Source organism: Patagioenas fasciata, chromosome 5, assembly GCF_037038585.1.
Source record: "Patagioenas fasciata isolate bPatFas1 chromosome 5, bPatFas1.hap1, whole genome shotgun sequence".
Lineage (NCBI taxonomy): Eukaryota > Metazoa > Chordata > Aves > Columbiformes > Columbidae > Patagioenas > Patagioenas fasciata.
Window position 1 is genome coordinate 62,686,813 of NC_092524.1, and position 144,179 is coordinate 62,830,991.

The following is a 144,179-nucleotide window of genomic DNA, read 5'->3' on the forward strand; positions in this document are numbered from 1 at the left end:
CCCCCAATGAGAGGCTAATTGGGTTTTATGTGTGTGGTGCCCTTCCCTGGTGCAGACCTTCCCAAATGGTGCAAAACAGGGTTTAGGTTGCTGATTCAGAGCTGCTGCAGACTCAGCCACTTACACGGAGTTTCGAGCCATACATGGATCACACTTCGAAATTTCCCCCCACTTCTGAAAACCAGGTCAGCTCCTGGGTGCTGACTGTGGCATTAAAAGTCTAATATTAGGCTCTTGGCTGCAGAAAGCACCCCTGTAAATGCTCAGCTCCTCTGCCAAGCTTCTGTAGGCTGGAGTGGAAATTTGCATCAGAGAGGCTTTACTGTCTACACTCTGAGCTGGGAATAAGAAAACAAGCCGCTCAAAGATCATATGGATAGAGCTACCTCTGAGAGGGCAACACACACAATACAGACAGAATTAGTTATTTTGGTTTTCAGCATAGTTTTAGGGCCAAACCTGTGATGTTCCCCCATCTTTCCACCCTCCTCACATCAGCTCCTGGCAGCTGCCGGCTGCCACCACACTGACCACCCTTGGGAGCCCATGGAGTGGTCCCTGCTTGGTGTCAGCACCAGAAGTTACACCATGAGATGCTATTGGCCCTGTTGTCTCATTTCACATCTGCTGTATATTTGGAGGGGAGAGGAGTACTGCAGAAAACACAACTTCTTGTGGGAAGGAGGTGGGAGCAGGAATGGGTGGCAGAGACTTAGAGGAAGGAGGGGATGGCTGCTTGCCGCCCCATCACCAGGGTTTCACATACATAACTGATACTCTGAGAAGACCTCTGGGTTATCTGAGGATGCAGATCAGCTAAGTACTTGTTTGCGAAGGACAGTTCTTTTACAGTGGTGTAAGTTATCTGAGATGCAGGCTATATGCATGAAAATACAATACTTTGAACTTCTCAATTCAAAGCACTGTGATGTGATAGTGAGATACATATTATAGGGTCTTAAATCATGTCTACAGCACTTCTTACTAATTCACATAGTCCTGTCTCAGCATGCACCCGTATCAGGGTCAGACCTGGAAGAGATTCTTTGGGGATGGACTATTCAAGTTCTCCAAATTCCTGCTCGGTCTCTGGGACAGGATATTGCTCAAGTGCTACCTTCATTTTCCAAGCCTTCCATCTTGGAGCAAGCCTGTGCCACTTGCAGAGAAGATCCTGCAGATGTTTGGGGAACCGCAGTCACATCCAACCACTCCTCACAAAGGATTATAGACACAAGGCAGCTGGCATAGAGTCAAATCCTGACCCTGTCAATGGATTGACTTGCGCAGGTCAGGGTTTCACCAGGCACATTCCTGCTTTATCTCATATCCTTTTATCATTGTTCCTTAGAACCTAAAATCCCACTGAACAGACCAACCAGGTACCACTCAGAGAAATGCAGATGTTTTCCAGTGTGCAGATGTTTGACATGTCTCTTCATCCCAGGTCTTTTCTGCTCATTTGGTAGGCAGCACCTCAATAGCCAACTGCAGCACCAACTTCACTCCTGCTGCGATTTCCATATTTTACAGAGAACATATGGACCACTCCTGCATTTGCCCCCACTGAGGGACTTGTGCCTCTCAATGAATTCAGCAGGATGAACCTGCATCTGAGCTACTTTGTGTGAACATGGGCTAACTTTCAGAGGAGCCTTTTTTTTTTAATAATAATAAAAACATCTTCATATTTAGACAGTAATATTAAACTTTTGCTGTTAGTGCAGCTTCAGTATGTCACATCCACGGCTGAGATCTGTGGGATGTATGAAGCCACCACTCTGACAGAGGATCCAGGGGCAGCAGGTAAGGAAGGTGCTGTAGGAAATAATTCCTATCCATGGAGAGAAGTTAAACAACCATCCCGACCCCTCGTGTATAAGTCAATACAGACCCATGCACAGGGATTCCTTTCAGCAGCTGCATTTTCTAGGGCGTGTTGCTAACAAAGAGAAAAGCACTCAAATCTTAATATTGTGACTTACAGGTAAAAATCTCTACATCTTTCCAAGCCTCTCAGGTAAAACCCTAAATGCATGAAGCTCAATACTGCTAACGAGCTGCTCTTTTTAAAATGAGTGAGTCCTACCTAAAGAAGACCTATTAGGTGTGCTGAAGATGACTTTAGATAGGGGAGTTAATTAGTTTGCAACCCACAGCTGCGAATATCAAACGCTGTGAAAAGCTTGTTGTTTCACCCAACTGTGCAACTCTGCAGAGGAAATAATGATCGTGCATTGAAACTGGGAATTACTGGGTAGCCTCAAGCCAGGGCTGCTGATAAGCAGCAGTAGGGTGGTAAGGCAGGCAGACAACATCTCCAGGAGCCGCGGGGCAGGGCCTCACCGGGGGCAGCCACCGACAGATGCTGGAGACTGCCTTGACCAGAAAAAGGTCCTGCGGGGAGCCTGGAGACACATATGGCTCTGGAGGGAGGGAAGAGCAATTTCTCTGCACGTTTCAATCTCCGTGTCCTTTTTCTGGTTGGGTCTGTGTTCATAAGTCATGGAAACTCCGTGACTGCTCCTTTTCCTCAACAGCAGATCTGGAGTTCAGTGTTGACAGTTCTTTGTAAGCCAGACGCGTCGCTTCAGGAGCTGTGCCAAAACAACCAAGGCAAAGAAAAGTGATGCTTGTCTTCCTTTGTAGTGTAAGTCAACATAGACCCTTCTCTGACAACAATGGAGCTGTATTTATTTGCATCCAAACTGGTTTGGCCCTGGGGTTGCAAATAAAACCATATCATTTCCATCAGGACAGCGAGCAGCTGAAAGCTCTGCTCTCAGAGAGCTCTTGAAGTGGGAATGCCTCATATTTCCAAGCAAATGTATGAAACCTGAAAGAATTAAGCCACAGTCCTTTATTATTACAGTGAGGGACACCCGTATTTCTTGTGGGAGTGGCAGGAAAGGGATATACCTGGAGATGGTCAGAAATGCAACCTAATTATGATGGTTGCTAAGGTCATATATATGCTGCAGCTGAAGGTGTGTGGACCACAGAATCACAAAATGTCAGGGATTGAAAGGAACTTTGAAAGATCATCCAGTCCAAGCCCCCTGCCGGAGCAGGAACACCCAGATGAGGTTACACAGGAAGGTGTCCAGGCGGGTTTTGAATGTCTCCAGAGAAGGAGACTCCACAACCTCCCTGGGCAGCCTGTTCCAGTGCTCTGTTACCCTCACTGTGAAGAAGTTTCTTCTCCTATTTAAGTGGAGCCTCCTGTGTTCTAGTTTGAACCCATTACCCTCTGTCCTATCATTGATTGTCCCCGAGAAGAGCCTGGCTCCATCCTCATGACACCCACCCTTTATATATTTATAAACATTAATGAGGTCACCCCTCAGTCTCCTCTTCTCCAAGCTAAAGAGACCCAGCTCCCTCAGCCTTTCCTCATAAGGGAGATGCTCCACTCCCTTCATCATCTTTGTTGCCCTGCACTGGACTCTCCCCAGCAGTTCCATGTCCTTCTTGAACTGAGGGGCCCAGAACTGGACACAATATTCCAGATGTGGTCTCACCAGGGCAGAGTAGAGGGGAAGGAGAACCTCTCTGGACCTACTGACCACCCCCCTTGTAATACACCCCAGGATGCCATTGGCCTTCCTGGCCACAAGGGCACAGTGCTGGCTCATGGTCACCCTGCTGTCCACCAGGACCCCCAGCCTGCACCAAGCTCAAAGTCCCCAGGCTGATGCCACTGACCCCACAGGCATCTCTGTGCTGGGCTCGGTGGAGCCACCAGTCCCACAGTTGCCCCAGCCTGGGCACCTCCATCTTGCAGGAGCCACACTTCCACATGAGGATGCAGGAAAGGCTGGTTTTTATGGATATTTATGGAGTTATGAGCCTTTCTGTGGCTCTCCATGGTGTTGGGGTGCTTCATCTTGCTGTGGTACAAGTCCATCTGCTCCTGGGCACTGCAGGATGATGATAACAGGGAGCTGTGTGCCACCGAGTGCTTTCCTTCCACCCCAACCTGAGCAGACCTGATCCTTTGGGATCCAGTGTCTTCTTTGGTGATGATTTTCATCAGTGCTTAAAAGCAGCTATACAATTAATTTAGTGTAAATTCATCCCTTTAGAAAGGTATCAACAGGCAACTTACTGGGGAAAACACCTTCCCGAAAAATGCCCTTTACACACAGCTTGGTTTAACTTTGCCCACTCTCAGTGTGGCAGTAAAGCTCCTGCTGATGGCGGTGAGCAAAATTAAGAGCTTTTGGCTCATGCATCTATAATTAGACTGAGCAGAAGGCAAAATATTCCATTATGACAACTTCAGAGTGGAAAGAAATAGATCTGAACAGATGTTGATTTGCAGGATAAACAAATTCATTCCATTCAATTTAGTCCCCTTTGCTGTTTGAGTCATTTATTCCTTGATTTGAAGTGTCAAATACAGTGCTCATGTTGTATGCATGACAAAAAAATACATGCCAGGATAGACACATAAATCTGTAAGTAGAAAATATATCCAGTATCCTTGTAGGTCTACTGTATTTCCATATCATCCTGCAGCCTTCAGGACCTTGGCTTTCACCCAGGGCTGGTGTTCTACAAAGAAAAACTCCATTTTCAAAGCTTTAGCAGCTTGCAAGTGAAATGATTACCTTTGGTGCTGAAACCTCTCAGGATTACAGTGCTGTGCTAGATTGTACTAAATAAGCAAATTGAGCTTCCTGATCTCCAAATTTTTGGGTGAAAACAGCATGCCTTATAAAAAGCTGTTTGGTGGCATGATGTTGGGATGCAATCGGACTGACCTGCACACACAGGGCTGGGCGCTGAGCGTGTCTCTGCACATCCATCTGTTATCACAGGCCTTGAGGCTGGGATTTTCCTTCAAGGACTGGAAACCCCAAGCCTGTGAAGTGTGTTAATGCAAATTGCTTGGAAATAAGTTCAGTTGAAAACAAACAACCAAAGAAGCAAATAAATATGGCATCCCTCCTAAAGTTGCATGCTCCTTCTGTAAAAGTTGAGTTTGGGTTTAAAGGACTTTACTTCCTTTAGAGCTCTCTGAGAAGTCTGTGGCTCCTATGACTTCCAAGTTTAGACTGAAACATAATTCAGCCTTTTTAATGATTGAATAGCATTTGAGTCTTCTTAGTCCAAAGGAACAGATAAGCAGCTTTCTGAGTGCTAAAACTCAGGCTGGTTTTATAGGTGCATTAGTGCAATAGTCCTGTGCTTAATAGTGTGTTTTGTAGCCTGATAGGAATACTAGTGTACATGCAGACTTGCAGGAATCATTTAATATTTTTATTATTCGGCACTTAGATTTCTTTAAACTGTAAGCTAAGACTTTATTAGAAGCTGAGATGCATGATCTTTGTTGTGAATATGCTGGTAGACTAAACAGCAGCAGCTAAATGTTTTTTGGCAAAGAAGAGGTGAGCACATTCAAGTCAGTGCACAAACACAGATCCCATGGCAGAGTGTAGATGGCTGGATCAAAGAAATGGGTGGAGAGAAACACAGATCCTTGCCTTTGTACTGCAACACGGTTCCTGAAGTCCCGGTTCTTTGCTAACCATTTTTTACTTTTTGGACTTATCACATGCATATAATGAAAATTACAGAAATTTTAGAGGAACTAATTTGATCTGGACCAACCACAATCTGCATGCAAATGGTTGGCAGGTGGGCTGAGCGTTGCATCAGTTTAACGACCTGGAATACCCTTGATCGGCTTCTACATTTCTTGAAAAAGCCCACTGAATTTTTATTCCACATAAAAGATCTAAATATATTACCTGAGGGAAAATTTTTTCACCATTTTCCCTCATTATTATATCAAGGGTAAGCGCTCCATGTTAATTTTGCACTACAATATGCACATTAGGGATGTGCTTTATGAAGCCAGTGAGGCAAAACCAGCTCTGCAAGCATAAGTCCTGCAAAGTCGAAACTCCACGCTCAGCTCCAACCCGCGAGACCCTCTCTGATCTTTTCCAGAAATGGGACCTTATAGAACAAGATATTTTGCAAGGGAACAGCTTTGCTATATGAAAACGAGTCACTTCATTTAATGTTGCAAATTTCCGTCTCCTCTCTCCCTGTGCCGGGCAGCCCTGGGTGAGTGCCTGGGTGTGGATGGCAGAGGAGACGCTGGCAGAAATGTGTCACCCCACGAGTGGCAGAGCTGGGGACTGGGTCTGTGGGATGCTCATGTCTCAGCCCTGTGGGCTCGCCCTCTCCAATAGCATCGCTAAGCCACCCTGGAGCAGCTACCCCAGCCAAGAGGTGGAGGTGTCGGGGCGGGGGGGGGCAGTAGATGGAGCCCCCACACTCAGAGGCGGGCTGCGTAAGCACAGTTTCTCTGGAAAAGCAGCTAAAAATAGCCATGGGAGATGTGCCACAGGCTGCACGCTGCCACTGCCAGGCTTGATTTATATTGCAGCAGTGCTGGGACTTGGGCCTGGTCCATGTCCAGTGTCTGCCCAGGGAAAAGGGCTGGGGACTGGGGGGTGCAGGGCAGGGCACCCCGAGCCAGACACTGCCGCTGGGCTGGGGCCAAACATAGTGCCCTGCGCTCTGCACCCCTTTCCTCCAAGCCCCAGTCCTCACTGGGTCTCAGCCCCACTCCATGGGACCCCCAACCCCTGACCCATGGCCAGAGCTGCTCAGGACAATCATTAGGTCTGAGGAGGTGACGATGAGGATTGAGGTGGTCTCAGTTTCTTTATCCCCTGTAAGAGGGTTTGCGCTATAAGATGATACCTTACTCCAGAGCAGCCTGGTCAAGTGGAAATCAACACTAGCTAAGTAAACGCTGATCATCCTGCTTAGAGACTTGAATTAAAAAGCTTTGCCAATCAGCCTTGATTGACAGAAAAAGGACAGGGCATTACTATCAGTCATGCAGTTTTAGAAGGCAAGACCTTCACCTCAATTTTTTTTTTGCTATTTTCGTGTTTGCTGACACCTCTCCTATTAATTGAACCAGAATATTAATTACCTGCAGAATATCTACATATCGCTTTTGCCAATGAGAAAAAACAAATCTACACATTGGTCTCCATCTAGGAGCTAAGTCCTGTGCCAGAGAGAGCTGTCGCTCTGCTGTGATCAATAAACCCATTAGCCTTCACTCAGTGCCTTGGCTCTGTGAGAGCCCCTGGAATCAGATCTTATTATTTTGATGTATTGGTGATATTTTGACTGTGCTCATCTGAGAGACTGGGATCAGATCATATGGGAGAGCAACAGAAGAAAGAAAACAGAAGAGAAAAAAAATATAAAAACAAACAAAGGCATTAGAGGTACAAGAAAGACATTTGAAAAGATGAAGCTGGCAGCGTGGCTGGGAAGATGCAGTGGAAGAGTACATTGGGTATGGAGCTGGTACCTGGCTTGGCTGTTTCCCATGCATTGCTCCAGCTCTCTGCAGCCCAGAAGCCGCTCAGTGTGACACTGCAAACCAGAGCTGCTGCAGATGGGACAACATCCACCCTGACAGCGTCGGCCGGTCGGGCATGCAAAGGGTTGTGGCTGCTTTGGAGGGCCAACCTTAGGCCGTGCAATTTTCATACACACCCAGCATTGGCCTAACTCTGCTCCGTTTTTGCACTGGGGCCGGTTACAAGCTCCCTGCCCTGCTCTTTAAAGATACTTCATAAATATCAAACAGGGGCAGACACTGCAAATGAAGTTTTCTGAGGCACTTCCATGACTAAACACAAATCCCGAATGTGACCTCAGCCACTTTGCCTGATCCTGAGGTGCCCTGATGCTGGTCCCCTGACTTCTCTGAGCATGACAGGAAGAGACAGGACAGTCTCAAAGCCCAGGGAGACATATCTCTTCTTCCAAGTAGCAAGAGACAGGACAAGAGGAAATGACCTCAAGTCGCACCAGGGGAGGTTTAGATTGGATATTAGGAAAAAATTATTCACAAAAATAGTTGTCAGGCATTGAAACAGGCTGCCCAGGGATGTGATGGAGTCACCATCCCTGGAGGTGTTTAAGACGAGGTTCTTAGGGACATAATGTAGTGCTACAGTTAGGTTAGGTTGTGGTTGGACTTGATGATCCTGAGGGTCTCTTCAAGCTGAAATGATTCTATGATTCTATGTGCCCCTCCCTCTCCTGTTGTCTCTGGAAGGTCCCAGCTCCGGGGACTTCCTATAGCCCTCACACGCTTGGGGCTCCTCTGTGCTGCCACAAACCTGCAGACCTGCTGGAGCGGGAGCAAAGGTGCTGTGAACCTGGCCTGACACCAGCACGGAGCGGCGAGGCTGGCAGGGAGGACCAGCGGCTGATGGATTGCTGTAACTCAGCTGGTGTATCGATGATGATGATCGCTGTAACTCAAGCCCTCGCATCCCTCCTGCACTGCCAGCTCCAGGGTCAGCAGCGCTCGGGCTGGACAGTGAGCTTCACCTTGAAGTCTGCTGAAAGCTGGAGGCTGTGGAGGGGCAAAACCTAAGTTAAATCTCTTGGGGGGATACGTGGGGAGTGAAACCCCGCAATTTCATATTGAACAGAAAAGAGGAGCTGGAGAGAGCGTGGCACAGGTTTGCAACACCCCGGCTTTGTTTTCCTGATTGTATTGCTAAAGGAGCACCCCAAAACCTCAGGGTGGGTGCAGGGGGAACTTGAAGGACGAAGCAAAGGAGGTTACGAAAGGAGCGGGGCAGGTTATCAGTGCAAGCGCATTCCTGCGGGGCCGGGCAGCCGGGGCCCCTTTCACAAACCCCGGGGAGCTGTTTGCACAGCACCCGCCGTTTGTCCCAAGGACATTTCTTAAATTGTTTCTAGCACTCTCAAGTGCGTGGTTGTGCCATGTCCAGTTATTTTAGCAAGTGCTGCACGAGCAAAAGCGTTACCCAAACGCTCCATCCCCGCAAACACATGGTGGGGCTGCTGGAGGGACCTACATGGTGGGCAGGAGCTGGAGGCATGCTTTATCCACCACCAGCTCTGTTGGCCAGGCTCATCAGAAACCTGATCATAGAATCACAGAATTATAGAATGGTTTGGGTTGGAAGGGACCTGTAAGCTCATCCAGTCCAAACCCTGCCATGAGCAGGGACATCTTCATCCAGATCAGGTTGCTCAGAGCCTCCTCCAGCTTGGCTTTGAATGTCTCCAGAGATGGGGCATCCACGACCTCTCTGGGCAACCTGGGCCAGTGTTTTACCATCCTCATCGTAAAAACATTCTTTGTCATGTCTGGCCTGATTGGTGACTCTGGCCCTGAAACCCATCCCCATCACCTGGCTTGTAGGAGCAGCTGGAGCAGCTGCAGCCCTGAAGGGGACCAGCTGGCTGGAGGACACCATTTCCCATGGCCCCGGCCCTTGCTCACAGCTCCCTGGGATGCTTTGGAGGTGGCGGCTGGGCTGTGTCACAATGAGCACCAAGGTCTGCCTGCCAGCCCCCACCGGAGGCTTTGGAAAGGGCTGGGGACAGGTGCTGTGCCAGGCACCCTGATGCAGTGGGGTCAGACCCATCACCTGTGTTTCCATTGCACCTGTAGCCAGGTGTGGCGTTGTCCTCCTATGCCTGTTTTCAGGAGTATTAATTAACAGTTTGCTGGGTTTTTTTTCCAAGCCCTTCTCCACAGCTCCAGGGAAACACGGTTAAAACCAGTCTGTGTTCACGTTGTGATGGACACACACTCAGCTGGCATCGTTTGGAGTGGTCACGCTCTCGCACAGGTGGCCTTGACCCCAGGACATCCCCTCGGGGCTCATCTGGCTTCTCACCTGTCCCCGGCTAGTCCAATGTGACTGAGCCAGGGCTGGCTCCTGCCTGTCACAAGCACATCTGTAGCGATCACAGCAACATTATGCTGTTGTAAAATGATAAAATCATGTTAATTTTACTACTGAATGCCCCATGCATCACACCAATACCCTGAACACTGAACCACAGGTGGGTACAAGAAGAGACCTGGGATTTTTCTGTAAATGAGGTTTTGGGGCATGGGGATGGCCATTAACTGGCAATAGTTGACAGCTGTTCCCACATCACTCATTTCCAGCCCATTTTCACAGTAACCAAGAGTCCAGAATGGTTTTCTCAAAGTACCACTGCTTTTGAATGTTTTATTAGAGACAAAAGCCAGCACAGGATATTGAGTACTTCAGCAGCAAAACAATACAGTGCATGGCTGGCAGGGCTTAACATGCATCTGATTGTATTTCCAATTACGAGAAAAGCACTGAAGCCAGTCCTAAGGCAGGCCAGAGAGCTCCGAGCGCCACAAATCTGGGCCGTTTAGCTATGTCATGACTTCTCCTCCCTTGTGATTCATGTAGAGAGCAATTAAAGCTCTTGTAAAAATGTGTTCCTAATGAAAGAGTGAGACTGGCTCTGAAGGATTAGACAAATTGAGGAGTAACCTGGGGAGTAGTGCAGGATTTGTATGACCACCCCTTTTTTTGTTCATACCAAGTAGAATCCTGTGTGAACGAGTGGGAATGAAAACTGCTGTTGGAAACCTCATCCAAAGTCCATGGCATCCTTTTTTAAATTAAACTTGGTTCCTTTTGGAGCTTTTGGAGCTCCACCTTACTGCTGTGCTGGTAGAGATGTAGCATCCCATAAAGCAGAGTGAGCAAAATCCTTTTTGGGGAGGCTGAGCCCACACAGGGGCTGGATTGCAAGTCACCGGAACCTGCCAGCAGGGCCACTCGCAGCATCCCTGGGACTGCAGACATGGGGACCATGCTGCATCATGTCCCCACGCAGCCAGCAGCCTTGCCCTGCCTGTTACCTCCACCCTGGCACAGTCACCGAGACCAAAGCTGCAAATCCCTCCTGTGTGCACAGGCCTTATTCTGATCCCTCTGAGGCTGCTACATGCTTCAGGCGGTGGCTCCCAACAGCTTCAAACAACCGCATTAATCTGCGACAGCCTCCCCTGCCAAAGCGCACAGGGCGGCGAGGGCGCGGGGAGCACAGCGGGAGCCGCGCAGCCAGACTTTTATGGCCACAAAGGCCAAGTCGCACCTGCTAACGGTTGTGAATAGACTTGCAGACAGCACCAGGTGTGCCATTTCAACAGATTTCACAACTGGGTGTGCCTTTCATCTATGTATAGAGCCCCGGCGAGGGGGTGAAGCGTGCTCGGCAATTGCCCTAATTTAGCAAAAATCCTATTTGTCCAGTGGGTCGCCCTGCGAGGTCGGCACGTGTATTTCAGGAGCAATTATATCGGTTGCCCTTGGCCTGGCCCCGGCCATGGCCCTGCAGGGAGTCGGGGAACATGGCTTTTGTGGTTGGAGGGGAGGGATAGTAATGAGGGAGTGGGCGAAAAGGCAAGCGGCCGCCTGCCAGGGAACAGGGCTGTCAGCGGCGCGAGGAGCATCCCCACCAGCCCAGGGACCCTGCACCCCATCCCTGCACCTGCCCCAACCTACCCCACAGCGTAATTCAGCTCATTTATTTAGTGTCAGCCTTTTAGAGAAGGCGTTTTAATCATATCACAGCTCAGTGCTTTAATTTCATGAGATCTGGGAGTAGCTTAGGGCTTGTGGATACTTTACAAATAGGGCAACAGAAAACAAGAATAAGCAAGATCCATGTACTCACAAGGTGCTGGTGACATCTCTTCTGCTACCTAATAGCGATCCTGACAGCGACATTACATTCAAGATCTTATAATTTCAGGCTTCGCTAGAAGCCTGAGTCATAATTTCAGGTTCATTAGATTATCTCCGTATCCCAAAGCCGCATCATAAAGATGAGAGATGCTAAGATTTGATTTTTAAATGTGGGTCACTCGATTGTACTTATTAAAAGAAAGATGCTGATCTCATGGGGGTGGTTGGATGAGATCAGATAAGAGTTTTGCTGGCTGGAGTCAGTATTCATTAGCAGCAAATAGGGACCCTGTATTATTATGAACTGTCTGCTTTCTCTGGACATAGGCACATTTCAGGGATGCATCTAAAACAGACGTGATTTCAAGCTTCCATTAGAAGCACTCTTTTCCTGCCTGGGCATGGCTGATATATATCAGATTTGCTCTAATTGTGATCTTTGAAATGAGCCCTGATGAGAGAAGTGGCATCTGAATTGCTGCAGTATTATTTTCATAAATATAAATTATCTACTGTTTTGGAAAAAAAAAAAAAAAAAAAAAAAAAAAAACCACCAAAAAAAGTTCAAGCCCTTTCTTCCACATTTTCAAACCTTCCAGACCTCAGACACGTCTCACTTGCAAGCCCTCCACCGTGCTGAGGGATGGGGAACAGCCTTCTGCTGACCAACAGCAGTGCTTTGGGCCAGATTTTGGCAAGTCTGGCACTGCCCTTGGCACTACCCCAAGCCACACGCTCTCAGGGAGGGACAGTACGTTAGAGGGATGGCCACAGTGCCATGGAACGGGTAAAATATGTGTGAGTTTCAAACTGTCCAACTCCAAGATTTGCAGCCAAGGCACGACTGGCTGGCACCAGCTGTGCGACGCTCACAGAGATTTCAGGACCTTCCTTCTCACCCTGTCCTGGGTACAGCTGTGTGCTCTCCCTGGCAGCCTGTAGCTGGTGACACACACAGAATCACAGAATGTCAGAGGTTGGAGGGGACCTCGAAAGATCATCCAGTCCAATTCCCCTGCTGGAGCAGGAACACCCAGATGAGGCTACACAGAAGTATGTCCAGGCGGGTTTTGAATATCTGAAGAGAAGGAGACTCCACAACCTCCCTGGGCAGCCTGTTCCAGTGTTCTGGCAAGGTTTTCATTGTGAAAGAGTTACAGGGGTGTCTTCTGTAGAGAAACTGCACCCTGCACCTCTGTTACCTGACAAAGTGATGCATAGACAGAGATGCAGCATTTTTTCAAACAGAAAATTTCTTGGCAACTTTGCACTTTAAAACCTCCCAGAAGGAATGTGTGGTCACTGTCCAGGTGGCAATGCCATCTCTGTCACAAGCCTCCTTGCAATGGCCTCATCAGCTGCATCGGATCCCACTTCCGAGTGTGTGCTTTTGCTCTGAAGAACATGTGCTGGAGCAATTCCCACTGGCAACAGAGCAGCGTGTTGTCCATGTCCAGCTTACTCTATTCTTCATCACCAGATCCCCGGGGAGTGTCTGGGGCGGTCACATCCCGTACCACAGCCACAGTGAACACGCAGAGGCACATCACTGGTGCTGCTAACTTGGGACTGTCTAGGCCCTGGTGAAATTACCACCTGAAATGCAAGAGTGACAGGAAAGCCTGGTAAAAGTCATCCTTGCAACCACTGCAGTCACCACCTGCTGCTTTGTTGAGGAGACTGTCTGAGGAATGAAGTTGCTACTACTAGTCCATGGGACACAGCTCTGCACCCTGGAAAGCTGTGGACCCCTGTGGTCCAAGGCGGTTGGACTCCAGCTGCCACTACATGGCAAGGGATTGTGTATCCAGCTCCAGGCACAAAGAAGGGAGGAGTGCTGTTCAGGGGAAGCTGCTTTCCCACCTGAGCCTGTCACACCACAGAGCAACAAGCAATGTGCAGAGTTGTGGAGGGGATGAGTTATTCTCCTTGCCTCAACGGAGGAGACCAGACGGCTGAGGGAGCCTTGGTTACGGAGTCAATGAAAGCAGAGTCCACCGCATCAGGTCTTCCGCACAATGCTCCCCAACTCTGGGGCTGCTGAGCTACCAGCACCTTGTGCCCACGTTCCTCTACACACCATTGCACGGACACTCACTGGCAATGAAACATTTATTGGAACTCTCACAGAAGGTCTGGGGGATGACGTTGCTGCTCTTGCTTTCCCTTTCCTTCTGTCTCCCGCAGCAGCCTCTTCAGCCACCTCACGGTTGCCGACGCTGACCTCTGCCTACTCCATGGTCACAAATGTGTCTGAGTTGTCTTGCTGCACCGCCAAGACCAGCTCAATGGAGAGGGATGTCTCAAAGGCAGTGGTCATCCTGAGCTTGCAGAAGCGTGGGGATGGCAGCACCGTGAGCTTGCATCTGTCTGACTGAAGCACGGCGACGCAGGCTGCTGTCATCAGCTCCTGGAGCCAGAAGGCGGTTTTCTGCATGTCGAGGTATGGGCCGGTGCAGAGGGTCTGCAGGAGGCTGGCTTCCTGATGGTCCATCAGCTCGTTCTCGGGGTGGTGGATGAAGCAGAGCATGTCTCCCAGCTTCTGCTCCCTTATGCACATGCACTCCAGTTCCACACGCAGGCGGTAGTATCTCAGCAGCATCTCAGCTTCGGTGACCAGCTCAAGATGGAAGGAGTGCCCGGGGGGCGGCTTCAGGGGCACAAGCAGGCGGTAGACAAAGTCTTCTCCAAGAGCACTCTGGCTTTCCAGGAAGCCACCCAGCCCGAAAGCGGGCTGCAGGCGCGGCATGAACTCATTGCCAGAGAGGACTCGGCAGACACAGAGAAGGTCGTTCACCAGGTCTTCCACCACGGTGCAGGTTTCTTTCCTGTACGGCAGTGGCCACAAGGGGTACTCCCCCGGAAACCTGTCCATATAGAAGGGGTCTTCTTCCTCTTCCACTTCCTCTTCCAGGCTTCCACAGCTGCCACGCTTGCTGCTGCTGGCTGTCTGCTGGCTCCTTTTCCTGAACCACCAGCAGAGCCCAAAGAGCAGCACCAGGCCTCCAGCAACAGCCCAGAACTGCCAGTGCTGCAAGGCAGTGAGGAACAGGGATGCCCAGGCAGAGACGCTCTGCTCCTGGTTCCTCAGCTCCTGGTTCCTCAGCTCCTGGTCCCTCTCCTCTATCTCTTTCCACAACCGAGCCATCTCCCAGTTCAGCATCTCCTCGCGCTGCTTCATGCCGTTGCGCGTCTCCGCATCCTGTTCATAGCCAACCAACTGCACATTCTGGATCAGAATTTGCAAAAGGTTGATGAAAATGTCCTTGAGAGCCATGGTCTGCAGGAGAAGAGAGAGAAGGGTCTCAGTGGGGCTGGGCGGGAGGGAGTGAGCTGGCAGCAGGGGGAACGGAGCCGGGGGCCGCAGGGAGCTGGGGGCAGGCAGGAGCGGGGCCGAGGCAGCTGGGAGGCAGCAAGGGCTGCGCCAGCCCAGGCAGTGGCGGCGGCTCCGTGCCCTGCCCAAGGTGCTCCCACGAGCGGCCGGGCCCTCCGTGCAGGGCGAGAACCCACCCCCGGGGGCCACGTTTCTGCCCCGGCCCCGTCCAGCCCGGCCTCCCCCCGCCTGCACACTCACCGCTGGCCCAGGCCGGACTGGGGCAGCGCTGCTGCTGGCGCCCCTGATAACCGCCCCGTGGGGACTCGTCCCCTGTGATGTCACAGGCGCCAGAGTGCGTCACAGACACGTCCGCCCGCCACGCGGCCCTTCGGCCCACAGCGCAGCTGCCCTGGTGTCCCGGGGAAGGCCGGGCCAGAGTTCATATTCTTCACAGCACCTTTTGTGGTGCTTTATGTTGGGTTGTTATCCTCTGCCTGCCAATGGCAATCTCATAACAATAGGATATCTCTGGTTTGAAGGGGCCCACGAGGACCATCTAGGCCAAGCCCTGCCTCCGCACCAGGCCGGCTTCAAGTGAAATCACAGGTTCACAGAATCATTTAAGTTGGGAAAGAACCTGAAGATCATTGTCTCCAACCACAAATCTCACACTGCCAACTCCACCAATAAACTGTGCCTCTGACGGCAACATCTACACAATTTTTACATAGCTCCAGTCATGGTGCCTCAAGCACTTCCCCGGCTAGCTGGTTCCAGTGGTGGAGAACCCTTTCAATGGAGAAAGTTTTCCTAATATCCAAACAAATCCTGCCCTGACGCAACCTAAGGCCATTTCCTCTTGTCCTATCATTTGTTACCTGGGGAAAGAGACGAACATCCATTCCTCCACAACATCCTTTCAGGTAGATGTAGATAACAATATGGTCTCTATTCTGCAGGGTCAACAATCACAGTTCACAGAATCACGGAATCACACAATGTCAGGGATTGGAAGGGACCATGAAAGCTCATCCAGGCCAAATGCCCTGCCGGAGCAGGAACAGGGGAATGCATCCAGGCTGGTTCTGAATGTCTCCAGAGAAGGAGACTCCACAACCCCCTGGGCAGCCTGTTCCAGTGTTCTGTCACCCTCACTGAGAAGTTTCTTCTCATATTTAACTGGAACCTCTTGTGTTCCAGTTTGAACCCATTGCCCCTTGTCCTATCACTGATTGTCACCGAGAAGAGCCTGGCTCCATCCTCGTGACACTCACCCTTTATATATTTATAGACATTAATGAGGTCACCCCTCAGTCTCCTCCAAGCTAAAGAGACCCAGTTCCCTCAGCCTTTCCTCATCTAAGGGAGATGCTTCACTCCCTTCATCATCTTTGTGTCATATTTATGGTGGCACAACAGACCCAGCGGTGGCTGACCTGCCTCCTCCAGGTGTGTTCTGATGAGTCCAAACCAAATGCAGGTGCTAAGATTTGCAGGCATTTCTAGATGTACCCATGTGTGAAATGTGTATTAAGTCTGACAAATCACCTCCAGAACGCTTGCCACCCACACGTGTGGGTCAAAGCCTCGGGCTCTCATGAAGGGCATTAATGCCACGTCAGTGCCTTGGGAAGCACCAACTCTAGGTCCTGGATGCGGCAGTGCAGGGAATGTCTGATGGGGTAAAGCTCTCAGCATCGCACGACGAGCCTCATTACAAGTGGAGTTTTGTCCATTTGTAATTCTGGGGCAAACAGTATAAATACAGAAATGCTGCTTTGAAAAGTTTCAAACTCTGACCCCCTCCCTCCACTAGGCCAATTTATTTTTCCAAATTACTGCATTATGCAGCAAAACCAGCTTTTGACATGAATACACACATGCTTATTAGCTTGACACTAAATAAGTCAACAAGCTTCTGTGTAAGAACTTTGATGGAATCAAATAGATACTTTGGTAACTACAGCCTGGAGTAAAAGACATTATGAATTATACACGTTGCCACAGTTCGTAAAGGCCTCAGCAGCAATCAGGACACATTGTATGAGACACCGTAAAGACGCAGAGCAGCGGAGACCCTGCCCTGAAACACCTTCCAGTGTAAATACAACAGACAGACAGAATTTATTTGCTTTTCACGATAAGTCAGTTCAGGCACAGTTCAAAACAAAGGTGTCTGCACTTTCACAAAAGGTGTCTGACTCCCACAGATGAAGGCTGCTTTTTTGCCAGTGGTTTTCCAACGATCTTTCCTTCCTGCCAGTAGGCGAACCAGCAAGTATTAATTTTCAAGCATTAAAAAAAAATATTTATTTATACACCTGTTTTAAATCAGCCGCTGGATACCATCATGCATCTATACTGCATTTATTCCAGTTGTTATATGAATGTTTGCATATTCACAGCACTCATCTTCTAAACACATTTAGTACCTCAGTAATCCTAGAAGCACATATAATGTAGACATGTTAATTAACTTGGTGAATAACATAAACCACTGCATAATTAAATTGCTAGACTTGATTCTCTTTCATTCATGCTCTTAACAGTGTCACAGGACAAATAGCCTATGTCTAAACTATGCAGATCAAACAAATAATATACATTTGAATTAGACCACTTTATTAAATCAAATTGCGTTGCTCAGTATGCCTGTGCAGGTTGTACGGGGTTCAATGTAAACTGCACAAATGATGATAAAACCTCTCCATAAAGCACTTCTGATCATTAGATTTGCAGGAGTGTTATCTGAGGGGTAAGTCCCATTCTTCCTGTTTGGGCAATAAGGAAACTGAAACCACAGAACACCTCAGAGACATCACTTGTGTTAGTCACCTCAGAGTCAAATTAAGAGAATTTGTCCTCTCAAGTCTCACTCTAGAGGACAAAGTTTGATCTAATTCATCAAGTATTACTCATAAAACAAACAAAGAAGCATATGTTCCAGTAGCAGCACCCATCATTCATCCCTCTAACACCATCACTGCTGCTCAGCATTGTGGTGGGAACAAACAGAAGCACAATCTTACAGATGGTCTATTGTCAAAATGACACATTAGCAGGAGGATTTACAGACATGTTTGCTGATGAAATAAAGGTTTGCATGTTCAGAAATGCAAATGTTTCCTCTGTACAGGAGTTACACACCACAGAGAAAGCTGCTCCCTGAAGGCTGTGCAGAACTCAGAAACCTTGTTAGGATATCTGTGACTATAGGTCACAGGTTTGCTGCCCCCCCAAAAAAAAAATACCAGAAGCTGCAATGAATACACAGCTGCCAGTACGCACAGACCACAGTGACAGGCTGGTACAGCAGCTGCACTGAGGTCCTGAGCAGCTCTTCAGAACAGTGGAAAAGCAGTGCCATGAAACAGGAGAACTGGACACATTCACTTAGCCTTGGTGCAAAAATCAACATTCACCTCTCAGAGGCAAATCCTTGCCCTAGTGAAGCCAGTAAGTATATGCAAGTGATGGAAATCAGGTCAGGATTTTAATTCAGATTTTACTTCCAAATTTATTTCAAGAAAGATTTGGTCTGTGAAAAGTTGAGTTGACCAATACAGGCAGGTTTGCAGTTTTCTGTATCCACAGAACCATCGGGAAAGCTTTTCTTAAAATCATGGTGCCTTATTTTTTTGGTAGCTTGGGCGCTATGTTGTTTTGGAACCACATGAAGCTGAAGATGACACCCATCGTCTTCGGGAGAGTCTCGTCATAAGCAAACTTCATGGAGTCTTCTAAAGGTACTTCTACAACTTCAATCAGCTCTCCTTCTCCAGGCTGGCCACCTCCTTCACCAGTTCTCATCTGGTCTGTTACTTCTGCATAAAATAATGTCTGCCTAGAACCTGTCACACCAACTCCAGACCTGGAAAAAAACAGAGATTAAACTTTGTTTTAGATACAAAGAAAGTAGCTAGGAATTATGAATGGAAATGGGGGTCCTTCACTGGTGTCACTAAGCAACATCAAAATGCATGTCCTTGCTCTCTGCTAATGTCATTTAGAACCAATAAATGCAATTTCATTAATACAGAAATTGATAAATATATTCTGCAGCTTTGGAAAAAATGTGAATTCGGGAGAAAATAAAAAGTGAATTGGTGAACTGTTCTTCTACATGTACTGAAGTCAACAGAAGTATTTTCAACTGACATTAGTGAGAGCTGGACTGCACCGTGACTCACAGAGATTTACAAACAGAGTGAAGCCGCTCAGTGTATCTGTATGCTATCATGCTGCATTTGTTGGCTTGTTTTTACACAAATATTTAGATTTTTTTGCTATTAAGAAGATTATGTCCATTCACAGCTGGAGTCCTCTAGTCATGGACAGGAACAGAAAGGCAGCCTGAGAGTTTTCCTCTATCCTTCCTGAACTTTAGCCTTGACCCAAATGGACCACTGTAAGCACAAATGTATCTGAAGTAATTCAGCCTCCCAGTGTATTATACTTCTTATTTGTTAATCCTCTGTTTCCTTAGGACTATTTAATTTCGGTATTATTAAATAAGGGATAAGTACATAATCCACTCATGTTGTCCTTCCAAGAAAATATTCACATTGCAATCACAACTTCTTTATTTTACATGATTACAAACAACTTTTTGCAATTAATCTGCATCTGAAGTTCACTGGAAGTGTGAATGAGGCATTAGGGCAAGCTAAAAAATTAGCTTCTGTTTTATTATACATGCAGAGGATTCTAAGATTTGTAGCAGTGTTATGATCTTAGAGTGTATATCCATACTTATCAAACCATTAGTCAACTAGGTCTTTAAGTTAATCCACAATAAATCACACCCCACAGCAGGAATTAATCATTTGTGTCTCAGTCTTCTAAGAACACTGACAATTATTTTGTTTGGAGAATTAATAGTGATTATTGAAGTTGGTTTCTTACATCAATTCACATTCTTTTTTTAAACACAGAATAGGGAATGAACTAGTGAATTATTTTCCTAAAATTACCACTGATATCTTTCGTGATTTTGGATGAAATGTTTCACCCCTCCAGAATAAGTCCTGTATATCTAAGAGAAACGTAACCATCTTCAGCACTTCCAGGAACTTGGAAGGCTTCTATGGAATTTCTTTTATTCTGGGCTTTTTGATACACACTTTAACCAACAAAATGTGACCTACTAAGATGCAGCAAAAGGCCAGACTGACAGTTTTCCCTCTCTCTTCCACTTTCACCAAAGTCCATGATCTCCTTCCCCAGTCAATCTGACCTGGTATTTACTTTCTCCAAGGACCTCTTTTCTGCAGCCGCCGTCCTTGGCATTTGTATGCCATCAGGGAATCACAGAATGGTTGGGGTTGGAAGGGACCTCTGGAGATGATTTAGTCCAACCCACCTGTTAAAGCAGGTACATCTATTCTGATGACCATCAGAGATGGTTTGCCTACAAAAGAGGCACCCAGGGCTGACAATCATCCACAACCTCTACATGCCACTGGCACTAGAGCAAGTGTCTTCTCAGGACTCCTTGTACCACCGTCTCTTGTCCTTTCCCCAAGTGCTCGGTAGAGGGATGCTGTTCTCCAGCCGTGCTGCTGTCCATCTCTTTCCAACTGCAGATTCGGCCAGCAGACAGCACGACACAAATGTGGACTTGGAAAGCAGCAGGAGTCGCAGACTTGGCCCACCATACTGGCTTAAACATTCGAATCTCATTATAAAGGTAAAGTACATTCATTTTTCATCAAGTTGCTATCAGCAACCAGCTCACCACTGTTGGAACATTTTTTTATGCTCATGCGCTACCAGTGCCATTTCTGCCATGAGGATGATGCACACTTTACTAGATTCCCTTTGTGTTAAAATACAATATATTTTTCTTGGTATTATCAAGCAATAATATATAATGTTAAAAAGCAGCATTGGAAATGCAATACTAAGAGCAAACAGATCTATTTCAGAGCCCATCACTGCTGGCTATTTAAGCTCTGGCCATTCAGTTACTGGTCTCCCTCAGCTTAGCCCCCTGGGTGTTACCCACCCTCGCCATCAGAGCTACAGAGTTTCACTGAGAGAACATGTTTGTGATGGAATAGTAGGTTGGTTGTGCATTTTTCGTTCCCTCTTTTCCTTCTTTTTTTCTTGTGTGAGGAGGCAGTAAGGATTTTTTTTAAAAAAACACCTAGAGATCGAGATCTGTTTTTCTCTATATATAGTGATTACTTGTTCTTCAATAGTTTCTGTAAGAATTGCAGTTTTAATAATTAAATCAACATAAGAAGCCTGGGGCTCAGAGATTGTTTTTTTTTTGGTAACTGATAATAAGAATAAAAGACACATGTTAATTTATACTGTAAAATTTGCAAGACAAAGAATAGGGTTTGCAAGTCTCCACAGGTACTATGAAAAAAAACCCAGCACTATGCATAATATATTTAATGTTATGTTATTTCTGACGAGGGTCAAGTCCAAGCTTCACCTGCGGTACCCCACCTGGAGAATGAAAATGCTCTTAAACTGAGTATACACATGTCGACCTGAAATTATGTAAAGGTTATATACAAAACCAGAGAAACTTTATTTAAGATGTCCTTCTATAAGAACACTCTGGCTTGAATATTTCCAGTGTTATCTCCTCCTATACCACTTGTGACCATTTACTTACGTGATCGTTGCAGCTGTGGAAATCACAGGAGTTCACTTTCTGTACATCTTTTCTTTAAAATAAATGAGAACTGCTGCTTCCTGAGGTGCTACACCACGAGATTCTGTTTCTTGTCACTACAGTTTGAATATCACGGAGTGATTTCAATATGCCATCATTCCATTGTATTTACATAAATCAGTGTTTCTTTCCTTCTGAACTAAATACATCGAGAGTGGCTATTACACTGAATATACTTAAAAAGAGGAAAGCACCAGACATCATTGTCTTTCCTTCATTACATGTCCAAAGTCATGGCATTTATTCACATACACTGGCCTATCATCATTTGCCACAGAAACCAATGAAAAAATTGCAACAATATGTAGGACATACCCACATGTTCATTGTTTCTGATTTGATTGCCTAACTTGTGTTGCTCTGGTGCAACTTTGCAATGAGTTATTAATTAAAAACTAATAAAAACTTTCAAATGAGTGATAAATAAAATTGAAGAGTGCTGGTATTAATACTCATGTTATTCTATCCTACCCTTGCCCCCAAAAACCAGCAAACTTAATGTTTCTAAGACTACTTAGAATCCCGGCACTATTTACACAGGTGACTTTGGAGACTATTGCATGACATTGTTTACGTACATATTCATGGCTTTTATTGTCTACTACATATCTGTTTCAATGGTTTTAGAAAGAGCTTGAAAGATACAGGACTATAATTAATTTCTTATCTTTTTTTAGTTGATATTTCTTTCTCTAAATGCTCTGGCATACTGTGCAGGTTAATCATTTTTCCATGGAACCACATGGAATGCCCTTTACTAAATTTTCTCCAATATTGACTACTGCTGTCTTCCACAACGTTTCCAGACTCTTAAATATTAGACTCCCTGTTCTTAGAACATTGTCAAAAGATCAGTGCTATTGACATCTCATATGTCTTAGTACCTTTGACTTTTGTAAAAATCAGAAGTTAGTAGGTTTGTTGCTTAGAAGCCGTGTTTTAACACATATTCTTGGAAAATACATGTGCATTTCAGTGATTTTGGATACTGGGTCTGGAGGAGAAAGAGATGAGAGAGTGAGGTGGGTCTGTTACAGAGGCAACAGGCTGCAATTATGTTTTCAGGTCTATTTGTCACTAGGGACCTCCTCTTTTTGCACACTTATTTGCATTTTCTGAGTATGTTTAAGGAATTTTGATGTGCCTTTATTCATAGTTATACTCCTTTTTCTGCCACCTTTTTCCTCTATTCCAAGTCTGTGACATACACTTTCCTTGCCCTAGTATTTCACATTACGAATAAAATGCTTTTGGCATAGTCTGAAATGAGTCACCTATTAACAGATTACAGTTCTATTCATTAGCTTTGCATCTGTGGAAATCACAGGGGTCAGCACACCCGAACTGCCAGTGATGAGTTTCACCCTGGGAAAACCACCTTCCTGATAAAGGTGTCTCCCTAGTGCAAGAGAGGTTTGGTTTGGGGGAGGGCGAGCAGGGTCTGAACACGCAGCATCAGCCCTGGTGAGGCTTTGGGCTTCATTCCCACTCCGCAGGTTCTGCATCATGCTGCCCAGACCAGGCACGTCATGGCTCATACTGACCCAGACCTACTAAGCCTGGCTTGACCTAGCTGATTGTTCCAGATGTATTTTGATGCGTCTGTGTGGTGCTTGACTCGTATTTACCACTGTGGGGCAAATGCAAATGATCTACACAAAACACAGCTCTGTTTTTCTCCTCTCGTTATCATGAGCATCAGTTTCTTATAAGCAGTTTATAGTTGTTCCAATTAACAGCTACTTGGCTGACAAATAGTCTTTGTCAAATCATTAGAGCTTAAGCTCACAAACCCTGTAACTTCAACAGAGAGAGATTTTTAAAACCAAAAGTCAATCAGCGCTAAACTTCTAGCTTCAGAGACAATTAGAAACCTCCATTACCTCTGACAACGGCAAGTCTAAGAACGTAAGCACGCCAAAGCAAGGATACCGAAGTGGTATGGTTTTCATCACAATAGTTATCTAAAGTTTAACACATCAAGACAAGATTGTATGCTGCATTCCCATATTTCATTTAAAAAAGAAACCCACTCAAACACTGTGATTAAATCATGCTGTGGCTTTCAAAGCTGTGGGCAACACACTTGCAGGGGACAGCCCAGCGGAGCAGCAGTTTCGGCAGAACGCCTGCAAAGTGCTTCTCCTCAACCCTGCCCAGCCCATCTACTTCCTCCTCAGACCAGAGAAAACACAAAAGACAGATTGCCACTCCAATCTGGTTTTGAAACATGGCAATAGTAGCTGTCACAAAACCTCTGTCTAGCTCTTCCCTTTTAATAAATGCATGAGGAAATATGTGGCATATGCAGCAGCACTCACAAAATGGGACCTTTCACATGTCATAAGAATAAAGACACATTACGTATTTTCATCATAAGTGGGTAACAGTACCTTATTCCTTGAAAGAATAAAAGCTGCTTACTGCCTAAAAGCCCCAAGTGAGGTTGAGTCCACCCACTACGTTTGCCCATGCCCGGTAACAGTGAGTTTCTTCTTCAAACGCAGTGTGCACACACATGTGCAGGTACACACGTGTGCACACCTGTAAGCAGGGCCAAAATTCAAAGCACGTACTCAAGATTAGCTTTCCCTTCTTCTCATGTCTGAGTGCTCATCTGTGCCAATCAATTATTACATTCACAATTATTACATTCATCAATACTGCATTTTTAATTTGAAGGAACAAACATGTACAAGAAAATAAACAATATCTTATACTTCACCCCTCTGCGGCAAAGTGGGGAACAAATAAATTGACTTATCATTGTGAAGAATTATTAGTTTAACTCAGATTTGTGACAGAAATTAAAAGCTAAACTTCTCATAATTTCTTAATATTTAACAACTATGAAATCTATAAACAATCAACATTTACCTGTTCCTATTAACAGAGAAATACATTTTTTAGTTTTAGTCTGACACAGTTAATGTGAAAATTCCTAAATGCAATCTATCCTTTCATGAGACGTAAACCAGTTGGGTGCAGAATTTGAGTGTATAGTGAATACATAATTCATGTTTACAAATAAATGCAACACAAATCTCTTATTTACGCTGAAATCAGGATCTATTTAGGCATGCGACATGTAAACTGATGAACAGTGACATGCAGCTCCTATTGTCACTTCTCAGGACCTTTGTACACTTCTGACATTATAAGCAGCAGGTGCAGGAGAAAAGCAGAGAAGTAATTAACATAAAATTATTTTACATTATGCCATCACCCAACAGGTGTACTAGCAGGTGATCTTTCTAATTATAATGCACTCCAACATTTTCAAGGCTATTATTCTTTCTACATAATAACCTGGGAATACAAACCATTTTTACCTCATTGCACGGGGGCTAATAGCCATAGCACAGTAATTGGAACATCCAATATTAATTCTATGAATACTCTTCTTTGTTGTATACTCTTGGAGAAAAATCAAATGTAGGAAGATTAAAGTAAGTACCTATGTTAATACAGTTAGGCCCTTAAACTAATCCATCTGATCTTTTTGTAGCGGAGCTGAGAATCTGCAGCTCCTATTGTATCCAATTTATAGCCCAGAGTTTATTACAACCTCTGGGAGAAAATGAAGAGGGAATGAAGGGAAAAGAAAGCAGAACCAGAAGCTCTGCTTCAACTTTATCCTGATGCTCTAAAGTGCTCTTTAAGTCCAAATAATTTTATAAATATTCCTCAAGAAGACCAAACATTTCAAGAACTGAAAGAAAATACTGTCAGCTGCAATGGCAATAATAACATATTTAACAACAACAACATATTTTCCTGCCCCTGTACTGTAAAGAAACAAATCTCATGAAAGATAGCTGGAAGTACTTCATCCTAAGAAGCTAACTCACAGCTGAATTTCACATGGGATCCAAACTGAAAACTGTTCGGACACTGTAACAGAGAGAAAATTTGTTATATCTGATATATGAGTAAGTCTAAAGTCGCTCATTTATAAAATTTTGCATTTAGAGAAAAAAAAATCCCTGGAGGGAAGCTCACAGATTTGTTTTAGAGCTTTTGAAAATGAACAATTTAACTGACGATCATTTTCATGAAGCCTCAGTTTACAATTATACTACTATAGTATTAACTTCATTTTATTATTGACCTAAATGGTTCCTATCCACCTATTCCATCTACCATCTATGTCATTTTTGACTGAAGTCATACACATAGCTGATGAGAACTCAACTCACCAGTAGGCAGTAAATCTTTCAGGAAACCTCCAAAAGTGGGTTATTTGCTGCCAGAATAGAAAACAAACTTTTGGTAATACCAAAACAAGGTTACATATTGTGTGCTAAGAACAAAAGCAGCAATTTGTGTAGCCACGAGGAGAAGAGGAAAAACATCACAGAGATTAGAGAGATTTTTTTCAGGATGATTCCTGCCTCCATCTACAAAGCAAAATGAACCATTTGTATTGAAATTCACCTTCTGGCTGGCATTTTTCTGTAATAGGAACAGATATTTCTAATTCTTCAATGTGTGTTTCCTCTGACCTCTTCCAATCAAGTCCCTCTTACTATGTTTGTCTTTCTCATTATCTGTCCCCAGTCCAGTCTCCTTCATTCACCCACGCCGCACTGGCCTCCTGTTGCTGGAACAACTCGTTCCTAAGACTCTTGCTCAACCAGTGCAAATTCCCCAACTCCTGGCTTCTTTCCTGATTTCTCATTGACTCCACAGCTACTCTGTGGATCATTCAGGTTAATTAAGTCTGAGATCTGATAATTCAGTGCCTGACTTCTCTCTGGTATCATGTCACAGGAGATCAGACAAAGCTTAAGAATGGGGTTTAACAACTTATTTGTATGTGATTTTGAAGTACCTGTAGTACTATTGTAGTTATCTGGTTAGCTGAGAAACATTAAAAAAAAGAAATTCCCCCAAACAACTGCTGCAAGGCCTAATAATGAGGGGGAAAAAAGGCAAAAATACTGTCTTCAGATTACCTCCAATCTTTACTGCATCCACTGCTCAAGAACAACGTTCTCTTTGAACACATGAGTACTTTCCTCATTTTGTTAAAGAGATTTCTTCACAACCACCATGAATGCACTTTCCCTGAGTCTATTTAGTCCCCAGTGCATGTTTTTTTCTCTGCATTGTTCCTCCATTGCTTCTTTCCCCTTTTCTACTTGAGGATCTTCTATTCCAGTTTTCTCCCTGCTCTAAGTTCTCCCTACACGTTGGCCATGACCTCCCTCTCTCAACCCATTAGCCACAGAACTGCACTGACCTCCCCAGCCCAAATCTGTTTCTCCCATTATATTTGATGTGCCTTCTGCTTTCCATGTCCTTCTGTCAGGTCTACCTCAAGTCCTGCTTTTATTCCAGTCAAGCAATTTCCTTCTCATGACCATGATTCCAGAAAGTCGTGTCATTAGGAACACAAGACAACTCCCTTCCTTTCAGACCCATAAACCCTTGTTTGTACAACTGCCTTTTCACTGTGCACACAACTCTGAGTTCTTATCTACAAAAAAATAGTAGACTTAACTCTGTAATTATTAATTATAGTTATCTGAATATTTTAATGTGATTTTTTTTCCATCAAGAAAGGAACAACAGCTAACAGATTTGTCAGGAATATATCAAGTGCAGTCAAACTAATATCAGCTATAATAGGATAACAGGTCTTGTGGATGGGGGCAGCAACACAACCAATATAACTTCAGTTTATCAGGGCTTTGAACGCTATTTAATGTGACAGTTTCAGTAAGAAGTTAGGAGATCACGATATAGTTATAAACTGAAGCAACTGTGAAATAGGTGCAAAACAAGTATCAAAATGGTACTCATGGAATGGATATCACTGTCAAATTGGAAATAAGCTAAACAGGACTCCACTGGGGACTATCCTCCATTCAATACAATTCAATGTTTTGTTTTACAACTTAAATGTTGAAATATAGACTGCAGGTAGCACAGCTGAGGTAGACTATTTATACGAAGCTACAGATGAATATTAGAATTCAAAATCATCCCAACAACTTGGAGAAATGATCTGAAAAAACAGAGTGCAATTCAGTAAAGCCAGGTTCAAGGCTCTGTGTTCAGGCAGGAATAATGAACAGCACAAATATAGACAGGAAGTGAATGACAGTGCAGTATTGCTGCAGAAAATAGTTTTGAGATAGGGAAGGCATTGCGGACCATAAATCATCAACATAGTGCTGCTGCAAAAAAGGTGAACATCAAACTACAGCATATAAACAAAATCACCTGTGTGAGCAGGGAAATAATGCTTCCACTCTGGCACCAGCAAAGCCACCACTAAAATGCTGTGTTCCGCCTTGGGCACTATAATTTTAAGAAACATACAGACCAGATGGAGAGAAGGGAGAGGACAGCAGAAGGAATGATCAGACAGCTAGAAAACATGGTCTAAAGAGAAAGCTTAAATCAACTAAGTTTTGCAGAAGCAAAAATAAAATAAAGGGGAGACGTGGGGTCGAACAAATACATGGAATGTTCAAAAGTACTTCGTCTCCACTGGGAACAGGGGAGTAAGTCCCAGACTAGAAAAGAAGAAAGGAAAGTTGAGGCACAACATGAGGAAAAACTTGCTAATGGTACAGATTGTTAGACACTTCAGACAGGATACCCGGAGGGGCTATGGAATGATCAGATTTTAGAGAAAGGACACACGCACATTTTTCAGAAGTGATTTAAACCTGGCTCAGTGTGATCTTTGAAAAAGGAGCAGTCTAGGTGAGATCCTCCCCAAATTCCATCCAATTCTGTCTTCCAAGGCTTCTCGCTGATCTGATGCACTGGATCAATTAATAATGTAGAACAACTATTACATGGATCACTGGGATGACAGCTAATAATAGAAGTGTGTGATGTATTGTAATTATTATTGGGATGCATCTGCACTAATGTAAGGCTTTATGTCAATGCTTTGTATTGACAGTCACAGCATGAAATGGCATAAACCATTTAGAAAAACCTGTCAAACTTAGAAAAAGCCCAGCAATTCTTACATGTAACATAGCCATTACAGACAAAAATGTCCTTAGCAGACCATAGGGGAACAAGTTACCTCCTGCCTGCATCAGATCTTCTAGGATCAGACTATGCCAGTCTTTGGCTAAAGGAAGAACAGGACACTCCTAGCAGGAAGACCATAACATTTGGAATAAAATTCTAATACAGAGCACAGGAGGTCCAACAAAATAAACTGTGAAATACCATCTTGGAGGCTTCAGCCTCTCACATTAATCTAAAAATGTAAATACTATACAGGCCCTTCTGACTTCAGCATGTATCTCCATGGGTAGAAAGCTGTGCCCACATAGACAAAGCAGGATTGGGGGATTAGCATATTAAGTGCCCTTTGCATGGGTCTCAACAGAGAGAACTCCAATTGTATACTCTCTTTGCAAGTCAGTGCAATTAAAAAAAAAAAAAGGCAACTGAAAGAACAACCACCTGTAAGACATAAAGACATTTATCAACCAAAAAATATACGGTGTTTTAGCCAGATACAAATCCTTAACGTTGAGTCAAATTTCTACACTGAAGTTACAAACTTCTACAGCTACAGAAATTATATTCCACTTTTCCTATTTTGTGTTTATATGCACATACATACGTACATCTACATATGTATACATCTGCATGCTGTGGCCTGTCAAGTGTCACCCAGCGTATGAAATTCTATAGGCCTTTTTTTGCTCATAAATCCAGCAGGCACTTTTTCTTTCAGTAGAACAATCTAGTTTGAAGGAGTTGTAAGAGACAGCTCCTGTGATTCACCCCTCCCCTCAACAGAAGCACTGCTTGTTAATCCAGCAGGAAATAACATTTGCCAGGATTGACAGCTGTGGATTTGTATTCAATTCCCAAATTAAAAACCAATGACAGGGCGTAGTTCAATGGAGATGTCAAGCAAAATAAAGAAAGTAAAAAACCTGCTTTCTCTGTAAAATACAAACATACATACATTTTGGATAACAATAGTAAAAGCTGGGGAGGAGATATAATGGGATTAAAACTCTGTGCAGTTTCTCCTGAGGGATTCTTTTTTCCTCCAACAACTATTTTTCCTCTTACGTATTGTTTTTCTCTTATTCCTAGCATATGTATTAAAACATACCAAAATCTTTTCCAATAACTATTTAAAACCCTATAAAAATATAATGTAAAAATTTTCACAGTCAAATCGGCAAAATCTTCATATATAACACTATTCCAATTCAAAGAAGCCTTAATTATGGCCCAAATACGATCTAATATCTAGATCAAATGGTGCAAGTTCTCATGCTTCTACGAAGTTATGTTAATGGTAAATCAGAGTTCATCTTGGGCAACTTCTGTTGTTAATCAAGAATAATAAAGATCGGAGATGGAAAACATCTGATAAAGACCGGCAACAAACGCTGCAACAAACTGCTCTCAAGAGCCCAATGCAACTTTTCACAGTTGTAACAGTTTCTGGAACAAATCACGGCAGTATCATTCTTACTTGGAATTCAATCCCAGAATTATGAATTTATAATTCCTTAAGTCTCTGTAAATACTCCTCTCACTTGCAGAAAATTACATCTTTCACAGACTTTCAGATGTCTGTGTTCCTCCAAAACACTGCTTAAACAAGGGAACATTAATGTACATTCAAGCCACTTCAGAAATGTGCAAAACAACAAAAAGCAGTGTTTTAACATACTGCTGTTTACCTGTAAGAAGTGATCCTCCGTAGCTCTGTAACGGGAACACGATAGCCACACTCTTCCAAGATTTCTTCGCATGCAATTTCTTCTAAAGAAAGCTTTGGTTTGTCTACGATGCCAGCACAGAGTTCGTAGGTCACTCCTACCGCTGCAGGTAAAGGATCTGGCAGGTGAGAAAAGCTCTCCATGTTCTGATCCCGAAAGACTTCGGGATGATGCCTTTCTACTTCACACATGTAAACAGCTTAAAAATCAAAAACAAAACCAAGAGAGTTTCATTGTGGTTTTTGTTTAATTTCATTTTAATTAATTTTATTCGTAACAAATAGAAAAAAAAAAGACAGTACAAACTAATTTTGCTTTGGAATTTATAACCATCAGAGCACTTGAGAGTAGCAATGCATTCAGTTGTGTTTTCTGTTAAAATTATGACACACCGAAACAGGAATTTTAGAGAACAAATGTTCTGTTGCCATGTCTGTGAAATTTTTCTTTAAACTCTATTTGTGCTTCCCTCATTTGGAATGAGTTCATACACACCTTAAATATATATATATATATATATATATATATGTGGAAGCTAGTTCATCCAAGAAATCTAAGTCCCAGAAGGTCCAAACAGCTTTCATTTGCTGGGCAATGTGGATATCAGGATTTAATTTAAACTATGAAAGATGGGTTGCACATTATGTACCATGTGCACAATGATGAGTCTTTCAGCCTGTCAACTCAGCTGTTATTTAGAAAGGGTATGAAAAGCATGTATGTTGGTTTGGAAAAAAAAAAAATCTCCTCTTTTGAACATGTAGTTCCTTGTGCAGATTCCTGTATGGAGTCTGAAAAAGACTTCTTGAATTAATCTACAAACAGCTGCCACTGTAATGCACTCCTAAAGAAAGTGCAAATGCCAGATTTTAGTTCTTATTTAAGCAAAACCTCTCGCTGATGTCAACAGAAATTTTGCCTGAGTGAGAACCGCAGGACTGGACATTAACACACAGAGAATCACTAACGACAATTCCAATCATTCTAACTTTAGTTTAAAGGTATAATCCCACGTTTCTTCTTTGAAATGCCCTTAGATCTATCACTTTGCTTTTCATTAAAGGTTTACATGAGGGCATTATAAAACATCCTGAATAAAAATATTTTAAAATTTGAAATTACTTTTATTTCATTAAAATATTTTACATAGAGATTTCATATACACATAAAATCGTTTTAAAATGAGTTTATCTTTTGTTTCTCATTCCAAATCTTAGAGACCGGTATATAAAAGAGCTCAAGTTTAATGGACTTTTTGTTATTCCAGTTGTTTGATTTAGCTTACTCATTCTTAAAACTGTGATACACAACAAGGTCCCTAAAGAAATGTTGTCTCACAAAAGTACCACAGTGACTTCTCAAGCACTTGGTCTCTGGGGAAGAGTCTATTCCCCAGAAGTTTGTGCCTAGACTCCTTCTCTAACACATCTTGCCTCAGAAGTGCAGTACAGCAAGATCAGTACGTGAAAGGGAGATGTTGAGATCGGTCTAAAAAGAAAGACGAAATGCAGAAGTTTGCCCCCAAATTTATTTTTCTCCAGAATTTAGAACCTTTGAAGCTGCTTGCAGTAGGTACAGCTAAGCCTTTGAGACTCTAACATTTAAGGAAAGGAGCTTTCATTTCTTAGTTGAAAAGCACGGCTAGAGCTCTGTTTTCTTTCTAAAATGCAGAAAGAAGGCAGCAAGAAAATATTCCACGCAGAGTCTGAAGGACAGATCCTTGAAGGGTGTCTCTTGTCATTGTTCCAAGAACTTCTAAAAGCTATGGCAATTATCATAAATGACAACTACCCCCAAATCTCTCTGAGATGAGCCAAATGCTCTTAAGATTGTTTTGCTTTTTCTGTATTGACTTATCCATATTGGTCAATACAAAAAGAACACCACACGCATCCTAGTCAAAGACTTGGGCACCAAAACAGGGTGCAGGTAAGAGTGTGGATACAGAGATATGAAACTGCGATTAAAGTATAATAACTCTCTTACAAGCCTATTGAATCCCTGAAAACCATCCTGTCATTCCAGCAGGCACCTGCTGTTCTCCTCCTCCCTCAGCACAACTGGGCTCCACGTAGCTCAAAACCTACATTGCCAAAAGGACTCAATCCAGTGGTCCTCTTCAGAGCAAAGCCAACGCTCCAAGTGCACTAACAGCTTTGCTCTGCAGGTAAGGAAGAAAGAGGCAGTACCAGCCATTTCTGTAAGAGTTCAAAAATTAGAGCATTCACCAAGGCTTCACCGTATGAATCCATCATCAACAGGTTCAGAAAGGTTCAAGCTCAATTTATCTCTCATAGATAAGCAAAGCCTAGAAAACCAAGCTGCCTGCTAATATCAGGGAACAGAAGAGACCCCACGCCTCTCCTGAAGGTGCAAATTTGACTGCACAGGTGATGCACCAGAGGAGATAAAGTCCCGGATGGAAAAGCTCTCTGTGGTCTTTTGGCTCAGGCACACTCTTGGAGGGAAACCCGTGGCTCTCCTCTTCCTCATCACAAGTCGTCAGCTTATTGCAAATCCACAAAGAGTTTGGAGAGCAGTAAACAGAAGCAAGAACTTGGCTCCCAGCACCATCACCCACCTATCTGACTGCTCTCTTGTCTTCCGACGTTTTATGCTACTTTGGTCAGAACGGACACATGCAATGAACAGCACAGTGAGGACTCAACCATCTAGTGCTAATTAAACATCTTGACTAATTACCCCAGAGTCACTCAGCTGTAAGAAGTCCCAGAGCGGAAATTCCTGTAGAATCGATGTACTTGCCTTCCTTTCCACGAAGTTGTGACAAGGGACAGATGGCTCAACAAAACTCACCAAACTCATCAAATAATATCTTAACTGTGATTCAAAGCAGCCTTGTTTTCTGTCCCTAAAGAGAAGATACATGAGTATGCACAGAGGGGTTAGTGGGGTTTGGCTGACTGGGGAACATGCTTTTCTTTGAACTTCTGATTTCTCTTTGCACCATTGTTTCGTATCTCCTGCAACAGAACATGGTTTATGATTCAGATCTTTGATACTGTTTATTTTAAGTCAATGTAAAAATAAACACCATATGCATTGAAAAGTCATTACACTTACAGTGAAAAAAACAGGGCACATGTTCATAGGTACTAACCCTAGACTTTCCCAAGAACATATTGTTTTACTATATTTGAAAAATGTGGTCAATTTACTACCAAAATGAGCATTACTCAAGACCTTAGTCAGTCAGTCACAGATGAGGAACTAATACGGAAACTGTTAAGATATGTGTGTAACTTTCTTCTCTCTGCTCTTTCCAAATGACTCCTTCAAGCCCAGAGTACACTGAAAAATACGGTCCTGTCTGCCTCACCCCGGCTGTGTGCTCCTGCCGCCCCTCCAGCCAGCATGGACTCTTTCAGGCCAGTCAGATAAGCTGCTTAATCCTCAAAATTATCTGTTTGCAGCCATGTAAGACCTCTGCTGTGGCTGCATAACGGCTGGTGCTGCCAAAGAGAAGGTGGGAATGGACATACAAGGAGGGACGACCGACTTTAGAAGCAGCACAGACATCAGAGGGAAAACCTTTTGCTCTGTGGAACAGGCACCAGGGCAGACAGTGACCATGGAATGGAAATATAACTATAGTGACATGAGTAATGTCAGGGTACGGCCACGATCACTGAACCGCTGTGGGATGTCTGACTGACAGCTGTCCCCAAGGGCAGGTTTCTGAGCAACTCCAGCCTCTGGAACACTTTAACTCCAAGAACAGGCCAGTCTTTCGAGGCAGATTTGACACTTCCATATGGATGATGTAAGGAACATGTCGATGTTCAGTACCTATATATATATATATATATCTATATATGCACATATATGAAAGCTTCTGCCTAAGATTGCTTCAAAGACAGCAACAACTACATGAGCCATTTCATTCGTCTGGCAAATAAAAGACATCGTATTATAGATAAACAAATTAAAAAACCACTTTCTATTTATAATAGTCAATATAGTGCTTCATGAGAAGTATATGCTGTCAGTATAACAGTGCTGCACAGCACTGAAGGGCCTGTCAATCACTGTCAGTGAGAAAGGACAGCATGACACCACCCGAGAAAGTTTCTTATAAAGTCTACCATGAACAGTCTTGAAATGGTCTCTTAGCAACAGTCAGTGAAATATCTTGTGATTTTTTTAAATTAACATGCAGAGAATATGCATTACTTTTTAACTTCCAGAAAGTAAATATTGCTTTGAACTGATCCAAAAACTGAGAAAAAGAAGTAGTATATTAACCTAAATTCACAATAACAACTGGTAAAATGTTGTCCATGTATTGATGAAAAAGCATACCCTCGTTTTAAATTCCCAAGTATACAACACACAATAACACATTAAAAAACAAACAAAAAAACACCAAACAAACAACAATTGTGCTTCTGCACAGAAGGTGCCTACTAAATACTAGATAGGTCAAGAAGGAACTCCAAATGAAACTGATCTGTTGCATGATCGTTGTAGAGCTCTTCGTAATTCCATCCAAAAGAGCACAATGATGGGTCCAAAAGCAGAACGTAAGGCTACCCTGATCATTTGTTTCATCTAATGGAAATTTCCCCGGTTAGGAATTCTGACCAACTGAATAGGGTGGGCTATCATACAAAGAAAGAGAATATAGAACAAAGATTTTATCACCACAGATGCACCAACTTTTAACTGCTAAACCCTTAAAAGCTTGCTTCACTAGAGAGCAAAAGTAACTCTAAAAAAAAGAGGATTACCTGGGCGGAACTGCTTCACCACAACAAAGCACTGCCGAGAAGTATTAAAGATCAGGATTGACACGCTGAGGAAGAAGATAAAAAACAAAAGATCAATGCTTTATGAAGGATTAATGCAGAACTATTAAACTTACATCTTGTGAATTTAATTTCAATGACATAAATACAAAGGATTTATTACTAAAGCCACAATACAAGATCCTTGTCCAAAAATCCATCCAGAAGGATAGATAATGGGTTGTGCTCCCAATGTCCATGAGAATTTATCCCAAGTTAAGTCACTTTTGTCTCCTCCATGCAGATAAAGAAAGCCACCAACCAACTCCTCCTCCCCAATAGAAAGGAGAAAAAAGTCCAACTCCTGGAACATTGCTACCAGATAGTAATAACATGAAAAAAATCCTTAAAAATAAAAACATTTTCTTCCTTTATATCAGTCCCAGATTAGGATAGTCTAACTCTTAAGCATGGTCTAGTCTCATTCAGAGCCAGAGACTTGTGCATAAGCACCGAGCATCTTCTGTCTGTGGCTACTTGCTGAGCTTGGGCCTTTAAACAGACACTATTCAATTCCAATTTTGTACAAATTTTAACTAGAAGCTGGTTTAACTGCTACCACATTCAGTGGCTTTGAAGTCACATTTTAATCTTTCCCTGTCCTCTTTGATTGTTTGAAACACACATCATAGGGAAACCTGACAGGCTGAGTATTGGGAGATGATCTACAGGTGTGGAGTACTGATGGTCCTTGCTGTCTTCTTCACTGAAATTACTCTTGGATTTTACTAGTTAAAAAACCAACCAACCAACCAACCAACCAACCAACCAACCAACCAACCAACCAACCTACCAACCTACCAACCTACCAACCTACCAACCTACCAACCTACCAACCTACCAACCAACCAACCAACCAACCTACCAACCAACCTACCAACCAACCTACCAACCAACCAACCAACCACAACAACAACAAAACAAACAACAAAAAATAACCCAAAACCAACAACAAAAAACCTCCCATAAAAACAAACAAACAAAACCAAACACACACAACCAAACACAGACAAAGGTCTCTCTTCTTAGGAGGTAGGTCATGAAAACCTGCAAAAACAAATGTATATTTTGTTCATTACCATGGCAGCATTCTCTCATTTGTTATGCCTCACTGTATGCAACTGGAAAATTAATTCATTATTCTATGTGTTCCACAATAGATTAGAGTTAACAATGGCATGTTTACCGTTGAGTAAAACTTCCAACTTTCCTTGTAAAAGAGCTGCATATTTATTTTCACTATTTGATTTAATAATGAAGTCCCAGGCTGCCAGAGAAACTGCTATTTGATGATTATTAAAAATAATGTTAATGTTTATTATAATAACACATAAAAACCAAAACAGAAGTCCAGATGTTAACATTTATATTCATGGTTGCTCTTCTCACAGACCCGTACTGCATATCGATGGCTTCCTGCCCCAGGAGATGGCATTTGCAGGCAATTTTAAGCAAAGTGTTTCGCCTTCAGTGAGGCTCAGGAGAATGTTCACTCACTTTACAGGCACAGGGGCTCTTTCTGACCTAACACCAGAAATATCTTGGAGTTCTGGTGCAGGCTGCTGGAAGAAGTTAAACCATAGCCTACAATGTTTTTAAATTTGCTTAAGTATTATTCTTTGATCTTATTTTTTCCCTTTGCCTGGCTGTTCCTCTCCCCAAAGTGGTATTGTCTAAGGTTAGACATCGCACTAAATAAAAGGGAAAAAAGATTCACTGAACCTTTGGGTTTTGACCATGGGTCTAAGGATGCAGACTGCCTGAAACTGGAGACAGCAGCAGTCTAAAGCTGAGCTTAGAGAGACTTTCTAAAGCAAATGGTTGCCCTTTACCTTTCTTTACACTCACCACCCCAGGCCCAATCTTTCGTTCGGCTTGCCTTCTTCAGCACATCTCATTAAATAACTCATACCAACTCATTAAAAATGGCTCAGCTATTAGACATTATTTTTTCCTAAGCGTCAATCACTTGAGATTTTTATGGAACAGATGGGAAAATTAAAAACAATCTGTCAGAATTAAGGAACAAGATCAAATTAAGCTGGAAGGGAGTAGCAGCAAGTTATTGCAATTGTCTGCTTCTCACACCATCTTGAGATGAGAGGGTACAGAAATGGCACAAAGCTGTAGAACTTTCTATTTAATTACTTCTAATTTTCTGACAGACTACCAAAAAATTCTGAACATAAATTTACATCTTTTAACAAACCACAACACATAAGTTCTAATATCTCTTGTCAGAGCTGGAGAGTCATAGAGGAGAAAATTCAGAATTACACCTTCTTAGGAGGAGTCTAACATGAAGAATGCCATTTGGTATTTCTTATTCCACAAGAAACATCACATGAAATATTTCCACAGGCTAGTAGATTTGTAACTTCTGAAAACCTATTTGAAGCTTCATTCAGGACATTTATTTGATTTGCAATAATGATAGAACCATAGAGTCATTTGGTTGGAAGAAACCTTTAAGATCATTGAGTCCAATGCGTAACCTAACACTGCCAAGACTACCACTAAACCCTAAGAACCACATCTACACGTCTTTTAAACCCCTCCAGGGATGGTGACTCCACCACTGCCCTGGGCAGCCTGTTCCAATGTCTGACAGCCCTTTCTGAGAAGATTTTTTTCCTAATATCCAATCTCAACCTCACCTGGTGCAACTTGAGGCCGTTTCCTCTTGTCCTATCACTTGCTACTTGGGAGAAGAGAACAACACCCTCCACGCTACAACCTCCTTTCAGGTAGGTGTAGAGAGCAATAAGGTCTCCCCTCAGCGTCACTGTACTGTTTTTTCTATAAATATAAGAACAATTAGGGTAGCCTTAAAATATTTTAAGCAAGATATGTACCTAAAATGTCATCAAGACAAATCTACAAAGATCAGCTAACCTGAACTTGAGCTTTTATTGTACTCAAGTTTGCAGGTAGTGTGAGCCTGGCCTTGGTATCTAACACAGTATTTTCTGAAAGGGATTCCAACTATTCAGTCAAAGATCTCACGCAGCATTTAACCATTTAAACTTCAAAGAAAAGCCTGACTGAAACAGGTAAGTATTAGGATTCCCTACTGGATATTTGGCTTCCCTAAAATGTCTAAGTCAATGCGCAGAAATACATACAGCTGACGCATGGGCATCTGCAACACAAGAGTCCAGAATCTTAATTTCTCCTCCATACACAAATTCTGATCAGAATTGAACACAGGAAGATAATGCACCTAAAAAAAGACTGATGGTAACACTGAAAGCCAGCGCTTCCCAGCTAGTAACCTCAGTCACTTCCACCTGCTTTTAAATGCTAAAAATTACCTCAGCATTAGTTGAAAGTCTACAATATCGTTTGTGCTGCTTACAAACGAAAATCTCAGTTCCATAGTGAAAACTTTAGGAAACAATGTTATTTAATTAAAAAACAAACTAAACCAAGCAAAACCACACAAAACCAACCAACCAAAACCAACAATACTATGAGTGTCTGTGGTATTTCAGTTACCGCTCTCAAAGGAGACAATGAAAAAAGAATGGCAGACTCAAAAAAAAAAAAAGACAGACAAAGTTGGAATACAGGAATAGAAATAATTTACTTCATCAGTCCCCTTGACTCTCAACAGATATTTTGGGATTAAAAAGCCCTTTGATATCATCAGAAGAAAATAATCAAATGTAGTGTGAAACTACAGAAATATTTAAGAAAGATGCATTTATCTCAGCTGGAGAGCATGTGAATATAAAACTTACATGTAATAGTTTTGCCTGTGTGGTTCATAAGGGAGAAACTGGCAAGACTTATGAATGATACTAGAAGGCAAATTAGCTAGGAAAAAATAAGTAATTTAGATGTCCTATAATTATTTCAGCTTTAAATTATAAATTTGTTTTTCTTTTTGAAGTTATATGAATTTGGCTTTCTTTGTTCACACAGTATTGACAAATTGATCTTTCATGTTGTTTTCTGTGTCAAGACTATAAATCCATCTAGTCTTTTAAAAATATTATGTTTGAGAAACACCCTGGATGAGGATTAAAGCACGTTAGCGAACAAGTGTCCTTTTCTTGCTGAAATGAGAAATGCTGCGCTTTCAATTTTAAAGTGATAATCAAAAAAACCCTCAAACTTTTCTGAGAGCTAACAACCAAAAGTAATTCTTTGGGAAGATTCATCCTTCAGGAGGGCCTACTTCATCCTAAGTTATTTCAGAATTACTTTTGGTGAACATAAGAAAGAATTGCATGCAGTCCCTGTGTTACGTCTGTAATGAAATTAACCATTCATTTCACAGTTGGACACATCCCTGAAAACTTCTGACGTGGTATATAAAGTGCTGTCTTCTTCCTTTTATCAGAGCAGCACCTTGTATTTTAAACCAGAGAAAACAGTCCCTTCATTTTCAGCACAGACATGTAATAAAGCTGTACTCTTTGATTATTCTCCAGTGCAATTCCTTCAGTTTCCCAGAGCTTTAACTATAATGCAGATAGCCCTGAGATTAAATGTGTGTGCTTGCACAATCTTTACTGGTTCATTTAAGTCTTCCTTCAAAGCATTTTACATTTTTCAAAGGCCAACACCAATCCAATTGGCTGCTTAAAATGCAGCCTATTACAAAAGCAAAGCTATAATCTCCTGACAAAAACATTCAGCCTTTCATACTAATCACAGATAAAGTGGATTTGGCAAAAGATAATTAGAGATGTCTAGAAGACTTCTGTATTCTGATGAAATTTGAATGCTTTCTCCAATACAACCTACATATTTAATACTAGGTAAAACCAGACTAAAGCGGTGAGGCACACATGCTTAAGAAAATAAATATTACTTTGGAAGAAATCAAAAGGAAGATTGGTGTCAGTAAACTGAACTGCAGCAGGAAGTTGTTCATGACACCATAAAGCAGGAAGCGTATGTTTGGTTAATCATCGGACCGGTAGAAGAATGAATTAAGAAGTGCTCACAAATCCATATACGTGCACTTTCAAAATATAATCTCTATCTATTTGTAAAGTACTAATTTGTACCCAACAAGAGAATATGATGCAGGACAACTTGTTTGGAATAAACAATCCTCCCAGCACCCTGTTTTCATATAACAATGAAAAAAATAGAAAGTAAATTCAACTGCAAAATAAATGAGACATCAAAGCATGCTGCTCTCAATAACATTCTTTAAGTGTCATATCTTGGCCCGTATCCCAGGATACCCATGGAAATGACACATTGCATCTCAATGGGATTCTTTCAACAAAATATTTTAATAAATAAATTCAGGTTTTATTCTAATTTATTTGATTAAATAAAGCTCTGTGGGCATTATGTGCAACAGATGTCAGAGCTTCATGGGCTTTTGTTCCAATTCCTAATTATTTGTGAAACTGCCATTTATAAATGCTATCACATAATAAGACCAATAAATTATCCATCTCAAAGGCATAAGCCTGACTCCATTCTGAAATGGCAAATATCAAAGTTTTAAAACAAGGTCAGGTTTCAAGGAAAGCTCCCAAAATGAAAAGCTCAACTGTTCTGCCTTGGCTAAAGGAAAGGACAAACCAGCAACTTAATTTCTTAACCTACCAAAACCCAAATATGAAGTAACACAGACTTTGCCAGATATAAATGTATAGTCTCACCACCACTGGAGAGAAAATGCATAGATTAAGGAAGTCAGTTGTTCACAAATTACCTAATTTAGCTATTTTGAAAAAAAAAAAAAAATAGTTTCAATAGTTTCCTCTTTTCCAGGAGATATTTTCAGATAAAATTCTAAAAATACAGGCACTCAGATTATATAACATTTGCTGACTTTGAAATGATTATTTTTACCAACCCCAAATGCAGGACACAACGGTGCTACTGTCTCTAGACCATGTACAACTTTGGCTTGTTCAGACAGAACAGGTTTAACTCAAAGCCACCTGGAAGCAGAGGGAAGACTCTCCTTGATTTGAGCGACTATAAGTGAATAAAAACACCCGTTTATTTTGCATATTATTGTAAATACTAAAAAATGACATTCCTAAAGTTGTGAAAAAAAGATGCCTTTAATCTGGCTACCAGAAATCTGTATTTAGAAATTGATGACTAATCAGCCAAAACTCATGTTTTAAGAATTTTTACGGATTCTGTTCTTAAAATTAGGCAAACATTTAAATTCCCAATGAAGCAATGCTCGCAATAAAGATTTTATTGCCATTTTACCCTATTTCACTGACAGAGCACAGTTTATATGCTGTATGGTGCTTTCATACCACATGTTTTATAAGGTTGTTTTGATTTTTTTTAATGAGAATCTGAAAATTCGGCTTTAGATTTTGTGTATTTCTCTGATAGCTTTACAGCATCAAATACATTTATTTTTGCCTCATTACTATGATTTTAATTAGATTGGATCCTTGGGTAACAACATAATAAGACATCTTAAAAGACAGTAAATACGCCTGCTGAACTCCTGGCACATAAGCAGAAGATCTGCCAAGTCTTTGCTTAAAAAAAAAAAAAAAAAAAAGAAAAACAAAAACAAAAACCCACAAGCATCCAGTGCATTTTATTTGCAAATATAATGTGCAAACAAATCACAGAATCACAGAATTGACTGGGTTGGAAAAGACCTCAGAGATCATCAAGTCCAACCCTTGGTCCAACTCCAGTCCGTTGACCAGATCATGGCACTAAGGGCCATGTTCAATCTCAGTTTAAAAACCTCCAGGGATGGTGAGTCCAGCACCTCCCTGGGCAGCCATTCCAATGCTGACCACTCTCTCCGTAAAGAATTTCTTTCTAATATCCAGCCTAAATTTCCCCTGGCAGAGTTGAAGCCCATGCCCCCTTGTCCTATTGCTGACTGCCTGGGAGAAGAGACCAATCCCCACCTGGCTAGAACTTCCCTTCAGGTAGTTCTAGAGAGTGATGAGGTCACCTCTATATAACGTAATTCCTTGGGTTGAAGGAAACTAACAGGCTACTATGTGTTTGTTTTTTTTTTCCTAATAGCAGGAAAAATATCATTACCCCAATAGCATTGATGATAGACAGATATCAAGCCTAGACCTGAGCATTTTCCATGACAGTGATTACAAAACATGGCTTTCTGATTGTCTTATTGCCTATCGGTAAAAATGGTTTCTTAGTGTTCAATTTAAAAAATACTTTCCACATGAGACACTATTTCTTGTTCTGTCATTGATTACTGGATGAAACTAAAATTACTCCAGCCTGCTTTGTAACAACCCTTTATACCTTTGTGATTAGTAATTTTTCTCTTTAGTTGCGTTGTCCTTTGCATGAACATGCCCAGCCATCATTACCTTCTCTCAGCTATTATTTACCTAAACTTTTCATCATTTTTGTTGTTTGTTGAACTACATCCAGTTTATTTTAAACAGTGCATTATCTTCTGCACTATCTTTGAAGCTAATCATGAAAATTCCACACCATTGACACCCTGGAGGAGACATTACAAAGACAGACAAGCTTTACAGCACAACAGCACATCATTGCACATAAAAGGTACATGCCACCCAAGAAAGTTTTGGTTTTTTTTAATCTACAAAGATGTTAAAAAGCTGTATTTTACTCATTTTAAAGCTACTGTAATAGTTCTTGCACAAAGGAAGCATCTGAGTTAAATTTCATGGTGTCTTATGATACACCAGGACATAAACCAGAAAAATACATACAGGATTAAGTTTCCATAAAGCTCAAATGATCTGCCATATGAAACAGGAGATGGAATTTAATCCACTCCTATAATGTGGTCAGGGCCCATGACTTCCACCCTGTCCCCACAGCCGCCTGCTACAGCCACAGAGCCCCAGTAGTGGCCGCGGCCCCTCCGGTCACTGGTGTGGCCCCAGTGACCCATCACCTGGCTGGGGATGCCGCAGATTCCTCATTCCCTAATTTTGGGGGTGCACAGAAGCCAGCCCTCAGCCAGGTAACTTGCAAGCACGAAGTGACTGGTTGGGTATATTCCTCTTCCCTTTCTGACATCGGTTCATGTTTAACTTGCCTGAAGAACCTCTGTTTACCCCCAGTGCTGGTACCTGCAGGACACAACTCACCAAGGCACAGGTTCCCTTCACCCTGCAAAGTGGAAAACTACAATTTTCATTTGTCTTTGTCAAAGTATAAAGCCTCTCTTCTGAGCAAACAATTAAATTAAATTAGCAATTAATTTGTTTTCAATGTGAAATAAATTAAGCTCTTTACTTAAAAGAAGCCAATCTCTACAAGGCAGGAGTATTATTTCCTCCTCTTTTTAGAGAGATAAGAAAAGACTTAATTTTTTTTTTCCATTAAGAATTTTTAAGTCAGGAACTATTTCTGAGCCACTGTGACATGTTTTTGTAGTTGAAAACATGGCATAACCAAGGTACAATAAACCAGCAGAGTTGTGAGGTTTTTGGTCCTAATGCCTTTTCCTTGTCACATGATATTTTCAGGACCAAGAGGAACTCAGATAACAACCCTGCATGCTATTCAGTCTCCTCAAATTTGTTTTTATTTCAAAGGTAGTGTACTTTACAGTGAATTTTTCATACTTTTAAATACAGAAGTAGCCCTTATTTTGCTTTATATCGACTCACAACATGACCTGAAAGCTGTCCTTCTATTTGTCGACTAGCAAAGGGTACATTTATGTTCCTGTTCTCAAACGTTATTACTCAAAGCACAAAAGTGAGCACATGACTGTACACTGACCTTCATCTGTTCCCAAATTATGTCTTTTTAAATCCTTGAGTCTGTTTAAGAGGAGCTGCTGAAACCTGAAACAACCTTGGCCTATTGCTTTATAAAGTAGATGAATATAAAACTTAAGTATTACATTTCAGGCTCTTACTGTACTAAATACAGCAAAATTAGGATGAGAGAGAATATAAGTGGAAAGTGAGCCTGTCTGGGTTTTTTTTTTGGTTACAGGCATCAATGATTACTTTGTAATATTTGGTATGTTTCCATTTCTAACAGAAAGTCACCATAAATTTGCAGAAGGAAAATGTCCTCCTGGTCAGGTTTTTTATGTTAAAAGCACTGACCTTAAAACAAAATTAACAACTCCTCCCCCCACAAATCACACACACCGCCACGAATTGCTGACTAGTTCTGACAGACTGAAGCCCAAGAAGCATCTTGCAATACACCTTATATTTGAATTTTCATCACTTGCACTCGGCTGGATTTTCATAAGGATATATTTAATAATGAACGTACACATCAGCTGAGCATTCAGAGGAAAAACAGACTTAATTAGTAAAGCAAACAATGCATAAAATAACTGCAGAAAGCATCTTTTGCTGTGTGTCACTGCCTAACACAACAGGCCAGAATTCTCTTAACACTTAGAAGCACCACTTCAATAAATTCAGTCAGTAATTACAACTGAAAAGGGGCAATCAAGGATTTTTATTTTGCTTCATTTTTAGTAATCTTCACTGTTGTTCTTAATGACATAATAAAAACCTTGCAATGAGCTCTGCTAATGTCATCTGCATACAATCATAGAATCATTTTGGTTGCAAGAGGCTCTCAGGATCGAGTCCAACCGTAACCTAACTCTGTCATCAAACCACGTCCCAAAAAACCTCGTCTAAACCCCTTTTAAACCCCTCCAGGGATGGTGACTCCACCACTGCCCTGGGCAGCCTGTTCCAATGCCTGACAACCCTTTCTGTGAAGAATTTTTTCCTAATATCCAATCTCAACGTCCCCTGGCACAAATTGAGACCATTTCCTCTTGTCCTATCACTCGCCACTTGGGAAAAGAGACCAACACCCTCCATGTTTCAAAGAAAGATCAACTTAAACGCAACTCAGCAGGACAAGCACGATAGTAAGTGCATTATTTTCCAATAGAAAAATGGCTTATAAGTTGAGAGATTTCTTGACAATCTTACAATGTTTTGACAGTTGTCATATGAGAACTCTATAATTCATTAAGTATTTAATCTACTTATAAAATCTCAGAAACCTTCAGGACTTTTGGAGATCATCTGATCCAATCTCCTGCTCAAAACAGGACTAACTTTTAAGTTAGGTCTGATTACCTGTCCAGTCAAGATTTGAATTCTCCCAAGGACGGAGGTTCCTCAGCCTCTGGGCAAAGCATTCTGTGACTTAACTAATCCCCATGGGTTTGTTTTTGTGTCCTGCTTCTTCTTTCTGTTACAATTTAAACCTAAATATGGTAGGAAATGCCGCTTCTTCTGTCTATACTGAAAACCAATTGACTTCTGACAACACAGGTTTCGAAGGTTTGCCTTGGTAACAGTTTATTGTGTGGTCGGTAATAATTTTGCAAAAAGTACTTTTTTCCCCCTTTAACTCCCAAGCAATTATATGTTCAGCAGAAACTACAAACTGAATAAAGCAAAGGTGACTCCAGGACTAATACCATAGTTCTAAGTGCTCTCGACCCTAAGAAAGCTCAGGAGCCACACACTGTCGACTCAAGTCCAAATCTGCAATAACTAAGGGGAAAAAGCCAAATATCTAATAAAAAAATCTGCTATTTCAGATCGTGCTAGTGTCACCTCAGTTTGCCTATGGTTAAATGATCTTGTCCTACTGCAATATATTGTAAGATTTTAAAAGGAGGTGATTCACACTTATGGTAAATGAAATGACTAGTGCAGTCCTCGTGGTTTTGTCTCTGTATAATTTAATCAGCTGTTCATCTGAACAGTTGGAAAGGATAAATTTATACAAAAATAACTTAATATCTCTTGCTAAATATTTTCCTGTATTAAGCCTATATTCTGAATATTTATTGAATATTGACTTATTCTATGATTCTCTGTTGACCGCATTTGAAATGAGAGAGAACACGGGCCCCAAAGGCACCCAGCACACAAGCTCTCCGTTCACCGTCACACAGCAAGGAAGTCAGTCTTAGGTAAATGTTTACTTACGCTGACAAAAGAGGACGACAGATAAAGACATGAGTTAGGCTCAGTGTCTGTTTTTATACGATTAGCACAGTAGTTTTTCTGTATTCCTTATCATTAGATTCATTTTACATACCAATTGTATGTGAATATATAACGTATACACATCTATACTCTGCAGAAATGGCATTCCAATGTGTACGTTCAATTTAGGTAAAAAGCCTTTAAAAAAAAAAAAATGGAGCATCTAACATTGTTACAGCATTTTCAGAAGTAAAATAAGTTTTGAGTACTTTTGAAAAAGGGGTCTTAATTATAGAAAAGGGATCTTAATTACGGAAAACACCTACAACTTTCCTGAAGAAGACATAGGCAATAGGAAATAGTGACCAATAAAACTTGTGTCCCCAAAACCCCTCCTCTTCTTCACGATTTTATCCTTCATTAGGAGCACTGAACCTCTAAAGAGCTGTATATGTATGAAGTCCTCTATACTCTTCAGCAAGTAGACAATGTGACATTTCCATATAACTAGCATCACAGTTGTCCTATAAAAAATACAGTAAAACGTAGGGCTCTAATGCATTACAAGGACTTATGAACATGACTTATCTTTCTGATAATAATTGGCTTCATATTCACAAATGGAATTTATGCAAAACCATGGATTTCCTATATAGAAAGTTCACATTATTACCTTTGGTGTCCGAAGTTGCACTGAATTTACTTGTGAAAGAGCGTCAGACATTCTGCAGTTCAACAGTAGTCACTAATAAGTGAGGATGGCAGCTGTTGTACATCTGAAGCTAACAAATGTTATGTGACCAGAGATGACTGGCACGACATGTGGCCGTAGCCTTTTTATACAGTTATGTTCTCAACTATTTTAAAAATGTCCACAAAAGTCCTTCTGAAACACTGTTCTCAAGAAGTTCATGGAAAACTGATCCTTTAATATGTACCCCTCTCAGTCAGTTGCCTATATTCACACATTATCACAAAGTGATAATCTAAAATTTAAACAAAAATACAAATTCTTCATCTGGAAGTCATGCTCTCAGCACTGTGACTGGAGGCTGGATTCACTCACTTGAAAGTACAGTGCATATATTAGATTTCCAGCAATCAATTATCATTTCAGCCTTTGTATCTGCGATCATAAATCCAGGCGCATGCCCATATGGACAGACAAAGTGCAAAGACAGAACTGTCTTTCAGGCAAATTCCAAAAGCAAGTGTGAAGTTCAGTATTGAAATATCACTCCCTTTTCTGTCCTCTTTCTCAAGCAGTACGGGCATTTTTAATCTACCTAATATTTTCCCAGTCTTCCTGGAACTTTTACCTTCATAATCTTTATATTGATAAAAAGTGTTGCTGTCACTTTATAGCCAACCCAGGTACCTACACACAAAAAAACTCACTGTAAGGAGTTAGAAGTGTCACAACAGAGAAAAATTTCCAAAAATGCAATTGAATTTACCTACCTGTTTCACACACAAGAAGATACTTCTCTCAACATGGTTTTGATTGTAAGTCACAATTTCTTTTGCCATTAGTGCTTTCCTACCTTTTTTACATTCAATATATCTAGAAAAGCTTTTTCTAGGGAAAAGTTGTTACTATTGCTTTTTATTTTCTAGTACCTGAATTTTCAGTGACTAGATTAAATATTTATACTTTAAAAAAGACATACTAATATTTTAATATTTAATAACTCTGAGACTAGATCTGTTTCAAATATACCCTATTTGTTATCATTTTCCATTAACAGATCTTTGAAATCAGGAGTTAACTGCTTTTCATCCGTCATAGGAGAAATACAATTGTAAAGACAGAACAAAGTTGCTGGTCATGCATTTCATCCCATTTTGATGTAACGAACAGAGGGCCTGAAAGGTTTGTAAAGTTATTTGAATTAGGCTTTGCCTTAAACATCCTTCTATAGCAGTGATGGAGAGGATTAAAATAGGCTGGCATAATACTAGGATTTTCTCAAACACAAAAAAGAATCTCTACCTTATTCCAAGTAATTGCTGGTGGAAAAATAAATAATAAGCAGTATAACTATAATAACTATAACTTTACGTTACTTTTTCACAGTCTTTATGTCAGGACAATTCCTGGGACTGTATATTCACAGGTGAGAGAATATTGTCACGTGCTTGGGAATAGACCATTTAACGGCACAAATAACAAGGTTACGTATGTGGGAGACAGAGTCCTTCCTTCAGGTGATACATTCACACTCAAACAAGAAAATTTCATACAATCCAGATTTTAAGTTCCAACTTCTATGTGCATCATAAAAATGCACAATACATCATATGACAAAACTCTCATATTTGCAAAGTCAAACATATGACAAAACTCTAAAATTTGCAAAGTCAAGAACCCACAAAACTGAGTGATAATAAGTCACAATAAACCATGAGGAGATTTTAAAATTTCTGCTAATTCTCTCTAAAATAGAAGAGAACTATCTGCAAGTATTACACAAGATGTGAGAACTGAAGAGGAATTTGGAGGAAAAAGAAGTGACTACACATCAACAAAATTTGACAAATGGAAGAGAATACACTATGAAATACAACATAAAGACAAAAGGAAATAACGTGATTAATTCTGTTACCTGTCATGCGTCCTCATAAAATCCCAGAACTTCTTAGTGCCATTCTGGGGGAAAAAAAATAAAACCATCAATAGAACTAATTCCAACTGGCAACTGACTATGATGAAGCAACAAAATATTAATAGGCATTTATTTGAAAACTTGGTATAGCTGGTTTCTTTATGAGACAATTATTCTGGATTTTGATAGTAAGTATTACAGATGCTGACAAGTGTCTTAGGACAGTTCAAAATCTTAGATCCACAATATTACGCTGACAGCTAATTTAAGACTATATTAATCTTTGGGCCCAATTTTGGCCACAGTATCAACTTCAGATGCCCAGTCTAATAATTCAGGTGCTGGAAAGCCATAAGCAGCTGAGTTTTAACCAGTAAAATATCCCATAGATCTAAGTTCTTCCATATTCAGCAATGATCTCCTCTTAGGAGGACAGCTCAGGACTCACCTCCTAAGCAAACTCATTTGGGATCCAGGAATAAGACATCCTTCCCTCTAACCCCCTACAAAGCCCAAAATAGTAGTTTTGCCCACAATACACCTAACACGAAGCGATCGCTCTCTGTTCCACACAACAGCTGCTACTCTGCCCTGCTTGTGGTGGTGAGGACACGGTCTAACCGTAGGCTCGAAGCCACAGCGCTCACCCAAGAACTGGGAGACATAAAATGGATTGTTTTCTCAAGCTGGGCCAGTTTCTGTCCTCTCTTAAAAAGATGAACACCCACTACAGCACAGCTGAAACCAATGCCTGAAAACAAGCATCCTTCCAGTTATAATAAATACATAGACACTTGCTTACATTTATACTCTATCTTCTATAATCACCTACACCAATTCATGCCCACCATTTAACAGAGACATGTATGTATTTCTTTTCCATGTTTATTACAAGTGTGATGGTATTTTCCAGCTGAAATATAACACAAGAAATTCCACTCCTAGGTCAGTTTTAAGTCTATATAAGGAATCAGAATGCAGCCAGAGGAAATTCTTTTGGTTGATACCTGTTATTAGCAAGGCAAAAGCTAGACTTGCTGAAAACCTACATACCTAAAACACAACGCGAAAAGCAGCACAAGCTCTCTGTTATAACATATGCTTAAATGGATGATCAAACCCTGAGCAACTGGTTAATGATTTAAAGCAGGTAAATGTGAGCAATGAAAGAAGAATCAAGTTCAGTTGGTGGGTAAAGGTGCCAACCAATATAGACAGGCCCTTCAGCTCTATTACAGATGTCATGGCTACCAAGTACACAACAGCTGGTGGGGATTAGATAACAAGCACTCTGGTTCAGAGATTAAGCTCCTGAGCTTTATGCGTTTACCGAGCTTTTTGGACGAGTGACTGTTTGCTTGCTAGCTGGGTTTTCCTTCATTCCCACACCTCTAATTATAAACAGTTGTTCACCTCAAAATAAACTCTAGTCTCCTCTTCCATTGGTGTCTGCACATACCTTCTGTTAGCACGGACAGGAATCAAACACATGCGTCACAAGAGAAGCCCTGTCATTATTTAAATGCAATATAATGTTGAAAGAGAAATAAAATCAGCAAATTCCTAGTATGAACTGAAATACTAAAGCTTCTGTTTATCAAGCTATGCATATATCCAATCTGTTCTACCTGGTGAGAAATAGAGAAACAACTTTGAAAGGACTATGACACAACACAGTGTTGCAACACTTGAACTTAATAGGATAGGCTATATTGTGTGGTGAGATCATTTAAGGTATTAAATGTGTAAGGTCCACTCAATCTTTTGTAGGATTATTTCTGCCTGTAAGACATGTATTCCTGGGATTTTCTCTTGTCTGCAGATTGCTGTGCAATTTTCTACTTGACGTGAGTTGGGAAAGTGTGGACCAAGGGTAATTTCTTCAGCAAGTACCTTCATGTTGCTTCTCCAGTTTCAACCTTCCCCTGACCCAAATGGTAAGATGTGCCACCATCATCCTCTCCCTTTGTATTGTAGTGACCACCTGTGAGAAATGCAGGTGTCCAGCTGATGGAGAAGACAAAAAAGCCTGAACTAAAGCTCTCCTTGCATTAATTTAGGCTATTAGTCCTGTGATACTACTTCCTAACGTATGATCCTAGCAACAGTCTTCCTGGCTCTTTCCTCCCGCCATCCTTTTGCAAATTATAGAACCTGATTGCTTTGGAGCACTTATGATAGGGTTTCAAATAGCTGAGGAAAATTACACCCTAGAGAATGATCCTCATCCAGATGGGATCCATCAGATTTGAATGACCTCTTTCTCAAGGATGAGCCCCATTAGCATTAGGAGAATCTGCCTCACAGACGCACATATAATTTTTAACATAAACTAAAAGAAGGAAATGGTGCCCAAACATAAATTAATTAGAAAATAAAACATATATTTTGTGTTTTCTAAGTGAATGGATAGTACATAGCACTTTCTCAAGAATATGATTTGATTAGTTTAAGACCCAAATTCAAAACCAGACACAGGCTAAATTGATTTGAGTCTGTCCATTGAAGATGTAGGTTATCATCATACACTCTGACTGGACAATGTTTCTTAACCTATTTTCTGCCTATATTTGAATAAAAAATTATTTCACATGATCAACCTGCACCTGTCCAAATAAATAAATCGATAAACAAATGAAACATTCCAACATCTCATTGTTTACAGTGGCAGAAACTCAACTGAGCCCCATTCATGCCCTATTGTCCAAGGCAAACGTAATTTGAACCCAACCGTATGGCGTTGAGTTTCTATTGTACCGAATGTGCGGTTCTTTCCTAACAGACTAGCATGAAGGTTGCTAATTATTAATAGCATGTAAACAGTTACCAATGGTTCTTATGCTGCTTTACATACTTTACAGAACATTAATTCCAACCAGTTTCTAACCAACTATATCAAGCTGTATGTAATATATCTTCAAGACAAAAATATTAATTGCTGAAAGCAATTAAGAATCATACTTTTAAAAGCCAAGTATCCATGATTACTTGTTAAACTGTTCCATTCCATATATTCTGGCCTTTGACAATGCTCTCCTATCACCACTGATAGTTGGAAAGAATTAAAGGTATCAATGGTCAAAAATACTCTCAAAACAGAGAAGTATCTTTATGAAATATAAAAGCTCTCTCAAACCCTTGACACTCTTCATTTAATAAACATCCATATATCTTCATTATACTAAAATAGACCATTCTCCAATATCTAATAAAGAACAACCGAAGTTATCTGTCAATGAAGTGAGAGAAGTAAGTATAATTGGTCACAGGGAGATCTAGACACCAATAATGGGTCCTGTGATTTTTTATAAGGACAAATATGTCAAAAGTGTTTTATTTTCATTTTTATCTGTTCAGAATAGCAATTCTGACACTGCAACTACATTGTATAACACATATTTTATTTGGTAAATCTTTAATCACAAAGTAATCACACTAGTTCTGTGCTCAGTGCTCAGGTTCTGTGATATTGCAATGCTGAACTAGTGCATATAGAACGTGTAAATGAATAAAGATATATTCACAGTATCACAGTATGTTTGGGATTGGAAGGGACCTCAAAAGATCATCTAGTCCAATCCCCCTGCTGGAGCAGGATTCCAGGAGAGGCAGCACGTGAAACAACCTCGTTTCATATTACACAGAAGACAGATTACTTACGTAAGTACAAATTGCATAAGAAAGCCATATCAGGTCAGATGAGATGTCCATCTCGCCTAGTATCCTGTCTCTAACAGCGAAAGGAAAATGTAACAACAGAGGAAGCACACAGAAATGCTTCCCTGGAATACTCTTCCAAGTTTTTGACAAAGGCAGCTGAGGGGTGTCAAAAAGACAATATCTCAAAAAGGCACCCAAATTAAACACAGTCCTCCCCCCATTCTGAAAAGTGAGCGCAAATGGCCATTTCTGTGCTACTTGAATGTGTGTCACAAGTCCTGCTCATCTTGCCTACAAAACCGACTTGATAATGGCATTGACAATGTAGAATTACAACAATATGCTACCTGCTTGACAGTCTGCACAAGGAGAACTCCTCTTTCGGTTCAAGTGATTCCAGAACAACCATGCACTGTGAAGAACTCTCTGCTAGACAAGTGTTGACAGTGGATGCAGGTTCAGCAGATGTGACTCCTGCCAGCAGAGAGCTGCTTATGATGCCACCCACACCTGAGCTCCACATTCTCTGTTCTCCTTCCATCCTTGAAATAATTTTCCTAAGACTCTTCCTGCACCTACTAATTGCCATAATCACAGACAGAAGCCTGTTCACACTATCTGCTGTGGACAAGTTGGACTCTTCTGCAGCCTATAATCAAAATACCATTGAATTTCCTACCTACACTGTCTCTGCCTAAAATGCCTTACAAATCACTGCACCAGAGCTAATGCTATCCTCCGCTTTCCTCCACTGCTTTAGGCATTATAACATGTGAGCAACATGGTCAAATTGCTGTCAGGATACCTATGTAAAGGATAACTTTGTTTGCTAGAGAAACTTGCCTGAGACTTAGGCCAGCCTTGCCAATAAAGATAAAAAGGACACATTCTGCTAACAATGTAGGAAGAAACGTTCACTGACAATGATCTTATGGTGATACTGGATGTGCTCCACATGTGACAGAACCTGGACATGCTCTGAAACAAGTCACCTGGGAGATTCCCTCTGCTCTTCATTGGGGCAGCTTGAATGCATTCCTGCCCCTTTCCTCTGAGGGCAGCACCTATACGTGATCTGTCACCTGAGAAGCTCTTGAACCAGCTCATACATCAGGTAAAAGTGTCTCCAGATGCATCAATACTCACTGTGACACTGATACCATCCTCGGCCTTCAAAACACTCCCAGAGGCTGTGGTCTCTACTGTTATGTACAGGCGCATTGGGACCCACAATTTATTTGTAGATGCAGCTTGATCAAATGGAGGGAATAAGTACTTAAACACAATTTTAGAGAGACACATGCAGGCCTTTCCTCAAGGACCACCACCAAGGGCCGTCACCAAGGACCGTCCCAAAGAATGGGATCTGCTTATAAACAACACAAGTGAATTAGAACTATGGTGCGCCAGTTATAAAGAAGAGCTGCACCTTCCTAGTACTACTGAGTTTTGTGATGAGGAAAAGGACAGTGGAGCAGCAGGCAATCCCATGCAGCTGAACACAACCTAGGGACATGGCAGAAGTCTATAAAATCACAAATGGCATGGAGATGGCAAATATGAAACAATTATTCACTATTTCTCATAATACAGAAGCACTACCTCACAGCTGGCTACCTGAGGAGAGAGGCTGATGCGTATCTGGGCACCGAACTGCCTCCTTTCAAGGAACGAGAGCTGAAGTCCAGCAGCAGCACAGAGAAGTTTGCTTTCCTTGTTCTAGGTATAAATAATTAATTGATAGCTTCTGAAACACATACATGCACCCTGTATTACATACATGTTCTATACTCACATAATTAAAAGTTTATATTTCTTAGCTTTTATTAATTTTGTATATATTCTTATTTTTTTATATTATTATATTTTAAAATATATTTTATTATATTCTGAAGAGTGAACTGAAAACATTTTAGCATAACCTGTGCAAGAACATTCCCAAAACTTCTTTAAATGCTTCCTTTCACTCTATGTAATAATTGTTATACAACATTATACAGGGATGTGTAAAATGAATCCTCAACACGAAGGTTTACAGTCACAGATTTCCTGTAGTTACCCCGTTGGGAGTTCAGACCATTCAAAAATAAAAATTTATGATGAATTTACACTGATTTAAATGACAGCCAAACTTCTTGTTATGAGCACTGGACAGGTAACACATGACTGATGCAGAAATGATACTTATCCAAAATCTAGTTAAAGCTTCTCCTATTTTATTTCCCTCATTTAAGTATGTAATAATCTTAAAAGCTACTGAAATTAAGACACTGGCCACTGGTGGACAGTAGGATGACCATGAGCCAGCACTGTGTCCTTGTAGCCAGGAAGGCCCATGGCATCCTGGGGTGTATTAGAAGAGGGGTGGTCAGTAGGTCGGAGGGGTTCTCCTTCCCCTCTACTCTGCCCTGGTGAGACCACATCTGGAATATTGTGTCCAGTTCTGGGCCCCTCAATTCCAGAAGAACAAGGAACTGCTGGAGAGAATCCAGCGCAGGGCAACAAAGATGATGGAGTGGAGCATCTCCCATGTGAGGAAAGGCTGAGGGAGCTGGGGCTCTTTAGCTTGGAGGAGACTGAGGGGTGACCTCATTCATGTTTATAAAAACGTAAAGGGTGAGTGTCAGAAGGATGGAGCCAGGCTCTTCTTGGTGACAACCAATGATAGGACAAGGGGCAATGGGTGTAAACTGGAATACAGGAGGTTCCACTTAAATAGAAGAAACTTCTTCTCAGTGAGGGTGACAGAGCCTGTATCAGGCTGCCCAGGAGGTTGTGGAGTCTCCTACTCTGGAGACATTCAAAACCCGCCTGGACACCTTCCTGTGTAACCTCACCTGGGTGTTCCTGCTCCGGCAGGGGGATTGGACTGGATGATCTTTTGAGGTCCCTTCTAATCCCTGACATTCTGTGATTCACTGTTATCTCCCATGTTTATCCACAGAAAACTTCTGTTTGGACAGACGAAGTTGCCAAGAACTGTGAAGTCACCAAAATCACTTCAGTAAAAAGGATTCATACCTTGTATTACAAATTTTTGAGGAGACTGGCAACAGGCTAAGCAGGCAGATCACTGAAACTGTTGGGAAAATATGTCCAAAATAAGCAAACTTATGCCACTAAAGGAGAGGGGAAAAAATCCATCCATGACAATGATTAACTTCTTACTGTTTACATTACAGGAGAGACAACGTCACATTTGGCGACCCATTGTGATAGGCACTAAACATATGTAGTGGGAACAGTTCCTGTTCAATGATCTTACAGTTCAGTTGGAGCCCAGACAAAAGTTGGTGTAAACAAACGGGCAGTTAAGGAAAAAAGACAAATACATTATGGTATAGATAAGCTACATGCACAAGTCATGAGGGTTAAAATGACAAACAACAGTCATGATCCCCCAGCCTCTACCAGTTGGGCTGGGTTTAAAGCAGTCACCCAAGAAGTAGATGTTCCATGTTTGTGAAAAAAATCAAACTCGAGAAGCTGAAGCAATTAAAACATAAAAATAATTGTCCTCATTCCTCCACTTACTCTGTTTTCACACTCCCAAGACACAAAAGCAGTTCATGTCCTTAAGCAAAGGGATTATGACCATTTGTCATGCAATAAAAGAAAACACTATAGGTAAAGAAAAACAGATAGAGAATTAATTGGCAAATAACGGACTTAAACCAGAGTCAGCAAAGCCAAGCAAGTGTGCGGTCCCTGTTTAATGATTTACATGTAACTAAGCAGTAAAACTCCCGAAGGGAATAATCAGATTTTGCTTTTCTCTGTTCTTGGAAATTTTTTTGAAAGGTTGTTCTTTTTTTTTTTTTAATTTAAAAACGTGTAACACTTGTTTATTGCACTCAGTTTCACATTAAACCAATCTTCTGTAAATTCATCTACACAGTTTAACATCAATGTGCACAGCAGTGCATCTATCTGGAAATTCACTTCGCATTCTCTTGCTGAGGTGTCTACTTGTCATCCAGAACCGCACAGCAAGACAACACCAAATTTGTCACTTTATTAGATGGGTTTTCATCAGGTTAATCTGGATGAACAGGACACTCAAGGAATTGGCTCAGTAAGACACAGAAAAATCTGCACCAACACAGCCAGCTCCTGCAGCCTCCTGACGCCTTTATTTCCTTAACTGGTCTTAGCTTAATGCTTTTCAGTTATATTCACCTTTTAATGACCAATAATATCTGCCAAGAGGTAAATTGACAACAAAAAGCAACTCAGTAATTCCTTACTTTTTGGTTTATAAAATACATGCTCCTACAATGGGAAAATAGGCCCTGAAGATGTGACCTAGATGCTGCTTCTGCTTGAGTCCCAGTTCTTGGGCCAAACAGAGCAGACATCCCTGTGCTAAACCCAGAAGAAAGAAGATACTGGATGCTAAAAGCTAAGCCCTTGTCCCTCTGGAAAGGAACCTTTCCTTCCTTTCTCCACTTGCTACATAAAAGAGCTCCTGTCAGTTGAGACTTCCTTCTTACATTTCCTTTTTTCAGCTTAATGGAATTTGATGTCACATCTGTAGCAGTCTTCAGTGGAATCATATGAGGATTTATAGTATAATATAAACCATTTCTTGCCAACTGAATTATTAATGCTATAACTCTTTGTAATAAATCATCAATACATAAAGTTTTCAGTGTCCAGACCAATGTGCCCACACCAATGTGCCCACAGAAGCTGAACCTCCAAGACAAACTCGAGACTAAATACTTCATGCTTTTCACTTTCCTGTCATACAGTTAGTGACCAAATTACCTTGCACTGTCTGGATATTTTTCATAGTACTTTCAGCACTATGCCATGAAGAAAAATTATCTTAATAAATTAAAAAAAAAAAAAAATCTTTGACCCCAAAAAATCTATAGTTTGCCATTTATTTAAAGTGATAAGGCATCAGTAGTCAACACGATACTGTGAAACCTGTATGAAGAACAGAAATCAGAGCTAAATCAAGTTTGGACTTGTGAAGTTTTCCAAATAAGAATAAAATAAAATACCTGCTCAGTACACTTTAAAAGTTTCATTGATTCCTGTTGAATATTTTTGTTGCATTAATAAGTGAGTGGGATGGGGTTTTGTTTATAGAAGCTTGAGAGCTGCCATGCTGGATCTAAAAATCTTCTTTATCCACAAAAAAACAATGCAAAGGAACATTAAAATATTCAAGGACAATTAACATCCTATTTTTTCATCTTGAAGAAAAGCCCTGTCCTGAACAGGCTATTTTGCATATGAAATCTGTTTGAAATAATGACTTAGCACAGGCTTTTTGTCTACTTTAAAGGTATGATTTGTGATAAGCAGGGAGAAAGCTGTCTTCTTTTTATATAATTACAGATTTCATAGAAAGTATTGCATATCTTTCAAAATGAAAGCGAGTGCTTTCAGCTGGCATAAAGCCATGCAATTCAATTATAAAAAATAAGAAAATCAATAAAATCATTTTAATTTGCATTAGTTCAGTGCCTGGCTCTCTTTTTTTTTTTTTTTCCCTTTTGAATGTATACAGCAGTATTAGGGAATTGTCTTATGCTTGGCTATCATATTACACAACTACTAATTTTACTAATTTAAATGCAAAGTGTTGCTGTTAAGCTTGCTCAGTCCCAGGTTGCAGCCCCATAACCATGTAAATCAGTCAATGAGAACCCAGGCTGCCCCTTTTCCCCTTTTCCTACCCCAGATCCACATCTCTGCTCTGCCCCTACCCCATCGTTGGTATTTGTGCAACCACACAGCAAGCTGGTTCTGGGTACTGATCTGCCTAATAAACAGTGCTCCATAATAAAACCTGATGAAAAAAATATGTATTTTTAATAATTCATGGATGTAACTCTATTATATACACACCAAGATTTCGCCAATAACTACTAATAAGAATAGTCTTGGTCTACTCAAAATTACTCCAGGAGGGTAGAGATCTATCTGATGAGGAATGTTCTAGAGAAAGACACACAAAGAAGCCCAAACTCCACTTTCAGTCCCACACCCACTAAGGCACTCCGTCAGACTGCACATGCTGGCCTAAATGAAGCCTCATCTTCAAAAGCAATTTGCAGAATTACTTGCTGATGTTGAAGAACTACTTCAAAAGAGTTTTAAGTGTTATGGAATTTGACTGTTTTTTAAACAAGCCGCTGTTTAAGCTCAAGAGGAAGGGGGAGAGTGTCTGTTTTTTAAACAAAGCTTGTAAGATTTCATTACTAAACTACCCAGAATGTTAATTTTAAAAGCATCATAATTACAAATAATTTTGCAGTTTTTAACTTACCCATATTTAAACGTTCCAGTTTGAAATGACTGGTTTTAGTACTTTTGTGGAATCTTCACCCAAAAATACACAAACTGATGACTTTTCAACATTAAGAATGAACATTCTATCTGAAGCATAAATACTACTGCTGCTAATTGGCTTTAATTTACAATATTATCAATTTCAGAAGTAAGACTAAGTTGGCAAAGTTCATGGGGACCAATCATCCTATACACTAAAGAACGTGCCAGCTCCAGCTAATACAGCAGTTCTGGGCAGGGCAAAGTTGCTCTGGTCTTCATTACATTCATTTTGTGTTTAAGAATCTTGAACAAGTGACAGGGGTGCTCAGCTCAATGTGAGAGCCAACTCTTTGAGGCATGGACTTCTTATCTGAAATTAGCTGGAAGACATAAAGGTACTTCTTGAAGAAATCATAATGTATACTAATGGAGACCACACCAGAGATACCTCAAGAGACATAAAACCCAAGGTCATAGACTGTAATTTTTACAACCCATATCAATTTTCTCTTCAAAGTGAGGGTTATTCTGGTAGGAGTTTGTAATGAAACTGCAAACAGATGGTTATGGCAATAGAGTTTACTGTTCAAAGGTGCAATTTCTTCACACGTTAGGAGGTAAAATAAACAATGGAGAAGGCATTAATTTATTCAACTGTTAATGCAATACTGGGCCAACCCACTTTGTTCATTTTATGTACATCAACTGCCAGAACAATTACAACTAAGATACTTGATGTGTAAGTAAACTTTCTCCTATAATCCTCTGGAAGTTTACTTTACAGGTCACAGTTTGGTTTTTGTGTGTACTTTTCAACAATGGAGTTGTTGCAGTTTAGCTTGGCATTCATTTATCAGTAAGATCACTTACCTTTGAATGAAATTTATAAAACATGAGAATTAAGCATATATAAGTAAACTAAATTAAGTCAAATCTCCTTTCTCTCCTTGTTTTTCTGTTTCTAATATACACTGTTATTAAGAACAATTGCATATCCATATCAAACACACTTGATTCCAAGGCAAATACACAGTAGCACAGTGAAATCTATACTACAAAGAATAAAGATGTAGTGCTTGTGTTAAGAAACACGATATGCACAAAGGTCAAATTTATGACTTTTCTTACATCATTTTACTCTGAGGTCAGCATATAATTTAAGGTTATAAACTGAGACACACATGGGACTTTCCTAGTACTAGGAGGTTAACTCCAATCCTGTTGAAAGGAACCAATTGCTAATAGGTATAGTTAGCATACTCTAGTTATTGCATACAAATGACAAAATTTAAACCAAACATTCAACTGTTCTGTGTTTTACTTAAATTTCTGTCATATTATTGAATTTTGATGTATGTATTTTCCCATTTTCACTAAACTGTGTTTTCTCTTTGAAGTTTATGTCAAACTTCTGTATTTTGCGGGGATAAAAGGAACATACACTTTCCATATTTACAAAATTACTAACACTACTTTTTCCACAGAGTCATAGTAAAGCATGAAATCTGAAACTTTCACTGGACATAGTTAAGGAATGTTTTCCTAACAATGAAAGATGATTCGACAGAGACAATATCATTTGCAAACTGTGCATTCAGCTGATGTGACAGCAAAATACTTTTCTGTAAATAAATACTGTACTTTCAAATAGATGTGTTACACATCTCACATAGCCACTTATGTCCGTAATTTCCATGCTTCAGCCTGGTGTCTGGTATTAAAACAGCAGAAACATTTGTGTAGTCACACACTGAGCCACGGTAAGATGTCACCCGGTTAAACCAACTCAGCACCAAAAAACCTCCATTGCCAGTCGTGTTGCCACTGCACAAAGGTACGTGCCACACAAAAGAGGGACAACTGCCCTAATTTCACATCTCACATTCTACAGTTCTGATCTGGCAAATAATTACGGACACCCTAGACTTTATGTTGTTCAATGGGATTAATACACCTATCTTTGAAGAGGATCAGAAGCTAGAAGCAATTGAGACAATTGTCTTGGGAAAAATCATGATCAGAAATTGTAATGTTTTGTCTTCTGAATTCTGTATCAGGGCAAACAAAAGCACATCCCTGCAGAAAAGAAGCATGGACTTTTTAAAATTTATTTATTAATTCATTGTACACATTACACATCCAGGGAACATCAAGGGAAAATAAAATTCCCTGAACAACCTGGGAGGCTGAGAAACACAGGTCCAGGAGGCACATCTGCTTGCTCCAGCTCAGAGAATAAAAGCCAGGGAAATACCTCAACCAGAGAGCTTCTGAGAACTCCTAGGTGTTCTGTGCTTTATTTATTTTTCTGGAGTTTTCCTTATTTGTATAAATTGTTACATATTCATGGAGTTAGAAACATACAAACAAACATGGCCTTTGTAGTTCAGTAATAAATGAATCTGGGGAGCAGGAGACATGAGTTCATATCCCTGCTTTAATTTTTAATAATTCACAGACAGCTCCAAAAGACGAGATTTAAGAAAGCACTTTGCAGCATTCAATAACCTCCACTTTTAAGGCACTCACTGGGAAGATGGAAGATCTGAATTTAGACTTTACTCTGAACCGCTATCATTTCGGGCAAATGCCAAAACCCCAAGAAACATCTAAACACCTTTACTGCATAATGCCATATTCTGTGGTGAGATTTAAACTGCAGTATTTGTTCTAAGATTATAAAACTACTTCTGCTCTGCTCCCTGATGCAGCCTCAGTGAAATTCAGTGAGTGATTCCTGAAAATTCCTAAGTAAAATGGCACTTACACTCCTAGGTCCTTAAGACAACATTTTCCAAACAGCTACATTGTGCTGAGTCACAGCTAACGAGAAGAAAAATAAGCTTTAATTTGAAATTGTAAAGAGACAAAATCGATTTAAAATGTCTCCAGCAAACCTGTTTTAACCTTTTCTGGCCCATTGGCAGCTGCTTCTTTTCACCACAAAGTTACCAAGGTAAAGGGCCTGACTGGAATTTCAGACTAGTTATATTTAATGACAGGCAGGGGAAATAATTCTGCTCTTGTCATAACATACCTATATCAATTCTGTCTGCAGTAGGTGTTTCAAGGTAGAGGGAGATTCAGTATAAAGTACCCATTCCGAGTCCCAGACCCCACGGTAGATGGGAAATCTCACTTGATATTCTTGAACTCCTCCTGTGTGCTGATTAGTCAAAATATCCTTTCAACCCCTTAGGCAGAGGACTCTCCAAATGATGCTGGACAAACACGGCTTTGATCCAAATCATAATCCCACAACTTGTGATTCCCCTGACCACTCACTGGTATAGCACCCCAAAGATTTTGGGACTGCTGAAGGCAACCTCATGTAGAATGTCTGACCCAGAGAGACATCCACCTCATGGACCTCGCCAGGATTTAGGGTTCTCACTTCACCTCACCTCTGCAGGCACAGCAGGGAGAGAAGCAAACACAAGTACAGCAAGTAGAAGGAGAAAATGAATCTTAAAATCATCATACCCAAGGCAACCACTACGCCTACAGGCATCATTTCTTCTCCTTTGCTACCCTAGGTCATGACCCTCACCCAAAAGAGGAAGGAAAGAGACTGTCCTTTCATCATTAATTTCACTATGCCATTCAGGAGAACAACACTGACAACAGCATAAAACCACAGTTTAAGTTGCCACTGGTATTGCAGCCAATGCAAATCACCACCATCAATTGCCTAATATTTCTCATTACCTCTTCAGTCACTCTTACAAATTCCACTCCACCTATCCCTCTTCCACCACAGCTGATGAATGCTGTTCTAATTTCAGAAACAAAAGCTACCAACTATGCCACCTGAAGCAGAACAGTGAGAAGAGAACGCCTGTGTATAGACTGTTGCATCATTAAAATTGGATTAAAAAAAACCCAAAAAACAAAAAACCAAAACACAACACAACACAGAAAACAATCTATCATGCATAACTTCAAAGTTACTTGGTTTTGCAAATGCACCTGGGAAGAAACACCTAAGATCATGTAAGTAAGATTTTAAAAAGAAACTAATAAATCTATTCATTTATTTTTAACTTACTAGGGACAAAATATTTCTGATGCAGAAATCAAATCAATGCAGGAACACTATAGCTCAATGAACTGTACACTTTGCATCACACATCAGTCTGGTACACGCCAACAAAGAACTGGCATTAACCAGATAAACCAAGGTTAGCAAGCAGCACTTGGGAGCTCCTAAGTTTCAACAAAGTTGGGAACAAAGCCAGGTGCAGCACCGAGGTGTCTCCATGGTGAGGTAAGAGCAGGGAAGGACGCCTCCTGCACACCGAGTCTCACAGGAACTCAAGGTTACCGCTTACTGCAAGTGTTTTCCTAGACAAGGTCCCGGGATTTTTAGCATGTCTCCTCAGCAGTACTGAATACTGCGAGCACGTTAAAAACTATTTATTGCCTTTTCTGTTGGCTTCTTCAACAGAATACCGTGATACCCTAAGCTTTAAGACTTTATCCTGAGCATGCAACGGCATGAACGCAGCACAGACAGAAGAGCCTAAAACCTTAGGGGAAGAATGAAGTTCACAAATTCGCTCCACAGATTCAGCAGGGCTGGTCTGAGAATGAACAATTAACTTCCACAAGTACTACAGGCAATTACACACCTTCCCTTGTGAGATTAAGACACACTTTTCTGACCAAAAATGTATACAAAACACTGCAGAAAGTTACTTCTTTTTCCTTTCATCCTCTCCCCAAGGCACAAGCGTTAGGTGTGGTTTGTCGTCCCCTGAAGGCCGAGCTGGACGACATGCCACCGCTCTGGCGGGAGGGCTGCAGAAGAATGCACAGACAAAGGGGGGAAGACACAATGCCAACTGGCATTCATCTGAGAAATACTTCAAAAGCAAATAATCCAACAGTTTTTCCGTTCAGTGAAATAGTTTCCCTAAGTAGCTTGTTTTCAGCGCCTGGGTGTGATTAAATCTTTACTCTCCCACCCCCTCCAACATAATTCTTACACTTAAATCTTGGCATTTATATTATTACTTTTACAAATTAATCTTTATGGAGCGTACCGTGATGCTCTCAGGAGGCTCGTACGTTCCTGTGAGTCTTGTGAGAGCTCTGCCAAGAGGTTTTAACTCCTAAATAGATCAAAGAGAAAGTAACAAAATAAAAAGAAATAGGTTTCTCCAGCCATCTCTCTCCAACAAGAAAAAATGATGGTTTAAAGACACAATCAGGGAGACAAACTGGTTTCAAATTTGGAGGAACTATCCCATCAAGTACTACAGTAGTAATTTCTGTACTAATTATTACTGACTGGTTTCACTGAATAGGAGGCCAGTAATCTCACATTACTCTCTAACTTATCAGAGTGGTACAGACCAGACAAGTTACAGATCAAATTTTAGGCCATACAAAAAGCAGCTCTATGAAGTATCAGTCTAAAGAGCAACACCAGCATTGCAGACAAAGTACGCCAGAAACTGCCTACCTATGTCCAATAATTTAAAGTGTCAGAAATGTTACAATGCTGAAAGCAGAGTGCTAAGTGCAGATGTACGTAGGAAATTCTAAGATTTGCCAAAAGACTTGATAGACAACTTGTCTTCTAATCCTGCTGCTTAAAAATCTCATCAAGCTTAAGTGACCAAATAATAACAAAGGTATGTCTTAAAGCCAAAGCAAAATGGAATTAAGCCCACAGTGACAGTTTATTTCAGCATTTCAAGATAAGAATATATACAAGAGCTATATAGGTTCATATTCTAAATAGAGTTTTAAATTATTTACAATATTATACTCAATATACAAATTAACCTGTTTCCCCTATTTTTACCACATCTTGACTTCCAGCTCTGTTTGTCAGAACATGTAATTTCTGCTCAAAAAGCACTGAACTGCTGTAACTCCAATCACCTTACTTTCTAAGAAATAAAATCCGTTAGTGAAATTGCTTTAGCCTTTGCCTGAAGTCTGATTAAGAAGTACAAGTGAAGACATGGCCTCACCAATGAGAGACACAAAAATACCATTGCAGTCAGCAAGGCTGGGATATCAGTTGTTTTTAAAAATACGTGATAAGGATCTTAGTGTCTGGCCTTTCATAGTCCAGACCTATTTATAGTCTAGAACCTTTTTATGCAGCAAAAGAAAATGCTACATCTATTCCAAGTCCACAGATAATTATTATAGCTAATTAAGACATCAGCTAAAATAACAAATATCATTGCAAATAATCCTTAAAATAATAACACCGAGTTATCAAATTCCATGTAGTTCATTGCATAATCAATATTCCAACTAAGTTAAATGATCATGTACATTATGAAATTCTTACAGAATCACTCTGATTTTATGCTTTTGATGATATATATGTTTTCTAAGCATATCATGTGCAGAAAATCCAGTAACTACAGTCATCACGTTAGGTTCTTGGGAAAAACAAACTTCTACATTAAGAACCAGATCTAGAGTGGGAATCATGCACAGGTGTAGCTGTTTAACTCCAGAAAGAACTTGCAAAATGAAACTGAAAGTAGAGCATGGAACACTCTTGGAAACTTAAGATGGAGTGTGAATAACACACGGTATTGCTTCATCAGCTTGCTGAGGAATTCTTCGAGTCTTTTAAAACAATTGTTTGTACTTGCTTACTAAATAAGCACCTTGATCATCTGCAGCACGACATACCAGAACAACCATTTGGCTTAGAAGAATGAAGCTCAACGTGTCAGTGGAAATGCTGTTTTCTAGGCACATTCTTTTTAACAATAAGAAACACACAATTTCTAGATGATACACAAATGTAGTTTGCACACACTGAACACGTAGAACAAATCTTATACACTGCAACACAAAGAAAATAAGTATTTCAGAAATAAATAAGAATTTGAAGAACTAGGTAATCAAAAATACCAGAAGAAATAATCCCTAAATACAGGACAAATAAAATTAAAAAGCACAGTAGCCATCACCTGTATTTTAATGCTTGTGTACTTTTGCCTTTGTGCATTAGGAAAGAAAACCATCTCGGAAAAAAAAGATCTTGTGTAATGCACACCCACACAGAGGGTCACAAGAGCTATGAAAGAGATACTTAACACAGGTTCATGAGTAGATGACAAGCCATTAAACTTTCACCTCTAGGTAGCTATCATGATCTGATGTCTTTTATGATATCTCCCCTTTTTTAATTAAAATCTACAACGTGTTTAACAAGCAATTCTTCCATCAATCTTTGATGTGTTTTACTTATAAAGCAATGACAGTTTTCAGTTCAGTCTCCTTAAAGTTCCAGAGAAACCATTTTCCACTCACTTGCTTTGAAAGCCATTAAAACAACTTGATGAAGAACAGCAGCGGGGGGCTAATAGAAGCCAAGGCTTAGTAACAATCTTTAGATTTTTCTCCTAAGACTTTCTCACAGACGCTCCTCACAAAGATCCTCAGGGCTTTTCATCCTCTCCTTTCTCCCCATCCCCCTAAAAATCAGTTCAAAGTGACAGATGCAACTAACTCTGGGTTTTGCTGTTTTCTTAATTTCACTTTTACTTCTCAGTTTTGGTAGACATAATGGACATTTGATTCCCAGAGTGGTGGTCATCTCCTCATCATCTTCCTGTTAGGAGAAAATAATACACAGAAAGATTCAAGAAGTAACTGGAAAACATCTTCTAACCTGTCATCTATTTTAAAGAGAGTACTGGTACAGAGAAATGTAACAGTTGCTTAGAAGTCATATACAATGAGAATTCAATTAATTGAATTAATTAGTGATTAATTGATTAGTGATTTATATACAATTCTATGTTTTACTGCAGTATTTCTGAAACGTTCATGATGACAGTGACCCTGTAACAGAATATAAACTAAATAAGTATGCAAGCCAACTGCAAATAATCTTCAACCACCCTTTAAAAATGGGAACTGCCTGTAACAAATAGTGAGTTCTCCAGCTACAGTTTCTTGAAACTGTAGACATCAAAGTTTCATGGAAAACAACTATTAGGAGAGTACTTATGCTGATCAGAATCAGTAACACATACCTTTTTATTTATGTTTTGCTACGCTCACCACCATTTTATTTCTTTATTATTATGGCCACTTGAAGTACAATCTTTGTTGATCACTCATTTTGGGGAACTTCTGGAACTTCAGAACTCTACGGACTCTTTTAATTGTTGTATTGAGGCGATGCCGCTGTGGTCACAATACCACACATGGCATTTCTGCAACATGAACAGCTACTTCCATGAGGCTGGGCTATGGGACATAGCTATTCATCCCAGGTTTCAGTTAGAATACCTTGTTCTTTTGAGAGCTAGAGCCCCAGTATAGTACACATGGTTAGGAGCAAAGAAGGACTAAAGGAGGCCAGATACACGTCTCCTCATCTCGAGGAGAGGGGCAGCACATGGGAGAGATCTGAGGTCAGGCAAGACAGATGGCGGGCATTCCCATTACCGCTAAGTCACCTCTTGTCCTTACACCATTGAGCTTTATGTTTTCCAATTGGTGACTCTCACAGTATGTGTTTCTGCTTTATTTTAGCGAGCTCATGTTTGTAAAACAAACTGGAAGAATACACTGTGGAATAAACTTCTAGATGACTGAGAACAAATCATATTGATACTTTCTCAGAGCAATGTCAACAATCATACTTTCTGCAAATCCTCTTGCTGAAGTAGTAACTATCAAAATGTTAATGAGAGATTTTTTTAATGAAATTTTCTTTAAAAATTAAAAAAAACCACCCACAGAAGAAATTCTAAGTCAGTGAACTGACATACAGTCATATCAGTAACCACAAAAAAAGCTTCTGTTGTCTTTCTGAGAGAATTATATCATAAATATTGGAAAAGAATCCATCACTAATATAAACTAAAAGAAGTCTGAGAAGTACAGAAACAATATGCTACGGAATGGAAACAGTTATGTATCATTTTCTACAAGCACACCATCACTTTACAGAATTGAAAAAAAGTAAGGCTGGAAGGACCTCACAAGATCAGTCAGTACAACTCTCTTTTAATGGTGGCAGGATCAAACATATGTTCTATGAGTGCTATATAATATATGCCAGATACAGAACATGCATCTGAGCACTATCCAGTCAGAGCCCCCTTTCAGGCTGTTCCATGATTCAAACTATTCTACCATTTGTGCAATTTGGGGTTTAAAATAAATAGTTGTGATAACACTAAGATTGTTATGCTAGAAGTACAAGACCTAGAGTTCATCATGAATGCTACTGCAGAATAACCATTTAATTAAACTTACCATTATCAATACTTCTTTCTGCATTTGTTTTCAAGTATTAATGCGTACTTCTCCAGGAGGGTAAACTTTTTTTCTATTTTCAGAGAAAGAATGTCTCTCACCTTTAGGAGTTTAGCCTCATTTCCCTATAATGTATTCATCACCGCTCAGCACATCTGTCCCAGCAAATCCTATTTCCTGTTCTATTCATGAGGCTCAGCAACCTGGAGCTTTAGTGATTGCCGCCACACTTTTCCCATGGCCTTCTCACCTCTCACCCCCCCACGCACCCCGCTCCCATTGTTTATCATCTGTTCTCCCCTGCTGCAAACTGCTGTCAGATGTTCACTTAGCCCTAATCTTACTCGCTGCCTTTGATATTCTTTCTAATCCAACAACCTGTCAACTGGGGCATCAGCCCATGTCCAGACCAGCTGCTCTGTCACAGGCCCTGAGATTCCCTCTCAGCTCCAAGAGGTATTTAAAGGATTTTGACACAGCAACCGCGACGTGAAACAAATAATTAATGCTGTTTTGATCAGTGGTTGGGGCTTTAGTGTGACATGAGCTGACCACTAAGAAAAACTGAGCTTTACTTTGTTTAAACTTCAGGAAACTTCAGTGTTACTGCATGAACAAGATTTTGATCAATGTCTGAAGGACGGTACCAAAAAGCTGAGTTCTTTAACTTGCTTTAGTTAAAAATTATGAAGAATAACTAATCTGAATGCAAGCCAGAGGGGCAGTTAACTTTATATGCCTGCTATGTAAAGCATGCCTTTTTTATGCAACATCAACTTGTGTAGAGTTTTCAAAGCACAGGAGCTGATCTTTTATGAGTTACAGCTGAAAATACAAGTGTATTTTAAATATGGCAGCAGTCGAGGTAAAAATGTTATTTAAAACACACTTGCATTTTCAGGAATATAAGTATGGTTTCATCCCATATAGACCATCAAAGCCAGACATTTTCAAGAACATTCCCATTTACAGAAAATGTCTAATTTGCATAATATTCAGATTTGCTATAAACACTTAAAATGTTACAGCGTTCATCTGCTTTAAAACATACCAAATACACATAATGTCATAGCTGAAATTATGATTCAGAAGACAGACTTTTTGTACAGGGAAAAAGTTTCTGCTATTTAAGCAAACATATGTATTTTGATCCAAACTGAAAAACAAATAAAGCATTTAGTTGTTGAAGAACATGAATACTACTTTATTTCTCAGATCTAAGTGCAATTACTACAAAAGAGACAGTACCAAACAAGTCAAAAAAGCCTATTTTATATCCCATAGTAGTCTTATTTCACACAAAAAAATACAATCAAATCTGAGTGATGGATTTTATAACATGGTTCATCCACTTAGAACTAAACCACTTTCGTTCCTAGGGCTTGTCTATACCAGGACATAAAGAAAATGAATCTGAAGTAAGTACCTTGTTGAACTTCAATTCTGCTAGTTAAACTCCATTAAACCCCTGTGTGGATGCAGTCATTCAGTTTAGTTTACTGCTCCCTTAGGGCACGCACTGGAAAGTTAACATGGATTAAGGTAGGGTATGAATTCAAAGTGCAACCATTCTTTGAAAATGGTTTAACGTAAACAGAACCAGACTCTTTGTTGTAGAATGAGACATGGAGTTAATCAGGAAAGTCCTGTGTAGACAAGCCCTTGCAGATGAGGCTACCGGAGTGGGATTGTCAAAGCCGATGGTTTTCAACCTCTCCATCTGCAGACCTGGAAACATCTTCCAGTGAAGCTGCAGACCTTGGTAGCACATTAAAATCCACTGATAATTGATGTGCATTCTTAGTCGGCTCATATGGATGACCTACCAGCAGCCCAATGGCCCTCAATGGGCGATGTATCAGAACTCGAAAAACACTGGTTTAAGCTAAATACAACTTACATACCTCCTAATAGTGAGTCTTAACTTCGTAGCTATTGCACAGTAACTGAAGCAGTCTACCTATTGATGACATTAAATGGGATTTTAATATTCATTTATGCAAGTGTAGACACATTTCAGCCCCATCCAAGGATGCTACAAAAGATGCTTGACAGAGCGTTATTCTTTCCAATAAGTGACATTTGCTGTCATAAGTTTGTTAAATCTCAATATGACTGACCTAAACATGTGAAGTTTTGTCACTGTCAACTACTTTTCATGTATTTACTTCAAAGAACACTACATTCACTTATCAAAGTATGCTGGATAAAGAAATTCAGACTAATACAACATAATATTCACTGAAACAAGAATGAGTACTAGTGTTCTTTTCAACTACTTCTCCTATTAACTAATTCTTCTCATTTCCCCATTCAGTAATTTGAAAACGTCTCATACAAAAATAACTTGTACAAATTTCCAGAGTTGACTTCAAGGTATACGCCAGAGGCAGATACACCTAGATTCACTATTTCTTTTCTTAAACCTGTGCTCTAATTGCAAAGAACACTGTTTCACTCAAAGGAAATTATGTTCCCTCAGTATTTAAATCCCTAATGCTGTCATCACAAAAACTTCACGTTTCTTTTCTTTCACCCATATAAAAGAATTATATTGCACTTCAACCATAATTCCCAGTTAACACAGCAGCAGTCAGATCAAAAAGCTGTCTCCTCCAGGATCCTACCTCTGACAGAAGCCAAAATGCCTAAGGAAGAATATATTGCTAAAATACTTTCAGCCTCCTGCAATTTGCAGCTCAGGGACTTCCTGAGCTAGAAGCGATATGTTTGCATTTAAGATTAATGTTATATACTGACATAACAGACTTGACAAGCTGAAGGATATGAGACAAATTTTGGAGCGAAAATGGCATCTCCTTTTATTGCACTACTGCTATGACAAAATGAACTGCAAATAAATGTATTACTCGGTAGCATATTTCTTACTACTGGAGCCTTTTGAAGATTCAACAGAAGACTTACTTGTTTGAACAGGTAACTTAAAAATCTGTTTACTCCCTCAACAGCATAATTTTTAACTGTCAAAATAGAAAAGAATGTTTTATGTTTATAAAAAAGCAGACGGAAGTTCCAGATAATATTTCAGATAGCTGGGCATATTCATGTTGCCATTACCATATAAAAAAATACATCAGATTATACAATCAGACTGTTAATGTGATTGTAACACTGCATCACTTCGCTTTTTTCATCATCAAAGTTTTCATTATATTAATGATAAAGGCCTCACTTCTCTCGGCATGTATACATAGAATCAGGGTTTTAATCTTCATGGCATCTCCAAGACAGTTAAATTGTAAAGACACAGAAACAGAGTGGTTGCTTATGGTCACAAAAGCAAGCAGCAGCAAATCATAGAAATAAGAAAGTGTTTGTTCACTGATGAATTGTGCACTACTTCTGAGGTACATTTTCTACCCATTATAAAGTTCATGATGTGTTAAAATCTACAATAGTCTTGAAAAGTACTTTGGAATCGCTGTAAAACTCAAAGAGATTATAAATGAATTCCCTCAACACTGAGTGAAAACATCATGCATTAAAATGAAATTGAAGGGAGCATTTTTCACTTTCAACTTCAAAATGAATTATTCCAAACATTAAATCAATGAGGATATGTGATGCTCAGGCAGTGGACTACTCTGAAGTTCAGATGGAACATGCAGCTCACGTAAGGACAAATACTTCCAGTTTACCGCTACCGACTGTATGGTTCATGGAGTTTTTGAGGTTTATTCCACATCATTGAAACAGATGCCCATTCACCATTCCATAGATTTAAAATACAAACTCCCATACATACTGGCAAAATTACTGACAGTTGATGTTAGCATAGGAGCAAACTTCTAAAAGTTCTTGGGCAGAATGCACATATATGTTTATACAATGCAAGGAAACAGTGGCAAGAGCTCCCTTGCCAGAGCAACCTTCAAAAACAAAGCTACAGGAGTCCAGGCTAGATCCACAAAGGCTTTGAAATGTGAGCTCTGGGCAACTGTTTCTGTAACAGCTCGATATTATTCCCCCAACTACATGCTTCCCCCAGCTGATGCTCTGCCTCCTGTTGAAGGACACTTTTCCTAACACAGAAGTCACAAAAAAAAAAAAAAAAGGAAAGGTACTTAGTTGTATGCAAAGCTCAGTAATTTACATTAAAGTGCTGATAGAGGTGAGTTTGAACTGGAATAGCAGAGGTAAGAGCTGGAGCAAAACTACTCTGCTTTACACTGATTCTCAGAGGCTAATAACCACTAGCACGGGGACAAACAGTTGCATGCAGTAACTTCGGAAATTACTATGGCACGATTCACTAGAGCTCTCTGTCGGTCAAAACCCTGTGTTAGGCTCCAAATCCAACATGCAGAACCACGGAAATCCCTGCTCAGGTGCTGATGAAGACAACTATGTTGAAACCAGATTCCCATTTGGATACTTAATGCTGCCCAAAATCCCAACTGTTACTACTCAGAGTCTACTTCATAACTTAAGTCTCAGCAGAATTCTTAAACTTGGTATGTGGTCTGTCTGAACTATAGGCCAGTGCCAGGCTAACACGCAAAAAACAGAGCTGGAGATTTACACACAAATGTGCTCTCAGCAGTGAGCACACTTTCCTGTGATGTGGGAGGCAACATTAATTGAAGCAAGATCTTGCAGACTGACTCTACCACATCCCAGGGAAATGCCCAGGCCCTTGGGCACTGAGTTAATCTCTCATTAGCCATCTCTCTGGTCTCTTGAATAATTTATGAAAAGCAGAAGAACTTCAATAGGAAAAAGTGAAAAGAGATTTACCATGGAGTTCTGGTAAAGAAGCCATTCTTCAGGAGGTGATATATGGCATTTTTTGGTTTTATTTGTTTGTTTTAAAGCTACTTTAGACAACAAATCAATTCGCACTTTGAGGACAAGTACACATTAAAACTAGCCAGATGCTCTCCTATATGTGAAATAAATGAATTATCTTCTTTTAGTACCAAGCAGAACAAAAATATGTAAACAGGGTTCCTACTGACAAAATGAAGAGGATATTCATCAGGCTACATGAGGTACTTTGTCCATCCCTCACCCTCAGGCCACCTCACTTAAAATAACGCACCTTACTTGACTGAGGGCCCCATCTTGAGGAACGGGTTGACAGCTGAAAATCCCAAGCAGAAGGTGAGAAACATTTTGAGGAACTGTTAGATGTCTATTTTGAAGAACATATTTTTAAACTGTACCTGTTGGCCCTAACCAGATCTGTCTACAGTTTGCTGAATTCCATTACTTCTTTACTGCACTTCCATTTCTACCTTTGCACCGCACAGAGACAGAACAAATAAGTTTAAAAAGTGGTTGGTGTAGTGATTTGTTCGGAGAGCCAGGCTATCCCCCATAGCTCGGATGCCCAACACCAAGCTGCATGTCACCTCAATTCTCATGGTTCAAAACCCAGAATTTTTTCAGAAGGGTGTACACCTACTTTTATGCTCTACAGCAAACATTCAGAGCTCTTAACTTTCATTTAAAATATGAGTGGGTGGAGGAAGAGGAAGATGAAACACCTCATATGGAAAGATCTCATGATCCCCCCCATTAAAAGCGCAGATCCACCGTGGGCATAAATTGCTGTAACTTCAGGAACTCCTATGACTAAAGACAACCCTCACTACTAATCAGCTCAATAGCCAGAAACCTACATTTTTCTCATGGTCTTTCAGGAGAATATTTCTATATGTAAACAAATATAACAGGTTCAATCCAAAGGATGACTCAAGCTCTTATAACACAGGGAAAGTTAGGTCTCAAGCACAAAGCTAGAAAGACATTGCTGGAGTTTTCTCTAACATGACAGTAACCGCTTGAATTGATCCTAGTACCTAGAACTCTCTTTCTGTGTGTGCCCACAACTCCCTGTCTGAACATCCAGATACCCACGGTAGATACTCAGCCGGCCAAAACATTAATCCAATCTTTGGGCCTACAATTTTGCATGTGTTAAAGTGCCTCTGATGAACAGGTAGGAGACCACCTGAGTCTTTGACATCGCTCTTGATCAGGTGTACCCACAATCTTCTTCGCCTGTGTAGCCTGTGTGGGCTCTCAACAGTATTTACTCAGCATTACTGAATGGATGGATCCCTTTCTGATGTCTTGCAGATTTCTGGTGGTCTGGAAAACCGCAAGAACAACAGTGGTTTACAACTCAATGGGGTGCGAGTTGAATGGATAAAATCAGACTAGCAGGGTAAACCATGATACAAATCACCTACATCTAAATTTATGTTTAACCGCTGAAGACTTGAACGTTTTAGCTGTAGCGATGGGATCAAGATTTCATCCACATAAGTGGCATAATTTTCAGATGAAATGTCTTAGAATCAATGCTGCAATGTGCACGTTCATGATGAAATGTCTAGGAATCAATGCTGTAACGTTAGTGTTCATGAATGCTTAGAAATAATCTTAAAACCACATGTTGTATGTAGAATTTCTTTCAATTTCCTATTGGTACAGGAAAGTATTAGCTGAAAAAACAAACCAAAACAAACTAACAAAATAAAAACTCTCATTCTATATACATCCTTGGACAGAGGATTTATGTTGAAGTACCAATGTCTGGTTTAGGAAAGTATCTGTTTGAAAACAGATTTTGAAATTTCAGTCCTCAATGCCCAAATCTCCTCCACTCATATAAACACAAAAATATGTCTCAATTAATCTTCTTCAGTCTGCAATACATCACAGGGGACATGTTATCGCATCACAAAAAGTACCCGTAAGATCATCCCAAGCCTTCCAATCACAGCATGATGCCTCATATTGCATAAAGTATCCAAACTAGTTTCTGTTTTCACAGTGCAGCAAATGCCATTATTTAAATTTTCCTAATTTAAATTACTCTGTTTTTCAGAAAGACTTTTTTATTAGGTTTGGGTTAACTTCTGCAAACATGTGCAGAGAATTTGTGGAACAGGGAAACAAGTTTTACTCCAGATACAGCACCAATTAGGACTGGAGAAGAAAAAAAGTTTTTATTCATTTTCCATCTAGGGAATAAAAAATAATAATTAAAAAAAAATGGCCAAGGAGAAGACCCACTCAGCATAAAATGGTTAAGATCAAGGGCTAGATTTCAGAAATAATTTTCGGTTTTCAAGGAGCGGTGGAATTTTCAGGAGTTCTTCAGCAGATCAGGCACCAAATTCCCTTAGATTTTAGACAGCTAACTGTGTAGGTATTTAATGAGGTTTTCAGCAGGGCGAAATGTCTTTGAAACAAGTAGTCAAATGACTAAGAATATTTAGTATTTCCTCTGGTTAGTAAGTCTGCTTTTAAATGCAAAAGGTGTAGACAGTCGTGCGCTTGTTCAGCTCTCTGTAGGCTGGACCCAAGCCAGCTTTTGTGCACATTCATTCTAAGACAGTGCTGTGGCCAAGTGAAACAATCTCTGCCCTCAACCAGCCCCCAAACACTCATCCCTAACCACCACATTTCCACCTCCTCTCTGCCAGCACAAGCATTTGAATGGAATCAGAGACCTTGTTTGGGTTAAAACCAGCTTATTTTTTTGGCCAGATTAGGTTTGACCTGGACCACATCCCTGACTGCAGCTACTGTTGCTGCACAAACACTCGTGCATGGAGGGGAAGTAGCAAGACGTGCAGAAAGGGCAAGTCGTCCTCTTTTGGTGGCAATGTTGGTCTCTGTGAAATCACAGCACGTGGCCAAACACATCCTTATTGCTTCTTTACCATACTCATCGCATTTAAGGCACTTTTATTCAATTAAATATAATTTTGCAATACTGTTTTGTACATTTTAATTAAATGCCATTTTTCACGTAAATAGAACATGACTCAGAAATGAAAATGAAATTAAGAATAAGGACTTGCCGCTTATAAACTATGCCAGCAAAAACTCAGAACATGAAGGAACATTCTTCAAGTTTTCTTCTATCTATAAAGAAGTAATTCAGTATGAAGCTTTCAGCTGTTCGCAAATCAAAATATTTACTTATGCCAATCAATGAGAAAAGAGATTTCTTTAGGAAAATCATGTTAAAAATGCATTAGAAAAAGGTAAAAAAAAAAAAAGATCAGTTCATCTGCTTTGATGCAAGCTATTTGAACCCTTACTTTTCTTCTTCTGCATTTTATCTCACTCTTGGACTTAAACACACCTCCTCCATATACATTCCCTCTTCTGCCTTTTAAACTGATGAGTTTCAAAGCAAAGTAAAGAAGGAATAAGAGTGAGAAGGTGTGGTCTGCAGCCTGCATTTCTAGGGCTGTCCAAATTCTTCTGCATTTCCACTTCCACACCTCTACCTGGGTAAGAGGGGTCCAAGCCTGATAGTGTTCAAGAAGAGACTGGACAATGCCCTCAGACACACGGTGTGAACTGTGGGGTTGTCATGTGCAGGGACAGGAGTTGGACTCAATCCTTGTGGGTCCCTTCCAACTCAGGACATTCTATGATTTAACTTTTCACACTGCGCATTCACAGAATCACAGAAAGTCAGCGATTGGAAGGGACCTTGAAAGATCATCCAGTCCAATCCCCTCGCCGGAGCAGGAACACCTACATCAGGTTACACTGGAAGGTGTCCAGGCAGGTTTTGAACGTCTCCAGAGAAGGAGACTCCGCAACCTCCCTGGGCAGCCTGTTCCAGTGTTCTGTCACCCTCATTGAGAAGAAGTTTCTTCTCCTATTTAAGTGGAACCTCCTGTGTTCCAGTTTGCACCCATTACCCTTTGTCCTATCATTGGTTGTCACCAAGAAGAGCCTGGCTCCATCCTCCTGACACTCACCCTTTATATGTTTAGAAACATTCCAGCCACTGTTGGAAGGACCAGTTCTCAGGGATCCTCTGAAAGGTGACTCAGACTGATATAAATGCGATAAGGAAAGGGATTTCCTTCCCTGCTTCCCACCTGCACTGAGGCTGGCATGACTTGGCAATGAAAGTAATGACCTGCTCGCCAGCAACGGGCTCGATCTAATTATCTGTGCCAAAGCAAGGCCCAAATCAAGAGGTGCCCTGCTCAAGGATGAACCAAAACGAACGAGGTTAAGACAGAATGGGGTTAAGACAGGCCCAAAGCCGAGTGAGGCAGCGGGCACCCAAGGGCACAGAGCGCCCATGCAGGAGCTGGTGGCACACCCCGAGGCAGTGCCCTGCACAGGCACCAGTGTCCCGGGCCACCTTCACTGTCCCCCTGGACCCCCCCTCCCCGCCGGGCAGGGGCAGCGCAGCCGCCCCAGGGGGCGGTTCCGGGCGGTGCGGGGCGGGAGGGCGCCATGAGCCGCAGGCTCCTCCGGAGACACCGCCGCTGTCCCAAAATGGCGGAGGCGGAGGGGGGGGTGGCAGGACACCGGAGGAGCACCCCGGGCCAGCCGGCCCTTCTCCTTCGGCCTCCCGCCCCTCCGCGCCGCGCCGAGCTGGGAGGGGCCCCATCGGCCAGCCGCGGCGGAGGGACGGGCCAGCCCGGCCATGGGGGAAGGGTCTGGGCGGGAGCACAGGGGCGAGCCGCCGGCGGCCGGCGCTACTCACCTGCCGGTAGCAGAGGCGGAAAGGCCGCACGTAGAGGGAGGAGGTGCAGGGTTGGAGCACCAGCTCCTCGATGGCCTCCATCGCTGCCGGGGGCAGCGCCCGACGAGAGCTGGAGGAGGAGGAAGGGGAGAGGCGCGCGCAGCCGCCGGTGACCGGGCCGAGGGCGGCGGCCAGGGCCGAACTCAGCGGCCAGGGCCGAACTCAGCGGCCAGGGCCGAGCTCAGCCGGGCAGGACCCGTGCGGGCCGGGCAGGGCCCGTGCGGGCCGGCCAGGGCCTGGCTACCGGTGCTCAGCCGCTGGCGGGCCGGCCCGCAGAGCCGTGGCAGGCGCCCTCTTGCCCCCTTGCCCACTTCCCTCTGAGAAGGGCTGAAATGCTGGGTTTCACCCCCAAAACAGGGATGCGGCAGCAGCAGCACAGAGGGGCCTTGTCACCGTTGTTCTGCAAAAACACCCAAGTGCTGAGTTTTCATAGGATGATTTCAGTTGGAAGACGCCCTCAGGATCATCGAATCCAACCATAACCTCACTCTAGCACTAAACTGTGTCCCTAAGAACCTTATCTAAATGCCTTTTAAACACCTACTGGGATGGTGACTCCACCACTGCCCTAGGCAGCCTGTTCCAATGCCTGACAACCCTTTCTGGGAATTTTGGTACAGGTTGTCCTGATTCTCCATGTGCATAAGGATGTGCAGGATTGCTGTTAAAAGCACGTTCTGTTGCGTGTGCCTGCAGGGTATTTTCATGTCAAAATGGGAGTTTTATGAGTTGTGCGGCAAATGCGGGTGCAAATAGAGGTTCACTGGTAACCTGCAACCCGTCATTCGGTGCTTCCCAAACTTTCTGGGTCACATCCAGTCATGGACACACACCCAGCCCATAGCAGAAGAATAAGTGCAGCTTCATTACACTCATCTGACTGTTTTCAGTGGCAAAGTTACGAAATAATTGCTTTCTCCCCTTTCACTTTTTTTTTTTTTTTAACCAAATCGCTGTTTTTTTAATGATTTTCTGATTTCCATAGGAGTTTGATCACCATTATCCGACATTAGGTTAGATTCCCTTTGATGTTTTAATATTCCTGATAATGATTTTCTAGATTCATGAACAACGGAGCTCACAATTTGTCATGGTCATTATCTCTGGTTTGTGTTCATTTTCTGTGCAGATGTTCCAGTGTACAGCTATTTTAGTTGCTATATAAATCAAATTATTTTGTCAATATATCGACCACACAGAATAATCTGAACTTTTTTGCATCTGTTTCTTTTTTTGCTTCTAATCTACTTCCACTACGCTACTCAGAAAGTTTTATTATCATGCTATGTGGTAGCAAAAATCTTAGCAATGTAGCTAAAAAGAACAGATTCAGCAATTACGAAATTTAATAAGAAGTAAATGAGGCAGCACTTACATTGCAGAATGCTTACTAGCAGTTCTAATGACGCGAATGACAAAAAAAGGAGACTAAAAAGTGTGTTTTTAAGAATATATTTGCAAATCTTTTGTAACGAATAAGCAACTAAGTAGTTTTGAAAGTATTTGTGTAACTCTGTTTGCATAACTGGGTATGTTGCTATATCTGTTTTTTTCAGAATGATGTCGAGGGACCTTACGCTATATTTTTCTATTAAATTATTTCAGTCTTGCAAGTCCAATTTAAGTATAAACGCAGTTTCCATGCACAGCAAGTTTACAGAATCTCTGTTTGCTTATATAAAAAGTTACTGGCTACCCAGGTCAGTTCAGCCAGTTAGATTGCCCTCTTCAATAAACATTCTGACACCACTTTTAGGTTTTGAGTGTGTGTGTGTTTTGGGGAACGTGCCATAGTGTGTGATGGATTGCTTATTTCATTCTTGGTCTTAGGGGGGAAGCTTTTGGGGTTGTCATGTGTCACAGACCTGATCTCGCTGATGTAGCTGGGACAGTTCAGCACAGTGTTGCAGGAAAACACATTTCAGGGTGCTGTAGTGTTGCAACTGAAAGTTGTAGACTACTTTATCAGAAAATATTGTGTGAATACACTAGCTGACCTAAGGATTTAACACACTGCGACTGAGGAGCTGCTTTAGTGTTACCATTTTATAGGTGAAATCTGAGTTGTGAAAATAAACAGGAAAAATGTGCCCTGCCTACTGAGACTAGTGTTGAGCAGCTGGACCTGAGTTTCATTACGATTCTTGGTTATGGCCTGTATGCTCTGCGCAGCAAGTGGCTTTACCTTTGCAACTCCAGGAACTCTCCTGGGAGGGAAATGCCACACAGCTCCTGCGTATTCCAATGGACAATAATGTAGTGACCAACTTCACAGAGTCACAGGATGTCAGGGATTGGAAGGGAGTTTGAAAGATCATCTAGTCCAATCCCCCTGCTGGAGCAGGAACACCCAGATGAGATTACACAGTAAGGCGTCCAAGCGGGTTTTGAATGTCTCCAGAGGAGACTCCACAACCTCCCTGGGCAGCCTGTTCCAGTGTTCTGTCACCCTCATTGAGAAGAAGTTTCTTCTCGTATTTAAGTGGAACCTCTTGTGTTCCAGTTTGCACCCATTACCCCTTGTCCTATCATTGGTTGTCACTTGGAAGAGCCTGGCTCCATTCTCCTGACACTCACCCTTTACATATTTATAAACATTAATGAGGTCACCCCTCAGTCTCCTCCAAGCTGAAGAGCCCCAGCTCCCTCAGCCTTTCTTCACACAGGAGGTGCTCCACTCCATCATCTTTGTGGCCCTGCGCTGGACTCTCCAGCAGTTCCCTGTCCTTCTTGAACTGAGGGGCCCAGAACTGGACACAATATTCCAGATGTGGTCTCACCAGGGCAGAGTAGAGGGGAAGGTGAACCTCTCTCAACCTACTAACTTCTGGATGGGTGAGATGCACTCCTCCTTTCCTTCTCCCTTGCATGGCTTTTGTAGCTGGCCTGTGCTGACTGATGCAGTGACTCTGACCTGGCACTAAATGCACTGGCTTTGTGGCAAGAAGTGTGAGTCAGGTTCTCTAGCCAAGCGGCAATGTTGTGCCACAGTGGGCCAGCCCGAATGGGCTTGCATCTGCACTGCCAGTTATTTCGCTTCCGCTGCTGTAACCACCCCAACAGGGCATTTGCCACCATCCATGAGTCTGTGTAAAGATGAACTGTTGGCCACGTTTCCCTTTCTGCCCCAACTGTTCGTAAAGTCTGACGGGGTTCCAGCCAGTCCTGATGTCGTACATGCTGACGCAGCCCAGTGCGTAGGACACAATCGAGACTTTCCCTCCTTTCTCCTCAAACTCTGGATTCTGGGAGCAGAAGAGTGTGTATAGACATTTCATCTCCTGCTGCAGCCCTTTCACCATTTCATCTCTGTAAAGAGGACTTGTATAATACGTTATATCCATCACACTGCTGTTCAGCATATTCCTTAAACTTTGTACTTTGTCTGGAGTGATGGAGTCCACAGTGTCTCCATCAAGGGAAAGTTTTGATCTCCATTCAACTGGGAGAAATGCAACGTGCATTGCAAGATTGGAAAAATGTTTTTCTTCTACTCTTCTTGCAGTATCTCGCATCATAGCTGTATTTTTGGTGATCCATTGATTTTGATGGTCCATTTTCTGCCCAATACCATGCACAAGAAACACAATGTGACTAATTTGTGGTGGCTTGTCTTCTAACGTAGCTTCTTCTACATAGCCTCTATGTAGCCTTGTGCCACTACTTGAAGCTTTGGAAAACCCCAACTTTTGTGTAACAGTTCTTGCAATTTCAGATGTCGTTGCATCACTGTAAAGATAAACTTCATCCACACTGTGCCAGTCCACATGGTTGTGGCTCAGCTTTAGACTATGAATAGCCTCCTTCCCATCAACAGGTTTTGATACTTCCATATCAAAGCTCTCTTGCAGCTGCTGGCCTTTGAAGCGATGTGGGGGACTATGGTGGGTCCGTGGATTCCCTGACGGAGGGCATGGGAACAGAGATTAGCCTTGAAGATATTAAAGTCTACCCATGGCAGAGCTGTGAGCTGGTGTGGTTCTAGCAGCTGCAGGGCAGGCACCTGCAGGTCCTGGGCGTGACTTCGCAGTAAACAGGAACTGGATTCAGGGATGCAGGGTCTGGAACCAGGCCTTGGATCGCAGGGACAACAGGCAGGGCCCTCTTCAGATGTCAGCCATGGTCGAAGAGAGCGAGACCCTCGTGATTTCCCACTTTTATAGGGTTGTCACAGAGGCACCCCGAAGTTAGTTTAGGTGGACAACAGGGTACAAAACTAACTTTTATTTGGTAAAGAAAGTGCAGCAGATTAACCATTGGAAAACAGGGTTTTAGCTCTCCATAGTGACTTAAATACATGTTCATGTATCAGTCGAGGTAATTATTGATGTGTAGCAACTAATAACACTGGAGATCCAGTGTGCATACACGTGGCTCACCAAAAACAATGCCAGAGCCGTCCCTGAGATCAGGAAAAGTATACACTTGCCTGAATATGGCAAGGAGTTATTAAAGAAAATACACGTGCTTATATTGAAGCACGGAGTAAGCACTCGCAATCCTGCGAGGAATTAAAGAAAATACACGTGCTTATATTGAAGCATGGAGTAAGCACCTATCTACACGTGGAGATGAGGCAAGTGGCGTCCCTGTCCCGGGAGGGCTCTTGGCGGCAGCGTCTGGCTCATGCTCCAAGAAGTCCACGCAACAGGCGGAGCCTTGACAAGAATCCCATTTTATATAGCCTGATCAGATCTGACTGTAGGCATTCCAGAAGCTTCTCTGCACCCCCGCTCTGGCTTAACAACCCTGGCCAGCCGGCTCTGGGGTCAAACAAATGAAGCTGTTAACCTCAAGCAGGAGAAGGAGGGGGAGATGTGTCAGCACCTTCCATATGGAAGGAAGGGAGGGGGAGGGAGGGGGGTTGCATCTGCCACAAGGGTGCATGATGTGGATGGGATGAAGTACTCAGTCAGTTTTAGTCACCTGTTCTGTCTGCCCCTCCTTGCAAATACACCCCTCTCACTTACAGGACTTTTATCAGAATCCTTGGTTGCTATAGTAATAAATCTAAACATGGGCTTCTTCTGTGTTGCATTGGTCATCTTATCAGCTTCGGATCACAGTGTCTCAAAAAACATGCAGCTAAATCCAGAAAAGTACAGTTACTTAGGAGGTACTTAGAGGAACTTAGCTGAAAGAAAAATTCACTAAAAGAGAACTGGTCTTGTTTTTAACAAAACCAGGACACCGCAGGATAAAGCTTTTTGTTTAACAGGCTTCTCTTTCCTTCAAAGCAGTGTTCGCTCTGTCTTACTTTGTGAGTAACCTTTATTACGAGCAAAATATCCAACCAGTTTTTTTATTGTTGTTGTTTTAAAGAAATCCCCTTGAACTTGAAGTTTCTGTCGGCAATGGTCCTTCCCTTCCCCTTGAACCCAGGCAGATGCACACTCCTTGGGCATGCACTCAGCAGAGGCTCAGGTTCCATCCTCATTAGCGGTTTGTTTTATTGCTGTTTGCTTTGGGACACGGTGGAGGCCGTTTCCCGTGCGAGCCTGGTGCTGCTGCCCATCTCCTGCCCACAGGAGCCAGCACAGCTGCTGGGCGGTGGGTGTGCGGGGAGCGGGGACGGCCCTTCACCACCCGCCCCAGCCCATCTGTTCAGGCAGCAGCCCCACTGTTTACCGTGGGTGGACACCCAGGAATGTCCCTTGCTGTACTTCCCTCTTCCTGCTGGGGCTTAGCAAAGTGCCCGAGCTGCAGGGTTTGTTCATGCACAGTTAGGCAGCACATTTTCCACAACGATCTTTGTGTGTGCCGGCATGTGCTTTTAAATTTAGTCAATCCTTGCCAGGCTCACTTTGCTCTGTGACATGCCGTTGCTCATGGGCAAAAATCATCCAGACCTGAGCCTTCCTTATCTCCAGAGGGCTCCTGAATATATTGCAGAGTATCATTGCTTTCTTATTTGAGTATTGCCGTTACTAAGATACTGTGAATACAAAAGCCTCAGCATCTAGAGGCATGCTGACTTGCAATTCCCAGCTTTCATTTTTAAGAAATGATTTCTAACCCTCATGGTTACAAGAAAAAAAAAAATAATCCAGGAAATGATGGCAAACCTGTGATTTGTGAGCTGTGAAGCCCAGGTCCTGTGCCAAGGTGATGCTGCATGTTTGGTAGAGAGGCTTTGATGCTGGGATGACAGCCAGCCTGAATGCCCAGCTCTGGACAGAAGGCTGCTGAAGCCAATGGGCACCAGCTGACCCAGGATCTAGCTGTGTCCCTGGTTCAGCCCCATCCAGCAGCAGACCGCTGGGACACCAACAAAGCAGTTTCCTTCTGCCTGGAAATTGCTCCCAGAACTTTCCTCCTAAGCTCCAAAGGCCACATGCAGTTTTTGTTGAGGTCACATAAGGGTACCAGGAAGGTTGGACACCTTTGCTGTATAGGCGAAAGATGGATGAAAATGTCCAACACCCAGTATATTTTGTAATCTCGTATTGGGAATTCTTAGGGTTGGCAGCATGAAAGCTTGTTCTCTTCATGTGGGCCATCCTTGCATTGCCACAGAGACGTTAGTTTTGAGTGCCTTTCTGGGGATCACATGCAGGTTCTTTCCATAGTGAAGTGGCTGTTGTGAAGTTTGCCTTCTAAAGTTTACCCCTTAGGCTCCTGCGGAAAAGCAAGCCTGAAGCTGCCAATATCTAGCTTTTAATTGTTATGTAGTTCTGGGGCATAACCACCCTGGTTACATTCATGAAAGTCAGAAATCGTGCTTATGCAATTCTTCTGGCATTGTAAATAGAGCCCTAGAGAAATTTGTTTTGACTTTAGTAGTAACTTTCTTGAGACATTACTTCTTTTTGTTTTAAATAATTTACATTTCTATTCCAAAATATAAAATTAGAGGTCTGCACTGCAGTACATAACATTATGTTCCAACAATTTTATCCATCATTTGGTTCAGAGCTGCTTTAATCACATGAATAGCCTCAGTTTGAAGAACTTGGCGTAATTATTCATGTATGGGTTTGCAGAATTTGGTTTGTAGGGACTGACAGCATAAGCAAGATGGGAATGGTGTGTGGCATTGCTGATGTGCACCACTCCAAGTTAGAGGAATATTTCAGTGTGTTTCCCTTAGATGTTTTCATTAACTCCTCCTTCAGAAAGTCAAAGTGTGTCTCTTTTAATGAGAAAGGACCATCTTGGTCTTTACTTTGCAAAATCAAATACTGTCTTATGGCTGTAGTGGAAAACTCACCTATGTCCAGTACGATAGTGTGATTTCCAAGAAGAGCTGAAATTTATCTGTCTGCCTTGGGAAATGAAGGACCAATACACAACTCCTTTTTCGGTGCATATAATCATTAAAATCTTTGAACTAAATACTGTAAGACAAAAATAATTGAAATATAATCAGTATAAATATAGATACGAATATCACGACATGTAAAATCAATCTCTAAAACAGTGGCGCAAAAGAGCTCTTCAACATAAATATGCAACTAATGTCAATTAGACAGTTCATAAGATATTCATAATATAATATGACAAGTTGCAATATGGTATAAAGTAGAGAGACGGAGGTGAGAACTTGGAAAGTAAATTCTGATTTCCAGCTTTTCAGCTGGGGCAAGAACAAACGTATAGTCTGTGAAAAAATAAGAAACAATATGCATGCAAAATTTAGATACTTTTAAATTATTTTAATTACCATCCAACAACTGTTGCCTACAGCTAACAGAGTGAAAATGATTAGAATGAAGACTTTGATTTTTCAATGAGCTCCTCTCTAATGAGAGAAAAGAAAGAAAATGATAACACCTTGTTGTTTGTATTACAGTACCATGTACAGCTACAATCTGGGTCTCATTATGCTAGAAGCTATTCAAATACAGGTAGAAAAATGGTGTTTTTTCCAAAAGAACTGCAAAGTAATTCATACAATGGAACAAACAAGACTAATGTACAGTAATAAGGAACAGCTGAAGGAGAGTAAAGGAATAAGAAGAATCTGCTTTCGTTTGCCCCCATATGTATGCAATAAAGCTGCAAGGAGAAAAGCATTTTGATTTCTCAGGGAACCTTGGTGTTCCAATAGTTTTAAATTGTCTGTAAAAAGGGCTGGAGCCCGAGTTGTTGGATACTTGAATGTTGGCCGTGGCTCTAGCCATGACCGGGATATCTCTGAGCTCGCTCGTCACCATGTCACTGTGCTGTGCCTGGTAGCCTGCCCTGACTGCAGCATTACAAGCCCAAGGGTCCTTAATCTTCAGGCACTTTGCCTAGCAAGTTTTGTTGAAGCTGTGGGAGCTGGAAGCCCCAATCCTCAGGATACTACCAGCTGGGCTGCTCAGAAGCCAGGGCTGGCATAGCTCCAGGGGAAGCTTGCCTGTTTTCCAAAGGAATTTAATTGAATACTTGTCCGTATGAAATGTTTCTGTTCGGTAAATTGAGATATTCCAAAGAAAAAAATAGGGGGCTTTTTCTCCACTAGATGTAGGGAGCAGGTACCTGGCTTCTATTTTGATTTATTTTAATATAAATATATGTATATGTGGTTTATGAAATTGAAAGCTAAAGAGACATAACTCAACATTTTTCTGCCTCTTCTTCATTAGGCTATTATTTTCATATTTATTTGTATTGCAGCAGTACTTAGGAATCCAGAACTTTCTTGTGCTCATTGGTATCAAAACACAGAGCAAAAGAGCCTGAATGCTTTTGTGAGATTCTTGTGGTTAGAACTGGATTGGAGGAGAACTCTGAGGAAGGGCAGGGTAAGCTCTTACCATCTTAATCCGAGGGGGTGTAACTTTTCATCAAAGAGCGTGTGTGATTGAAGGACAGAATGGAGAACGGTGTCTCGAAGTGCTTTGGCATTGAAGCACGTGGGCTGGAGATACAGGGCAGCAGGATCTCGGTACAGGAGACCTGAAGGCAGGAAGCAATATAAGGGTTGGACTGATTGAGTTGAGGTGATTTAGCAAGTAACAGCAAGCAGCTGAGCTGATCTGGTCATGAGAGCTCACTGGAAAGTTAGAGTTTGGGTCTTTAGGAGGTTGGGTCTCCATGAGAATCAAGGTTCTGAAAAATAAATTCCTAGGCATCTTAGACTGGACTCTCAAAACTGTTAGCCTTGACATTTCCTAACTTTTGAGTGCTTGATTTTGAAACTTTTGTCAATTTCTTTTAATAAATGTTCTGAATATTTAGACATTCTCAGTTATTGGTTATAGTTTAGGAAAAACAACAAAAAAACGCAAAAAAAAAAAAAAACCAAAAAAAACAACCAAACACAAAAATCAACCCTTTCCCCCCTTTCCTATATGTGAAACATCTTGCTGGATTTATTATTTTGTACTGTGTTCTTGGAGGCTGCAGAAAAGGTTTCCAGAGCATTTCAATTGGAGATTTGGGCATTAGTATGCTCACAGTAAAACTGAGCCCCAGGATATCCAACCCTGATCTTTCTCGATCTCCCGGAGCAGCGTATCTTCACTTTTGCAATGCTCCCTCTCTTATTGCCTCTCTCTTGTCTGCAACAACTTCATTAGAAAGCCTGGAGAATGGGAAAGACAGATGTACTTCAAGTCTATAGGCATCAAGACCAAAGGAAAGACACTATTTGGCTGTGTGCTTGGCTACATGTGTAAGGATGTTGCACCTCAGCTGAACAAGACTGACAAGGCGTGGGGCATGAGGTGTGCAAGGGCTGTCGCTGCTTTTAAATTGGTAGGGAGCTATTCACTACATTGCTGTTTTGCTGAGACTAGACCTGAGATTCTAATAACTAAGCAGGGTGTATGAAGAAAATGCCCTCCTATACATCAAGATCAGGAATTACATATTGCATTAACCATAGCACTCTGCAACAACTACTACAGTTTTCTACTTGGTATTCTAAAGATATACAACCCATGTATACATCTGTATGAGAGACTGTCATGATTTAGAGCCAATCTTTGGCAGAAACAATAGAACAGACTAACAAACAGGTGGTTCTCATCACTGGATGCATGATACCGTATGTGTGCATTTTATCTTTTTGCCTAACTCCCTAATTCTCTAGAGAATGCAGTTCTTTCTGGACATAGGTCTGGATGTGCTTCCTTCACTGAAGCATCCCGCTTAGTACCTGTGTAAATATCTCTAAGCAATCAGGTAAACCAATAGCACACAATCTGCCATTGCTAAGGACAGCATTGCTTTTTGTGTATGTAAGAAAGGAAAATATATTTAGAGTGAGTGTGGATGTTCTGTTCTTCATTCATGTGTGACCAAATTCTAATCTCTTTCAGTCTGCCATAAATCCAGAATAACCAACCGAAGTCAGTGCAGTTCCTGGGGATTTGTGCTACTGTAAATGAGAACGGAACTGAAATTTTTTTCTCCCTCTCTGTTGTAATAGTGAGAAGAAAAGCTGTAATATCAGCCTGGCCTTACTTCTTTGCTTTGCTCATATTTTCATGAAATGGACATCATTTAAACCTTCTTTGTTTTTGTAATATTTTGAGTATAACAGAAGGAGAGCCTTGATGGTTTCTTATTTTACAGGAATATAAACATTAAAAGTAATTTTTCTTTTACACATGAGTTAGGAAGCATGATTTACTTGAAAGGGCCCTATTTTATACTCAGTACTGTATTTGTTTATCTAATTGAATAGAAGAGCATTTACTGCAGTTTCAAAGTTAAGCCAATAAACATTTGTCTTTGTGTTGCGGCAGTGATGTTTGACAATTGGATTGGGCAACACCCATTTTAACTTAGGTTTATTTTATAGTATTGATGAAGCAAAACTGCGAGTACCTTTTCACTCCCTTGCTTACACTGTTGCCACAAGTTTGGCATTTGGCAAAAGATGCCAAAAGCCTTTCTTACAAGTTGCCTGTGTTACTTGCATCGCGGCTCGCTTCACAGCTTTACCTTTTGCTTCACATATCCCTGGGTACATTCCATGTGCAAGAAGGCATAGAGAAATGAGCAGCAGGATTTTAAATGGACCTACATGTATAATTTCTGTTAAGAGGGAAGCAGTGGAAAACAAACTGAACCTTTTTCTCATGGGCTGTGCTCACACCAAAACATCTGTCCATCCACTTTGCCTACTTCAAATCCAGGAACATCATGCTTATAGGAGTGCTTAAAAAGCCTGTATTTTCACTGTCAGTTAGATGATGCTGTTGGCATTCTTAGACATAAAAATATTTAAGATTGCTGTATGTTTTTTTAGACTCTATAAAAGGCATTCTGGACTGTGCTGCCTGTATCAAATAGCTCCTGGAACATCCCTCTTAATCAATTCCTTTTGGGAGCAGGATCGTGGTGCTCGTTCTGAAGCTGCGCCAGTGCCTGCCATGCATGGGGACTACAGATGAGAGCTTTGTTACAGGAGCATGAGATCAATTCACCATTCCAGGCCATGTAGTAAGTGCATTCCTGACTGAATATTACATCGTTTTTGTTTTCCTGGGACAGGATTGCGCTTTGTCTCCTCACTGAAAGAGCTATGTTCATGAGCTGCAGGAAGTCCTGCTAAACATCCATAACGTTACTTTAACAGCTGCTGGTAGGTCTTTGAATGCCCAATGATCAGGGGACAATTTGGAAGAGATTTGGTGCCTCTTTGCTGTGATTGTTTTCTTCAGTATGCTTCAGAACCTAAACTACTGTAAAAAGAAAAGAAAAAAAAAGGACAGTTAATCCTTAAGGTTGTGAAGAAAGCTTTTAAAACATGCACCAGAAATAAATGAATGCTGTACTGTCTGCAAGCGGACAGATATTCTGAGAAGCAATATGAAGGCTGATAGTATTTGAATTAAAGGAAAAAGAGCTGCAAAGCAGTCATGCAGCTTAGATATGGTCAATGCAGTATGGGGAATCTGCAAGTCTGCAGTGAGCCCTGTGTTGCTTTCCATCATTGATAAGTTTGTTTTTGCCAGTGGCTCAAGAGAAACCCACTTTTCTCTCCTGTTGATTTGTGCTCCCTGTTTTGTACAAACTCCCTTTACTTAGTAACAGAGCTAAACAGAGAAAAATATTTCCAATCTGTAGAAATTGAATGTATGTTTCTACACTTCTTTTCTGCACTTCCTAAGCAGGGATAACAGACTGCTGAAAGAAAACTGTTTAAAAAATCTGGATGGAATAAAAAACATTTTCTCACAACAAGAAAAAAAGAGAGAAGAACATGACTAAGGAGTGATGAGATGTTTGATTTGAACTGTTTTGATCTAAATGAAACTTGTGTTAGAGTTGATGAGCTTAGTGTACAGTGATGTCTTCAAGAATCTGTTCTTCTGGGTGCCAGTGGGTCACTTCTTTGTCCCAGCTTGGCATCTCTTACACTTCTCTGTGGGTGATATTTAGCAGGATTTCACAGCATCACATATTCACAGAATGTTAGGGACTGGAAGGGACCTCAAGAGATCATCCAGTCCAATTCCCCTGCCGGAGCAGGAAAACTTAGTTGAGGTTACACAGAAATGTGTCCAGGCGGGTTTTGAATGTCTCCAGAGAAGGAGACTCCATAACCCCACTGGGCAGCCTGGTCCAGGCTCTGTCACCCTCACTGTAAAGAAGTTTCTTCTCATATTTAAGTGGAACCTCCTGTGTTCCATTGTGTACCCACTGCCCCTTGTCCTATCATTGGTTGTCACCGAGAAGAGCCTGGCTCCATCCTCATGACACTCACCCTTTATACATCTGTAAACATTAATGAGGTCACCCCTCAGTCTCCTCCAGGCTAAAGAGACCCAGCTCCCTCAGCCTTTCTTCACACGGGAGATGCTCCAGTCCCTTCATCATCTTTGTGGCCCTGCGCTGGACTCTCCCCAGCAGTTCCCTGTCCTTGAACTGAGGGGCCCGGAACTGGACACAATATTCCAGATGCAGCCTCACCAGGGCAGAGTAGAGGGGAAGGAGAACCTCTCTGACCTACTGACCACACCCCTTCTAATACACCCCAGGATGCCATGGGACTTCCTGGCCACAAGGGCACAGTGCTGGCTCATGGTCATCCTGCTGTCCACCAGGATCCCCAGGTCCCTTCTCCCTACACTGCTCTCCAACAGGTCATTCCCCAACTTGTACTGGAACCTGGGGTTGTTCCTGCCCCGATGCAATACTCTACACTTTCCCTTGTTATATTTCATTCAATTTTTCCCTGCCCAACTCTCCAGCCTGTCCAGGTCTCTGGATGGCAGCACAGCCTTCTGGCATATCAACCACTCCTCCCAGCTTGGTGTCATCCGCAAACTTGCTGACAGTACGTTCTATTCCCTCATCCAAGCCATTGATGAATATGTTGAATAGTACTGACCCCAGTACTGGCCCTTGAGGCACTGCACTAGAGACAGGCCTTCATCTGGACTCCGCCCTGTTGACCACGACTCTCTGGCTTCTTTCCTTCAGCCCGTTCGCAGTCCCCCTCACTACCCAATCATCCAGACCACACTCCCTCAGTTTAGCTGCAAGGATTGTTCTCCAGAGTAAATCATTGTTTGTGTCACCAGGAGTGCTGCATGTCCAGTTCCAATCTAGTTTATGGGACAAAATCTCTGCTGACAGATTGTTGCTGGTTTGGTAGGGGAAAATTAATCTTACATCCTCTTGGATACCATCTCTGAAATGATAAAATTCCCAAGGTGGTTTATATTATTTGGGAGGAAAAGTACATATTAAATGATATCTTGTATCTTTGAAACCAGGTGAATTCCCAATGACAGCAGTGAACAGGGGATGTGGTTTCAGGGAGCTGAATATCCCATGGGTCACAGAGGTGATGTGGGCCAAAAGCACATAAAAGCACCTTCACTCTTGTTCCTTCCAACACAGAAAAACACCCATAACTGTAACAACCTCCTCAGAGTGTGAGCTCTGCCAAATGAGTAGCACAGAGCTGGTAGCAACTGATGGCTAAAACAGGTGGGGAGCTGATACCAGTATGGACAGTGCCCACGAAGGGGAACTACCCTAAGTAACAGCAAAGGTAAAACAGAGGGCTCATCAAAGAAGTGCTCATCTGGTGGGTGCGGATGCTGCATGCAGTACCTTGCAGCACACCTCTGTGCCTGGCAGCTCTAGGTTGTTGAGGCTCTTAGTAATGCACATGCAAGACCATACACGGTACGGTTTGCTTTTATAGTAGTAATTAGTAGGCTAGTAGAATAAACAAAAGATTTTATGAAAAAGAGGACTGATCCATTCATGGATGACTCTGGGACAAAGGTTGAATCCCATGTAGTCACCACTCAATATCCCCCTCAAGGTATACAGTTTTGTATATATGGTATATATATATATAAATATATAAGGTATATATGTTTTGCTGGATAATACTGCAAGATCCTTAAACAGACTCTTTAATTTTGTGCATCAGCTACATTGCACAGGTAGCCTGGGCCTCAAAGACAGCGCCGTGCTGTCAGTAATACCTCCTGTATTTTCCTCCAGTGCAGGCAGGCAAAAGACCAGGTACCAGCTTCTGCTCACAAAGATACTGCTCAGGTGCAGTATCTTTGTGCACCTGTTTTTTTCCTAACAGGGAGATGCTGTATTGCATTGCGATACCAAGAATTAGTGGTAGGAAGCCACAGTGAGTCAAGTTTAAATGAGAAATAAGTGTTTCTGACAGTGGAGATCATTCACCACTAGAACACAAGTTCCAAGGGAAACCATCTCCTGGTAGCTGATAGCTAATACGATCTTTTTGTAAAAAAAATGACAGATTACACCAAGTTTCAGTTGTTACAGGCTCTGTGACACAAGGCAAGTAGGAATTTATCTGGGGAGAAGTGTGTGACAGAGGACACTCTGGTTCCAGTCCACCATGCCCTCTTGCCTTCTCATCCCTGGTGTCCCGCTTGCATTCCCATTAGGGTCTCAGGAGGACAACCTTCAGTGCTGGCATCTTTTGAACTGGCAGCTTGGTGACAACAGGGCTGCTCCCTTGGTATGTGAGGTGATGTGGGGGAAAGAGGACTTAGATTTCATGTTTCTGCCTCTTTGCCCTTCCTCTTACCCCTTTCTCCCTTGGTTTTGTGGAGTTAAATGCTACTTGGAGAAAAGGGTAGGAGATTTGGCGTTAAAGGAGATGAATCCCAGAACAAGAGTCTTGAGGCTGTTATTTCTACCTGGTCACAGATAATAAAATAAGTCTCCGCTGTAATCAGATGCTACATCCAGACAGGACAAGATGCCTGAAGCCCTCAAGTGTTGTTAGTATCTGCTGTCAGCCAACAACATAAAAAATGTAATACTTGAGCCCCAAATTCCTGGAGGTTGGCCATGATGTAATGAGGATTCAAAATAAATAAGCATTTCAGTTTCCTTGCACCGTGAGTCTTTAAGGCTTTTGCGTTTTTCTGCACAAACTTGGAGGCTTGAAATGAATTATTTAGGGGAATAATGAGCCTTTCTTATGATTGTGATTTTTTATCTTGATATACTTCGACGTCTAGTACTGGAAAATAAAGAAACATATCTGAAGACTTGTGCTAAAATCCTTGAAACTGGCAACAGTGGATGCTATCGTACCACAGAATGGGACTGTTGTGAGACTGAGGATGAAGTCTTGACTTCAGTTGCAGTAGTAATTTTAACAAGCGCCTACATGTGTTTAATAAAACCAGATTTCCACCTTTCCAACTGCAGTTTTAGTCATAGCAGCATATTTTGCAGTTCCCACTCAAGCCAAGCTGTATGTGACAGCAATGGCAATGTTGTTGTAACAGGCAGAGTCACATCAAACACCGTCATGATTGATCTCACACTTCTCAGCCAGCAAACTGAGCAAGAAAGTGTTAAATCTCCTCCAGCAACTCTGTAAGGCAAGATACTCTAGTCATCTTTACCTCCTAAATCACTTGCAAACCAAGTAGTAAATCCTCCAAATTAGGTCATCTGTTTGCTTCGTTCTGAAAGATTTTTATTAAAATGAAAAGTGTTGTCTGTTTTTTCTCCCAGACAGAAAACAAACATTGGCATCTAGAGTGGTGGAAGACGAATACTTGGTTCTGGGCAACTTGATTAAAGTGTATTCCTTGTAATGAGCGGTGCCTCCCTTATCCTGCCATTGTGTTCAGACAAAAAAAAAAAAAGGAAAAAAAAAAGAAAAAAAGGAGGGCCTGCCCTTTCCCATTGTATAGTCACATTTTCCAAGTTCAGCCAAAATGGGTTTTATAAAAAGCTTTAAAAAAAAAAAAAAAAAAAAAAAAACCACCAAAAATGAACTTTGTCTTTTAGAAAACTACTGAGGCAACTCTTAAGTGAAAGCAATCTTGCGCGTTTTCTGTATAGGAAAGCTGTTGAAGTTAGTGCTCTGTCTAACCTGCCAGAGAAGGAAGATAATACCAGCAAAAATGGTCATGGGATACATGTTATCTGAACTTTGCTTAAAGGTTTGCTACTAAAACTGAAGCTGAATTTTACTTAAAACACTGGGGAAGGTGGCAGAGGAATAAGTGATTAGCAGCAAAAGACAATGTGTTTGTACTGTTACATTTTTATCACTGCCATCACCAATACCACCATCTACATTTATCTAGCAGTGCACGTTAAACTAGCAATCCGCTAATGTATTAACAGACATTATTAGTTGAAATAGTCCAGTTCAGCCAGCTTTGATGGGAGAATCCCAGAGTCTCTGCATGATGTTTGCCATTATCCAGAGACAGTTGCTTGTAGGCATTCACCTGTGTGCAAACTGGGCATGAAAAATTGAAATTGTGCATCGTATGCTTACATTTTGGAAACATTTGAAAGAAGCTGTAGTTAGTAGACAGATACAGGTATCCCTCCCCCCCCAAAAAAAAAAAGAGAAACCAAAGAAAACCTGTGTCTTAGACTAAGATATATCCTCAGCTCTGTTTTGTGGCCCTTCTGTTTGTTTTAAAGACCCAGCATAGATTTTCCTTGGTGTCTTTATATGCTGAGTTTTACTGTAGTGGTTCCACCACCACTAGACTTGGAAAACAAGGATGTGCCCAGGGAAAAACAGACATGGTTTAAAAGATCTGTGTTGCCAGCCAAAATCTGGTTAGGTTAGTGTGGGCTTCCAGCAGCCAAAATAAAATATTTGTGTAGGGCCAAGAATTTTGAGATAGAGAAGGCTGGAGGAATTCTAAATATGCTACAGAAGTGGAAGCAACAGAACTTGGCAAAATGCTTGATCTAGTTAGAGAAACAACACGTCTCGCTGGCCAAACAACAGGGTGGTGTTGAAAGAGAGAGTGAAATGGCAAAACCCTTGGGCAGAGACAACAGAGGATATCCAGGAAGGGGTGTTTGAGACCTGGGTCTGGATGGAGATTAAAAGTTAGCTCTGATGAAATACCCATTCGCTCAGATTTTTGGTTCAGTGTAAATATAAATTCCTGACCTAAAATTCCTCTTAAGTATGATCAAGGGATCTCTACTGACCAAAAATTCCTGAGGCATCTGACAAAAACACGACATTCCTGAGATATACATAGATAAATATAACATGTATACTTCAATATATGCTTACATGTATGTGTATTAAATAGAGATGGTTTTGACACAGTAGTTTAAATAACAGACAAATATTTTGTACTAGAATAGTGTTAAACAATTACAGTGAAGAATCTAATTTACTTGTGCTTAAATTTAGTTCTGTATTGACCCATTTGGTTTTAGGTTTTCTTCTTTTCCTTTGTTGTTTTAGGGTTAATTGCATTCGCTGTAGCTGCTTCACTAATAAAAAGAAATTTATCTGTGGAACCTGTACCAGAGAAGCTTAAAATATAGATGCGTGTGCCTGACTGGCAAGAGAATTAGCAAAGTGATGTGGGTATTTTTGTAGTCCCCAGTTACACACCAATGTGTATTGATTGAGAGGAAAACAGTGCACATACCAATTTCTCAGCATAAAAGAGAGAGATGCACTCAGCCAACATGGCATTTTTGCTGTATGATTTTCTTTGTTTCTAGCACCAAGTTCAATATAAAGGGCAGATACTTTCAGTTAATTAAGAGTACACATTTTATCCCGAAACACATCAATAGATAGGCGTGTAAAAGGTAGAGATTTTATCTCACTCAAAGAGAACATGGGTTTGGTTGACTCTTACTCTTTGAATTTGTGTTTGTGGCTTATTACCATTGTAATCAACAAAATATAAATCTCCTTCTAAGCACTTGCTTGAACCTGACAGCTCTGAGGGAGTATTTTACAGCAGGACCCTTCCATCCGAGCCCCTGGACTGCTCAGGGTCTTTTTTCTTCTTGCCTTGGAGCAATCAGAGCTTGCAGATCTAGCACTGGGGTGAATCAGCAAAAAATAACCCCGCATTGTCGCTCTGCTGGTGTGTGGCACCCAGAGCCTGGGCTGCTGCAGCAGGAGATGCACGTGCCCTGCAGGGCCTGGAGCCCGCGAAGGGCGGAGATACAGCTCATGCCAAAATATGCAAAGAATTGAAATTAAGATGCTTCTAACCCTATACAACATACATTAAAAAAAAAAAAAAGCCTAGATCTCTCATCAAAGTAAAGTATAATTAGGCATATTATTGCATGCCTTCTTAATTGGAACAGCTTGTGACAGAGAAGTATTTGGGAGGATTTCAACCTGACAACAAAGCGCAAGCGTTGTGCGTGCTCTGCTGGGGTGGAAATGCTGCCCGGCAAAGCCCCGTACACGCGGAGCAGCTGAACGGCCAAGGGTCAGCGGGACTGCCCCGGTGCACAAAGTCATGCGTGTGCAGAAAAGCTCAGAGCTTTTGCTGTAGTCGTGGTAAGACGCTGTTAAAATTCCTCCAGGATCCTAAGTGAGGTTAGGGCACTTCCTTGTGAGCTGTTGTGAGCAGGTAAAGTCATGTAGGTGAAATATTTTCTCCAGAAGTACAAAGGTGTGATCAAATCTTATCTCCAGGAGTATAAAGAAGTGATCAGAATTTTGCCTTGTCTTTCAGTTATTGTCCCAAACTCAAAGCCAGTGTTGTCAACAAAAGAACAAGCATGCAGTCAGTCCAGAAAACTTCATTGCTGCAATACTCAGCCATGAGAGTGAGACACTAGCAAATCCATGGGAGGAATTCCCATGGACAGAGCAGCAGAGAAAGAGCAGCAACGTGGGCAGGATTCAGGCACAGTCAGGGAGGGATGGACACCAGCGGGTTTGAGATGTCTTCATTTTTCTGGTGCGATGGCTCTGCACTGCCGTGGCCAGAGGAATAATACCCTGGGGGCTACAGACCCAGACAGGTTGGTTACAGGGCCGGTATTAATTTCTCTGGGTTTCTGTGTGGGAGCAGGGAAAGTGAAGAAAAGTGTTAAAAATGAAAATATGAATGATGAAGGTGTTAACGTTGCCTGCCACAGGGTTTCTTCTTAGACAGTACACAGCTTGCACAGCCCCAGAGTAAATGTAAAAACAAGTTTGTTATATTTTTACCACTACAAATTTTCATATGCTTAATAAAATATTATTATTTTTTTTTCTCCCACACTTTCTTGGTGGAATGGGGATGTACCTGGAAAGATTTATTTTACCACAGTACGTTGAGAAGAGCTGTTACCAGACATTCAATAGTTAAGTTATGAAGTATCAGACACTGGAGTAATAAAAACTTACTTGCTTTTATATTGTAGTTAAAAAATGATTAAAATATAGAATTGCATGTGCCGACATTAGACCTTCACCTACAGAGAGATTTAAAACTGTCTGGGGAAAAAGGAAAGTTGAAAGATGATAGCTTAAATATAATAATTCAGAAATTGAGCTGCTTTGTTGTATCAAAGATGGTCACAGTAAAAGGGATATTTCATACCCTATTGTTATTCTGGATCTAAGAACCTTATCCCAAGACATTTCCTCTTGCATACAGCCAAGAAGCTGAAAATTGCTAAGAAGAGGTAGCATATCAGAGAGGTGCATTTCCATATTTTCTGTTGAACTGAACTCAGTGAATTTACAACCTTGAGGATTCCCTCTCCCCCCTCCGTACCTCCACGCTGCTTGGGGTGACCCCTTCTGCTTGTGCGCTGCAAACAGAAAAGAACAGAGTACTCAGTAATAGAGTTTACGGGGATTAAAAGCTTTCTTCTTTTAATTGTATGCATATTGTCATCACCCAGGTACATTAAATTACCCTGTGGAATTGCAAATATGAACTTTTTACTGGTTTATCTAATTGTTAAAGAATACAGAGACATGTTGAGTTGGGTTTCTAGCCCCTGCCATGTAAGCTGCTGCAGTGAAGGCGCACCCTTACACCCACACGCCGTCCTGATTCAAGTCAGTAGGAAGCCTCTATTTTTGCATAATCATTTCATAGCCAGCATAGAAGGCTTAAGGAAATGTAATAGCTGGAGCTTGCAGGATTACATCTGCCCAGCCAGGCTTATTAGTGCTTTTGTAGCGACGGCTTTGCTAGTGCAAAGTCAATATTCGATCTTGCAGGGGTTATATTAGATGATTTTAATTCTCTGTCCAATTATAGACCCTTATCATTTTGTCAAACATTCTTCAATAAAGGAAAAGACTTTTATGATAAAAAAATGCAATAGCGTTCATTGGAAATGACCCTGGAGATCAGACAGAACATTAGATCAAGGACAGTGAATTGGGTTTCAGTAGGGCCACATTCATTACCATAGACATGTTGATCCTGATGAGAAATTGCAATTTGACTGATGTTGGTATTGCTATTCTCTGAAAACTGAAGACCTAGAAAACACAGAATGTCATCTCTGAGACCTGAGATGTACCAAGAAGACTTAAGGCTCAGCTTTCTTCAGTTTTCATTTACACAGGAATCAAAATTTCTGTATTGCCAATGCCCCGCTATTCTCCTACTGTATTCTTTACCAGATGTTCATTGCTGAAGCATACACTTCAGAAAACATGTTATTTTTAGGGTTTGGTGGGCTTTTTGTAACTTTTTGTTTTGATACACATTGCCCTTCTCAATATCAATATTTAAACACTGTGAGTCTGGCTGCTGGCTGCTTATTTTGTCCTTCCAATCACTTGCCATTTGAGGAGGTCCCAGACTGCTGCAGGACAAGCTCCTGAGGCGCCCACCTTCCCCATATGGACAAGGAGACATTCCAACCATGTAGAGTGATCCCCATTCTGTTTCCTGGAAGGATCATTTGTGTTCTGATCAACTGCAAAACACACTGAGATCCACTGAAGCCGCTTCAGTTCATTAAAAAGAAAGCGTTAAACTCTGAGATTCTTCTGACTGAAGGTTTGTTTCCTGGACAATTTTGAATTTTCATTCCTCCATGGGATGGAGGGTGCTCCCAGAGACAACAACCTGTCATGTTGAGAGAGGGTTTGCCTCTTGGAAGTGAAGGTGCATTCTCCAGCATCTCAGTCCCTTTGGGGCACTGCTCCTTGGGGGCCCTGAGGGATTTATTTAGTGTATTACTTAACCTTGAGTTACTTAACAACAATTGAAGTAGAAACATGAAAGCTTGATGTAATAGGGGATGTAGTAGAAATGCATAACACATGGATTATGTTTAATGGGGAAAAAAGTGACAGCTCCACAGAGAAGCAGGACAAAGGAGATCTCCATGTCATGACCAGCTTCATATGCACTGACAAATGTTACCTGTCTATAGGGATATGTCCATATGGAAATGGGCACTCTCAGGCTGAGCTCTAAAAGAGAGGTGCCCAATCAGGTTCGTGGAGAACAGAACATCACATACCTTCGGGTTGCTCTGCAAATGGGTAACATGAGGTATTTACAGTTCATATTAGAGGTTGGGCTTTTACCAGAGCATGATGGAAATGGACGTGTTTTAAACAGTCACATCCCCTATGCCAAATGCAAAGAAATAACGCTTTCAAATTAAAATAGCAAAGAATATCTTGGAACTTATATCTATATAAATAAGTCCTCTGGCTAATAGTAAATGACTATTTATAATTGCCTGTTGGGATGCCTGACATCAGATGGTACTAGTAACATGAGAACGGTATCTGACAGGTTGGGAAAAACACATGGCAGGAGATGGAAATACTGATTTGTAGGCAAAATTTGGAAGGAGGGGGAGGGAGAGGACGGCCAAGAATGTGCTTTACTTTTTAAGAAAGTGACATTCCTACCACCAAAACAAAAACCTGAGAAAGAAAGCACATTCCAATATGATATAATCACATTCCTTCTATATGGACAAACATGCGGCACTGTAACTGCTGTTTCCTGCGTTTGTGATTTCGCTCAACGAGTGTTTCAGTGAGAGATGTTTTCAAATAGGAAGAGAAATTCCATTTCAGTGTCCTTAGGAGCCTCTTGGCAAAGTCAGACCTTCTCTCTGAGGCCAAGACTGGCTTAAATAACAATGTCTGTGTTGGATAACACACCAGCTTGTACATTTATGATGTAGGTAGAAAATAGGTTTTCCTCTCTTCAGTGACACTTTATAGAGAATATCCATATGTTCTGAGTACCAGCGCTGATTTCTGTCAAGTGCTTTAAGCTGAACAATAGACCCAGCATGAGATTTTTGTTTGTTCTGTACTGAAACAGAGTCTGCAAAATGTCTTGGTTTCCAGATTTGTAAGCAACCTGTAAGACTGAAGAGAATTTGTGTTAAGGTGACTCACTGAGCCCAGCAAACCACTGCAGTACCTGACCAGGGATGTGGTGATTCTCCATCATCAGGAAACTGGAGCAAGCCATAGTTTCTAGACCACCACCAACCACAAATTGAGGCCACGGTGTTGCGCAGGAGCTTCTGCATTAGTTTCTCTGCTTTGGGTTACACCAAAGGTCAGACTATCAGATCACGAGATCGTGACAGTCTCTCTGACCTTAAAACTCATGGACTGTGAATCCGTGAGTTGCAATCATTGTCAGGATTTATAGTTCTGCTGCTAGAGAAAGCATTCAGGCCTGGGGAGCTGTGAATACATGGGCTACCGTGGCCAGAGCTCAGCATGGGGACCTCTGCTGCACTGGAGCTTTGCCTGTGCTGTACTGGTTCAGATATAGTGGAAGGGAAGAGGGGATGGATTCAGGTTCACGTGGAAGTGGCTGACAGGCCAGCAAGCTTATCTTCCAACAGCAATGCAGGCAGAGTCTCACTGTGACTGCAGAGCAAGTGACTTGCTTTTTTTCTCCTTTCTGCTGAATTCCACTCTGGTATAACTCGGTGTTTTTTTCCACAATGTCGGTGCTGCTGTGGCTGGAGGGAGAACAAATTCACACCTGATGAATTAAGAAAAGAGAAGCCCAATATTCCTATGCTTTTTCAGAATATAGACTGCAAAAACATGAGTCTATGTATGTTGTTGACAGAGTGTACTATTCTGAATCCTGTTATTGTGAATAACATAACGTGTTATTCAGAAACCTTGAATTTTTATCAACTAAGTGATTAACTCCTGCGAGATTTCCTTAATTATTTCCCCATATCCCTGCCTTCTATCATTAGCATCCTAAAATCAGCATTCAGGCACTGCCACTAACCTCTTGTGTGATTTCTGACAACCTAATTATTTCCATTTCTGTTATCCTTGCCATACCACGTCTCTATCACTGATTTCAAATGCAAGTCTGGAGAAGCAGGGTCTGCTTGTGTAAGTAACAAGAGATCATGTTCTTAGTCAGTGTTACAGTGAAAAGAAGAATAAGAAATAATATTTATTAAAAAAAAGACATTGATCCAATCCTTGCCTCGGGCTGATAACTTTATCCTCATACCAAAGAGGTCCATTTTGCACAAGTGATGTGAAATTATGGCATGTTCACCCACACCTGGGTCATTTTAAAATTTCACTTGCTTTCAAGTGAACTTTTTGGGTGAGGAACCACCTACCACAGCAGAACCCTGATGGTTGAGCAGAGAGAATTGCCATGACAAAACTGTGTCCCTCATAGCCTTTTCCAAAGCATTCCTCTGCTGATTGCAATTTAACTCCACATCCTATTCGGTTTTTATTCAGTGTGTGATCCTCCTCCACCCTGATGCCCCCAGACTGACAGCTGTTTCTTCTGTCCTTGAAGCACCGAGGGAAACGTATGACTGGCTTGTAACTCCTCCTTTCCTCAGAGCAAATGGCAAGGTTATATGGCACTTGCATCTTTCCTTTGTTATCCTTTTGTTTGAAGATATAGGACTTGCACCTGACTGAGTGTGCAGAGGCATTCAGTTAACTAAAGACGTTTTATTTTAGCAGCTGTTTAATGAAGAGGAAACCAATAGACAGTTTTCTCTTCCTGCAGGCGAAGAAAGCATTGACAAATGCTGTATTTAGTTGTGAACTAGGCAACCTGGAAAAGGATTTCATCCAACTTATCAGGAAAATAATCCCCCTTAATTTCTAATAGTATAAACTTTGAGGAATGTGAGCAGCTCACACTGCACTGAAAACCATTGTTCCTAAAACCATTTGTGTTTAAAAGAAAAAAAAAGGGAAGAAAAGGCATTTTAGGAAACCAAGTCTTCTACTAGGTGATATTAATAATTTGGGATACACTTCCTGAGATAGGAAGGCAAGGCAGTGTTTTTCTCTTGTTCCTCTCAGTGCTGACCCTGGGGCAGTGATGGCTGAGCAGGACTGTGCATGAGGGGTGGCCTGTTCAATGGAGCTCCATCTCCAGGACTGTTTATTGCTGCTGATGATTCATAAGGCACTTGAGAAGACAACTGGTTCTTCATATCCCAAAATAAGTTTCCAAGGCTGGATAGTATAGCTGTGGACTGAGCTAATTAAAGGTAATTTTCTGTCTGTGACAGGAAAAAGCTGATAACATCAGACCCTAATGGAGAGAAATGAGAGAATTTCCCTGAGCTACGTGCTTTGCTACTGAGAAAGCAGAGCTTGGCAGGTGGAGGAAGATGGAACTGATTTCCAGTTTAGCCTTCTATTAATGTTTTATGATTTTAAATTTAGTGGAGTAGTTCACTTTTCTGTGATCATTGTGGACTGCTAAAAGGAATTCTGTAAAAAAAAATCTACATATACACATGTCAGAAGTCTCTCCTGTCCAAAAGAACATGAGAGTCCCAGTATGAATTCCACAGTAACTGCCCTTCCTACAAAACGAGGCTCAACATCCTCACTCTGTCAAAACTGAACACTGTGGCTTAGATCCAGGTCTGGCTGGGTCTGGCTTTTCAGGTACAGATGGGTAAGAGAGAACAGAAGACACAAGTTGTTCTTCCTCTCTGAAGCTGGCTGAGCAATTAGACTCTTGGCAGAGAAAGGGCGAGAGATGCAGCATGAGTCCTTTCCTCCCTGCTCTGCGTGGGTTTGAGCTATAGTCTGTAAGATTTTATCCACTTCGTTCTTACGGCACATGGGGAGTGCTCTGGCATCAGGCCATCGAGGCATATTGATAGCATCCTGTGACATCTCTTTAGAGAAATGAAGGCAAGTAAAATACATGTCCGCCTGCCCTGGGCACTAGGGACCATCTGAGAGATGGATGCTGATTCATTCCACTCAAATAAAGGTACACAGAGCACACAGCATGAATTGCTTTCTGCCTCTCTTTTTATTGATTATAATTTAAAGTATATCACATAGACAGCTGGCTTCAACTTGGCAAATGGAGATTGAGGCAGATAAAGTTGAGCAAAAAGCATTCAGGTCAAAGAATCAAGATGGGGACAATAGGTGATTCTTCTTGGGCACATTTCATCCTATGCCTGATACAGTGTCAATGGCTCAGGTTTAATCCCTGGGAGCATCCCGATCACCTTCACACTGCCAGCCTCTATAAAGGTTGAGGGGCCATTGAGCAAAGACTTAGTACATTGTGATGAGTTTATTTGGGGTTTGGTTATACTGTCATGAATCTAGAGCAGCTCTTCCGAAGCCAACAGTTGCCCAGTCTGTGCTGCTGACACACAGAAACCAGTGATTGAAGCACCGTGAATGTGAGAGCTTCAATTAGCAGTTCCAAAAATGATGAAATCCCGTGGGGAAGTGTGTTAGCTGAATGCAAGCAGAAGGAAAGCCAAAATATAAGTATGATTCTGTAACAAATCAATGAGAAAAACAGACTGGGGAGGGAATTTTGCCCAGCAGGGTCTCCCCGGCAGGAAGGGAATCTTTATTTGGAGAAACACGATTTCATTGTGTCGATTGCAGCAGTTTTTCTTATCTTGTGCTCTCACATAAAAAGAAAAGAGGCGTCTGCAAGAAGTCCTAATATGCTGGTGCTAATTTGGGTGTGACTGGGTGTAAAAGCACAATCATTTCAGAGCTGAGTTAAAGTACTGCTGGCAGTCTAGCAGTGCATATCTCAGGGCCTCAGTCTGCTCAGACCGGCTTCCTGCCACTATCCGCCATTATGTATCAGCAGGAAATTACACTTTTATGAGTGATTTACCTTTAAACAAACACTACTACACAAACAATATGGTATTGAATTTGGTGGTTTGCCTTTTAAGTATTACAGTGAAAGACTGTAACAGCTGTCTAAGCTGATAACTACTACCTAGGATAAGAATATTGTTGACTGAGTTATTAGGCAATTGTTTAACTAAATCTAGCTGCATCTCTCTCTTTTAACTGTGTGACATTTACAGTTTCTTTAAACAATATAGTTCCTTGAAACATGCATATTAGTGGTTCCTTGGTTGGAAACTTTATGGATAAAGAATAGTTTTGGAGATCAGATCATACTTTTAATTTTTTGTTGTGTGGGGGGTTTTTTGTGTTTTGTTTTGTTTTGTTTTTTAATTTATTTTTCTTAGGTGATTCCTGGAGGGAGTAGTCTCCTAGAGGTCAATTTTCATGTGGCTTTCTAAGTTCAGCAGATGACCCAGAACCAAAACTTGTGGCTAAAGATGACTAAACTGCACAGCTGCGTGAATTTTGGCAGAGAAGGATTGAGACAACATAATGAATCTGCTGCACATCTACTGCTGCGACTTTTGTGAGAAGATTTATCTTAAGATGGAAGCTCATTTTGCAAGGTGCTGAATGCCTGGAGCCTTCGAGGAGACTCATTGCAAAATCAGACACCGCATGTGTGGAGGAGGTTGACCTTGCAAAATTCTTATTCTGTTTTTGAACAATTAGGACCAACTTCAAACCCAGTTGAGACTTCCAGACTTCGAGGCTCCAGAGTCTGGACTGGATCCAAGGCCCAGTGAAGTCACCTGGAGATTTTCCATTGACTTCACGATGCTTTGGACCAGGCACTTTGAAAGGCTATTCCCATGAACTCAAATGCCTAAAGCCAAACACAGCTTTACACAATTGAAAATCACCTGCTTTGTATGTTTTCAAAGGCTGCTCCACCACTCAGCAGTAACAATATAGAATTGGGTTGAAAGGGTGAAAATAGATGTTGATGTGGATGGGCTCTTCAAAAAGCTCATGGCAATGCTCCAAAGCTGCAGCAATGAAAATAAGAATTTTTAATGTGGACATTTTTAATGATAATTTCTGAATTAGATTTTAAGGGGAAAAAAGTACATTAATATTGCAGAACTAGATGTTTCTTCTTGTTTCAACAATACTCTCTGAACTCTTTGAAAAGAGAAATATCTTAATGGTTCTAGGCATTCCTTTTGTTGAGTCTGTTCTACTGTCATTTTAAAGCCATTTTCTTGATATCAACTCTGGTGATACTCTGGAATAGATCTATACCAACAGCTCATTTTCATCAAATTATGCCTGGAAAGGTTTTCCCATTGCATAAAAATTTGGTGCTATGCTTCAGAGCCAAGCCATTCTCTGCAGGTTTACATCTGGCAATGGTCTAGTTCTAAACAGCCCACCTCATCCCTGAATTAATGTACAATCTACAAGTAAAAGCAGTCTCATTTCTTTTGTCCCACCATCAGTTTTTTTGAAAGCACAGTTCCTCTTTGCTTATAGGTGCTCTTTGTAACAAAAACCTGAGCTTTTTATGTCAAGCTAATATCACCGTCTTTATATTTTCTTTCTTTTGAACAAGGTCAGTTTTGAAAATTCTTTGACATCTGTGCATAAAATATGTGGGTCCTGATGTGAATGGCCAAAAGCTTAGAGCGGTAGGCCCTTCTTTTTCATGTTATGTGGATGAAAAGGAAGAAAAGAAAGCTTATGAAGGCTTTATATAGCCTTATAAGCCTCATGATCTACTTCTACTGCTTATTTCCTGCCCATGTCCAAGTTTTCAAAGGCTCCTTTCTTTGTTAGATGGCTAATTATTTTGGCTAGTAGGCCAAAGCATAGATGCATATTGGATTAACAATGCCCATTAACTCTCCCTCAGCAGGTGGAAGATTTGATTCTGATCTCCTTGATGCTGGTGTAAAGGAAGATTCACATCCTGAACCAAATGGATATGACATGGTACAAAGGAGGATGAGATCAGAAGCAAGATCTATTACCGCTATGAGAAGCTCCCTGCTGATGTAGCCGTCCTCAAAAAAAACCATAGAGACTTAGAGTTGACTTTTCAGCTCCTCGTGTATTTGGGGGCACAAGAGCTATTAGTCACAGAGAAAATAAATGCTCTCATTTCAAGCTGGTTCCCATTTTTGTTTTGTTTTGAGTCCATACCGAAGTGGAAAGAACTGCAGGTGACAATGACTTTGAGGTGAAAATGGCAGAACAGTCTTGCGTACAATTAAAATGGGGCACTTTTGTGTAAAACAGGTTGTCAAAAGCACTGCCTCTTGATGCAGAACAATAAAATAATCTTTTCAAACAGCTTAATGGCCAGGATGAATGAAAGAATCTGTGTATGCTTTACAAATGGCCTGATTACTGCCAGCTCACATGCTTACTCTGCAGTTGTAGTACATTAGAATTTGAAGTAGGATGTTGTTAGCAACTCTTTGCGTGGGGTGGAATTTGAATCAAAAGCTATAAATGACCTGTGACAGCAAAAATGAAAGTGCAATTGCTTTCTCACATGACCTGTTTCTTTTAGTGTCATTAAACTTAATCAATTATTAACCTTTGGTTTAACAGTGCTTGTTATTTCATAGCAAATCAAGTAGAAAAAAATGTTGTCTACCTGAATAATTTCCTAGAAAATGTCTCTGAGGTACATTAATAGTTTGAAAGGTGAGAGGCTGGCCTACATTTGTGGAAGCAAAAGACATTTGAAGTGCAAAATCACTGAGTGCAATTGAGTGAACGAGAAATATATGACTATCCATTTGACTTGTGCAAATCCTGTATTCAGATCCAGATTTTAGGAAGATCTGGTGTCTCCTTGCACAAACAGGACAGTGTTCAGCTCACTAGTAACACATGAGAAATAACAATGAATGATTTCACAGAGCCTTCATCTCATTTAGGTTGTTTTTGCATAACAACTTTCTGTAGTAAATGTATACAAACAATGAGTCCTAATCCAAGATTGTCTGGATATGGTTGTGTTTTTTGATCTTCATTGAGATCAAATGAGTTACGTTACTTTACAATGAATTAAGTTCTAACTGGAATGAATTTCCTTTTGGCAACCAATTAGGATGTTTAAAGAATTTACTTTCATTTCTTGATCTCAAAAGTATTTGTGAACAGTTCACATGGACTACATATTACTGTGCCTAACTGCTATCAGCCTGTATAATTATCTCATTTGCATATGCTAACAAGGTACATTATAGGTGTAGTGTTTTCACATGCCTTTTATCCAATTAGCTCATTGTACCCACCAGTCTTGTGTTCTCCCCCTCTGTCACCAAATTAATAAGAGTTGTGAATTGAAAATGGTTTCATTCATATGGTGTGTCTGTGCAGACAGACTTCACCCAGAAGAAATGTGGCTTATGCTGTTCACAACCTTTATTTATTCATCACACATGCGAGGAGGGTCTGTAGGGCTCCCAGATAAGCTGGGGAGCTGGATGTGGTGGATGCTGACCAAATTCAGAATTTCACAAAAGTTTGTGTGCTAAAAAATCAAACTCCTAGAATGACTTCTCAGGAACCACCTTTCATCAGAGGGCACATGGAATGATTAACCTTTGCTTACTTTCCTTCATTTTGTTTTCAAAAGGAAAAATTAAACACAGTGAGGATCTCTTTCCTCTTTTATCCTATATCCAAGAGGTCTAATGCAAATTTGGTTTTTTTTAATTACTAGTTCAATCCCATTACATTGGATTTTTTTTCAGGTCATACCGCCATGCTCATTTGCCTTCAAAAGCATATGCACCTATATTTATTTTAAAAATAAGAGGATTTGTATGTAGATTTGCACCAGGAGGATAAAACTTTTAAGAAGTAAAATTTCTTCCTAAAATATTGGCACAAAATATGTGTGATCCTGCACAAGAATCATGGTGACATGATTTCCCTGTTAATATTGTTGCAACATGCTGACCAGCTACTTACCTAGTAGCCTGGTTCACGAGAGTTTGCTGTACCAGTATACCTCAGAACTCGCACATTCACATTTTCCTCTGTACCTGCTGTAGACCAGATGGATTTCATCGCAGACTACCCAGTTTCCACTTCAGGTGAGGCTTATTATCCCCTGTGCTCTCTTGCATCTCACCCTTTTTAAAGTCAGGAATATTCCCAAGGAAAACAGCAGTGACCATTTTCTGTGCAAGGGAAGGGTGAATTGCATTGTGGGGCTCTCAGAACTGGCTGCTCCTGTCAGTGTATTCAAATGATCTAAACCATCAAGTAGAGGATATGCTGAATAAAAGTCCTATATTTTGAAAGGCCAGTATGGAAACACTTTAGGAACATCTTGTATTTTATTGTCATGTGATAAAAACTCACTAACCTCATTAACTCAGTGATAGCCTAATCAGTCAATGGAAAAATTAAGAGAAGAATTGGGGCAACAGCAAAACAACAGTATGCAGGCAAGAGGGAAATGAGCTAAAAGAATACGGTTTTCAGTTACTGGGTTTTCTCCTTTTCCCTTCTTTCTCTCTCGTCCATGTCACTCCAATGAAAGCAGCTGGTATCTGTAGCCTGTTGTGCAGATGGGTTGAGGGGAGCACATATTCCACTACACGTCTGGCACGCTTCAGAATTGGCTGGTGGCTGATTGTGTATTTGCCAGCAGATAGTGGTTGGGGAGACTGGCTGTAGCCATGGATGTCTGGCAGCACATGGGGTCGAAGAGACTGAAGATACGAGGAAACATCAGGTTAATACATCTCACTGACCACGTAGGCTGCCACTTGGTAGACACAGACTGCAGGGTGAGCAGGTTCCTCATAGGGACTTGTCAGTTTTAGAGTCCTAAGTTCCCGTTTTTATTCCTGGGTGTATGCACTGTAGGAACACCTTACGATAAACAATGCTTGGCCTAAACAATTTGCAGTTTGAATAAGCAGAAGCAGCAAAGGATGGGAGAAGGAAGATTTAATTTCCCATTCTACAAGGAACTGAAACATGGAGAAATAACAGTGTTTGGTGACACATGACAGTTGTGGCAGTGGTGAGAATTAAATTCTATTATTTCAAGTCCTTGTTGAGGGTCTTTAGCTTCAAAATGATTCTTTACCTGTGTGTATAAGGCATACATCTGACTCAAAGCCACTTGACTCTTTCCTTCTCCAGTAAAGCAGCATTCTACTCACACTGAGCATAGGTTAGATGAAAACCTCAATGGGATTTTGTGCCTTTCTCCCCAGTTTCCAATATAGCGTCCCCATTGCCATCTCTTTACAACACAGTTGGGACACAGCTCTTGCTGTTTACAGGAGCCATAGCATCCCTTTTACTGAGCTGCTCCCTGTCCACCCATCCTGGTGAAGGACCAGGAGACAAAACAAGGCACAGATGGGCATGTGGTAGATGATATCAAGAGGATGTTGATGTGGCCAAGGGGGCATTCCTGCACAGAGCCATCTGCTGCTGGGCAGCTTCACTGCTGTCCTTGCCAAGCAGGAGGGAGCACGGTGCAGCTGGAGGGCCTCCAGAGCTGCTGGGTCATTTCTCTGGAATGGTACCAGCGCAAAGCTGCAGCAACACACAGGTGATGCAGGCCTGATGTGAACAACTGGGCTGGGCTAGTAATTTTGCTGCATGCCAAGAGAGGCTCCGCTGGAAAATGCACCACCATCAACAGAGTTGCACAGCATTCAGCTTAATGGACAACTTTCCAAAGCAAATATATCCATTTAGAATTAAATTCATCACTTTGAGAAGCGTGTCAGGCTCTGCTGGTAGGGGTTGTTTATTCAGAGGTATCAGCCCTTCAGTACTGAGCTCTCTAGCATCAAATCAAATGTCTGCATTTCTCATCACAAAATTAAGAGCCTTCTCGAACCTACACTCAGGAGTTAAACTTGTGGTGATCCACAGAAGAGGCTAAGGCAGAATATCTTCCTCCCTTTAATCCAGCATTTGGTGATCTTATTATGAGAGATGCACTTCCATTACTATGGCCGTGGTGAGTTCATCTGGTCACTGGTCACTAAACCCACGTCTGGCCTCAGTTTCCCATCAGACAATCCCAAAGGCAGCTTGTGCTCAACTACTAGGCTGTGACACAAGATGTGAGGGCTGCAACAGGACCTCAGCCAGCCTCAAGTTACTGGAAATGAAGGAACTTCTGACCCAGTATCACACCTCTTCTACACTGACACTGCTCCCAGATGACCTAGGAACCAAAGGAGGGTTTTGACCACCAGTGACTAAAGCAGCACAGGCAGGAAGGTATCCATGCTCTTCATAAAGGACTGAAGTGCCCAGATGGTAAAGACTAGCTCTCTAATTCTATCCTAGGCAAAAATGAGGAGACACTGTGGTGGCACATCCTCCAGAGCAAGAGCCAGGACCAACCTCTTGCACCACAGTGCGAGAAGCAGAAGAATGAACTCAAATACTAGTGTGAACACAAGTAAAGTGAGTGGCAGTGAATGGAAGAAGTCAAGATTTCTGGTTAATTTGGCTGCCTTTCTTGGCAGTGGGACCAGCTGTGCGCATCAGGCTTGGTACCTTGATCTTTGGTTAGTTCTTATACATAATTCATCTGTCATAAATTACTACTGTACACCCTGATGTTGCAAACCCCCCCAGCTGCCACTGGTAACAGCAGAGGTGGGTTTAAATACATAGTGATTTCATCAGGTGTGATGGCTTCCACAAGTCTGAGCCCCAGCCTGGAGGCCTAGGAAAACCAGTATCTTCACCAGTTGCTTTTGTTAGGCAAAGCTTCCCACGAACAAAGCTGGAGTTAGCGTATGAGGAAAGAAAAGGAAATGAAAGGCTGGAATTACCTCAACTTGGAAAAACAGATACTCAGACAGTGATCCCCAGGAAAAATATCCTAATTTGGGGGAGTAGAGGGAATTGCTGGGGAGTATGTGGTGCAGGGAACATGCCCAGGCCAGTGCTGAGGCCATGGTGAGAGTAGCCAGGCATGTCCCCACGGGGAGGACAGGCAATGCAGAGGTGGAGGCTCCATGCCCAGCCCTGGACGTCGGATGTGGCCTGTGGGTCTTGGCATCCTGGAAGAACAAGTCTGGCTGATCTGGGCAGTAGCACAGAGGGAAGAGGTGTGTGTGGGGGGGTTGCTTTAGACTTGCGTTCTCCCTCGCAGAACTAAACTATTCAACCCTATGCGTTCCAGCCCCCCAGGGGGACATGCCACCCAGTTCGAGAATAGGTGCATTAATAAAACCAACAATATCTGCGTCTGCATCTAGATCTAATCTATGGCTGCTAAGTGAGATTTGCTGCTTCCCACCCTCAGCAGCATCTTGGCAGCAGTTTTTGAGCTCAGTTCTCCACCTGCAGTTTGAACATTCTGTACAGTGGTGTTCATTCAGTGCCTCTTGCTCCTTCACTGCTCCTGTTGACCGGTGTTGGGGAAGTTCAGGTGATCTCTGACCCTTCGGGGAAGCGCTGCCTCTGCTTTCACTGGTTAATTCACCCAGGGTGATTCTGGCTTGCTGGATAGACAAGCCATTGCTGGATTTTCTCAGCTGAGCTGCTCTCATTAGCTGCTTCAATAAAAGCTCTCCAGTGGCCATATAGTCAGCACCAATGTTTTCTCCTGAGATTGCTGTCAGATTCACCATGGTCTCACAGTCTGATCTCTGTGGAGTCCTCCAGAGAGACCGTGGTGGCACACAGAGCCAAGCAGGGACTCTTCTTCCCCGAGATGCCTTCCTGCCACCTCTCTTCCTCTGTTTGGTCTGAGCTCCAGCTTCACACAACAGTGTTTAGTACCTTCAGATTCATTATTTAGCTACGTTTTGGGCAAAACACTCCAAATATTAATGCAAACAAGGCCTGTCTCTTTTAACTGTTTCCCTCTGCTTGCTGATAAAAACAAGAGGAGAGCTCTTCCCTGGGGACAGTTTGCCCATCTGGAGTATTCAAGCTTTTAGGGGCTGCTTTTCATCCTTTTCCCTGGCATGAGCTTCTTGCAGGGCTGGGCTGCATGTTCACAGGTATATGACATTACAGATAATTCCACAACAAGCTGGCATTCATCAAGCGTCTTGGATGAAGGCTGTCTTTAAAAAGGCAGGTAGGGGCCTGTGCCATAGGAAAAATGACCAGGTTTTCTAATCGTTCATATGGAGTTATCTGGACACATGGCTACCTTTCATCACTTATGCTGATGCCAAAAAAGGGATTATAAAGCCAACATGCCTGTTGAAATGTCTGTGTGTACTAAGCTGTCGTGGACTTGTTTTGGGTCAAAATAACATGTGTACTCCATTTCTTTGTTTTTAGTTTCCCCTCTTATTTTTTTAACTGTTCTGATTTTCTTGTGAGATTGTGAATAAAGAAGACACAACTTGTCCACAGAAAATATACTACCCTGATCCAACACTGCTTCTTGAAAGCTGTGCATAATTTAAAACATACAGTAATGGTAGAAATAAATACGAATATCTAGGTAATTTTTTCTAATCAGAATTAAACACTTCAGGAAATACAAACACAACTACAGCCTCCTTATCATCTCTATCTGTGCCACACACATAAAAACAGGAGAGTAGCCATACCAGGTCATGCCAAAGTCCATCGAGGCTGGCATCCAGTTTTGGACTGTAATCGTAAGCAGATGCCTTAGGAAGTGTAAGGAAAGGGCAAACCTATAAGATATGTTCCCCTGATAATCCTCCAGCATCCAACTATTCTCAGTTCAGGGACTCCCTGACCTAGGTGTGGTTTCTGTATGTTTAGTAACCTCAGTGCATTTCTCTCCTGTGAACTTGTCCAGTCACTGCTCGAACCCTTATAAACTTCTATGATCCGCAACATCCTTTGGCAAGCAATTCCATAGATCTACTATCTATTGCAACTACTACTTCTTGGTTTTTTTGAGCCCAGTTCATGTACAGCAAAAAACAATGGACAGTCCATCCCTATCCACCTTTTCTGTGATTATACTAAGCGGTCATGAAATTTAATACTAATGCATTATTCAGATTTGGCCTTACATTATTCATGGAGATATGCTGACATATTCCAGACTAGCAAATGATTGTCTTCTGAAGAAATTGCTTGGAAAAGGCACAAACCCCTTAATAGCTAATAAAAGAATGCATTCAAAAGATTTTCTGGCCTATACAAATAACTCTGACCAGTTAGGACAGGATGTAGGGTTTGGTTTTCCATTGCATGTCACTAATGGAGTTACACTTGGAGAAACTCTGTGTAAAGCTCTGTGGATTGGAAAGGAAGTAATTTCCATTAAAATTCTATGTAAAATAATGAAGTATGGTATAGCACTGGACAATGTAGTTTTCAAAGGTATGTTTCAAGAGACAGAAAATAAATATATAAATAATATATTTATTTTAAAATGTGATTGTTCTAGGACATAGCATTAGTCCTTACAGATTTTCCTGATGGTGGGGAGTGATATGGGTCTGCTTTGCTCCCTGGTGAGTCAATGGTGTGCACCACCCATAACAGTTACGGCTTTTCATTTATCATTGTGCAGCGTTTTGTTCCCATTCTTGTGTGTTTCCCTTCGCTGCTGCCATTTGTGTCATTCCAACTGAGGCGTTTTTAAGAAGGATGCTAATAAGCAGCAGTAAAGCAGGGAGGCCTGCAGAGAAGGGAGACAGCATCTCCTGTGACTCCAGGAGGAGATCTGCAAAGAATTGCAAGGAGGATGCCAAAGCAGCCGGAGCTGGGAGAGTCACTATGGCAAGGGAGGAACAAGAAAGGGAGGAGAAAAGGAGAGAGCTTGCCACTTTTCCCTGCAGGACTCATGGAAAGTGTTGATAATGTGTGTTTTATTCATCCCTCGCCTTTGTTCTCTAACCATCTCTTGAGAGATGTTTCAAAGAAAGGGAGGCGAGGAAGAGACTAAGAGTCTCCTTTTAGATGGAGGAATGCAGGCTCCACCCTTGCTCCCAGCTCCATCCTTTTTGTGCTGCTGCAGCTGGGGAGTCTCCCTTGAGGCTCTAACTTAAACCTGGGCTTGGTCCTAAGCCAAATGATCCAAGGGTCAGGGGAGCCATTTTCTTCCTTGAGCTCAGGGCCAGTCTTTCATTACAGTGTATGGAGCTGGGGGGGGTCAAAATGCTTCTGAAGAGGACAACATTCCCTGCACCATAGGGGAGCTGTAAAGATGTTGGAGTGGTGGGAAATAACCAGATAAATGTCAGCTCCTTGTGCGCTGCTGCTTTGCAGAATGTCCTGAACACCCACAGGAGGAGCTGTGACCTGGATTTATTTCTGTGCACAAAAGCAAAGGGCTATGGCTGGAACACTCAGCCCTTTTTTCATGTCCACACCTCAAAAAAGATGTTGACAGGTTGGAAAGGCATCAGGGAGAGGTACACGAGCACTCAGATCTCAAAAACGTTATGGTAGGAGACTGAGAACTCGGTGGAATTTGTCTGTTTGAAAGAAGGCTAAGGGGTGACTTGCGGTGTACAAGTATGAGCATGGGGAAAATGCAACAGATGTTTCAAGTAGAAAATAAACCCATAATAAAATCCAGTGGTTGGTTGTTGGTGCTAGACACATCCAGAACAGAAGTCAAGTAAGAAAAATTGAAGGTAATTAACCACTACTTACTAGAGGAAAGTTTGATTCTCAGTTTCTCTTTCAGTCAAGGGCAGATGACTTCCCAGAATGTCCTCTGCAACATCTGAATGCGGAGAAGAGTCCATGGGAGACGATTTTATATCAGGGCTATACAGCAGATCAGATGCTCATGTTGAAAGCTCCCATGATGAAACTAAAGGTCCAGCAGAGTTAATCTTCCATGCCAATCCCCTTCGGTTCTTACTCCAACAACCCGAGTGACCTTGGGTGCACTGGGAAATCCATATGGTCCATATTCACATCATGATTTTATACCCCAGAGAGGTGAATGAGAGAAATGTTTCCATACAAGGTAATCAGAATTAAATCTCACTGAGATTACAGCATTCAACACCAGGACCTCAGAAACTGAGATAAAGAACAACAATAATTAAAAAATAGCTCCCCTTTATTTTTTTATATAATAGGTCTGCTATCAAAAGTAACCAATCTACTAGCAATGATATTAAAATATATTGCTATTTTGGGAAAATGTTGTGTTGCTTTTGGTGATAGTGGCTACCCTTGCCTGAAACCAGCATGATCTGTCCTGTTGGGAGAGGTGAGCATTAGAATTAGGTTGTGTCCAGTCACCTGAGCACTGTTTGGATTCAGATCCCCATAAGTTTGTACCTTTTTGAAAAAGACTTAATGTGTGTGAGTTCACATGTGCGTGTCTGAGAAGGGAGAAAGAAACTCACTTTTTGTATTTGACTTAGAATGGTTTCCAGGTGAATGCTGGCACATCCATTCTGCAGGGACCTCTGCTGGCAAGGGCAGCACCTATAATCCTCCTTCAACACCACTATGTTAAGAACATCTGCAAGCATATTTTATTAGCACCTTTGTCTGAACGCTCAGTGTCGTTAGCGCAGGGCAACACAGTTTAGGTTAGAGAGGTGTCATACAAATGCAAAAAAAAAATGCCATGGGGCATATGAAGGTGGTAGTTAAACTGAGATAGTAAAATCTGATTAATAGCAATGATAAAGGAATGTCAACATATGCCAGTCTCGATGATTAAAAAAGAAGGTAGCTGGAAATTAGCAATTGTTACAGGTAGCTTAAGGATATTGTTATTTTTTTTGCCTTTTGAAACATCCCTGCGGGCATATGTCTGCCAATTAAATCATTGAGATATTTCTTCCGGGCGTAAGGAGTTGCTGTCATGCAGCAACTCATAAAAAGATGCCCCTTGCTCTTCTGGAGGGATCTGTGCTTTCAATGGCAGAGAGTCTATTGCTATAAATCAGATTAATGCAATTTACTTCATCACTTGCTTACCCTGACAGAGAATCTGGCCCCAAATCTTTACATTGCAGTTGTTCAAGAGCACCTACCAACACTGGGTTAGTTTTTGGCCCTGAGACAGATCCCTAGTGTTCATTGTTGCAACTTGCCTTCTGATATCTGATTCTTTCTTTTTATGTAACTTGTTTTTCTTTGTGTGATCACCAGGCATTTGCTGCTTCAGAAATGCTTTACTTGCCGCCCTACCTGTAATCAATAACACCATATTTCTGTGCAGAATGCGGAGAGGAGCAGTGTTTCTAGATACTGTCCTCAACTTGAAAATATTAGACTTGTCTGCCTGCTTGTCCTGAGCTCTCCCCTCCTTACTGTCTAAATATGCACAGTTAATTCTGACTGTGAACAGGAACTCAGAGACAGTGCACAAACAGAACAACGAGAGCTAAATTAGCTTACAAATTTACATGCAACGTGTAACCTGAGTTTTGTCTATGATTTGGTGCTGAGTGTGGTCAGATGTCAGTGGGAGAGAACAACCATAGGGCAGCAGATAGTGGTATTTCTCCAGACTGCTCTGCTGGCCACCGATCACTAGCCATACCCAAGTGCATCAACTGGTGATGTATAAAATGTTTGTGAAAAATTACCCATTTTCCAACACTTATATCTATAATGCAAGTGATGGCCCTCATCTTTTGGAGACATGAGGATCTGGAAGCAGGAGGCTGCACAAGCCCTTCTTCAGAAGGCTCCCCTTCCCTGAGACAGTTTTTCCCCATCTCTTTGGGGCTGCACCAGCAAATGGAGGCAGGATGCATTCATTCCCTCCCCTGCAGCGGGTGAGACTCATGTGTAATTGTGTTTCCTGACTGAACTGCGCAGGGCCAAGTGCTGGAAGGCAACACGAGGGAAGCGGGAGGCCGTATGACTCCACTGTGCTTTGGCCAGGGAGGTGGAAAGCAGCAGCAGGCAGCTGTGTTCACGTGTGCTGGAGGTTTTCCCATGGTGAAGACCTTCAGGAAAACTCAGTTTTGCCCCTCCTTGGCAGAAAGTCCCGCTACCTCCAAACCGCTTCATGGGGACTGCCAGGAAGAAGAGACACAAGGAAGCCTGAGCATGACAATTGCCTCCCATTTGACAATTCCCTGGACATTCTGGTAAGGGCCAAGCCACCATATGCCCTGTACTACCGCCTTCTTCCCCTTCTAGGTGACTCAGAGGATATCATCTGCATCACCGACACTCTTGGTTAGTTAATGTGGCTCTCCAGAGGCTCGGAGAAGACTCACAGCTCTTGAGGTCTCTTCCTGTGAACTCCCGGGACCTGACAAACTTACCCTCTTGCAGCCAAGGTGCAGGGGAATCCCATAAATCTTCTCCAGCCCTATTGTGTCTTGTTTAGTGCATATTATCACATTTGACATCTCTAGTCATAGTAATCACTTTTAAAAATGTACTTCTGCAATGTCTGTAATTAATCAAATGCCTTTGTTTCATTAGCTGTAGTAATACCTTGGCTTCATGTTCTTAGATGTTCCTCTTTATAAACCTCTCTCATGATGAGTGTCTCCTCCTTAGCAGTCAGTCACTCCAGATGCTTTAACATCTCTGATAAGGTGTTTAAAGGAAAGACTGTGAAATATTTTTTTTCTCATATCAGACTGGAATCTGAAAGGGTTGGGATCAGCATCAGGTCAGCTTTGCAGCTGCTTTGAGCCCTGTAGATCTTGACTGACTGGGGAGAGGTGTCAGCCCAAGCTTGGTCTCCACACCCTCTGCGGTGCAGCTCCCATCCCAACCCCTGCCCGCCTCACACCTCCTGTGAGGTCTCTTGTTGGTTTAATAGGAATAGGAGCAGTCCCCAGAGCTAAGGAGAACTCCTGACAGCCTGTAAAGAAGAGGGAAAAGTAATGACTGAACAGACAGTGTGGATTTTAGTAAAAGGGAAAGAAAAAAAAAAAAAAAAGGATGTCCAAACCCAACAGTGTATCTGTATTAATTAGAGAGTAGCAAAGGTGAAGATACATCTGCAATGCATGTCATTACATATTTCCCCCACTGAAAGCTGATGTGTTGGGACTTCATCTGTCACACCAATGTTCACTGAAGCAGTGTACACCAAGCTGACTGGTGAAGCTTGGTTATTCAGTATCTGCCACTAAGTTTGTTATTTTATGCTCAGAGTTGTGTTGTACAACAGGGACTTTCTTTTCTTTTCTTCTCCTATTTTTTTTCCCCTCTGGGTTAATTCCTTTTTATTTTTTAAATCGAGCAAAAGAAATTAATTCTGGCATACTTCTGGGAGTAAAATAATTGTGTAAAGTCATTGGCAAACAATCTCTGCCCAAACACGCATGCAGAAAGCAAGTTCTCATAATTATGGTTAATGCAAAATGAAGTCAGATTGTAGAGGCCTCCAGCGTGATTTCTAGCATGATAATGATGAGAAGAGGAGATTAGGCTTATCACAGACAAAGCTTGTAGTTCTGGGACTTTAGTAATTCAAAAACAGCCGCACTGCTACAATGCACTTAAACTGCTTATCTGCAGCAATATGTTCACAAATACTGAAGCTTTGCAAAATGAGGCAAAGGAGGGCTTTTCTGCTCAATTTTACACCCTGATACAGCAAAATGCTGAAGTGCAGCCATAATTTCCAGCATGTGGAGCAGCTCCATGGGCTCTGCTGAGAAGAACATGTGCCTAGAGGTGCACAGGTGCTGCTCGTTACCTGGGTGCTCAAGTGGTTTGGTTTTTTGGTTTTATTTTGGAATGAGGCCTTATATGAACCTCCTGCAGCTCTGTGCATCTGCCATGAAAAGGCTGAGAAGTCTCGGAGAAGAGCCTGGCAGGTGGCTGGAGCAACACTCATCCCCTCTTTTGTTTAGGAAGGAACTGCAGTGCAACACTCAGAGCTGTTATGCCCTGCTAGAAGAAGTGAGCAGAAAGTGTTTAAAATCTGGGCATGGCACAGGTCCAAAATCCCTTGCACATCCATATTCCCACCCTGTATGGCAGAGGTTGGAGATGGGACCTGTCTTAGAAGAAATGGATCTGAGTGTAATTTCCTGCACCCCAGTGAGGTCCAGCCAAAGTGATGTGGCCAGTGCTGGTCTGACCATGGGAGATTCAGGGTCCATTTTAGCTCTTGTCCTTGTCATCACTTTTCCTTTGGAGATTTGTTAGGACTCTTGACCTCATAGTAACAAGTTCCTCAGCTCTGGTCATTGTGTCCAGAAACTTAGGCCCTTTTGATTTGATCCCAGTGAGCAGTGACAATCCTCTCTTGGATAACCTGAGTAACACGTGACAGTGGGACATGAAGAAACACAGCCTCCCAGCAGCCACCATGTGGATTAGCCCAGCTGGAAAAGAGCCAGGCTGCAGGAACAGCAGCGCTGAGTCAGACCAAGGGGTCACCTCGACCATATCCTGTCTCTGACCAGCCCATAGCGGATGCTCAGCAAAACAGCACAAGAGCAGGACAAGTACAGCGATATTTCCTCCACTTCATCCTTCCAGTTTCTGGCAATCTGGACTTCAGGGACTTCCTGAGACAGGGCTGTATCTTCATCTCTGCAGGAGCCTTTGATGGACCTCTCTTTCAAGAATTTTCTAATTGCTTTTTGAACCCATTTATACTGTTGGCCTCCACAACATCCTGTGGCTACGGGTGTCACAATGTCGTTATGCATTGGGCTCTTAGTCACGTAGAGGCTGTCCCATCGATGCACTGTGAGAGACACATTTTTGTCACATTCTCCAGGCCACTCCTGATTTCACGTACCTCTCTCATCTGCCATCCCAGTGGTTTTTTTTTCCAGCTGAACAGTCCCTGACTATATGATACTTCTTTATTTTGAAGGCTTTCTGTACCTTTGGCCACCCCGCTGATCCCCTGTGAACCTTTCTGATCCTGCTCTGTTTCTCCTAGGCACAGCAAGCAGCCCTGCCTGCAGTGATGAAGAGCACACACACCATCACCATACACAGCAACACAGGGATGGGGACAGGTGTCTTTGTGTTCTCAGTTTCTTTCCTAACTGTTCCTGGTGTTCACTTTTTCTTTCTGAGTGCTGCTGGACCTTGAGTTATGTACTTAGAGCACTATCCACAGTGATTGCAGGGTGTCTTTCCTAAGCAGTAATAGCTAATGTAATGTCCATTACTGTATAGACATTGTTCGGGTGGGGATTTTTTCCCTGTAAGCATGAGTTTGCCTTTTTTATCATGAAACTTTTATTTGCTATTTTATCATTTGCTAATACGAGATCACAGTCACTCTAATGCCTAGAGTCCCATCTCTATGGATGGGATTGGACACAAGCCATCAGGCTTTGGGTTTTGTGCCTGTGTGATCCTCTTCTCTGGACCAAAGTGTGCTGGACATCTCGAAAGACGACACCAAAAGACTCCCTCATTTCTTGAATTACAAACACCAGTTCTTACCTCATCATCCTACAGGGGGTACAGAGTTGAAATACCCGGTTAGTGAGATGAGTATCATGCACATGCCTGGGGCTATTCCAGGCACTGGAGCTATGCAGGCTGTGGGGTACAGTGATGGGGTACAGCTATGCAGATTGCAGATTGGAATACGGGTTGAAATTAAGCTATCAATTTCCTTTATGGAGCTTTAAATATCACAGGACACTGATGTTTTGAAGGCACACCTCTTCTGATGCTAGTCTGTTCACAGTGGCAAAAAATGTGCAGGTGTAACCTTGAATACCACAGGTTGCTTGTCAGTTCTGTCTCATCCCGTAAGCTGGGATCTTCTGTCCCCTCTGTGGTCTGAGTCTGTAAATCCCAAGGGTGCTGTGGAGGGTAGGGACACAGTGAGGCCACGGGTATTTCTGAGGTTTATGTTTGATTGTGTTGGCCGTTGCAGGGTGGGAAGAACAAGCCAGCTTTCCTTGCGACAGATGCTGGGGAGGCAGAGCCAGGATAGGTCGTTTCCGATGGGAGCTCCTGGTATGAAATAAATAGGGGGAAAGTGAGAGTGAAAGACACATTGTATAAGATGTACAACTGGCAAGTTGCCAGCATAAATATTCATTGAGTATGTTAATTAGCAACTATTGCTGTTACTCATTAACTAATTTATTCAACAAATAGCATTCAAGCCACTCTAGAACACTGCATACTGTTACAGCTAAAAGGGATATCAGTTTCCCTGGCTGTCACCTGGAGACATTGAAACTCCCCCATCTTTGCAAGTACTTTGATATGTGGAGACTAAAACTGCTGCAGGAGGCCAAAGGAGCCCAGTGTATCTCTTGTAGAGTAGAAGTCCAATCTTATTCCCAGAAACATGCATAAGAGATTTAATTCATTAGTTCAACCTCATTTGGAGAAGAATGGCAAGTCTATGACAAGACTTCTGTTGGATGACAGCAATAGCGTGTAGGTTGCAGAGAGTCTGCAAAGGAATGGGTGAGCTCACGTGTGAACTGACTTTTTTAAAAAAGTGACAATCGAAAGTGGAATAAAGAGTCAGCATAGAGGTTTTTTGCTGAAGCTGGTAGGACCCGCCTGTCAAAACTACAGCTGACAGCAAAGACTTGAAGAAGAGGTTGGCATTACTGAGTGACCGGATGATAAAACAGAAAATGGAATTCAGTGTTGGAAAGTGCAAAGTAATGCACTTTGGAGAACAGGAATCTCAATATTACATATGTAATGAGTGCCTCTAATCCACCTATTACCATTCAAGAAAGGGAAACTGGAGCCACTAGGGACAATCCTATGAAACTATCACACCACCAGTACTCAGTAGTGATCAGAAAGGCAAATGGGATGTTGGTAATTACTGGAAAAAGAATACAGGAAAAAAAAAAAGAAAATATCATTAAGCCATTACTTAGATCCAAGTACATTTAAGTGGTCTGTCCCCTCAGAAGCACAGAGTAAAACTAGAAAACTAGACTAGATCTGTAACTGTGATAGAATAGAATATGACAGTTAAGGAGGAATAACTTATATATGAAAACTGAACAAGTAGACTGGAATCTTCCTGATGGAAAAAAAAAAGATGATGCAAGGCAACATCTAAGAAAAATATTTCAAATCCCAAATGGCATAGAAAAGGTAAATAAAGACAGCTGTTCTTAAAATAAAAGAACTGGGCGACACACAAAGAAATGATCAAGCAGCAAACTCCAAGAAGAAATACTATTTCATACCACATCTAATGGTTTTGTGGAACTCCTTGCCCAGGGTGTTGTGGCGCCAAAGAAAATGACTGGTTTCAGAAAAGGTATAGAAACATTCATGATGAAAAATTCCTTTAGTGCCTATTGAATTCAAAGGCTTAGTAAGTTGTTGATTGCTGAAAGCTGGGAGGAGTCTGTGCCCACAGGAGGATTACTGTACCATGCCCTGCTTTGGACTCCCTCTACAAACCTGCTGCAGGCCAGAGACAGGGTCCTAGGCTACCTGGACTCATGGGTGACCTTGTGTCAGAATTTTTATGTCGATGCTCTGCAGTAAGTATTGAGATCCCTTTGAGGTCCCTTCCACCTCATCTTCTCTAATTAGATATTGCAGAAGAAACAAAACGTGAAGACCCCTACTCTCTCTCTCTATATATGTCTGTCTGTCTACCTACCTATGTATCCAGATAATATGTGTCATTTAGCAATGGCTTAAGCTTCACAGTGTATCTTACAGTACTTAGGACAAATGTACCTTGGCATGCAATTGGGTATGCTGTCATATACAGCAGATGGGGACTGCGCCAGGATGCTAACAACTCACCCAGGTAAAGTACTGGGCTGATCCTCATGGCCTGCTCCCACAGCACTGTCTCTATAACAAGGTACTCAGGCAGCAATGGCTGTGAGAGTAAATTCAGGTGTGGCAGTAGCAACCCCAGGTGCTGAGCTGTGAGTGCCTGCACTAGCAGACTGTTAGAGCGTCCCTGACATGAATGTGGCTCATTCTAACTCGGTTCCTGGGCACAGCACCTAGGCCAGTCCAGTGACCACTTGCAGTAAGTGGTTACCACGTGAACACTTTTAATGAGGCAGTTCACTAGCACCGACACTGCCTTTTCCATGCCAACTGGCTACAGTGCCCAGCACCACTGCTGAGCATGTTTAATTTACCAGTGTACATGTACCTTCTGTATCTGGATCCAATTACAGGATTAAGTCCACAAGGACAGAGGAGATGAATTTGTGAATCAAAGTGGTGCAGATTTGTTGCCTATGAATGACAACATTTTCACATGAGGCCAAAGGAAGAGAGACTACTCAAAGAAAAGCCGAAGATTCTTATCTCAGCCGTAAGAAGTGTGTGCGTTTTGGAACTACATCACTAACGATAGTAGGATGCTCAGCTGGAAAGTGAAGGAGCTGGAACAGAGGCTCAAGGACTCTGAACCTCAAGGGGAAACAGCCTGGAGGAAAATCCTGACAAAGAAAAGGAAATAAAGGAGCAAATGAAAACATAACTCACATTTATACAGTATGAGACAATGACCTCCTAGCAGAGCTTCTTAGAACTGGTGTATTTAAAAGAAAGTATAAAGTGAAGTAGCAATTAACTCAAAAGACTATCCAAGTCCAGCCCCTACAACAAGTTGCAATATGTAGAGAAATATGCATTAAATTCTTTGATGGGGTTTTAAGGTATGAGATAAAAGTCGTGTTGAGAAAACAGTATTCTCTGTCCTATCCAGTCCATCATCACCAGTGACTGGAAGTTGGTCGTGGTAACTGCCTCACATTTGGTACTGCTGATTTTTAAGGTGGTTGAGACTGAGGGAGAAAACGTAAATGCATGCTGTTCCCAAAATATTTGTTGCATTTTGTTAAAGTATGAAAAATATGAGTGAACTGACATTACTCATGCTCAATCTGACAAAAAGTGCAACATGAAAGGTTAATAGCTGGTCTCCTTCTTGTATTAGTGGGTTGTGATGACATAGACTTTCAGAGGAGTGTGGAACTTTTCTTCCTCATTTCTACTATGCTCTGACTTCGGAGATGGGTAAATCTGCATCAAGCTTCATGCACGGAGCTGTCACATTTTCTGGTGTGAGGCAATGGGGGCAGTGGGATGGATCCAGCACACTGATTTTTGTGGCAAGGGAGGCACCGTGTGTGATGGGGAAGAGCCAGGAGACTTGCGAGGAGTCTGTGTAGCACAGAAGAAGGAGTGAAGAGGCAGAATTTGAGTGAGCAGCGCTCAGGCTTTACCCTAAGAGATCCTCTGGGTTCCACTTCAGGAAAGCTCCCCCTTGCTTTCCTATTTTAATTTGCTCGCAAAGTTTTCTCACACCATGCAGGCTCTTTTTTTATTATTATTATTTTTGGCAATATTTTCCAGGTTTATTTTGTATTTGGTGCAATGGCTCACACCCAGCAGGCCTCTTTTTAATACAGTGAGGAGTCTTCTCCCTTTGAATAAAGCCCTCTTGGGAAAAGAAGATTTTAAAGCACTCTTGGTGGGGGTGGGAACTGGGATTGCTTTCTTTCAAAGAAGAGCGACATGTATCTACGAATCAAAAAGATTTCTGCAGCCTACACTTAAAAACCCTGCAGAATCCCTTGCAGGGAGGCTATCCCTTCAGGAAGGGTCCGTCCCTGCCTCCAGCCCCACCACATGTTGGCTCTGGGTGCAGATGAAGTTTACCTCTGCATCTGAATAGCTGCAAGCCCTGGCTCCAAACCCACCCAGCCTCTCTCACCTCCTGTGGGAAACTGCCCCCCAGCTCAACTCCCCAGATGTGGGCAGGAGGGATGCCAAAGCCCCAGGGCAAGCAAACATCTGGAGAGTGCCCATCATCCAGGCCCCGGCCCCCATACCTGATGTGGTCAATTTGGTGAAGTCTCACTGCTGGAGCTGGAAGAAGATTAGAGGTGGGTGTTTCATACCCGAGAGGTGTCCGTGGTTATCACAAATCCTGGAGGATCTGGAGAAAGTCAAGCCCATCCACAGAGGCTGGACACCCCACACCTCCCTCCTGCTCCCCAGCAGACAGCCTGAGATATGGAGATGTGGTGGGGCTCCAGTCTTTTCTGGCTTTTCCAGGTAAGCTTTGTGAGGCTGTCCTGGTGACAGAGCCATGTGATGCCCCTGCCTTGGCCCATACAGCCTGGCATTCCATAGGGGCACCATCTGCAGGAAGCATCTTCACTATGGTTCAGAAGGAAATATTTGGGAACCATGGAATCACATTTACCTCTCCTCCCTTGGGTAGGTCCCTTCAAGGCATTGCTTTCATGGAGGAATCCAGGCCACACAATTCTGTAACCGTGTAACACAGGTGAGGGAAGTGAATACTTATACCATCCTCCCGAGGGAGATGTATTTCAAATAACAGCAAATACTGTTTCTAGGTGATGTCTATCTCTGTTGTGTATCCTTCATCCAGTTACTGAAATAAAGACAGTGCTACCTTTAGTAGTACTGAATATAAAAAGCAGCCTCATTTACACTCAGAACTGTTTGTTTTGTCTAATACACTGTAGACACTTTCTAATGTCCCATGAGGGACATCACTTTGAAGCAGCCTGTCAGCTTTGCACTTTAGTCCATTTGTCTACAAAACACAGAAAAAAAACCACAGAAAAGTATCTCTTTGTAAGCTACAGTTGCTTAACCTATTTCACTATTTACATATTTAGCAGTAGACAAATAATGAGCTTGCTCACTAGCAAAGATTTTGTTTTGTGCCACTTTTATTTTCCTCACAGCATTGTTGGGACCTGAATACCCATCAACAATAAACTGGAGGAGATATGTCATTTCATATGACTTGGCTACAAGGCACGTCTTGGATTTCCAAATGTTTGCATGCATTGTTCCATTCACAGTATGTGGTGTCCCACTCCCTTTTGAATAAGGATAAATATTTTTACATATGCAGGTCATCAGATAGCTCAAACCAATTCTATTTTGACTGGGTACTGAAGGACCATACTCAGAAACCAGTCACATGGATTCCCCCTCCTGCCTCATTGTCCACACTTCTTGACAATCACTCAGTTGTCTTTCTTGGCTTTTTTTGCTTGGAGCAGCTGAGTAAAGCCACATGCTCTCTAGATAATCAAACAGCTGATCCTCGAAGCATGCATTGCCAGTCGTGACTCAGTAGATATGGAGACACTGTCGCTAGCTGGCCTTATGATATACTCCTCGTGCCTGCTGAATAGGCCGTAGCACAAAGAGGTGAGGAAAGACATTCAGGGCACGTGCACAAACCAAAAGTATTGGCATGGCAAAGCATGTATTTGTTAATAAGGGACATCTAGCCTTCAGCCAGGTCTTCATTTGTTGCACATGGATGTTGCATCCTTGAGTACAGTGGGCCTGCACCTATGGATTTTACTCACATATCCAGTTCTTCTACATCCTCTCTTTCAAATGCTTGTCTTTTGCAAAGGAAACTTGCTGGAGATGCATTACCCAGCCTAAGGACAGAAAACATGCACAGAGACCCCATTCTTCCCTTTAATGAGATGCCATCTCCATTTAACTAGTTTCTGGCAGAATTTTGAAGCGTTGCAGATCTCACATTCCAATTACATCAGTTGGTATTTTGCTCTTTGGCAAAGGCCACCAACTTCAGCAGCTTGCTGCATTCACTAACAGTAGCAGCGATTACCTACGAAACAGGGCGACAGGCCTAAATAAGCAAGTTACATGCAAGGAGCCAGATCCTTGGCCCAGCTGGGGCTGCTTTGCCCAGCTCCGGCAGCACAAAGCTGTCACCAAGCCAGCCCAAACAGCTGTTGGAGGATTCCCTTGGCGCAAAAGAATTCCTGAATGGCAAAGAGCCACTAAAGCAACTCCTACACAATCTCACTCACTGGTCCCCAGAAATCCCTGACAGCTGGGACGGCACAATGGGGCCAGAAGCACCTGTTACCATTCAGAGCGGCCTAAAGGCTGCTCTATAGGGCAATGAATGGCAAAACGAGCACCCAGCACCTTCAGGAGCTCACAGAGGCCTGTCTTTATCACCTCACACCCACAGCCGGAGGTGCACCGTGGGAATACATTTTCAGTGCACCGCTATGGTAGAGTCAGGAACTCAAGGCACTCCATGTGCACCCATGCTTTCTGATGTTTGTATTTGAGGAGACTGGAGTGAGGGAAGAAGGGAGGCTGAACCCCTGCGAGGGGAAGGAACATGGAAGCAGAGTCAGGCTTCACAGTTTGGCATCTCTCAGCGTGGACCCACTGGAAACCTCAGATGTGAGTCTCCTTCCAGAAATTTGGAGCCATCTATTATGAAAGCAAATATTCTAGCTTGGCACCTTATTTACTTTCACGTTTTATGTAAAACCCAGTGTTTTCTCTCAACCTGCAGACCTAGCCAGACCTACCAGAGCCTTTCCCTTCATCTTACTTGCCCTTTTGATCAGCTGGCCTTTGCCAATTCCCTGTTGTCACTGACTCCAAAGAGCCATCTCACTCCTACCTCTCCTCTCAGACTAATACAAGCCCCTTTATATTCAGTGCCTATCTACCACAGTGTTTCTCGCTGATGCTCTTAGGTATTCTGCCCTGCTCAGATTTTGAGTCTGACATCTGAGCTTCATTAATCCCTTGACACATGAGAACTGATGAGTCTCTTAGAAATCCTCTCCTAGTGCTCATCATGGGATTCTTCCCCATCTCTATACAGACTTCACTCAAATGATGGTATCAGCATCAAGATTTCATGCAGCATCTGAATGGAGCATTGTCTCTGTGCTGTGCTCTTAACATGCTCTTGCTCTTATTAATTGGGTACTTAATAAGAATTTGTGAGGAATCCACCTTTCATATACTGCCAATGTGAAAGGGATTAATATTGAAGAGATCTAACAAAGGACACAAAGACAAACCCTGACCCAGAGACCTCCTAATCAAGGATTTAGACAATACACAACAGGTGAATACCCAGTAGGATAAAAGGAGACAGGAAGGAGGAATGGAAGACAAGAGCATTTGCCTAAGCTAATAATCACAGTGATCTCAAGAGTCACAGGTGGTCACTAGCTGAACCCATGATTCAACAGCCTAAAAAGTTTAGTCCAAAAGCTCACAAGAAGAATGTCCTCTCTGTGAGCAAAATTCAAAGCATTTGAAAGCCACTGGAAAGACTCCCATTAATGAGGCCTTAGGAGCTGAAATATTTACCTCTTAGTTTTAAATAGTACTGGATGCAAAATTTGTGGATGCATTTAAAGACAGTGTGTTTATGGCACATTCTAATCCCTCAGTAACTATTCTCAGCAAATACCTCTGTGTTCCTCAGGTGATAAATAGTCTCTTTCCATCTGAACCACATGGGCTAATGCCCTTCTGGACCTCACTTTTATTAGCAATCCCTTCTGGTACCAACAAGCCACAGGCACCAACTACCTTCATCTCAAGCAATATTGCTTCCTCATTTGTTAACTGAATTCAGAGCAATACTTTTCAACCTGTACCTAGTTTTGAAGATTGACACTTTCTGAACTGAAGTTTGTGGTATGCTTAAAAACTTGTTTAACCCTTCCAAGCACAACAGCTGGTCTAATAAAAGCTATTACCTTCCCCTACAAATTTTGTCCTTCCTAACTATTAATTGGATATTCAGAAATTGCAGATTTTCTCCTTTTCTAGAAAACTTGTTCCAAATGCAAATCAGGCCTAGCATTTTAATTCATCAAGTCAATTATTTTCTATTCCAGCTGAGAAAAGAGTCAATGAGAATAATGCGGCTAGGATCAGGTAAACATGCAGTGAGGGAGAGACCAGAAAAGGTGGGTGAGGACAAACAGTATTCTCTTTAAGAAGAAAAAAATTAATATATGTTGCTGATGAAAGTCCACTAATTTCAACAAGAATATGTCACCAAGAAGTTGCAAGATAGTTAAGAAATCATAGTTGTAACCAGAAGAACTCAGGTTTTACAGGCAAGGAAGAGTTTGCATCAGTCTTTGTTTCGGAGAGGTTATGTGCTCCCTCAGTATACACCAGAGGTCCACAGAATAAAACTCTGAAGAGAAAGTCCTCAACAATTTTGCATAATACTGTAGAATATAAATGTGGCAAAAGTAACCAACAGAAGTAACTAAATGAAAAGCCAGTGGAAACAGACTCAGCTCATGTCAACAGTGCTGAGCTGCTGGTACAGGCACATCAGGCCGTGCACAGAGACATCTCTTCCACACACAGGTCTTACAAACAAAAGCTCTAGCTTTGCTTTCCTGGGATAACACATTTGCCTCTGGGCTGAGGGTGGAGGTGAAAGAAGTCACGCTGCCAAAAGCGCAGTTCTCCTGATATAAGCTACGTTCACAATAAGGCATTTTGCTGGTGGAGAATACAGTAAAAGCTGTATTGGCAGAGTAGAGGGATGTGGACCTGATCCGAGAGGAGCTGGCAGGTTTGCATACTGTGTATTATCCCTTTCCAACCTTCTCTTCTGAATAAAAAATGGTGTGGAATCTAATTTCCTCTCTGAATAAAACATGAATATAGATAAGACAAAGTAAGGACCTGAAGACCACAGCAGCACACTTTCTTGTGCTTCTTACTATTCAACATCATGGCAGCTCACATATAGAGCAGCTCTGGAAACCATCTGTCATTGAGCAGCTCTTTATTCAAATGAAATCAACTGTGAAGTAATCATGGTTCTCATTTTTATTATCTCTCCTTACAGTGAACTTGATTAAAATCCAGCGCACGGTATGCAAACAGGCTGTTGTAAATTTGTACACTGACAAAAGGGGAAAGAAAGTGATCTGCCCACGTGCCTAGAACTTTGTCATTATACATGGGGACAAAAAAAGGAAGGGGCATACTGGGTTGCATAAACAAGTTTGTCCGGACACAAACTGTCCTAGCCCTATACAAAGGCCATGTCTGCTGCGTGACACCATCACAGGGGCCGAGGAGAAGCTAATTTTACTAGCGCGTATAAAAGGCTTGGGCATGTTCTGAATAAACTAGATAGCCTGGCTTCAGCAGCACGTGCTTTAAAGTCTTTTGCCCAGGAGGATGATCTGAGCTTCTGAGGAATGAACTCAAAACAGACGTGATTCTCCTTTCACTTCTGGCGGTGTAAATGGGGAGTGATTCCATTGTACGGCTGGTATGAATGAGACTGGGAAACAGTCCCAATCAGTCAATCATTCCCTGCTTTGTCTATTCATTAAACCCCTCTTCTCCTCTGCACAGATGGCCAATGTACTATTGTACTCCAAGAACTGGCCAAGTTAAAAAAACAACAAAAAGGAATATGCCTGACAATTCAGCAATAAATGTTTGTTTTTCAAAAAAAGGGGCGTATTAGCCTGCTTCTACAGATAAGGCTTAAGCTCTACATATACACGTACATGTAAGAAGATACAGATAGATATATATACATAGATATGCAGAATATGTATAACATACATACACACAGACATATGTGTGTGTGCGTATTTATATCTCTTGCATCAACGCCCACAGATTTCCCAGCACAAGGCAAAAGGTGTGATTTTTAAAAATCACGGTAGCTAACGCAGTGTTAACAAACATTGTGAAAGGCAAAGCCAGAGGAGAAGACTGCAAGCGACCTGAGTTTGGTAGAGGAGCATTTTGCAGCCGTGACACCTTTAAAAAAGGAGCATGTCCAGGAATACAGCCATGAAGTACGTGGGCTGTGCCGCAGCTCCTGGGACTGCTGGCTGCAGAGAGCAAGCTCTGGGCTGGAAAGGAAGACAAGGACAAGAAGGGGATGAGCAGACAGGGGTTGCCACACAATTCCTGCCAGTCTCCCAGGGTATAACCGTAGAAGAGATGGTGGCTGCCACCCAGCCGTCCCCTGCCGGTCTATGTGACCTATGAGACAGGGTCTGTGGGAGACTGGGCGTTAAACTCAGCTCTTCTTAGCCCCAGAATGCTCAAGTGTGAAATCTCTGTACTTTCTTCTAGCAAAATCCTACAAAATAATTACCTGGGGTTAATATTTAGACTGGTCTCAGTTCACCCCAAGGTCTAAGGAATTTTACCAAGGATGACTTTCCCACATTTCCCTGGGACACGCTACAAAATTCAATCCCTACTGAAATCTTAGAGCTCTGGCTAAACACAAGGACCCAGAACACATTTGATGGTTGTAGCATTCACACTGTGTGTACTCATGTTTACCAAAGTGTTTTACAGTATTCCCATCACAGCACGCTGCTGAAAGGATGATCTGAGTCACCCTCTGAGTGCTATAGAATGAGCAAACTCTCCCCTCTCCTGCACCCAGCCAGTAGCTTCTTCTTAGTTGCCACACAGAAATTCATCTACAAACTTCTTGGAAAGCTTAAGTCATGACAACGGTGTGCACAAGCCCATGTGTAGATGAGCTGTACCTAAGCTGTTCAGGAGGCACTAGCCACGTGGATGGATCTGAGTTTTTTTAAAGCACTGTCTGGGGCAAAACCTGCTTGTGATAAGAAAGACTAGGGTTTGTTGCTCAAGTAAACCTTTCAGGTTGATTTGTTTGTGCTGACCCCTGCTCAGGTCTGCCCTGGGTAGCTCCCAGGAACAGCTGTCCTCCCTGCAGTGTCTCCAGCTCAGTCAATCTGCCATTGTCTGGACTGAGGGTGCCTGTAGGGTCTGGTTTTGAACATGGACATGTCTTCCTAAACTGTGTAATTCTTGCCTTGGCACCCAAGGACTAATAATTACAAGAAACTAGGCACAAGTCATATGTGAGTTTAGATGCTATTTCTCATCTCATACTGAAAAGATTGTGTTTTTAAAGATATGGAGTCTGCGCAGGTGTCAAAAGAGTGTTCTACAATGAACTGCTGCTCTGCAGAAAACACATGCATCACTGAAACAACTATGCATGTGGTAGATGTACACAGGGAATGGAGTGGTTTATGATGCCTGACTGGCCTCTGCTCTCCAGGCAGGGCACCTGAAACAGGTTTCCCTGCCTAAATCATGAGCTGTGAGGTATGGGGAACTTTCTCCCCCCACCCCATATGGGGCCCTTGATACCCTGTAGACATAATTCACTGAAAATGGATTTCAGAGCCTTATCATGCTCACAGAAATAACAGGCCTGCTAAAGACTGGAGAGTTTTGTGTTAACTAAGGAGTTTTCAAGCCATTTTGATCTGGAAATTCTGAAATGTTTTTTGTGAAAAATAAGGAGTATTGCTTACAGATAACAGGATGTTTGTGGTAGCTCTGGTATATGTCATTATTTCCTCTACAAACAAAATGTTGCTATAGTTCTTAAATGAGGAAAATGATGCCAATAAAGAGTAAAGACGGGAAAATCTGAGAGAGCATCAGACACATCTGAATATTCAGGATGAAGCTGCAAGAAGAACAAAATGTCTGTTTTGTCTGTGATAGGTAGGAACTCAAGTATGCAGCATCCAAGAAATAAAGGGGTTTACCCAGGCAACAAACAGAAACTGGTGATTACTTTGGAGCTGCATACAAATGCTGAGATTCCTTGGCAATGATTTAATCCTTTTTCCTGAGACATGCTCTGCTGGTACCTAAATCCAGTATCTTCCTGTGTCCCACAGAGATTCATGTTTTTTTCAGTCACTCCAGGTGGGGCTGTGGGCAGGGTCAAGCAATCCACCTAGAGGTGAAAATGTGGGAGCAGGTCTCCCTCCTGCTCATTTTGTGGAGGTTTCACTTGCTGCATTTTTAATAATGAAAACCGAACCAAAACAAGAACGCAGCATCTGAAATGTTTAGAAAACACAGAGCCCGGCTTAGATGAAAGCACACTGTGCTCCCTCATCAGGTGGATGGAAGTCTGCACCCTCCTGTGTTTATCTGTTCCATGCTAACCTCAATTCACCTTTATGGCATGCAGGGAATCTTTGCTACAGGGCTCATGTATCAAAGGCTTCAGCTTCTGAGCGTCTCTTCACCCTGTGCTTGAGCAGATTAGGTTGTTGAGCATCCTTCCATTGATCCAGTGGGCTTTGGATGTGGGTCCTTTGTGCTTTTTCCAAACAGCACATTGTGACTTTCCTCAGAATTGCTACCTTATTTTGGACATGTATAGCCCACCTCTCATGCAACCAGCATGTGGAAACAAGTCCCAGGAGGCCCCACAAACCCTCCACCAAGATAGTTTTAGCCTTAGTTAATCCACACAGAGTGAGAGGCGGCGAAAAGAGGGATGCTGAGCTGCGTGGAGTTGGGGACAGTGGGGAACCAAAGGAAAGGAGGCTTTGGGCTTCCCTGAGACTCTAAACAAATAACTCATTCTGCTGCTAAATGCCATGGACTTTTTAGCAAATGAACTAGGGGTAATCTAAGGGCAAAAATATAGGAAGTTTGGATTTGTCCAACCTATAGACCAGCCCTGACACAGTCAGACAGCTCTCTGAATGCAGGGCATACACAGCTGCCACACAGTGCTTGGGAGACGTCTTAATGTTGAATGGTTGTAAAAATAAGACATCCCTACAGAAACAAGGTAGAAAGCCTGGCTCCTTGCTTTAATTATCTGTAATCTGGATACATTTATCGGTTGTGTAAAGGAGTGACTCACAGGGGGCATGGGGTAAGCACAGCTTTTGGAAGCTCTTCGAAGACCACCACTACTAGCAAAGAACTGTTTTATTTCTGACCTGAAATGTTCTCTGCTACCCCAGAGAAGGGCTTCTCGTCAGCAGACACCACCGTTTCCAGTGAACTGAATAATCTGTGCAAACCAGAGTATCCCAAGGAAATTAAACATAAACCTGAAAATTAAATTGATTTTTGAAATCCAGCTTGTAGAATTTGCCTTTACACTGTATTTTATTTCAAAACAAACTCATTGCTCCTTTTGCTTCAGGCTATATGTCTCCTTAATACACATTTTAAAGCTTAATCTCACATTCTTCATTTTCTTGAGTAATTATATGCATAGAGTCACCATCCCTCCATAGTTTAGCACTGCAGTATTTATGATTATTTACAAGATCACCTGAAGATGACCTGACATGAAAAAAGGCAGACCTGAAAAAGGCTTACATGCCCCGAATCTTATCTTTGTTTTTCCACCCTTATCAATTGACTTAATAAAAAGATACTATCTTACCTTCCAAAAACTGCCTTGTTTATATCGTTAGATCATCATTACTTTAGCAACTCTCGCATTTTGTGTTCACCTTTGAAAAGAGAGACATTACTCATGTTGCTGCCTATAGCTTCTGTACTAAAGCGTTATCACTGGTTTTATGTCGCTCTATCTATACAAGTAACTAATTTGAGCAGCTCTAGAGAGAATCATAGGACAACTTAGGTTGGAAGGGGCCTCTCAGTGTCACCTGGTCCAACACCCACTCACAGCAGAGCCAACTTCAAAGTGAGATGCAACTTCAAAGTTAGATCAGGTTGCTCAGGGTCATATCCAGCTGAGTCTGGAGTATCTCCAAGGATGGAGACTCCACAACAGTCAATGATCTGAAGCACTCATTGCTCTCTTGAAGTTGTGTGATACTTAAATACGTCCCACCGTGTAGCTATTTGGCAGTGAGCTAATGGGAGTTCAGGTATTGGGCTAGTCCCTGGTCTTTCAGAGATGTTGCTGTTGCACATGCATTCCTTCATGTTCCTTGTGAAAAAACAATTGCCCTCAGCACTGGAGCGATTAGTAAGGGCAATGAGAGTTGCTGGTACTTTCATCTTCATCTTTGTTTCTCTTGGTTTCAGGAAATATTCCCTGACACTTTGTCTGAGCATTTATCATATTCCGATATTCTTTTTACACAGAAAAAAAATAAAAATAAAAAAAAAAAAAAAAAAAAAAAGAAACCCCCAAAATCCCAATAAAACCTCAAACACTGGAGGTATAATTAAAACAAAACAAAACACAACCTTATAAATTTCAAAATGAACCTAACCTCAGGCAAAATAATAGAGAGGGGAAAAAAAAGTGTGCTTAATCCAAAGACTGTTTGCCTGCCTTTGCTTGCCTCCAATTGTACCTGATCTTCATGGACCTGAACGGAGGTTTTAGCTATTCCACTGGCATGTGGCACATTTGTATTTAGAGTGTTATCTGAGGTCCTGTGGACCTTTTACACTCATCCACAATTGCTTTGTTTTGGTTTGAGGCATTACTTGTGGACACTGTGATATCCAGTGAGTGATAAGAAGCAGGAATGGTGGAATTGATCAGGAGCAGTGTTGTACAGAGATGATTTTGGCCAGAGTTTATATGTGATTTATAAGATGAAAAGTGTGAAACATTCCAAGGTGTGTCCTGTTCTAGAAGATCACTATTAAAGCAAATCCATATTTGTAAGAGGAAGTAATCAGATACATGTAAAAGAGCATGGTTTGCCCTTTCTAACATTAATACCATTAATAGTTAAATGAAAACATATGTATTGTTTGTGGTGCTTGCCAGTAATTCAGTATATTGATTTAGATCTGTACAACATAGTTCAGGAATAAAAAATTCAGAATGTTTGAATGAAGTCAGGGTAAGAAAACTTGTAACAGTATTTCTGATAGATTATTGATTTCACCTAAATTAGTTTGGACTTTGCTGCAACAATTCTTCTGCTAAAACCTTCCAGGTTTTCAGACAGCAGCCCATATTTTCGAATAAAGGATAGACATTTTCCACTGAACATTGTGTTAAAAGCAATATTTTTTCCATTTTTGCCAACAAAATATTACCAGTTTTCTACTGACTGCTATTTGGCCTTGTCTTTGCAAGAACCAAAGCATGTTTTAAGGGATTTGGATAAGAGTCTAATACACTTGCAATTGCTTTACTCCCACTCAGCTGTCCTAATTCCTGTACTCCAGATCTCTGGCCCTTCCTGATGAGTTGACTGTAACATGACTCATCTCCTTGACCTACCCAGCTTTCTTATTTAATTTCCCTTTGGAGGGTCAAAGGCAATCAGACCATTTATTTCAACCTTTCCAGAATGAAGGAAAGCTAAAATTTTTAAAGGGCAACATATCATGACCAATGACACAATTACGTAGTCTCATACACAGATTTGTTGACCTGGATTTTGAGTAAGACTCAGTTATTTGATGTTGATTGATAACATTTGTAGGTATTTGGATTAAGATAATAACAGAATAAGCATGACATATCTTGCTGATTTTGTAAGATTGAGGAAAAATTTCCTCTGTGTAGCATTACACTGGGGCTCAGTGTAATACAGTGACTTTCCATCTTCCATTTAAAGTGTGATTAGCGATCACATCTAAAACCAAGTAGCTGGCTCTACTGGGCCAAAGGTTGAGCTTTTTACTACAGTTCCTTTATATTATATATGAGTACAGAAATGTCACTATAGCTTAAGACCATCCATTCAAGCTTCTGTCTACCTGCAGATTCTTGTCATATTCTTTTTTTTCCAGGTCTCTTAGAAGAATTTATTATGGTAGGCATGACCCTTGTCTTGGGTGAAACATCATGAAGCAAAGATAACAGGATGGAAGAGTTAAGCTGAAGAGGAAAGGATTAATGAATGGAATGGACACAGACTGGGAAGAGGAGATGTTTTGTTTCAGCAGGTTGGCCAAGGCAGGCAATGTTTTGTTGTTGTTGTTTTCTGTGGCTTAATGTCAAAAACTCCATTATCAATGAGCAGACAGGAGAAAAAATGATTTGCAAATCATGAACACCTCAGCTTTATGTGTCTGGCATAGATATTCGTGAATTTTTTCCATCTACATTATTTTCCTCTCCAATAATAATAATAAAAATGATCAAATTAGAGAATAATAATAATAATAAACTAGTGGAAGAGAAATAGCCCAGGACAAAAAGATTGGTGCAATGTATCCACCAGTTTTTTCTTTGAAAGCAGAAACCTCTGCTTATTTGTTCTAGCACTTAATAAGGGAAAAGGAAAAGAAAAAGAAAATGGGAAAAGAAAAAGAAAATGAAAAAAGAAAAAGAAAAAACAATGGAAGAAAAGAAAAGAAAAGAAAAGAAAAGAAAAGAAAAAAGAAAAGAAAAGAAAAGAAAAGAAAAGAAAAGAAAAGGAAAGGAAAGGAAAGGAAAGGAAAGGAAAGGAAAGGAAAGGAAAGGAAAGGAAAGGAAAGGAAAGGAAAGGAAAGGAAAGGAAAGGAAAGGAAAGGAAAGGAAAGGAAAGGAAAGGAAAGGAAAGGAAAGGAAAGGAAAGGAAAGGAAAGGAAAGAGGAAAGGAAAGGAAAGGAAAGGAAAGGAAAGGAAAGGAAAGGAAAGGAAAGGAAAGGAAAGGAAAGGAAAGGAAAGGAAAGGAAAGGAAAGGAAAGGAAAGGAAAGGAAAGGAAAGGAAAGGAAAGGAAAAGAAAAGAAAAGGAGACCTAGCTCATATGTGTAGTCAAGCAGGAGGCCAGCTCTTGCTTGCCTTACTGCCGTGAACAAGCCAGCTGAACTTGCATATTTGGTGTGAACTTAAAGTGAGTGAAGCTCTGGAATGTACTCCTGATGTGCAAGGGGAAGTCAATCCGCAAAAGAAGCTTCACTTGGATCCAGGTGCCCCTCGTGTGTAAATACAGATGCAAAAATGGTGGTAAGCAAGCCTCTTCTATTGTGTAAATTAGCTAGTTCTAAGGTGGGGATTTAAGGGGAACTTTGTCCTGCAGCGGATAAAAGCGAGTGAGCTCTTCTGTACAAAAAAAAAAAAAAAGAGTCAAGGAAAGAATGTGCAGCTAATCCAGATGAAAGACCTACAGGCAATCTTCAAAAACATGTTAGCACAACTGCCTGGGAAGCTTCCAAATGGATGCCACATCTCAAACATCTTTCACAGTTTTATATCTGCCTTCAGTATGGAAATGAGAGAAAGGAAATGCTGATAGGACGGTTGAGAGCGATAAGTTGGGTACTTCCAAAAGTAGTTGTTGTTCTCTGGTGTTTTTCTCCCCCCTTATGCCCCCCCCCAACAGTTTCTCATTTCTACAGAGATGAATCTGTGCCCTGCCAATTGTCTGCCTCTGAAGGGCGGGACTAGTGACAGGTTTGCAGTCCTAGATCTCTTTTGAGATGTGAGTTCTCAGCATCAAGGTCAAAAGCAGGGGTCATGATCCCTTGCCTGCCTATCTTTCACAGTGCTCCTGGATACATGTACTTCTTTTTAGACGTGGCAGATGGTGAAACACTAAAAGTACAAAGGACTACCCAATCCTATTCAATAGCTGAACTATTTGTGTATTATTGTTATTTTGAAGCGGGGGCAGCCTTGTGGCACCCTCGCTATGTCTTTCAATTTAAGCTGCCCTTAGATATATGAGTTTGGAAGGCTGATGGTAAAAATGGAGTTCTTTGCCCTGTTTCAAAAAGCTGCAAAGCATCTCGCAAGTGCCTTTTCTGCAAATTTTAACATAAACAAAATCTATGACCGCTTATCGCAACGGCTATATTATTGCTAGTTTGAAATGATCTGTGGGTGTTCGGATCATTACTAATAATATATCAGCCCATGTTTTCTTTGATCCAAAACTCTGAAGTCTGAATGAGGTCCTAAAACTTTATTGAGACTATAACTTTAGTGGAGTTCTTAATGAACTAGAATTGTTTGCAAAACTGCTGTGCAGCTTTACTGTTGTACATCATGTGTGAGCAGAGGGGATTAAAAACTGACAGGAGAAACCTGTCTGTCTTATTCCCTTAGAATGCTGATTTTTTTTTTCTTAATTTAAAGTTTCTCAGTGATACCCGAACACAGAGTTTATTGCTGAACTTCGAATCTGAGAAAAGTTTTTTGAATCAAACTAGAAAATGTCTTGACTAATTTCGTATATTTTCTAGAAGCCTTTAATAAGTACTGCAAGAGGATATAAACTGAACTGCTGCTGTGTTGGTATCAGTTATGATGGAGTACGGTTCTGAAACTTCTAAATCTTTCCAAACCACTCACTGATGTCAAAATACTCTCGTTTTTGATCAGAACCACAAAGGCTTGAATGAGGGTATGTGCACGTGAGGATGTGCTGCCAGGCTATGCTTTGCCCTCCTGAGAAGAGCAGGCCGCAATTTATCCCATATTGCAAGAAAATGAAAAGATGGGGGAAAAAGGAGCTGGACTCTCGTTTTATAGATTTACAGCCATATTGCATGCAGGCTGTTGTGCCTTCAGGAGGAAGAGGACATAATCTGGTGTCGCTCTCACCAGAAAAATGACAGCAGTGTCTCAGCAACCAGGTGAAGAAGCACAACCACCGCTGGAGCAAACGATGTGACTGCACCAGGCACCAGCCATGAGGATGGAGCGGAGGGCAGAGATAAGCACAGCAAGGGGCTGAAGCAGGGGCTAGTAGCCCCCAGGCCTTGGCCGCCCCTCTGCCCTTCTCTGGTCAGGACAGGGTGCACTGTATTCCCAAGAAAAGGTGGGTACAACTTTGCATAGGGAGCTATGAGCTCCCAGATGTTTTGTGGAAGACGCAGAGCTGATGGCAATGTTGGAGCAAAGCGCATGGTTGGATTATCTCGCTGACAAAGATACGGTGTTGGCAGCTGGTGCAAAGGGTGGGAATACCCACAGCCAAACCCTGTTCTCACAATCATCAGTCTAAAACGACTCCACAACTAGGTAAAGTTTGACACAGTCTATAACCCTTTGGTCCCTGTTAGCAATCATCTAGTGTAATGATTCATTTTGAGCAATATCCAGTACCTAGATACAGGAGATCTGAGCGGTTTGCTTTTTGTTTTTCCTTCACATGAACAGAAAGGTTTTGAGTGTCATTAATGAGGATATGAAATGACAGCAACACCAGCAGAGTGAAAGGTGGCAATTTCTTGGGCAATGGAAGCGTCATTAGGAGTGTATTGTTTTGTGGATAATTGTTCCATAATACAGACCACACAAAAGGCTCTGGGGCTACCTTCAGTTGTCAAATTATGTTTGCTGTTAGCAGAAAGCCACAGCAAATCTAAGACCATAATTTTGTGCTCATGCAACATTGTGAAAGCTCTCGCCTGAGCAATCAAAAATTTACTTCTGAATACCCACAAAATTATGCAATGCAGGTATTCTTCAGCATGCAAAACTAGGCATATTCAGCCAAATGCTGTGGTGCTCAACCTTATGGGCATAAACTCAACAGAAGATACTGAAGCTCTGGTCCCATCCTACAACCTTTTGGAAATTTTCTCTCCATCACACAGAATGCGACAGAACTGAACCCCCTCAAACCAGTGTTTTTCAAACTGTAGTCTTATCCATGTGAATAATCTAAGTTGCGTTGACTGAATGCAACCACGTATTCCCACACAAACTAAATTTCTAGCATGTAAAAATAAATTATTATTTCTTTTTGCATCCCAGATCAGATTCAGGCCCAGTGTATTTAAGTACCTCTGGCTTTAACTTAAAGGTCAAAGGAAAATGAGTAATGAACTAATTCTTAAACAATGCAAAATTCAGAAATGTTTCTGGTGTGCAATGTATGTGGCTGTTACCCTCCTTGTGCCATTAAAGTTCATAAATACAATGTAAAGGAAATGTCCTTTCATCTAATATTAACAATCAGAATCTGAAAAAAAAGACCATTGACCTTAGCATGAACAGAATTCAAATGAGTAATAATTTCCTCCTATTTTAAAAAAGCTTTCAATAAATTTATTGTTTTTAGTTTTCGTGGGGTTTGGCTGGTGTGCTGGGAACACTGTTATTTGCTTATCAAGCTTCTGCCTGTATATATTCTGAGTTAATGAAAAGCACTGTAGCCTGGTGCTAGCTGTGATAGGGCTGTGCTCGTACATGCACTGTTGAAGGGTGGGTGGAATATTCTGTATTTTCTCATGCACTATATTTCATTGTGGACTTTTTCTGTGTGGGTGAGGGGGGAAGTGGATTACAAAATTAGGACTTTATTTTAGTTGCAATGTAATTGCTTCAGCCTCCTTTAGATGTTTTGAATAACTTTAGAAGTAACAATGCACAAAAGCACAGGAAGCAATATGAGAAGCAAACCTTACCCAGCCAAGTTAAAGTACTTTGGCCATAGTTTACAGAGTTGGGTGCACAACATTAGGCACCAAGACTTTGTACTTGGATCCCTAGAGGGGCTCCTTCCACACCCACAGGTCCCATTGCCTTAGCTCTGGCATCAGTTCTGCAGGGATAAACCCAGAGGGTTGACAACATAGGAAAAAATAAGAGTACGTAGGATCGTTTTCTGCCACACATATCTGTTCTTACATACTGATGTAAGTCTGACCACTGCTGCTGCTTACGTTGTCCCCTGGCCTCATCCTGTCTGACAGCACTTTCAATCTGGAGCGGTTCTACAGGTAAGCAGGAGATGCCCACGTAAACCATTTTGAGGTGGCTCACAAGCATGCCTCAACCAAACCAGGATCAGAATTTTTCCCATAGTCAGAGGAAAGCAGGGGCTCTAATTTATCTCTTTCCTTCTAGGAAATGATTTCAAGGGCAGAAATTGCATGTCCTTGGGCACAAAACAAATCCAGCTCTGTTCTTTCCGGTGCTGTGGGCAAGTCACTGCCTATCCCAGAGACAGACTTCTGTTCTTGTTTAACCTGTGGAGAGGTTCTGCATAACTGATGAATTTGGGTTATTTTCATGGAATTGCTGCATCACTGAATGTTGCAGTTGAGCCTGTTGCTGCCTGGAAGTATCCTTGAGACACTTTCACTTACTGATCATACCACTGCGAAACACCACACAGCAGGGAAAATAAGCTGTTATTCTGGGCTCTGCTTGAACGCCAGAGTTTCGGAGGATGAATCTGGCCTGGGATCTGAAACTCTGTGGTCTGAAGAGAAACGGAGAATCATCAGACGGGGAAACAAAGAAACCAGAATGTTCTCAACTTAAAAAAATGTAAAGTGGGGGAGGAAACTGGGCCAGAAGAGAGAAACGGGAGGGCAACCTTTTATAGCAAAGGAGCTGTTTTCACAGATGAGAATCAGAGGAAATGGCTGGATAGGATGAAGAAAATGAGATCCCTTGATCTATGGGAGAAGCCATGAGCTGAAGTGAGGGCCATCTCAGGATCACTGACCAAAATCTTCTGAGGGCTCAAGAGTGGTGAACCTCGGCACAGAGCTCCACACTGGTCTTTTACCATTTCACCTCAATCTGTTTCTTGTACTGGTGAGAATGAAGGCTGACAACCTTTAGCACCCTTTGTGAAGTCTGGAGTATTCTGCACTTTGGCACTTCAGAAGGAATAACCTGTAACCCACAGTGCTTGGAAGGCTGGAGGTGGGGAAGTGTTTGGTCAAGCAACTGGATGGATATGAGGCTGTCCACACAAGGAATAGGACAGCTGAACTGCGAGGGCTAGTTTCTGGGAGACTATCAAAATGTGTTAAGTATGGAAGAAGCACCTAATAAAGGAATAGCTTGGGAATGATCATGATCAGGAATATGGAGGCACATGAACTTAAAAATTTGGAACCCCAAAACTTCAGCTGGTTCCATGGGGAGCTGTGAGAGTTTTTTGAATTTTGTTTGGTATAATTGTGATGAACTCAGTACTTTCCACCCGTAACTCTAACATGCTTGTGCAATGGCTAGGTTTCACACGAGGAAGACCAAGCTAAACCCATTATGTATTTATTTGTGCTGTAGCGGCACCTAAGGGCAGCCAAGAGCCTGGGTAATTCTGTGATAGGTACCAGCATCTACCTAAAGAAAAAAGAATCCCTTGCCTCTAAGACAAGTAGATGGAGGATGAAACAAAATTGTGGGAACAAGTGGTGGCTGAGCTGAGCAAGGTGACACATAGGAAGTGGAAGTGTGTTTTTATTTATTTTAGTAATTAAGGTTTTTTCTGCCTTGCACTTTTGCACTCGTACACCTGTCTAAAGCTGTCCATGGGTACCAGGCTACTTTGTTTGCAAACTATGAATCAGATGTTGCTTAAAGACTATCATAGAAGACAATAATTTTCCTGTGGTGAAATTATTATTTGGGTGATCCAGCCTTTCAGAACATGCAACAGCCTATCATCTCCGCAGGGTGATCCAAAAATGCCAACAAAATGGGACATGTACTGTGAGGACTGAAAAGCTGTTTGAAAGCAAGCTCTTGTCTGACCTATAAGAGACATTCAGCTGGACAATAAAATGTTTTCCCACCATCTTCTATAGCTGCCACCTGTTCTTTACACAAGAGACATGTGAGCTGGGACTAGTTTTGATGTGATCAATGCAGTTGCCTGAAACCCAGTTGAATGACTTTGATTAGCACCAGCCAAGGATCTGGGCTATGGACTTTGAGGGGAGCCTTCTTGTCTCAGAGCTATTGTTAGTGCTTCCTGTTTATTGCCGTTCAGCACAAAGCCTTACAGGTCCTGTCCACATAACAAAACAGCCAGAGGAGCCAAACCACGTTTTAATAAAGGTCTCTTGCCAGGTTTTGCATGTTTCTCATATCAATGACAAGAACTGAAACACTTGTGTCCCCTCCTTCCAGATATTTAAGTGTAAGTTTGACCACTTCACAGAGTGATTTTGAAGTAACCTTTTCTTCCTGGATATGGTTTTTAGAATGCAGAAGATAAGCTCAGAGGACTTAGCTATTTCTCTTGCTAAAGGCACTATACCATGGAAGGAAATCCAAAGGGCTTGAGGTGGGAAAGATGCACGTGTCTCAAAGGACAGAACCACAGTCAGGAGTGGAGTCAGGCACAAACCTGAAGGGAAGGAGCAGGCAAAGCCAGAGGAGTGAGAAGGACACAGAACAGAGAATGGGGCTCTGATGGGTAGGCAGACTTAATCATACCTGAATTAGTGATGCCTCAGGCTTCGCAGAGAACACTCTTCCTTCCTTCCTTCCACATGTTACTATTAGTGAGACATTTCCAAAGCTACAAGAGACAGCTGAGTGCCTGATGTCCGTGATTGTTCAATGGGAATGGAGTAATGAACCACCATTCACTTTTAATGGCATTGAATGTCATTTGAGCCTAAAAAGATATATAGTTTAAGACCCGGTTCCAGCTTGTGATCAAAGTTGCCCTTGCTGATGGGCCAAAATTAAATTGAACACATGCTTGAGACAGAGAAAAAAAAACCAAACCAAAACCAACCAAGCAAACAACAACAACAAACGACAAGCAAACACACACACACACACACACAAACATCAATAGGGCTAGACAGTGCGGTAGTGCTGGTGGGAATGGATTCTTAAGGTGTGTTATGAACTGCACTACAGTTCTCCATAGCCTCTTAGCAAACCTATAGCATATCCTGATTACTGAGCTGCGTGAAGTGAGCAAGGCACATAGGGATGTGAATTGCCTGACCAGGGTGTATCTGTAGTCATAATACCGAACCTGTGACATGGACATGGACAGAGAGTGCATGGACTGAAGAAAATACAACAGATGTCTCTTAAATGGTGAGCTACACGAAGAAGGGGAACCTGTTCACTTGCTCTTCTAATCCAGGAGCTAGGGAAGTCATACAAAGATATCAGGGAAAGGCTCTGAACAAATGAAAGGACCTCAGACCAGGTAAACAAGCTGTAGAACTTCTTGGTGCAGGATGTCATTGGTGTGAAAACCTTAAATGGGTACAGGATGAAGGTGCACAAGGTCATGCAAGAGACACGTGTTGAAGATTACTGAATATGTCCCAATTTAGAATATCCCAGAACTATGAACGGCTGAGGTTTGGGATACCTGGAGGATCTCATAGTTACTTAATGCGTTCCTATAGTCCTCCTTAGGGATTCACTCTTGGTCACTGTTGGAAACACTATAGTGGACGATATGGGCAACAGATCTGATCCAGTATGGCCATTTTAATGATTAAGTGCAATT

The 144,179-nt window shown here is 41.8% G+C and overlaps 2 protein-coding genes across 3 annotated transcripts; both read right to left on the reverse strand.

Moving 5' to 3' along the window:
• Positions 1 to 13,539: 13,539 nt before the first annotated feature.
• LOC136101867 (inositol 1,4,5-trisphosphate receptor-interacting protein-like 1) lies at positions 13,540 to 14,850 on the reverse strand. Its single transcript, XM_065838371.2, has one exon. It carries the CDS (start codon positions 14,833 to 14,835, stop codon positions 13,789 to 13,791), a length of 1,047 nt encoding a protein of 348 aa, XP_065694443.1. The 5' UTR covers positions 14,836 to 14,850; the 3' UTR covers positions 13,540 to 13,788.
• Positions 14,851 to 18,365: 3,515 nt separating this feature from the next.
• On the reverse strand, positions 18,366 to 77,544 carry NUDT14 (nudix hydrolase 14). 2 transcript variants are annotated; one of them, XM_071809722.1, is made up of 6 exons: positions 77,327 to 77,544; positions 63,615 to 63,683; positions 48,619 to 48,662; positions 35,046 to 35,110; positions 30,256 to 30,493; positions 18,366 to 18,745 (listed from the first exon to the last, which is right to left on the reverse strand). In XM_071809722.1, the coding sequence occupies exons 1-6, from the start codon at positions 77,405 to 77,407 to the stop codon at positions 18,505 to 18,507; spliced, it is 738 nt and encodes a 245-aa protein (XP_071665823.1). In that variant the 5' UTR covers positions 77,408 to 77,544; the 3' UTR covers positions 18,366 to 18,504. The 2 variants fall into 2 exon arrangements, with proteins under 2 accessions (XP_071665823.1, XP_065695253.1); XM_065839181.2 differs by lacking the exon at positions 63,615 to 63,683 and having other exon boundaries at positions 77,327 to 77,541.
• Between the last annotated feature and the right edge of the window lie 66,635 nt (positions 77,545 to 144,179).

What these genes read in the sequence shown, in the direction of transcription:
- LOC136101867 (XM_065838371.2), bottom strand. Translation starts at nt 14,835, where the DNA reads ATGGCTCTCAAGGACATTTTCATCAACCTTTTGCAAATTCTGATCCAG.
- NUDT14 (XM_071809722.1), bottom strand. Translation starts at nt 77,407, where the DNA reads ATGGAGGCCATCGAGGAGCTGGTGCTCCAACCCTGCACCTCCTCCCTC. An exon ending in AGCCTCCTGAGAGCATCACG is followed by an intron (nt 48,663 to 63,614) that starts GTACGCTCCATA and finishes TTTTTCCCCCAG; the next exon opens with AATGGCACTAAGAAGTTCTG. An exon ending in CGGAGGATCACTTCTTACAG is followed by an intron (nt 18,746 to 30,255) that starts GTAAACAGCAGT and finishes GTTTTTTTCCAG; the next exon opens with GTCTGGAGTTGGTGTGACAG.